This window comes from Arvicola amphibius, chromosome 18 (genome assembly GCF_903992535.2).
Source record: "Arvicola amphibius chromosome 18, mArvAmp1.2, whole genome shotgun sequence".
Classification (NCBI taxonomy): Eukaryota; Metazoa; Chordata; class Mammalia; order Rodentia; family Cricetidae; genus Arvicola; species Arvicola amphibius.
The window spans coordinates 23,638,020-23,782,198 of NC_052064.1; the positions used below are offsets into that span (position 1 = coordinate 23,638,020).

General features: G+C 42.5%; 1 protein-coding gene across 7 annotated transcripts; it reads left to right on the forward strand.

Moving 5' to 3' along the window:
• The first annotated feature begins 7,385 nt into the window (after nucleotides 1-7,385).
• Pms1 (PMS1 homolog 1, mismatch repair system component) lies at nucleotides 7,386-86,883 on the forward strand. Of its 7 annotated transcripts, none has more exons than XM_038315485.2 (13): nucleotides 7,386-7,519; nucleotides 15,417-15,568; nucleotides 20,599-20,781; nucleotides 28,876-28,978; nucleotides 38,107-38,270; nucleotides 59,330-59,446; nucleotides 69,246-69,368; nucleotides 70,201-70,344; nucleotides 70,520-71,391; nucleotides 78,647-79,132; nucleotides 80,597-80,727; nucleotides 83,612-83,772; nucleotides 86,548-86,883. In XM_038315485.2, exons 2-13 carry the CDS (start codon nucleotides 15,437-15,439, stop codon nucleotides 86,710-86,712), a joined length of 2,781 nt encoding a protein of 926 aa, XP_038171413.1. In that variant the 5' UTR covers nucleotides 7,386-7,519; nucleotides 15,417-15,436; the 3' UTR covers nucleotides 86,713-86,883. The 7 variants fall into 7 exon arrangements, 6 of the variants coding, with proteins under 6 accessions (XP_038171413.1, XP_041910218.1, XP_041910219.1 ...); XM_038315486.2 differs by lacking the exon at nucleotides 7,386-7,519 and adding an exon at nucleotides 12,989-13,072; XM_038315488.2 differs by lacking the exons at nucleotides 7,386-7,519; nucleotides 15,417-15,568; nucleotides 38,107-38,270 and having other exon boundaries at nucleotides 20,646-20,781.
• The last annotated feature ends 57,296 nt before the right edge of the window (nucleotides 86,884-144,179 follow it).

The following is a 144,179-nucleotide window of genomic DNA, read 5'->3' on the forward strand; positions in this document are numbered from 1 at the left end:
TAATTCTTGCATCTTATTTTGTTTTTGTTGGCTTGGCTTGCCAACTTAGTAAGTTTGAATGGATGTATCCCAAACTTCTCGCTATCTAAGCTTTAAAACTGTAGCAAGCAAAGGCTTTACAACGCAAGGCTGGGAAAAGGTGGCATACACGTCTTTGCCTTGCAGACTGTGAAGGTCTGAGTAGAAAGAAAAAGTTAGTAATTCTTATCACAAATCAACAGACTACAGTCTAGGACCAGGGCAACCTTGTCTCTGGAGCCTTTTACTTAAATGCCAAAATGGAAACTCATTTGTAACCTTCAGGTGAATGTAACAGACAGAATCTTACAACACTTAGTCCTTAGGTGTGCTCCACTGAGATGTGTGTGCATAGGATTTAGGTTCTTGCTGTGTTGTCCAAGCTGGCCCTTAGCTCCTGGACGTAAGCAGTTCTTTCTTCAACCTTCATTGCAGTTGAGACAACAAACACCCACCCCGACGACCTGCCTGGATTTCACTTGGTCACACACTCAGCAGAACTTCTCCTCTGTGAGAGGTGCTTGCTTAGTTGTGAGAGCTAAAGGCTTAAGATCCACCTTCTCAGAGTCTGTTAGCAGAAGACAGGTATGAGGCGACAGAAAGCCAAGGAAGTGGGAACACGCAGAGTGACTTGGACAAGGTTGTGATGGAGCCATACCTGGCGGGATCATGACAGAATTCCCTGGTTCCCACGTCCGATTCATTTACAAACCTTGACTCGGAAGTGACTGCACCCTGGGTTACTGAGTCCCACGTCACAAATCGCTAGAGCGCTACTGTTCAGAAGCCATTGGTACTAGTAATGTATTAACTTATGGAAAGTTTAACGATATGGAGCTGGGATAGTAGAGCCTGCTGGTCTCTCATCTTTGTGTGGAACAAGTCACAGTAAAGGTCAAATCCAGATTCTGTGCAGAGGATGAAAGCAGTAGACACAAGGAACGTGTTGCTTCCCACTTGCGTCATGAACCTGTCGTAAATTTGCCACGCCTTCGATGGCCTTTCTTCCTTCCAGTTCTCATTACTAAGAAGAACCATCTTTGACGTGAAGAGAAAATTCTTCTTCTTGAGGCAGAACTCTCAGTCTGGTCTCATTTTTTGGAAGATTTTTAAAAATATTTTGTTTGCTGTGACATGCTTATTTTACAACTTGTCTTTCAGGCTATCTTGTGGCAAAAAAAAATATAGCATACATAGCGTACCATTTTAACTGTCTTTAAATGAAGAGGTCCAAAGAACACTCACATTGTTCTATATTCACTACCACTGACCTCAAAATTTGTCTTTCCAATAAAAGTTTGTACCTATCAAACCCCAATACTTTAGACTTGGCAACAACTATTCTCTTTTGTGTCTGAGTGCAAGTGGAAATCGTAACCACATCTGCCATATTGCTACTACTATTTCATATTGTCCTTGAGGTTAATCTGTGCCTCCCTCTTAAAGGTAGACTCACGTTCCATTGTGTGCATGTACTGTTTTCTCCATGCATCTGTTGGCTGTTGTGAGGGAGGCCGCTGTGAACGTGACCATCCATGCATCTGCAACCCTCATCTGTGCTCCTGTTCTCATGTCTTCCAGATATACACTGTGCTAGTATATTCACACAGTCATTGTCACCAAGTCATTGTCACACTGCCGAAAAAGGTACCAAGCCACGCAGCCATCATAGACAAGAATTATGGGCTAATATAAGTTGTAAGAATTAATTAATAAGAAGAGCCTGAGATACTGGGCCAATCAGTTTATAATTGAGGTAGACCTCTGCATGATTCTTTGGGACTGAATGACTGCAGGACCCGGCAGGACAGACGCCTCAGACGACAATCATCTATCACAAACAAGCCTTTGGCACCGGCCACTGGAGGAGCCTCGTAGATTCATACCATTCCACTTAGCCTCTTAGATTCATACCAAATCTCACTTCGGAGGAAGCCCCACATGCTCTAAGTGTGTAGAGTCCCTGTGTGGTCGTAGCAGGGAGAGGGTGGGTCTCAGCCTTTCCTCTGTGCTGACAGAGCAACAAGAAAGCTGTCAAGCTGGGTAAGAGTTCGTGAGAGGAGCATTGCTTCCAAAGGATTGCCGTATTTTCTCAGGGAGCACCTAATGTTATCTGATGTGTGTTCACATATTAGAAAACTAGAAGAAGAAAAACAATATACATATTTATCCTGTTGATAATATATGACCAACCACAATAGAAAATACCTGAAAAATGTGTTCTGCAAAGTAAGATTGACAATAATCTATAGCTGCTTAACTGAAAAAAATTTTTATTTATTTTAGAATGTTAATTTATTTTCTAATTATTATATTATATATTACATATCTGATATTATTCTTATATTTGAGGTATTTAATAAATATATGCTTATGCAGAATGGGAAGGCAGACAATCTAGCTTAATGCTAAATTTAAAATTATAGAGAAACTTACCAGGCATAGTGGTACACACTTAGTGTCTGCATTCAGAGCTTGAGGCAGGGGAATCTACACTTCAGCACTAAATACATAGAGGCCTAAGTTAGGTTACAAAACGGGCCCCAAATCCAGAACCTTGGAATTACAGGTGAGCCACTGCATAACTGTTCATCAGGGGTTGGAAAAATAAGTCATAATATGGATCAAGCCACACACACAGCCCTCAAGCTTTCTTTACTTTGAAACAAGGCTATAATATACATGCCTGGATGGCCTCGAACTCCTCATGTGAACCATACTAGACGCAACCTTGTGTGCTTGCATCGTAGGCATGTAGTTACCACATCTGGCTCCCATTTATTTTTTCTGACAGAGCATGGCATGTGCTTTATATCCAACCTTACTACTGACAGAGTAAGGTTGGGCACTATTGAAAACAGAACACTCGCTCATGGTCAACATGATGAACGGGCAGCTCCTTGCTTGTTCATTATTTGAAACAAACCAAGAGAAGAGTCTACTGAGGACTCATTGAGCAGAGATCTGACCTGAACATTCCAAAGCATGAGGGACTTTCAGGATTCTCATCAGAATCTATACAGAAAGATGTTTCATTTCCTGATAGAAAATCAAACAGAGGAATGGAAGTACAGAAGAACATCCAGAGCGCATAGAATGATAATGTCACCTATGGCTTCAAGAAACCAATTCACACAGGCATTCTGTTTCAGGAACTCAGCAAAAACACTGCTGATTTAGCCAGTTCACATTCATCTTGGATTTCTGATGACTGAACCAATGATGTTCTCCTAAATAGTGGGACTTCAAGTGACCTGGCAGAAAGATCAGCTTCTGACCTGGCGGAATGTCCAGCTTCTGATCTGGCGGAAAGATCAGCTTCTGACCTGGTGGAAAGATCAGCTTCTGACCTGGCGGAATGTCCAGCTTCTGACCTGGCGGAAAGATCAGCTTCTGACCTGGCGGAAAGTCCAGCTTCTGAAGAAAGTGACAGTGAAGAATGTGTGTTTATAGGAAACAATTTTTACTTAATTCAGGGTTCACAAAAGTTTCTGTTTGAGGTACCCAAAGCAATTTCATTGGCGGATCTTCACAGGGTGGATGGAGCAACTCTTTTGAAATCAGTTTACCGTGACGATCCAAATGACCATCATACTAGAACCCACAGAAAACACACCTCCCCTGTGGCCCAACCTTGCCCTCAGTCTGGAAATCGTAGGAAACACAGGTTAAACTCCAAGATGCAGTCTCCTGACGGGCTGTGTCACAACCCATCCAATATTGTGAAAATAGAGTCAACGACATCTTCCATCACATTCAGCGAAGACAAGCACCAGACCAGGACCGCAGGGAGCAGAACAAGCTACTCTTTAGCCTCCTCAGCAACTGAGTCGACTACTAAATTGAATTGTGCAAAAAAATACGGCAAGTCTTATGTATACCCACAAGTCAAAGAAAGAAGGAAGGCTAACTCTGATTTGTGGAGAAAGTTCTTTCAGTGTTCAAATTATAGTCACTCACACAGTGGAGAGAAGCACGTAAGGAGGAAGACAGTATCATTATGAATCAGAAGAACCAAACCCACCAACCAATCAGATGCCAGAGCCAAGAGCTCATCAGGAGAACATCAAATTCTATCCAGAACAAAGAGAAAAACCAGCCCTTTTTTTATGCCTGTGTACCAGCAGATTCAGTGGATGTTATCCCCCAAACCATTCGCTGGCTTGTCCCCTCCAAAATCTTACAGAAAAGCAACTTCCATATTCTTCAAGTGGCAAGTATTTCAAAATCTTGGAATCTATGCAGTTCATCCAAAAAGCTGTTGGGATTGCTTGCAGGGGCCTTTAATATAGTCCGTCATGGTTGATAGCAATTGCACGTGGATTCTTCTGAATTAGAATTCTGTTTGCTACTGAGACATTCAATGAAAATAAAACAGTAGAATGTCATATTTCCTTGAAATGTGTTTACTCAACCTGTCGGCTTTATGTCTTGGTAGATTCATGCAGTTGTTCTTGGAGGCTGGGGAAGGGGCGTGGCTCTGTTCCATCCTACCGGGTAAGAACTCTCCCTTCTGTTGACAATGCTTTTTCACAGTCCTAATGGGAGAGTCCCAAGATCAGAAGCCTTTTTCCCACCCTACCCTTATGACTGAAGGGTGAGTGGTAGGAACATTTGATTGTGGGGAAGGTAGCTGAGCTGGAAAGGAGATAAAGAGGGCTCTTTGAGATAGCACTAAGAGGTCCACACTGTCAGACAGCACAAAACCCACAGCAAGGACAGAGTTCTGTCCAATGAGTTTGACAGCCAAACTGAATACCTTAATGCTTTTTATAATAGAGCACTCTGAACACTCAAGCACAAAGACCGGTGCCCATTAACCACATTCCAGACCAACAGCCTTTGGAAACTACTTTATCCATATCTCACCAATGCCTCCACCATTGAGATTTTGGAACAAATCCTGGATACATCATTTGGTTCATAAATATTTTTATTATGTATCTGCATAAGGGCTTTTAAGATGACCACAATGTCATTATCACATCTAAAAATAACAGAACCTGTTTCTTAAAATCCAACCAAATTACAGTAGTGACACACTTAAAATGTTTGCTTCAAAAGACTACCTGTCACTTTTGGTGACACAAATCAGAGCTGGAATCCTGGGTTTAATTTCTAGTCGTAAATGATAGGGGAGAAAGAACTGGGTGATTAGGTGCATTGTGACAGCTATTCTTGGCTGTCACCTTGACCACATTTGGAAATAACTAAAACCCAAGTGGTTGGGTACACCTGTGAGGCATTTTTTTTCTTAATGAAACCTTGAGAAACAGGAAGTCCCACTTTTAATCCGGATCTTCTGAGGTAGGAAGATACACCTTTAACCTGGGCCACACCTTCTCCTGGCGGCCTATATAAAGGGCATAGAAGAAGGAGGACTGCTCCTTGCCTGCTTGCTCTTACCTTGCTGTCCTTCACGGGCATTAGAACCTAACTTCTTCTAGATTGCAGTGTATACTGAAGATCAGCTGAGAAATCCAGTGTCAGGGACTGAGCATCTACTGGATTATTCTGTTGGTGGACAGCTAATGTTGGACTCGCTGGACCACAGCCTGTAAGCCATTTTAATAAATCCCATTTCCAGACAAAGATGATAGATAGATAGATAGATAGATAGATAGATAGATAGATAGATAGATAGATAGATAAACAGATAGATAGCCAGGCAGATAGATGATTTGTTTTATCCATTCTGTTCCTCTAGAGGACCCTTACTTCTACATACTTGTACATGCATGATGCAAAACTGCCATTAAAAGTGAGAGTTAAAAACATTCAAAAAAAATTAAAAGCAAAATTAGGCACAAAAGACTATATCTAGTCTGAGAAAAAAAATCACATTCCAATTTTTATAAAGATACTTGAAGTTCATAAGAATATCATCTTAATTACCTGCTTGATGTATTTTTTTTCCTATAGTTTCTGATGGTTAGTTTTAATTATTATCTTGACACAATCTGGAATCACCTGATGGGGCAAAATCTCAGTGAGAAATTTCCTAGATAAGGTTAGCTAACGGGATTGTCTTGATCACATTAGTCGGTATGGGAAAACCCAGCCCACTATGGGTGGCACCATTCCCTAGGGCTAGGCCCTGGACTGAATACAACGGGGAGACTGAGCTGACACTGGCAATCATGTGTGCACGTGTTCCTTGTTCTTAACTGTGGATGTGACGTGACCAGAGGCTTTAAATTTCTGCTGCCTTGTTTTCCTAACGGTTCTGGACTATTACCCGAAACTGTGAGACAACCTCTTCTTTCCCTAAATTGCTGTTGTCAGGATGTTTTATCACGGCAACAGCAAGGGAAACTGAGAGACATCTATGCCATTAGTTACAGTGAATACATATTCTTCTGAGTGCAGTCTTATGAGAAGACTATACCCATCTGTTTTTCTCAGCTTGCGGCTTACACAAAATTTGACGGATGGCAGCGTCTTCCACAGCCCACTTTCATGCTGCAGCTTTCTCCCGTGTTTCTTCTCCATCACTCAAGTTTCCCCAGTTCCATGCACCACAGGAGGCTTGCACATTGTGACACAGGTTCTGCCTATGTTGCTGGTGACACCACAGGGAGGTGTTCACAATGAGCAGATTGGATCTCTGGGAGCTATTTCTACACCAAGACAGCATAACTGTAGAGGAAGTGAATGCCAGCCACATAAATACATAGATAGCCCATTAATCCCAGAGAGAATGCCCTCTTCTGCCCTCCATGGACACTGTGACACAAGCGGAAAACAGACACACACACACGGGGGAGAGAGAATTTAATGGGTAACAGACAAAGGAGAAAAGTAATGAAAAAGATAATGAGATGACTCCTTACTGGAGTTCTGCACCTCAAGACAGCCAGCCTATGAAGGACCAGTACTTGGTTGGCCCTCCGCTGTAAATACCTCTTATTTCACATCACAGAAGCAGTGCGGCTCGCTAACTACGCCTCCCTTACTGGAAACACGGCAGCTCTACGAGTTTCCTTCAGTTGCAGCAACTTAAATTTCAACACTTAACTAATTCCAGAGATCCGAACACCATGCAGCTGGGGCGTTTGGGGATAAGTACACTCAGGAGAGAAGCTGTGTTTAGGATGAAGTGAGCTAGATCATACTTTGTATAGAAGCTTGCTGCGGGACCGCCCGACTTCCCGGAGCCATGTGGCTTACTTGCCGCCACCTCCCGGAGGGCCGCACAGCTCAGAAGCAGCCCGGCGACAGCGCCACTTACGTCCCCACGCCTGGGCGCCACCGGTGCGCCGCACCAGCCTGCCAAGCCGCGCCCACCCGCAGCCGATTGGCTGCCGGACGCGCCAATCCCCACGCCCCGCGGTGGGCGGGGCCGAGAGGCGCGTGAGCGCCCGTCCCGCCGAGCGCACGCACGCGCACGCGCGCTGCGGATGTTGGCGGGGACGTCTCGCAGAGTGAACTCTTCGGTTCGGTGTCTGCTGACCGCACGTCGCTGAGGGTGGTGAATGCCTCACCTCGCGCGAGCTAGAAGGTAGTGTCACGGCGGTCGGGCACGCACGGTGATGCTCGTGGGGGCTGGAGCCGCCTCCCGGGGCCAGGGGCGGACCAGGCGCGCGCATGTGTGTCAAGCCCTCGGGGCTGCAAGGCAGTTGTGGGAGCTCATTACTCAGACTCTTGGGTGCAAGACCAGAAAGTTGGTCTTGTTAGAGAGTGTAGCGGCTTGTAATGCTGGGTCTTGTCTCAAAGTCTATCGATTTGTGTTTATCCCTGATGAAAGTCACGTGTAGTGCCACCTGAAGAAATATGGATACCAGAAGTTCATCTCATTGAGGAAGGAGAGGAAAAGACTTGGTCAATTCAGTTTCGTTCCGAATCATCGTTGAAATGACATTTTCTTCGCCTTGATGATTTGTATTTATAAAAGTTTGTGATAATTTACTTCAGAAATAACCCTGGGAAACCTTTTAAAGTTGGCAGAAGGCTTTGCACGTATGTGTAGTGTCTAGTATTTGTTCGGGGTCTGTGGAACAGTTGGATTGTGTTTCAGATGTGTTGTTTTCTCCCGAAATTCTAAGTTCCCGAGTCTCTTTCTTTCTGTAGATGCATCATGATGTGGAGGCCAGGAGGTACACTGGGCTGGGGGATGGTGTGGGTACCAGGAGGTACACTGGGCTGGGGGATGGTGTGGGTACCAGGAGGTACACTGGGCTGGGGGATGGTGTGGGTACCAGGAGGTACACTGGGCTGGGGGATGGTGTGGGTACCAGGAGGTACACTGGGCTGGGGGAGGATGTAGGTACCAGGAGGTACACTGGGCTGGGGGATGATGTGGGTACCAGGAGGTACACTGGAGTGGGGATGGCATAAAGACCAGGAGGTACACTGGGCTGGGGGATGATATGGAGTCTAGGAGTGTAGTATTGAACATACAGTTGGAGGGAGTTGAGACTCTCAACTTGTTAGGAGGGCAGGCACTTAGTAGTAAAATTATTCTTAGCGTCTCTGCATTAATCATGGACTGGTTACCAGGCTTAAAGTACTGTAATTTCTCTCTCTTTTTTTTTCTTCCTTTTTTTTTTTTTTTTTTTTTTTTTTGCATTTGGAGATACATACTGTGTGATTCCTTACAGTCAAAACTACCTAATAGTTTAGGATAAGGTTTCGACAAGCGTCTTCTGCGTGATGCAAGTCGAGTGCTTAAAGAGTGTGGGAGAGATAGGGGTCATTCCAGTGGGTGATCAGAAAGGATTGCTGTGGCCGACATTGGAAGTGATTAAGAGGAAGTGGGGTACAGATAGATTCTGCTAACAAAGGAAAATGGAAGTTCCTGACCGACTGTGAGGACCACCAGTAGAGACCCCACAGCCAAGCTAAGCGGCAAGCCTGAGAGAGACACAGTGATAAATATGGTCTGTTTTACAGACTCTTACCTGAGGCAGCAGTGACGATTATTGTTAGAAAGGCCTTCTTGGGAAGAGCAAGGTCACGTGACCATACAGATTTAGGTTGGGGTGTTGAGTCATCTAAGAACAGGGGAGAAATGCTGGGGAATGCTCATATTCCTGGGAAGAAAGCCGGAATTATCAGAGACAGATAGATAGAAATATCTGTGGTCACTCACTGGGGATACAGCAATGGCGTCTCAGCGCTTGCCTGTCATACGAAAGACCCGAGTTTCACCCTAAATACCGACACAAAGGAAAAGCATAGGTCCCAAGGAAAGGATGTATTCCTTCAGAGATCCTTACTGAACAGAGGAGAGTTCTGCAAAGGTGGCTGTAGCTATATGCTGCTTGGCAACGGTTTAGAAATGATTTGGCGATAGGAGTTTGTAACAGTATAGCTATGGGACTTCCTCAAGCTTGGCCACACAGCAAAGGAGAGAATGGCTGCAGTGGAGGGCTAGGGGAAAGTACTTGGCTAGTGTTTGCTTTCCAGGCCAGTGGGCTTGTAGGGAGGCGGGACAAAGGGAGGCGAAAGGGTGTTGGTGGTGTCTGTCTCAGCTGTCGGGACACAGGACCGCACACCGGGAAGGGGCTCACCGCTCTGGAGGCAGGCAAGTCTGAGATCCAGGCAGATGCTGTAGCTGCTGAGGGACTGGCTTCTGAGAGTCACAGAGGGCATCTCCTTTCTTTGTCGCTGATTGCAGAGGAGCCAAGAAGCTTCCGGGGCTTCCTCAGTGAGCGCTCATGTTGCCGTCCTGAGGCCTTCATCCTCATGATCTAATGTATCCCAGAGGGTCCTACTTGTGTTACTCATTTCCAGAGAACAGAAGCATTCAGGACACAGGTGTGACCTGATACTGCAGAGCAGACAAGGCGGGAGAGAATTGCTTTATGGAACCGCTGAACACAATGGGATGGCGGCCAGATGCTGTGACTTGTCATGATCTCTGTAAACTTCTATTAGAATATCTGGGGTAAAATTAGGGATTTGGAAAAAAATCATTTTGAAACATTGTAGAGAATAAGAGAGATTCTGAACACTTGAAGGACAGTATTGTCTATTAGCCATTTCAAGTGCTCATAGCTCTCCATGGGGCTGTTGGCTGTCATACTGTCTAATGTGTGAGGCTGGAGACAGAAGACACTTTCCGTCTGTGATAGATAGCATTAATTTGTGCGAATGTTATGATAATAGAGGTTTAGTGTTCTCCCAAAGCGAGAAAGTTTGGAAGCCCTGGAGACTTCCAAACAATTGTTGAGAGATAGGTATAGGTACTTACTTCCCTTCAGACGGTTTACCCTGAAACTCAGTAAATTATTGTTAGTAATAGAAAAGAATTCCCACTCTGCTTCTACATTATGATCCCACACCGGAACATGGTACATTTTCAGTCTGTCCTGATGGCAAGGCTTAGGAGTCCCACCCCTTGGAAGGTGGGGATAGGAGAAAGGCAAATTCAGGTCTTGCCCGCACTAGAGTGAGTTCAAGACTAGCCTTGGCAACTTCGTGAGACCCTGTCTTAGAAAGAAAAAGGGCGTGTGTAAAGCCCTGGGTTCAGTCTCCTCAACCACAGAATAATAATTGCATTTTAGGCCTTTACCATTTATTTATATGACATTTGACTCCCTGCAATAGGATCTTGCTGTTAAGCCCAGATTTCATCTTCTCAGCCTTCCAAGTTTAGGATTGTAGATAGCTGTGTATGTCCTGCTACGCATACTACTTTTCATCTCTGCTAACACACAAAGTAATTGATTTCACTATGGCGCCCCCCATCCTCATCTGTCTTCTCTCATACCTCTCCCATGCCTGTTTTTATAGCTGCTTCATCAATTGATCCTTGCAGCAAACCACTGAGTCATTGTCTCCATTTTTATAGGTGAAAACTTTTTTTTGCAGAGGAATTTGAGTTTGCTTCAGTAGTAAAGATGCTAAGACCTGGGTTTTGGGTTTTGGTCTGTTTCTCTACTGTGCCGACCAGCTTTGCCTTCTTTACGTATAGCAAAAAATACTTGTGACTGGTAAGAACCTAGAAAGTTAGCCTCTTCCTAGATCACCGCTAAAACCCTTGTGTACTTGTTACCGTGCCTGCCCCTCCTGCTTGCTGCGCAGTTACTGTAGCTTTTTATATGACAGTTGGGTTTACACGGCCTGAGAAAGAACCCTTAGCTGACCTTTGGGTTTTGTGCTTTGTATTATCATTTTGTTTAAAATTAACTTCTATAGGTTCAGTTCAAATGAACATGTACTTAGTTGTGTGGAGTTACTTAGAGGTGTTTTTGTTTTTTTAAACAGTTCTCCCCCAACCCGCAGAAAAAACCAAAACTTTACTTTCTAGAGGAATTACATGTTGTCAAGGTAACCGTTATTGTCCCAAAATATTTTCTGAAGCTAGGCATAAATGAAGGCAGATATAAAGCTCCCTCTTTGTCGTACGTACGCTTGTAATTCTAACACTCAGAAGGTACAAATAAGAGAGTCTCTGCACATTAGAGGCTAGCCTGGTCTCCATGAATTCCAACCTGGCGGGGCTACATACCAGCAACAGCAGAAGCCTCCCAGTGTGTCTTTTAATTAATAGAATTTTCATTTTAAATTTTGGGATTTTTTTTTTGTTGTTGTTGTTGCTCTTGTTTCTGTTTTGTCTGCATGTTGGTTCATCGTATGCAGGACCTGTAGCCTGCGCAGAGATTCTTCACAACATGCTTAGAGACCTGTTTTAGACCTAGTAATGCAGAAGTAATTCGACATGTCTCGGGTCTGACTAATTTGTATTAAAAGCTGCTCGAGAGTCTTGACAGCCAATCCGAAAGAGCCCGGGGGTCTAGAAAGGCATTCTGGAGCGCCACAGCCTTTTCATGACTAAGGAGGCGCCAGGGAAGCTGTGAGATCCACACCCTAAGGTGCTGGCATCCTGCGGTCATGGCCAGCCAGCCATATATCATGCTGCATTTATTTTACCAGCTCTTAGCATTCTTCAACTATTGACAGCGAAGTGGTGATTTCTTTAAAGAGGTTTTTAAAATTCACCTGTCCCCATGGTTCCACTGCCCTGTGACTCAGTGATCCGATACCACGAGTTTGGACTAGGCTATTTAAGGAAATATATTTGAGGTAAAAATTTCTGCCCAACTTTTGGGACGTAATGCCCATTCACTCAGTTTTTATCCCTCATTACTACCTAAAAAAAAAACCCAAAAAAACAAAAAACATCTTCCAAGATCAATGGTCCGCATTCGCAGAGTTGAGGCCCTGGAAGCTGTAAAGACACAAAAGATAGCTGAATAAACAGAGTGCCTGACTGCTGCGGGAAGTGATCAGCCTGGGGGTGAGGGCTTGAAGGCCTCTGGGCAAGCGAGGCCCCCTAGTGACTCACTGTCAGAAAATCCTGTGCACCAACCTTCCTAGTTACTTCTGGCTTTCTGTCCTTTACCGTGGGGCAGATGAAGGGAAGGTCAGTAAGCAGCTCTGGACGTGAGAATGTTTACATTTATTTTACACATCTTAAATGATATTAAAATCATGAGTGTGTACACTGCCTCCTTTTCGCACTTAGAGGTCACAGGCAGTTCGCGTTGGAAGAGCTCAGAACAGGGTCTGGGTGCTGAGTTCGTGAGGGCGGGGCTGAGTGTGAGGACAGAGGAATGGGTGAGAAATGGAGCTCTCCCACGCGGGCTTGGAGCTGGTGACTCCTGCAGGTGGTTGGAATTCAGTAGGAAGGAAACCAGAATTGTCCATGTTGGTTATACTCAAACCCGTGGGCAGAGAAAAACAAAAACAGCATTTTCTCCCACTTGCACTATTTGTAGATTTTCTGTCTTGTTTATTTGTTAAGTTTGCCTGGAAGTAATGGATTTACTGTGTCATTGTCGCCAGACGTGTGCTACGTTGTTTGTTGTTTCAGTTCTTCCTCCTCGCTAGTCCCAGCTGCTGCTCATCTTCTGTTTCCCTTCCGCCCGCCCTCCATTAGCTGACACTCCCGCTCTCATGACGACAGTGTATTCACCTCTTCCCTGTCCCTTCTTTCCCTTCCCCAGGCTGGAGCTGCGGCTCAGAGGTTAACAGCAACTTGCTGCTCTTGCAGAGGATCCAGGTTCAGATTCCAGCACCCGTGTGGTGGTGAGACGACCCACGTGAGGTAGTTAGTCCTTTTAATTGATGACTCCTGCTATCAAGCGTGGGCTAGTGCCAGCCTCTTGGTGCCCGAACTCAGGGGTACAGCGCTTTAAAAGGCAATCACAAGGAGCATAATTTACATCAAAGTTAGAGGAGGCCAGAATGGCCTTGAAACCACCAGCTGGGGAACAAGTGTTCAAATGCTTGCGACTGTGGGGACATTCAATTTATTTTCTTTTTCGAGACGGGGTTTCTCTGTGTAACCCTAATTGTCCTGAAGCTCTCTCTGTAGACCAGGCTGGCCTCAAACTCAGAGATCCGCCTTCCTCTGCCTCCCGAGTACTGGGATTAAAGGTGTGCCCCAGCTCCCACCCGGTGGGGGACATTCCTATTCAAACCACCACAGTCAGTTTTCAGAGTCTACCCGACTGATCCTCTGGACTTCACTGGGCCTTTTCCTTTCTAACTTCATATATTAGAATCTTCTCTTTGTTTTAGTTTGGCTAGGGCTTTGTCAATCTTGTTTATTTTTTTAGATTAACAACTCTGACTTTGCACATTGACTTTTCCAGCCTTTTATTAGCTGCTGGCCTGGTCCTTATTTGCTCTCTAATTCCTTTGGGTTTGGTTTGTTTCTGTTTTTCTAAGACATCAAGGCGCATCCTTTGCTAGTTACTGAAGATCTCTCTCCTGTTTTCATGTAAGCTGTCAAAGCTCTAAACTTTCTTTTGAAAATTGTTTTATTTATTTATTTATTTATTTATTTAAACTGAGAAGCATTTTTAATTTATTATTTTTATTTTATGTGCATTCGCGTTAGTGTTTTGTCTGCACATATGTCTGTGTGAGGATATCACATCCCCTGGAACTGGACTTACAGACAGTTGTGAGCTGCCATGTGGGTGCTGGGAATTGAACCCAGGACTTTTGGAAGAGCAGCCAGTGCTCTAAGCACTAAGCCACCTCTCCAGTCCCCCAAAATTGTTCTGTGACTTGTTTCATTTGATTGTAGAAAATTAAAAAAAAAAAATTCCTCTCTGCTTTCTGGTCGTTCTAGAATGTGCCATTCAGTTTCCAAGTACTGTCCAACTTTTTTAGTTCTAGTTGCCGTTAATTTCTAGTTTTCTTCCATTGTTGTCTGATAAGACAGCAGATTATTTGGCTCTTTAAATCTCAGTTTGTGGCCGACAGTGTTGTCTGTTTTAGCAAAGGTTCCGCGGGCTGGTGAGAACGTGTTCTCTGTGTCTGTTGGACAGAATATTCGTGTACAGTGATGAACCATTAGATGTGTACTATAGTTTAACTCTCAAGTTTCCTCATTGAATTTTAAATTTCAATGACTTGTCTAAGCAGCGCTATAAAGAAAGGGCTCCGCATGCCTTGTGAGTCTGAACTCTCGTAGGCATGCCTGCCACGCTGTCTTTCCATGGTGTTAATTCTGTGAATAAATCTCTTGCTCAAAAGGACAGTCTGCCTCAGGGTCCCCTGTGAACCTCAAACCCCAGCGCTTTCAGTGTGGTCCTTTGGAGGAGTGCTGTTGCTCTTATTTCTAGTATGTTTCTGTGTTACGATTTGTGCATCCTTTGGTTTTGAATACCTTCGGGGTATCGGGGAGGGTCTTGGTGAGTAGCTGGGCTTGGGTGAGCCTGCTTCCTTCCGCTCCCCTGCTGTGGGCAGCCCTGTGTGACTACTGCCTCTTGGCTGGCATTACCTCTCAGCGGTGCCCATCTTCTCTGCCCTCGGGATGCTGCTCTGACATTAACTGTGAACTCCCAAAGCTTTTCTCTTTCTCTCTTTGCTGATAAAGTCTGTCTTGCCTTGATCACTTAAGTCTTTAATCACTTATATCTTTTTATCTTGATTGTTTTAGCACTTTGTTATCCTTTTCTCACCACTTCCTCCTTTTCCCTTTCTCTCTCCAACTCCTTCCACGTCTGCTCCCTTCTCTTCTTTCTCCTGTGCTTCTGCCTCACTGGCACGGAGGGAGCTTCCAGTCTGCCCTCTTACCTGAAAGTCTTCTGGGTATTTTTTATTTTTACAGCTGTTTGAGTTGTTGTGCAGCTGTGAGAGGAAACTAATTACATATGCTTTAGGACTTCTTGTACAAAGTCTTGGCCCTGTGTCTTGATAACTGAATGGACTTAGTTCCTCCTGCATACCTCAGTAATCTTATAAAATGGAGGTGGCAATGTTACCTGCTTCTAAGGATATTAGTAGGAAGTTCATTGTCTCACACTGTGTCAGCTTACGGTCAAACCTTGCATACATAATTCCTCAGCACAGCTCCTAATCGCCTGTTGTTATCATCTGGTCCGTACGTCAGAAACGTTAACAATTCCTCTTTACACCTTGTGATTCTGTTCCAGCTACTCTGCTGAGCGCGAGGATGAAGCAGTTGCCTGCGGCGACAGTTCGCCTCCTGTCCAGTTCCCAGATAATCACATCAGTGGTCAGTGTTGTGAAAGAACTCATCGAAAACTCCTTGGACGCTGGAGCCACCAGCATCGACGTGAAACTGGTGAGTGCCGCGCCTTTGCAGCTAAGGCCTGGGCAGCAAAATGGACCTGACAGGTTTTCCTGATAAATTGTTGCTGTACTTTCATGCCCAGGTGTTGGGCATTTGGAATACAGTTTAAAGAGTAGATTGTAATTTAAACCAAGATTATAGTAACACTAAAGGAAATCACAGAGAAAGCTTAAGCCAGATAAGGGTCGTTCACCCAAACACTCAGCCAAATGTCTGTTTTCTTGGTTATTTGTATGACTTAAAGCCCGCCTCTGAACACAGTACACACCTGCAGTGTGATGCGGCCGGACATGCCTATAACATCTCACCGTGAGTTCAGACTGTTGTATGTGGTGAATTATTCTTACTTTACATGCTAGGGTTCCTGTTCTTATAGACACATACACATTCAATTATGAAAGCAAAGACTAGATATTTTTCCTGCTCTCATTCCTCAGCATGCAAATTATTGTATTGTGTTAGGATGTTAGGTTTTTTAATTTTCTATATTAGTGAGCGAATTTTCATAAAACAATCAGTACTTGAACTTTGGGTTGGGATTAGCGTAGCCTGCCTCACAGTCTCTGCAGTAGCCTCTCTTAGACACCTTTCTGTGGCTGTGAAGTGACCACGTAAACAAGGGAGCTTAAAGGAGAAAGCATTGAGTGTGAGAGAGAGAAATCTGCCTCCTTAGAGAAATGGCAGAGAGAACAGGAATAGGCGTGGATTGTTTCTTAAAGGGACCCTTGCACCTGCGTACAGACTACCTAGTGACATAGCAGCTACCTGAGGTGTGCAGGACTTGCCACTCTGCCCCTGCCAGGTCCCCAAGGGAGAGGGCAGGTTTGCATTTGCCTGGATAATAGCACTACTATTCTCCTGAAACTTCTTGAGCTAGGCCTCTACAATCCAGATTGCTTTCAGCACCACTGTCTTCCAAGATTATACTGGGATGGCCCATTAATACTTTCATAATACATAATACTTTAAGCATTCAACAGCTTTCCTACCTGAGGTCTAAATATTTTCCATATTTCTCCAAGCAGCAGCATGGTCAGGTCTGTCATAGCAATACCCAGTCCCTGGCACCAACTTATGTCTTAGTTATTTTTCTATTGCTGTGAATATAAATGTGAAGCGACACCATGATGTAGCCAATTTAGAAAGCATTTAGTTCAGTTACGGTTTCAGAGGTGAGTCTGTTATTATCATGACAAGGCGCATGGTGGCGCGCAGGCAGGCACGGTGCTGGAGAAGTAGCTGAGAGCTACATTCTGATCCACAGCCAGAGGCAGGGGGAGAAACTGGGCCTGAAGCTTACCCCAAGAGATACAGCTCCTCCAACAAGGCCATACCTCCTGTTCCTCCCCAAAGTGAGTCTCTGTGGGCCATTCTAATTCAAATCACCATAGACCTTAAATGTATTTATGCAACATACATGTGCAAAATGTGTTATGAACATTGACTATTGTAGAATCAGCATTGAAGATGTTCTGTTCTAAAATAGCAAATGTTGCTCCATGATTTAATTATGTAAAAATAAACTAGCACCTCCACCTATCTTGTTAGTGTGCAAATATGTATCCATCTTTAATAAATGGTAAAATTATATGTATAACAGCATATTACTTCAATTATTAAATATTGGATTTGTATACCTATTTTACATATCTGTATACCACCGATTGTGCACAATTTTGGTGTGTGAAAAGAAATTATGAATGGAAGCTAGAGGGAGGTGGCTCATGCCTTTAGTCCCAGGACTTGAGAGGCAGAGGCAGGCAAATCTCTGTGAGTTCGAGGCCAGCCTGATCTACAGAGAGAGTTCCAGGACAGGCGCCAAAGCTGCAGAGAAACCCTGTAGATAGAAGTTTCTGTCCCGCCTGGTCCCACAGCCATTCAGTCCCAAAGAAACACACAGAGGCTTACATTATTTATAAGCTGTTTGGCCTTTTAGCTCAGGCTTATTATTAACTACTTCTTATAACTTAAACTAACCCGTAATTCTTGTCTATGTGTAGCCATGTGACTTGGTACCTTTTCTCAGTGCAGCATTCTCATTTTGCTTCCTCTGTACCTGGCTGGTGACTGCTCTCCCTGCCTTCCCTCTTCCCAGAATTCTCCTAGTCTGGTTGCCCTGCCTATAATTCCTGCCTTTCTACTGGCCAATCGGCATTTTATTAAACCAAATCTTAGAGTGTACAAAAGCATCATCCCACTGCAGTTCCCCTTTTTTTTTTCTTTTCAAAACAAGACCCTGAGTCTAATCTTTGTTTAGCTTTTTTTCTGACCATTGTCCATAACAACTTGTAACCAACACTCTAAACAACGACAGACGTCCATAATCCACAGCAAAGCCCTGTCTCTAAAAACCAGAAAATAGAGAAGAAAAGAGAAATTATGGATGGGAAAGGTTTAGGGAGAACTACCAGCGCTGGTGACACGCTGCAGTCAGTCTGGGTGCTTCCCCAGCGCTGGTGACACGCTGCAGTCAGTCTGGGTGCTTCCCCAGCGCTGGTGACACGCTGCAGTCAGTCTGGGTGCTTCCCCCGGTTTTGGTGACACGCTGCAGTCAGTCTGGGTGCTTCCTTCAGTGCTGGTGACACGCTGCAGTCAGTCTAGGTGCTTCCCCAGCGCTGGTGACACACTGCAGTCAGTCTGGGTGCTTCCCCAGCGCTGGTGACACGCTGCAGTCAGTCTGGATGCTTCCCCAGCGCTGGTGACACGCTGCAGTCAGTCTGGGTGCTTCCCCAGTGCTGGTGACACACTGCAGTCAATCTGGGTGCTTCCCCAGCGCTGGTGACACGCTGCAGTCAGTCTGGGTGCTTCCCCAGTGCTGGTGACACACTGCAGTCAATCTGGATGTTTCCTCCCTCTTTAAATGTCAAGCTCATAGAGTTAGACCCTATATTTTTGTGTCCATCCTACCTATTACCTACTAGGAGTTGAAGTCTGTATTACTGAAAGCAAGAATATGTTTTTTTAAATCTAATTTTCACATATTTGTGTTATTGCTAGTACTGTGACATCATAATTCTGATAGGGATACTTTGTAATGAGAGGATCTTGCTTTTGCTTATTAACAGATAAAATTCAGATGGGTATAATTCCCAAGTACATCTCATAAAAAATGTTAACAGTTTTACAAAGAATCAGTGTTCCCAAAACCTGCCTATGTCACTTCATTAGCTAGTAGTGAATCAAGTGTTCCCAACTTCAGGTTTCTCTTGGGGTGTTTGGGGTACATCAGGTTCAGTTGGGGGCTTTGTTAGGCAGCACTAAGCCTGACTCTTGCAGTTTGAGATTACCAGTGAGGCCGAAGAGTGTGCGTGCATACACTGCTGTCCATCCAGAGAGTCTGCAGTTGCTGCTGTACCAAGGAGCACAGTTGCAGAATGTCTGCCCAATTGTGCCTTTAAATCAGCCGTTCTCAACCTGTGGGTTGAGACCCCTTGGGGGTCGAACGACCCTTTCCCAGGGGTTGCATATCAGATAGCTTGTATATCAGGTATTTACGTCATGATTCATAACAATAGCAAAATTACAGTTACGAATTAGCACCGAAAGTAAGTGTATGGTTGGGGTCAGCACCACATGAGGAACTGTGCTAAAGAATCTCAGCATCAGGAAGGTTGGGAACCACTGCTTTGAATAATATTCCGTGTGCTTACGATGTGAAGAAGCAGCTTATTGAATTAAGGCCCAAGAGTGACTGTTTTTCTTAGGCATTCCGTATAATTGGTCTGATGGAGCGTAAGTGCCAACAGAGTACAAGTGACAATGTCTTTATACCCGACAGGTGCCGCTTAGGACTCGCGTCCCTGCTTCCTGTGGGTCTTCACCTGTTCCCCTTTTCAGGTGCCGCTTAGGACTCGCATCCCTGCTTCCTGTGGGTCTTCACCTGTTCCCCTTTTCTGTTTTGTTTATCTCTTGAAATGCGTATCCTGTTCCTAAGTGTCTCTCAAAGACAAAATGTTTTCTTAAAACAATGTTAACAAGCCAAGGGAAGCGTCCTTATGAAGTAAATTAGCACCGTCACCTAGCCGGAGATTTGCTCATCTGCTTCGCAGGATTTCTAAACGAACGGCTCAGCTGGGCCTGACACTGCACCCAGACCTGTTTTGTTCAGATTCCTGGAGGTATTCATGCTGCAAGATCGACATTTCTCTGGTGGATGTTTTGTCTGCTGTTTAATAAAAATGAAGCAGACATGCTGTTTCCAGGATGTCAGACAATTTTTGATTGACACCGAAATCTTAGGTATTACCTGATAATGCTTTGCATGCGTGGTACGTTTTTAACAGTACTGACAAGGTGATGTGTGAGCTTAGGGCACTGCAGTGTGATACCCCTGTATGATGTGGAGCCAGTAGAAATCCCAGAAGCTTTTCCCCCTGTAGTTGTCATCGGTGCTGATGTCTGCAGGGCTTTTCGGAGCGAGGCTGATAACAGTTGGTGACTGTATTCATGGGAAACAGGGTCATTATAGGAATTTGGTTTCTCTTGTGTGTGCCGAGCTCAGTTTCATAGGATTAAGCTGTGAATGGAGTTTACTTTCCTAATTTTCAAATTTAGAAGAGATTACCAAGTTAGATATATTTTCTCAACAATTTTCTGTTTGGTATTTATAATGGGAAATTTAGAAAATTATAAGCTACTAAATATTTAATTCTATTTGAAAACAATAAGGGAGAACTTATTGAAAATCAGACTAAATAAGAATGGTTGCTGGATTCTTGGTGAATTGAGCAGGTGGGTTTTTGCTGGTGATAGCGTTTTATTTCATTTGGGGGATGATAGATATAAAATCTATGGTGGACGTTTAAATATAAATTACCACAAATACCTATGCAAGTAAACAAGTTGATAGAACACTCAGATTAGTTTGACCTCCTTGTGTTATAGTTGAGTTGAGGTCCCTTGCTCAGTGTGGTGTTACCTCTCCCTTAAAGCTGTCAAGCAGCTGGACTGCTTAATCTGCACTTCTAAATGTGATACCCGTGTAAGTTTTATCAACTGAAAGTATCCCTCGCTTTGCCTAGGAGAACTACGGGTTTGACAAAATCGAGGTCCGGGACAATGGCGAGGGCATCAAGGCTGTGGACGTCCCTGTAATGGCCGTGAAGTACTACACCTCCAAGATAAACAGTCACGAAGACCTCGAGAGCCTGACAACCTACGGTTTCCGTGGTGAAGCCTTGGGGTCGATTTGTAGTGTTGCGGAGGTGAGGAAATTTATGTCAGCTACTTTATTCATTTCGTAGTGACCGAATATTAGAATTAAGAGAAAACCAATTTATTGTTAGAGTAGCTTTAATTTTTTCACTTAAGGTGAACTACACTTAATAGTAAATTTACCCTTTTTAATAACAATTCAGTGGTATTAGGTACATTCAATTATTGTACATTTATCAGCTATCCATTTCTAGGTCTTTTTCATCTTCCCAGGTTACAGCCCAGGACTCATTAAACAAAGCCCCCTTTCCTCCTCCCTCTCTTCTGTATGTGGCAGCTACCATTTTTCTTTGTGTCTCTATCATAAAAGTGGAAACGTTAGACGTTTTGTGTCTGGCTCACTGCACTTCATAACTTTCTTCAGGGATTGTGTCTGTTATGTTGTACCACGTAAAGGGTTTCCTAAGCCAGGTATGTTTACATCTGTAATTCTAGTGCCAGCCAGTCTAGCCTGGGCAGCGTAGTGAACTATATCAGTGTGTATACATTTTATTTATGCATTCATTTGGTATTGGGTTCTCGGCTGGAATGAACAGTGTTCTGGTCACAGGTGTTCAGAGATGTGTAGGTCCTTGCCATCACAGCTTTTGGTGAAGTAGTCTTGGTATGTCCTATGATAATTCCGTCTTTAGTATTCTGAGAAATAGTAACATGTGCTTTGTGATATTATTGTTCTTTAGAGGAGGTGTTTAGGCAACCCTTCACTAAAGGTTATATTTCAAAAGGCCCACATTTAACTTTTTAGAGCCTTTATCTACCCTAACCTAAGATTGCGAATCTAAAGGTAGTCTATAGTGTACATACTTCCCTGCACTTGCTTGATCAGGCATGCTCCTGACTTTGTTTTTAAGTCTGTGGGAAACACTGTGGATTTCCCACTTTGGTAAATATAGGCGATGAGATAGAGTTTGGCAGCTGCGAATTGACTTGTCCTACCTCATAGATACCAAGGGCCAGAGTGGACCCTGCCACTCTCGTCAGTGACTGCTGGGTAGGCTCCTGTGATTTCTTTAAACCCCATACTTCAGTGCTTGGTCCACACAGTTGTCTGCACTGCTGCTGCTCCAGATTTCCTGACTACCGTACCCTCAGTCCTCGTTCCTATGTCCCTCAGTTGTCTCTGATGGTAGGACTTGAGTGGCCTCCTTTATTAAATTGTTACTGTATGGAGGTGGGCCTGTTACTGTTGGAAGGTGTCTTGTGCTGGTAAGGGTGACAGTCACTGTGAGGCCATGGCCGTATCATCCTTGTGCTAAGGCCGGAAGGCCCTACTTAGGTCAGAACGGTCAAGTGCCAGAAAGTAATGAAGTAACGGCATCTAAGCTAGTGTTTAGGAAAAGTGGCGTGAGCGTGAGCTATTGCCACGCCCTCTCTGCCCATTGGATGTCTATGGAGCCTGGTGTTCTCCAGATTCACTGTAGTCTGTGTGTGAGAGCGTGCGTGTGTGCGTGTGTGCGTGTGTGTGTGTGTGTGCGTGTGTGTGCGCGCGCGCGCGCATGTGTGTGTGTGTGTGTGTGTGTGTGTGTGTGTGAGCGCACATGTGCGCAAGTGCCCGTGCTTAACCAAGGATTCCCTTACTTTTTAACTTTAGAGCTCTGTAAAGTGTTGCCCTTAGTAGGTTGGAGAAACGCTGCAGAGGTGATGAAACCTCAGTGGGAAACTCTGCTGTTAAAACAAAGAAGACCGGCCCCACTTCCTGCAGATGCTCAGAGCTCCCCTGAGGCGGAAACCTTAAGTGTGCTCCGCACCTCTCCCCAGCACCCAGCACACAGTGAGCTTCTTTCTTTCTGTTACCCGGCACCTGCTTTAATTAGAGTTCACTCGAGACTCCAGGTAGAGTTCGGAAAAGAGTAAATAGAGGGTACACCTGGGAATTGCCTGTCCTTCTGGAGACCACACGGCAACCCTCCACCTTGGAACTAGTACAGAGCGCACACTGTAAAGTGGAATAGGATTTGAGACCTCGGAGCTTCCCAGTACCTGCCCTGTGATTCGAGCTTTGATTGGCTACTTTAGAGCGTAAATATTTGGTCAGTTAGCTGCTGTCCAAACTAGCAGGTAGGATTTAAGCTCTACGTTTCGAGAGTATTGTCAGGAAATGTGTCTTGGTGTGTCTGTTTTCTGAAGCTATGCCCGGCCTTGCAGAGGTCACACCAACTTTGTCTGCTAGGTGGCAGTTGTGCACTTAGTCTGCAGCAGTGTGACTTCCCACTCTTACTGTGGCTCTGCTTTGCCTGGCAGTTCTGCTTGTCTGCTGCTTACTATCTTGCCTGCTTGTCTTAGATTAGTTAAGTTCACTCAACACCCACATTTATCACTTTGCCTTTTATGTTTCAGATATTCAAAAGGCCACAAGAACAAATAATTGAAATAATTTTACTCATCAAATTTATCAAAGAATTTTCAAAGTATTACAGTAATAGAGAAATTTAAATCTTTTGAACATTTACAGTTTACATGTTGCAATGCTGTGTAAATTTATCTTAAAAACATTGAGACTTTCCCTTTACAAATCTATTATAAACTCGCATACATATGTGTGTTTACATTTGTGTGTGTACAGACAACAGTTAAGTCTGATATATACTCTAGATCACAATAAAGGCATTTTCTATTGCTTCAGAAGGTTCTATATGTCCATCCTCATTAACAGTCCTCAAAGATTACCACTTTCTGACTAGTGTTGGCTCAGGCCAGTTCTGCCTGCCTTTAACTTGATACAGATCAAAGTTTTCAACATGCATTATTTGGTCGTGGAGTCTTTAGACATGTAATGATTAGGCTTGATTGTATGTTGTGCACCTCAGTCCCTGTGTTAGGATGCCTGCTGCCAAGCGTGTTGCTTACTAACGCGTCTCACATCTGGGTCTCCTTCACTTCATCAGAAGAGAGATGCATAGTACCCAGGTCATACAGAGGTGCTCACCCCGAAGACTTCCCAGTAAAGTCCTGGTCATTAACCTTTGTCTCAAAGTCTACTTCATGGCTAAGCTTCTGTGTAGGTCTTCCGTGGATCCATCTCTCCATATTACTGCTGAGGAAAATTCTTATAGAGTTAAATGCCAAGTTTTCTTACCCTAATTTCAAAGCAGTCTGTAACGATCCCTCATTGTAGTGGAGACGAAACCCTCTTGGGTCCTAGTGTTATCTTAGTTTGTCGCAATGCATGAATTACTCTGGGGTTGGTGGTACTGATGCAAGCAGGTCTTCACTTCTGGTTCTACAGAAGCATAGCACATTGAATTATGTAAGTCCTCAAGGCTTTTGAATGATGATAAATTACTGTTCCTGAATTTCTCATTGCCACTTTTCAGTGTGTTCATACGATTTACCAGAATCGGGCGTGTGCTGGAGCACAGCCTGTCTTGTTACGCTGACTCTGCGCCCCTCGTCTGTGCCTTGTCTCTCAGACACAGTGAGAGGACATATGGTGTGCAGCTACAGGCTTTTCTGCTCTGGATTCCAGTGTAGAAAACAGTATGCAGTTGTGCTTAAACCAGTTATCCCAGTCTGCAGGCTTTCAAGTATATTTATACTCCTCTTGTTGGGGAATCTTTTCTGAAACTTTGTAGCCATTCATAGGCAAATTCCTCCTAATTTCCACCAAAGGTCTTCATTCTGTGGACAAGTTCATTATTTTTTGTCTTGTCCTTTCAAGTTGCTAGTCATTGTCTCCTGGTAACATTCATATTTGTTGGTCATTTGTACAATATTGTTAGAGTGTTACAGCGCGCCTGGTATTACTCTGAGCAGGCCCGCTCATTAGATCCCATTCTGTAGAGAGATAGCACGGGATCTGTAGTGATTTTTGAGCCCTGTGCTTAGAGGGGTAGAGCCATAAAGCAGCAGGAAACTGCATCCGCCTTGAGACTGACGGCAAGTGAGTAAAACCTGTGTCCTTCAGTGCCAGCGCTTCTTGTGTTGGTCACAGCTGTGATGGTGGAACGTTAGTGGGAGAAAGGCTGGAGAGCGTTGAAACAGATGGAATGTCCTGCTTCCTATATGGAGCCTCGATACAGGCAATAGAACTGTTTTGAAAAGGGTACAGCCAGCTGTTCCTGTTGCTTGTCTCCCCACATGGAAGTTTCTGGAAACGTGGAAGTCAGAGGACATCCATTAGTGTATGTCTGTGCATAGCCAGGCAGGTAGACATCTCAGCCTCCAGGACGAGAAAGACATTTGGTCATTGAGGCAGCAGCGCATCCTTTCCCTCAGTCGTAAAGGCTTTATCTTAGTTGCTAGACTCACATTTCTGTGCTACAACATCGACTCATCCAAAAGTCAGGCTGCGGCTGCTGGTGTAGCTCTGGTAGAGCACCTGCCAAGCGTGTGCAGGACTCTGGATTCAAGTCTTTAAACCGAAAAACAACCCAAAAGCTAGCTCCACCTCAGTAAAAAAGAAAAAGAAAAAATCAGGCTTATCGCCATGGCCTTAAATGAATTGGTGAGGAAGGCTTTTATTTACACTGGCAGGATGTTTCCTTCGAAGCTTTGTTTCCATGTCATCCAAATCCTGGAGGAGACTGCTTACATGGGATTGAGATGCGTTTTTGTAATGTTAGTTTTATAATTGGGCCCACTTTTAATAATAGAGAGCACATATAATCCTGAAGGTTCTCTGAAGAATTCTTACAGGTGTCGTCTTAGATTCTTAATGTCACTGGGCTCACCCTCTTCCACAGTTGCTCAGTGTTTCTAGAAAGAATGCCCGTGGCTGTGTGTGATGTCAGAGGCCCTGATCGTAGTGCCGGGCACAGGCTTCTGCTGCACTGCTAACGTCCCTGTGACCCTGGCCCGTCCAACACGAGGTTTCCTGCCCGGGATAGGGACCACGTGATGAGATGAACCCTTGAAATATTATTCCTTCCTTTGAGGGAATTTATAAAACAGGGTTATGTGTGCTTTCTTCACTGTCTTACCATATATCACAAACCATCTTCCAGATGAATAAGCTCCCACAGTGCCCTGAAAACTGACATTTATGAAATTTTATTGTTGGAAACCATAGTACGCTTTTTTTAAAGTTTAACGTAAATGTTAATATTGTAGCACTGAAGTCCCGTTTCCTTTCTTTGAACTTCAGCTTCTTCATCTAGGTTGGTGTGGGTTTACTGTTCACTGATATGTTCAAAGCATGGACAAATTAGTGTCATAGCAGATGCGTGCAAGTGCTTAAACCAAGTCCATGTAACCTTACGAAGCCTTAGCTCTCAGTCTTCTCATCAGGACCTCCCTGGAGGTGAAGGGTAGTCCTTTTCTCATCGCCTCCCTGGAGGTGAAGGGTAGTCCTTTTCTCATCGCCTCCCTGGAGGTGAAGGGTAATCCTTTTCTCATCGCCTCCCTGGAGGTGAAGGGTAGTCCTTTTCTCATCGCCTCCCTGGAGGTGAAGGGTAGTCCTTTTCTCAGGACCTCCCTGGAGGTGAAGGGTAGTCCTTTTCTCAGGACCTCCCTGGAGGTGAAGGGTAGTCCTTTTCTCAGGACCTCCCTGGAGGTGAAGGGTAGTCCTTTTCTCAGGACCTCCCTGGAGGTGAAGGGTAGTCCTTTTCTCAGGACCTCCCTGGAGGTGAAGGGTAGTCCTTTTCTCAGGACCTCCCTGAAGGTGAAGGGTAGTCCTTTTCTCAGGACCTCCCTGGAGGTGAAGGGTAGTCCTTTTCTCAGGACCTCCCTGAAGCCACTAGAAGGGTTTGTGCTGGAACTCAGAGTCCAGAGCTGCCTTTGCTCCTTGACACCAGCATGACATCAGGTGACTAGTTCTTTGGAGAATAGAAATAGAATTCAATTTGACCTTGGCATTTTGGAGAAGCAGTTGTTTACACGGAGAATTATTTTTTAAAAGGGTAATTGTGGAATAATAAAACAGAGAAAAAATTCTACCACTTACTGTTCTCTTTGTTTTTGGTAAACAAAACCAATAATGCATTGGATAATTTAGACCAGGGGTTTGACAGGGAAGGTCAAGATTTAAGTTCTGCTTCATCAACCTATGGAATGGAAGTAGAACAGCTGGAATACACAGGCGCTGACATCTTTGTCTTAGGTAACATCCTTTGTTTCCATTCTCTTGAGTAATTGTCATGCAAATAGCAGCTTGAGCGAGCACCCCTAGTAAAAGGTGGATAGACATTTCAGAACTAATAGTCTCTGCTAGTTCTCCAGACTAACAAAGATCTTTATTTAATCTCTCTCTCATCTACTTATCAATCTAGCGTCTATCTATATAAACATATCTCTATATAGCTCACATAATATATATGTCTATACCCATATACCTACACACACACACACACACAGATGGAGGAGGGTCTGGTCAGGGAGGGTGATGGTGATGGCGGCGGCGGCGGCGATACACTGGTACCCACACATGCTGCCCGTGTGTTCCACAGAGCATATGGCACCGATAAATCTACTGAGGACAGATGGTAGAAACATCAAATACAGACTCTAACTGGATCCAGAGGAGCCCCAGCAGTGCAGCTGGATTTCTGTAGGTTCTACTGTGCCGAGTCAAGGAGAGCCAAGAGAGATGACTCCTAATTTTGGGTTACCACTGCGTATCACAGGGCTGCTCTCTCCTGGGCCGTCTCGCGTCCCCTGAGCGTGCGCATCCCCGCTCTTCATCATCGCTTTTTGTCTGTTCTTTTTATTTCCATCACGGCTGTGAGATAGGACGTGGGGTGCAGGTGCTTCCGAAAAGACAGGGTCCTTAAATTTCCGTTTTCACAGATGGCATCATAAGGAGGTATTTTCATGTTCTCCTATGCTCATATGCTTAATGCTGACTTTTAGTTAATGAAAAATTTACCCTTAAACATTGAATTTTTAACCTGAGTTTAAGGAAAATATCCTTAAATACATATATATATATATATATATATATATATATAGATATATATTGAATTTTAATATTTGAAACTATAAACTTGAAATTCAGAAATGTTTTGTATAAAATACATAAGGGAAGGAAATGATTACTAAACGATTGCTCATTTGTCCATAAATTTTATGGGAGTTATTAAAAAGCAGATGCCCTTGGTACAATTAAAGTGTTTTCTTTTACATTTGTGAATCATATAATACAAATGGCCATTTGTGGTATAGTGGTTTGTGTTTTAATTAAATGCTCAAATATTAGTTTAGTTGCAATGTAAAAGAAATCACATGCTGCCTTTGCTTGTGATGGTTCACGCATTTAATCCCAGCACTTGGGAGACAGAAGCCAGCTTGGTCTACAGAGCGAGTTCCAAGGGCAACTGGGCAACACAAAGAAACCCTGTCTTCAGAAAACAAACAGACAAACCCCAGCCTGTTGTGTGGTTTCAAAGTGTAACTCCAAAAGTTACTACCAGAGAAGTTTTCACGGTAATTTATTAAGCGAGGGATTGGAGCCCCATTTTAATATTTAAGATCATGTGCTGTTCTTCCAGAAACCCTGAGTTCAGTCCTAGCACCTTTCTGGAGGTTCACAGTCTCCTGTAGCTTCATCACCAAGAGACCTGAAGCCTCTGGCCTTGTAAGGAACGTACACACGTGTACATAATCACACACCTGCACACATGTACACAATCACAAATTGCACGTGCACACCTGCACACATATGTACGTACACACTTGCACACATGTGTGCACAATCACACTCGCACACACACTCACTTAATTAAAATAAAGTAAATCTTTGAAAAAGAATTACCAAGTAATATCTTCTTCAGTATTAATATGTGATAATATTTTTGTTCGTTTTCCTCATTTTTTCTGAGACAGGATCTCTCCTCTGTATCCCTCCCTAGTCTGGAACTCACAGCAATTCTCCTGCCTTAGACCCCGAGTGCTAGAGTTGTAGGCATTGCTTTCCTTGCCAGCTTTGTGACAGTTATCTTCGCTGCCACAGGTAAACGATCACTTCGGCGGGTTGCAGTGATAGATTCTTGTGATCCCAGGACTCAAAGGAGGCGCGAAAATCCTGAGTTTGAGACTAGTCTAAACTACATAGCAAGACTCCATATAAGGAAAAAAGATAAAGGTGGGAGAGAGTGGTCACTGTGTTAGTTTGAAATACAAGTCCTTTTGGTTTGGTTTCTTGTTTCCAGGTGGTAGTCACAACAAGGACAGCTGCTGATGACTTTAGCACCCAATATGTTCTAGATGGCAGTGGCCACATACTTTCTCAGAAGCCCTCACATCTTGGTCAAGGTAAGTGAGTGCTTTGGAGCATATTTTCCTGTTTTTATTATTATCATTATTATCATCATCATCATCATCATCATCATCATCATCATCATCATCATCATCATCATCATCCTTATTTAAAGAGTTTTGTCTTGAAGTTAAACAGTGTTTTGGGTTAGTCTTGATGAAATGTGGTCATCCTTCAAGAAAGCAGAGCCATCCTAAAGAGGAACGAGTTAAGGCTGGAGCCTGGGTTACTTGCTGTGACAGCAGCTGTTGTCCTGGTATTGGATCACCAGTGTCACCTCTGCAGGCGCAGGACAGGAGTCTGCTGAAGTACCTAAAGTGTCGTTGATTCGTGATGGACTGTAACCCCAAGGTACTATGATTGAATAAGTTGATAGTGTATGTATGAATGGAAAACTTCATACATAGGCCTGGGGTAGGTCAATTGTGTAATTGCTGTCAGCTCCCAGTTACCAACCTTCCAGCGCAGTCCTGCCTGACACCCATCCACTTCTTCACTCTGTATTATTCTGAGGTAAATAATTACCAGCCATTGTTCCTATTGTTTTGCATTGTTTTGTGCGCATGTGTATGTAATTTTACTTGTATATTTTTACGTTTTCTAAGAACTAATCCTAAGGTAGAAAATGGTCTCTTTAGTCTATGTTCACTAAAGCGCCTAAGCGTGTCCCAGCACGGATGGGTAGTGTGGAGACAGTGTCAAAGGTGACTCCCCTGGAGAGCTGAGGTCACAGAATCACTGGTCTGGGGAGGACTTGTGGGATAATTGCTGCTCTTCCCCTCCTCCCACCTAGGTTGTTGATTTTAACTTTATGGCTCCTTGTTTTAACTGATCAAAGTACTTCAATTTTTGTGGTTTTGTTTTAATGTTAAACCATTGTCTTTATTTTTAAAATAATGGCTTCAGTCTTAATAAAATTTATTTTTTTAAGTCTGGTAAGTCCACTCACTCTGCCTCTAATTTTGGAAATTGTCAGCATAGTTAGTGGTTACATTTGCTCATTAGAAATTTATATTTTTTTGTATCCACAGGGGAAGAAGAACTAATAGGAAATTCTAAGAAAACTCTCATTTACACCTCACTTGTTCATAGTCAGTAAAAATAAACTCATCTATAATTAGTTTGCTATATAATAAATACTATATATTTTAGCTAAATAATACATTATTATCTTTTCAATATGTGTTAAACGAAGATAAGTGTAACTTGATTTTACTTCTTAGATATCTTCCCTTTTTAGAAATCCTCTGAGCCTAGATCTTCAAAGTTCATGTTAGGAAAGCACTGGAAGGCGTCCGTCCTCCCAGGAGACTGCCGTGAAGTTAACCCCGTCGCCTTATAAAACTTAAAAGTATTTATTTTTATCTCAGCGGGTGCCGGTCTGTATCATCAAACTTCTCATGGTCTTCTGTGTCCGTCTCCATGGGAACGGTGAAATAACAATCCTTACGGAAGGGCTCCATCTGATCTCTACCCTTTCACCGCTTGGTTTTTCTTTTTCTACTGACGTCAGTCTTGCACCTTTAGTGAGTTAAATTAGGTATGCGTGTTGAGGAAGTTTTGTAGTCAGTAAATGCATCTTATTTTCATTAGCTTGTTTCATAACTCGGGAAACAACACACTTGAAAGGTCAGTAGTTACAAAATCAGTACGGCTTTTTAAACTCACTTTTTCCACCTAACTATACCCGATTGCTTAGGTAACAGCAACAACAACAACAAAAATCTAACATTCAGATTGCTCTAGATGGACAAATTATACAACTCTGTGCTGAATAAAAGTGCTCTTGCGGTAGCGTTGCTTCGTGTTGATGGTTTGTGAGCCACTGAATCGCAGACTCACATTTCACCAGCTGTCATTAGCTTCCATTTAAATATTTTCTATGTAAGATAAAACTGCAGTTCGGCCCTCCTAATTTATACCTGTGCATCTAAGGTTCTTGTAGACTAAAGGCCACTGTGATGCGAATGCCCTTAGAAGTCACTCCTCATGTCATCTGGTGAGATGGTACCTGCAGACGGTACACAGAGCTACAGGGGCAACCTCCAACAAAATCTGTTAGACACTGAAACGGTGTACATATTGAAATGTGGTTTACGGAAGATTTCTTTTTTGCTTTTTGGGTACAGATATTTATTTTATAGATTGTTTTAGCCATTGAAGGTGATTTTGGTTTCAATGCTTGTTATTTTAATCTTCTCATCTCTTTTTTTTAAATATACTTATTTTTTTATTATGTATACAATATTCTGTCCGTGTGTATGCCTGAAGGCCAGAAGAGGGCACCAGACCCCATTACAGATGGTTGTGAGCCAACATGTGATTGCTGGGAATTGAACTCAGGACCTTTGGAAGAGCAGGCAATGCTCTTAACCTCTGAGCCATCTCTCCAGCCCTTCTCATCTCTTCATTACACTTTTAAACATAACTGGTTTTCTTTTTTTCCTCTTAAAAATATTTATTTTTAATTGTACGCCAGTGTGTATCTGTGTCTGCGTGTCTGTGTGTATATGCCTCACACTTCTGTATTGGTTCCTGCAAGGACCAGGAGAGGCTGTCTGATTGACTGGGGCTGTAGTTAAGTTACAGGAGTTGGGAGTCACCTGATGTAGGTGCTGGCAACTGAACTCTGGTCCTCTTTTTTTTTTTTCTTTTTTTCTTTTTTTGGTTTTTCGAGACAGGGTTTCTCTGCAGCTTTTCTAGAGCCTGTCCTGGAACTAGCTCTTGTAGACCAGGCTGGCCTCGAACTCACAGAGACCCTCCTGCCTCTGCCTCCCGAGTGCTGGGATTAAAGGCGTGCGCCACCACCGCCCGGGCGAACTCTGGTCCTCTTCAAGACCAGCACAGTCTTTTCCACTCCCCCTCACCTTTGGAAGGTAAAACTGTTATTTTGATTAAGAGGGTACAGTACACACAGAAGTAGAGCAAGCGCACAGACAGGAAGTGCACTAGAGCAAGCACACTGACAGGAAGTACACTAGAGCAAGCGCACTGACAGGAAGTGCACTAGAGCAAGCGCACTGACAGGAAGTGCACTAGAGCAAGCGCACTGACAGGAAACAGTGTGGGAGGAAGTGAACTTGGTTTTTATTTTAAGGCAGGTGGTACTGCATCTTCTCTCCATTCACCAAGTCCACCCACAATCCTTAACAGTTGGCTAATTTTGAAAGGATGGGCTCAAAGGAGCTGAAGGAACGCAGGAAAAAGACACTTTTCAGTCTTAGCCCCATCTCTCCTGCCCTATTCCTGCTTTCCTTCACGGAAGCCGATTGGCTCTCAGCTCCCCAAGGCTTCTTCCCAGGGGTGACTGGTTATTTGTGGTAGTCACATCTCTCTGTGTCCATCGGTTGTATGTGTCTAGCTGACACTCCAGAGCAGATGCTTCGGAAGGAGTATTCCGCTCCGTGCCGTGAGAAACCCCTGCTGTAGATCGCAGCGCGGGGGACTGTGCGTGTGGAGTGTTTCTTAGCACAGCAGCTGAACCGTGTTCATTAGTTTAGAATCCTTTCTGACAGTTCAGAGCCCGCCTTTACATTAGAAGTGTAAATAGCTTCCGTCTTAAGTGGCATGACACATAGGGCCGTGTCAAAATATAATGGAGCAAACTGCGGAACTGCGATTTAATTCTGGTGTTTGAAGAATGTGCTAAAGTTAGAGAATTGAGTGGCTCCTTCTGTAAAATGCAATGATGCACCGGGCCTCCTCCCTGTTAGCTGGGGTTACTTGGTCCCTTTATTTTTAAGGACATTTCAGCATTCAGATTCAAACACTACTCGCTCTGTAGACCAGGCTGGCCCCAGACTCACAGAGCTCCATCTGCCTCTGTCTCCCAAGTGCTGGGATTAAAGGCGTGCGCCACCCACCACCCAGCAGTAAATTTTATTAAAACATTTAATTTTTATATTTCTTATGATTCTTAGTTTTCTTGGGCTCTTTTAAGGAGAAAAAGTAATTTATGAGTATGTGGGTTGGGTATAATGTGGTATTTAGAACATAAGATGTATATTAAAATTAGCTAATAACATTTTGTTTTCATAACCTTGTCCATGTGGGGCATTGATTTCTATCCACCTGCCTTGCTGCACCCTGGTCATATTATAGTCGTGACCTCCCACTGATATTTAGGAGTCAAGGATGGTGAGACACAGTTAAGGAAAGAAGTAACGAGACTGGAATAAAACCACTGAACATGTAGGGGACGACGGGAGATTCTCAGAGACCGTGACATTTGAGCGTGAAGCCGATGGGTGGGGTAAGAAGGCACAGCAGTGTGACCTTTCAGACGAGACTGATGTGTGGAGAATAGATCCTTTCTTGGTGGCCAGAAAGGGATGAATTTATTAAAGAATTGTGTCTTGGGGAAACTTAGAGAAAGATTCCCCTTCCTGGACAACAAGTAACCGATGATCCTTGCCCCGCTGCTGGCACGACTGGCTGAGACTAGATGCAGAGCAGCCTACAGTAATAGAATTCCATGTGGTTTTCCAAAGGTGGTTAGTGTTAGCTCTCCCTTCCCATACTCCGTCCTTTACCCTGCTCTCCCATCCTCTTGTCCATCTGATCCTCCTATTATAATTGCCCCTTGTTTCGTTAAAACACTATGTCCTTCCCTTCCTTGGCAGATCCGCTCCTCCCTTCCGGTTGCTGCGGCTGTTCTGATGGAAACACATAGAGAACATCCACATGTAATAGAAAACATGCAATACTTTTCTTTTGGGGTTCAGGTTGTATTGCTCAGATTGATTGCTCCTAGCTCCACCCTTTACCTGCTGAATAATTTGATAGTGCAAATACAGTCTAGTTCATTACCATTCATCAGTTAATGGACATGGAAGCTGTTTCCTATTCCTGGCCATTCGGAAGAGAGCGGCAGTGAACGTGGATGAGCCAGGTATTTTTATGGTAGGGTGTAGTCTTTGGGTATATGCCCAAAAGTGGGGTAGCTAAATTTTGAGGTAGGTCAGTTCCCAGCTTCCTGAGGAACCAACACACCGATTTCCATATTGGCTGTACAAGTTTGCACTCCCACCAGCAATGGAGGAGTGAGTGCTCCCTTTGCTCCACATCCTTGCCAGCATGAACTGTCATTTGTTTTATTGAACTTGACCATTCTGGGGTAAGATGAAATCTTAGACACTCTGAATTTGCATTTTCATGATGACCGAGGGTGAACATTCCTTGTTCCTCAGCCATTTCTGTTTGATATTTTGAGAACTTTCTGTTTAGTTCCGTGCCCCGATTTTAAGTTGGGTTGTTTTCTTAATGTTCGGGTTTTTTAGTTCTTTATATGTTTTAGATAATGACCATCCGCTGGATGTGAAACTGGCAAAGCTCTTTCCCCTTCTGTAGCCTGCCACTTGACTGCAAGTCTGCTGTCCTTTGTCATTTGGGGGCTTCTCAGTCTAGTGAAGTCTCGCTTGTTAGCTGTTGGTTATCGTGCCTGTTGTGTTGAGAAAGACTTTTCCTGTGGTCAGCAGTATGTTTTCAGAGTATCTGGTATGAGGTTCTTGATCGGGAGTTGAGTTTTGTGCAGGATGAAAAAGAGGGATCTTTTCGGATTCTTCTACATACAGCTACAGTTTGACTAGCACCATTTGTTGGTAAAGCTGGCTTTTCTCCATTGTGAATTTTTGGCTTCTTTGTCAAAAATCAGGTGCCTTTAGGTGTGTAGACTTATGTCTTGTTCTTCAGTCCAATTCTGTTAATCAATGTGTCTTTTTATGCCAGTACAGTGTTGTTTTTATTACTATTGTTGTAATTTATACAACTTGAAATCCAAGATGATAAGACCTCCCAAAGTTCTTTTGTTGTTCAGGATTGTTTTGGTTCTCTTGTTTTTTTGTTTTTTTTTTTAAATTTGTTTTGGGGTGTCTCTCTCTCTGTGTGTGTGTGTGTGTGTGTGTGTGTATAAAGGTTTTTTAAAAATATTTATTTATTATGTATACAATATTCTGTCCGTGTGTATGCCTGCAGGCCAGAAGAGGGCACCAGACCCCATTATAAATGGTTGTGAGCCACCATGTGGTTGCTGGGAATTGAACTCAGGACCTTTGAAAGAGCAGGCAACGCTCTTAACTTCTGAGCCAACTTTTATGAATCTTAACATAACTTGAGTTTGCTCTTTATTTACTTACGAATTTATTTCTGTTGGGATTGAACCCAGGGCTTCACACATATCAGGCGAAGTGCGCCGTCGCTGGACCGCACACAGGACACCAAGTGCTCTCTCGCTGGACTGTGTACCAGCCCCTCCTCACTTGTTTTTCTGAGACAAGGTCTCACTAAGTTGCCATTCAGGCCTTGATCTTGCCGTCCCGGCCTTCGAGTAGCTGAGATGTGGGCCTGTGTCACCAGGTGCGGCACGATTGCATTTCTCTTTTATGTATCGCAAATTCTAATTGGTCTAAATAATAAAAGCTCGGAGTGAGCTATCAGTGGAAGCTGAAGGGCCAGAGAAACAGAGCAGCCAGCCACTGGAGTTCTTCTACCAATGCTCAGACCACAAGGGTGACCCTGTCCCTACGAATCCTCAGCCGGCCCCGAGCTCCTGTCTCCACCTTCCTAATGCTGGGATTAAAGGCATGTGCTGTGTTCTGCTTTAATTGTTGCTGCCTTTCAAGCTACAGCTATCCTAGTCAGCAACCGCAGCTCCATCGCTACCAGCAGTCAAGGCCGCAAGAGCACAGATTCTTTCAAGCTACAAAGGGAACTTCTCTAACTCTGTCCCTCTAAAGAACTCAAGATTCAAAGGATGAAGTAGAGTCCCGAGAGAGGCTCAGTATCAAGCAGTTCCCCTCCCCTCCTCCAGCCTCCCAAGTGCTACTGCTGCTCCTCCTTGCCTCTCCTTACAAACCCTTCTCTACTGGCTCCTCCCTACAGCTTCCTGTCAGCTGGTTGCTAACTCAGTCTCCTGAACGCAGGTGAATTTTATTTCATCAAATACATCTTTGCATCATTAAACAAATGTTCCAGAACCGAAACAAAAGTAACACACCTTAAAATAATATTCTGCAGCAGGCATGTGGTCCCACGTGCCGCGATTAACTGTGTGTGCTAATTCTGCCTGGCCTCTGTGGCTAACTAGTGCCTAGCTCTGCACTCTGATCTTCAGGTTAGGTTTATTTGCTGCAGCATAAACAAAATATCATCATACTTTTAAGTGACTTTTGTCCTTTTTTATTCTGAGGCATAGTAAGAAAGACATCTTACATAACACCCCACGTCATACAAATGCAGTAAAAAATCAAGAATCCCATGGAATACTACGTGCCAGTATGTGCAATGTACTCCATTCTCTCGTTTAGCATTTCTCTTTGCTGTCTTATTTAAAATATACATGATAGTTATACATACTCCATCCATGCTTCTCAGCCATGGGCTGCTGTTTCCCCGCTCCTTCTCAGGAGACAGCAACATCTGGACGCATTTGGTAAGGGTGCTGGTGTTCATTAGTGAGAAAAAGAAGGTTGCTGAATGATGTTAAATGACTTATCATGATTGACTAATTCTACCTCGTACACACACATGCACACACACACACACACACACACACACACACACACACACACCCTGATCTTTGCCAAGACTGGAAGCCCTACACTGTATTATATTTATTTGTTTTAAGTTGTAAGGAAAGGAGATTTCTACAGCTCTGAGTTACGGGGATTCAAGAGCATGGTGTGGGACTTAGCTCACCTTTTTTTTTTTTTTTTTTTTTTTTTTTTAAACTTTTTCACTGGGAAAGACTGTTTCTCTGTCTTTCAGCATTTCTTGGTTGCCTTTAGTTCTTTGTGTAGGGTTGAAGACTCCTGGGCTCTTAACATATCTATTGTTGTCTTTGTTTCGGCAGTCCTGTTGGGGAGACACAGTCCTATAGCAAACTTCTGATCCTCTGGGTCTTAGAGCCTTTCTGACCTTCCTCTGTAGTGTCCCCGGAGTGAGCCTCAAGTATGGAATGTTTGTAGATGTAGCCACAGGGACTGAATCCCCAGCTCTTCGTTCTGACGGCTGTACTTGTCTGTAGTGGTCTTTTTCTGTTGCACAGTGGCGTTTCCTTGATAAGGGGTAAAGTCTACCCTTATCTCTAGGTATATAGGCAGGCATGTAGGATGTGTGCTTAGACCTCATGCTGGTTTAGTAAAGTGGCATTTGTAGATTCTCCTCCAAGATCCAGAACACCAAATAGATTGAACCAAAAAAGAAATTCCCCTTACCATTTAATAATTGATCATAAAACTAGAAAAAATTGCTGGGCGGTGGTGGCGCACGCCTTTAATCCCAGCACTCGGGAGGCAGAGGCAGACGGATCTCTGTGAGTTTGAGGCCTGCCTGGTCTACAGAGCTAGTTCCAGGACAGGCTCCAAAAGCCACAGAGAAACTCTGTCTCGAAAAACCAAAAAAAAAAAAAAAAAACAAAAAACAAAAACCTAGAAAAAATTCCTAAAGTTCATGTGAATGGACGCAAGACCCTAAACGACCAGGTCCATCTTGAGCCAAACAAGCCAGTCTCGGAGCTGTCACAACACCTGCCCTCACGTTATCCTCTAGAGCTTTAGGGACAGGAAACAGTGTAGTCCTAGCACCAAAGGTGATGGGGAACCCAGTGGTTTGGGGCTCTCAAGACCATCCCACTACGTAGTCTAGAAATTGCTGGAGTCCTCCAGCCCCGTTCAGCCTCCTTCTTGCTTGGATGGCAGGCATATCTCACCATGCCTGATTAATTTCTGTTCTCAGTGTTCGCCTTTGAAGGTGAGGTAAGTTAAACTAAATAATTGTATGGTGTTTTATGTAAATACTTTGGTGGCATGATGAAGGTCATTACACGTTCTGTATAGTCTTACGTCGTCTTTACATTGTACTTTAAAATGCAGGGTAACCAGCATCTCCAGATGGTTTGACTGTCAGCAGATTCTCAGATTGTATTCTAGTGGGGCTGTTTCTCTGCGGCAGGCAGTGGATCTGAGCAGGAAGAGTCTGTGCTAGTTCACAGACTAGCACATGTTTGGACCTCCATGCTTGGCGGAGGATTGGTCTTAATGTTAGAAGGGCTTGATGACTGACTGTGTGCTTTTAGAGATGGGCAGTCCTTCCGCATCTAAAGCGCTTGCTTCTTGTCTGCCGACAGGTACTACTGTAACTGCCCTGAAGTTGTTTAAGAATCTGCCTGTAAGGAAGCAGTTCTACTCAACTGCTAAAAAGTGTAAAGACGAACTCAAACATGTACAGGATCTCCTCATAAGCTATGCTGTCCTTATCCCTGACCTAAGGATTATTTTTATACACAATAAGGTGAGCACTATTATCTTGTGTAAGCCGTTTTTATAGCAATCTAATGAAGAGATGGTATATCCTGTATAAATCAGTTAGATGCATGCCGTGGAGTAGACATTCGCCGTATCCCACAATCCTACTTCGTTTGTGAAGAATCTAATCACCAGTGTGAAGACAGTGAAGGTGGTTCCGTCATATGGAAAAGCCGTCATAGCTTGACCTTTGCCAAGAAGCCGAGAGCCATTTCCATCTTCAATCACCCAAGGACTGGGAGAAGGAGCCGGGACTTGGCCCTCATTGGAAGCGGATCTCGGTTTTCCCAACTATCTTAGCTATGAGAGATAATTTTCTTTTATTTACTTGGGCAGCTTGTGTGTTTTTGTTTCTGTTTTCTAACCCTGTCCTGTCGGTTTTGTCTTTATTGTAAATGGAGCACTGAAGACCTATGGGAAGTCTGCTAGACCTCCAAACCGTACTCTTTACCGCTCTTGCCATCAGTGACCCAGGAGCAGCTCTGGGTGCTTCCCTTAGGCAGCTCTTCTTCCCCCTTTGACCCTCACTGTGCAGCAACGTCTCTCATCTTCCAGAGCTGCTGAAGCTTTGCTAAAGGCCACTCCAGCTCATTTCCTTCTGATTTTCAAAGCAAGGCTGATGAAGTAAAGGGATTTGTCTTGTGTGTCAAATCACGGAGAAAAGGTTTATATCCTTTTTGAACCTTCGTTTTCCCTGAATTCCACATAAGCACATTAAAGTAGTCAACCTTTCCCTGAATTCCACATAAGCACATTAAAGTAGTCAACCGAAGGACAGCAGCTCGCACAGCAGTAGATGGGGAGTAGGGACTTAGCATTGCCTGAGGATCTGTGTAGACCAGGTGCTTCAGGCTGTGCTGTCCTCCCTGTACCTGCAGGAGAATTGGCAGTGTACCGAGATGAGCTGCCTGGCAGCTGAACTCCGAGAACTCTAATGTGTTGCTGAGAGTTGCACAGCTGGAAAGGGTTGAGATGGGATTGGGAACTTGGCATAGCTTGGAGGACAGGTTCTTCACGCTTTCCTGTGTTTTCCAATTTTACATGTGTACAGTTCCTCTTCATGCTTTAGAACCCTTACAGAATCTGCAATAAGCAGTATTACCTGGATTTATATGAGAAACTTAGAGCTCAGAGTGATAAAGGAATTCTTTCTTGTATTTTAGTAATTGTGTTCAGCCACAACTTTTAAAATTATTTTTTATTATAAGTTTTTAATATTATAGTATAATTTTATTATCCCCCCTTCCCTTTCCTTTCTTCAAATCCTCCCTTGCACCTCTTCCTGGTGCATGGCCTCATTTTTAATGGTTATATACATATCTGTATATGCATATATATTCCTAAATACATTTGCTCCAGTCTTACCTCAGTTTTTACTAAGTGGTCAGAAGAATCTTTATCTTTATGCCATGTGAAATGTTTATGATCAAAACCTTTAGTCATCTTAAAAAAGAAAGAATTAAGGAGTCGGCCACCTGTTCCTGCTGGCAGGGCGCTCTACCAGATGATACCTTGAGACCCTTCCAGCACTGCCGTGCTGAGGCTGGACGGAGGCTCCTCTGCTAAAATAACCGTGCGACCTCTGATCCAGAGGACATTTAGTAATTAGAAGTTATGTGTCTCCAAGTTAAGAGAAGACCAAGGTCAAGAGAAACATAGTCTGGAAGGGAAGACTGATTAAAAAACCAAGATATGAAGAGAAAAAAGAATTACACATTCATAAAGAGTACAACTAAAGATCATAATTTAAAGAGAAAATAAGGAGTGATCAGAGCAGGTGGTGAAAGTGAGCAGACTGGAGAGTTTGACCAAACGAAGGGCTCTCACTCATTCGGGTTTGGGTATATGTGTTCTAAGTCTCCAGGTTTATGTGATGAACCAATGTTGAATTATCAGAGTAGGCATTTTCTTCTGAGAATGGAAAGCAATATTTTTATTATATGCTATATTTTCTTGTTGGAGGGGTCACAGAAATTACTTGAAGTAAATTCAAGTTCCTCTGTGGCCTTCAGTCATCTCGGGCCGTTCAGATGCTAGCAGGTGTGTTGAGAATGTTATTCATGCACACCGTAGGTGATTACTCAGGTCTACCAGTAACACTGCTGGCTGTGGTAACCGTGATCATCTACTGCGTGAGATGAGCTTTCTACCTCCAAACCTGTTTCCACCGGTGTACACAACTCTTCCCCTTTTTAAAAACAGCACTAGTATGCTTCAAATCAGGTTAAAATCCACGGTTAAGCCTTCCACATGGCATCCCCGTGTTACCCAGGTCTCCACACGGAGCCCGCTCTGCTCGCCGCTGCTCTCGTAAACACGCTGACTTCCATCACGGTTTCTGTGAGGAACTGTTGTCCTTGTCTAAAATTTAAACATAACGATGTTGTGTGTTTACTTTTTCTGCATTAGAAACACATAATATGAGAAGTACTCTGGCTATTTTGATGACTTGGATTAGCTGGTGTTCCTTCTTTTTATGAAGGTTTCACCTGCCAAGACATTCTCTGAATACTGATGATGTCGCTGCTCCTGCCAGTATGGTTATGTTAGAAAGAAGTATTTTTCTTCTCTCATCACCACGTTCCTTGAAAGCAAATTGAATAATGAGACAGCCAAAGTGGATTCAGCGAGTTTATTTAAAGTAGATATTATTTGGAGAATTGCTAGGGCCATTTCTCACATAAAGCACTGTAGTTTAAGGTTTAGTCAGGAGAACTAAATCCTTGTGAAGTCCTGCTCCATGTGTTTTTCCTTATAAGTAGTTGTTTCTCAGAACTAAAAGGGCGTTTTTAGTCTGATAGTACCGAAATCCCTGATTATTGCCTATGGATAAAAAGAACTGTGTAGATCACTATTTTAGAATATGTTGTAGTCGTGATTTCTAATGAGGGCTACTTCCACTTCATAATTGTTACTTTGTAAATGCTTTAGTTTTTCCCTGTCATTGCTGTTTATCTCACAACCACAGCCTGTTCTCCTCCTCCCTAAACCCTCTCACCTTCCCTCTCCCCCCCGATCTGTTTCCCTTCAGAAAAGAGCAGACCTCCTAGTGACATCAGTTATATGGTGAAGGAGCTTTCTTTTCTGGTCCAACCTGTGTGGTGGTCTGTAAGCTTCTTATATCTTTTATAGACGTCTCCTTCTTTACGTTAAGAAAATTTTTCTTCTGTGATTTTGTTTAAATTATTTTCCAAGCATTTGAGCTGAGATGCTTCTCTTTCTTCTATTCCTGTTATTCTTAGGTTTGGTTTTTGCATAGTGTCCCAGATTTCCTGGGTGTTTTGTGTCAGGAATTTTTTAGATTTAGCATTTTCTTTGGCTCATGTATCTATTGTTCTATCATTATCTTTAATGCCTGAGATTCTCTCTTCCATCTCTTGGTTGTTGGTGATGGTTGCATCTACAATTCCTGTTTGCTTGCCTGTATTTTCCATTTCCAGAATTGCCTCAGTTTGTGTTTTCTGTATTGCTTCTATTTCCATTTAAAGATCTTGAACAATTTTATTTGTTTCCTTCAACTGTTTCTTTGGGGTTTTGTGAGTAAACTGCAGTTTTGAGCAGGTCCCCACCATCTGTAGTAATGCCCACGCAGGCATCCTTCCCTTTTGTGCCTGTGTTCTCCCTGCTACTAGGAAAGGCCAAGATAGCTGTCTCTGTTGTGTTCAAATGCTCTCTTCCATGGACTTCTTCCTCTCCCTCCACCATGCCCTTCATTTCTGTAGTAAATCTCGTTGTCTCCTGAACTTACCCCAGCCAGGCTATCAATAACCTTTCATAAAAGTCACCATTGGCCTCCACATTGCTAAGTTGAGTGGTGCCTAGTCAGTCTTTCTTAGTATTTGACATGATTAATCTCCCCATTGTCACAATATATTTTTACAATATTTTAATTAATTTTTTTGAGAATTTCTTGCAGTGTGTTTTAAATCCATTGTCCCCAAAGCTCCTCTTACTTTATTCACCCTTTCATCCTTTCCTATCCAACTTAGAGATCTCTTTTTTTTCTATTTTCTTCATTCTCCATGGAGTCTAGTTTGTGATGCCCCATTAATCTTGGAGTGGGTTTACTCAGGTGAATGGTAAGCCCACCCAGGTGACATTGATAAAGAGTGCTGGTTTGTTTTTCTCCCTCAGCCATCAGGTGCTAATAGCTCTCTGTCTACATTCCCTGTCTCTACTGGGATTCTGTGTGGGTAGAGCTTGTTCCCCATCTCTACTGGGATTCTGTGTGGGTAGAGCTTGTTCTCCATCTCTACTGCGATTCCGTCTGGATAGAGCTTGTTCCCCCATGTCTGCTGCGATTCTGTGTGGGTAGAGCTTGCACCCCAATCTCTACTGGGATTCTGTGTGGGTAGAGCTTGCTCAGGTCTCACACCTTCTGTCATGATCACTATGAATCCATATGTACATCTACTCTGTTGTGTCTGGAAAATAGTCTGACAACATTGACCTCCTCTGGTTCTCAATCTTGCCATTGGTCCTTTCCTAATTGACTTCTAGGTCAGCCTCCCTTTGCCTATTCCTTGTCTTGCAGTTCTCTCCCTCCCCATCTTTTAAATACTTACAACCCTAGTACTTAGTACTTGAACTTGCTTTTCTACGCATACTCGTCGAAGTGATGAAGTGATTACTTATATTGTTCTATTATTTAAAATTCAGGAGTCAGATATTGGGGTAAAAACATGATTGATCAATGAATTGGAGGAGAAGTGACCAGTGACTTCTCTTTCCTTCCTTGATATATATATATATGTGTGTGTGTGTGTGTGTGTGTGTGTGTGTATTATATGTATATATATGTATATTTATTATATATACACACATATATATACATACATACATATATGCTGAAGAATCTTTCTAAGCCTCTCCCTACTACTTCCTGTCTATATATATTCTGGGGTCCTACACAACCTCTATGACTAATTCTGGTCAGCAAGTAGCTAGCTCTGCCCTCTGATTTAAGATAAACATTATTGGCCATCTCAGGAGTGTCAGAATATAATCAAAATATTCCACAGCATTTCCCCCTTTTGTCTAAATAAAAAGGGAAGATTTTAATTCTAACACAGTAAAACTATATATAGTAAAATAATTATTACATCCACAATGTCTAGTCTTTTATATTTGGCAAGTTCAGAGAAAATACTCCATTGTCTCTCCTATCTTGGTGAGTCCAAAGTTTTGTACCTAATCACTTTTTATCCTAACTCGTATTACCAAACCAAAACTGTCTTTTTAGACCTCAAAACATTTTTTAGATAAACAACTTAAGCTTTTATGTCTCTCAACCTTGTAAACTTTACATCTCTTATATAAGATTCTTTTTTGAATTTGGTAACAAGAAAAACTATAACTCTATCCAGTCTTCAACCCCATCAGAGACCCAAGGATATAATATTACTTGAGTAAACAGGAAGTATAGACCAAGCAGTTCCCAAAACTATAGAAATCCCAGAGACTTCTGACTGCCTTGACAGTCACCCAAGGTTCCTCTGCAATGTTAGTGCCTTCCATCTTCAGCCTACAGGCTTAGAATATTTAACATACTTTTCTGTGAAGCAGGAATTCTGAAGGAATGTCCTACCTTGTCTTGGCAAAGTTCAACAGTCACATTCTTTTGTGTCCTGCTTGTCCAGTTTGAACAGCACACTGTCAGCAGTCAAGACTAGGGCAGTTTCTTGCCCAGTAACTAACTTTACCACAATGAAAGATAAGTACATATAGAGGTTCTTCTTTGCCCATCATCCTTTTCTGAAATAAATTGGTGTTGCCAGGAGCAGATATGTCTCACTGTCACGAAAAGCCCTATATAATTAAAACATTTTAAATGCCATGGGTTTCAAATTTTTTGTTGGTTCTATTTCTGTTAATTGACAAAGTTTCAATTTTTCTTTCAGAATCAATGCAGAAACCTTTTCTACTTAGGTCTTTAATTTTTTAATTTATGTGATAAATATATCCATTCTAAGAATCTATCTTCTTTCTGCAAAGAATTCTTGTAGGAGTATGAGTAGAAGGTAAAATAACTAATATACAATCCAGCTCTGCATCCAGGCAATCCACAGTTGCATCCCGTAATTCCGTTTCTACCAAATCCAATTCTCTCTCAGCCTCAGCCAATAATTTTGTTAGACTGTTTAAGTCCTTACCACCTTGTAAGGTTTGAAATGAATTACTTAGTTTTTGAGTAGCTTATCCAGTTGTAGATCATAGCCTGTTAATATATCCCAGCAAGTTTTAAAACCATTAAGAGTTTAAAATTGCCCTCTCCTGATTTATACTTTCTGTGGTTGAATTTTCTGTAACTCTATCTTATATGCTAGGTAATTAATAGAATCTCCTGTTTGTATTTTTTTCCGGGAGCAATTTGCAGTCCCCAACAAGGCGAGCTGGTTTGGCTTTGTTTGTCCTCTTCAAACATTTCTTCTAAGATGTCTGTATTTGAATCAGCTAGTAAGATACCATCCACCAAGAGCTGTTGTACAAAATACTGACACAAAGTGGGGAATAATTTTCCCGATATCTGTTAACAGTGTGGGAATTATTAGTAGTAGGCACTGTGAAGGCACATTTTTCTCTATCCTGTTTTTGAAAAGATAGAGTTAAAAAACAGTCTTTTAAATCAATCACTGTAATAAATCATCCTTTAGGTAGTAGGGAAGGCAAGGGGATTCCAGGCTGTAAAGAGCACATTGGCTGAATCACCTTATTACTAGTTCTTAGATCTGTTACCATTCTCCATTTTCCAGATTTCTTTTAGTGGCAAATGTAGTCAAATTCAAGGAAACTAGTTAATTCTTCAACATGTTGAAACATTTAGCTGCTCCTGTACCAGCTGTTCTAATGTCTGCAAATTCTCTAATGTGAGAGGCGTTCGTTCTACTCAGACAGGTTTGTCAGCTAACTATTTTAAAGGTGGGGCTGTTGGTACCTTGAAAGATCAGCAGCAGTTGTGGCTTGTTTATGTACAGCCATATGTTCAGTGACTGTTTTTGATAATAATTTCTAATATTTCTCTTATTTTATGGTTTATTTCTGAGATTAGGAAAAATGTTATTCTGGGTTTTACATTGTTGTAACAGATCATGCCCCATAAATTTATTGCTATATTACTTAAATATGGTTTTAATTTCCCTACTTGTCCTTTTGGCCCTATACATTCAACCTACCTTGTACTTTGTTTTACCTGAAATAAAATAAAGTTCGAATCCCTAAGAGCTGAATATTTACCTTATGAAGAGGCCAATCTGGATGCCAAGATGTTGGTGAAATTATTGTTACACTTGTGCCCATGTCTAGTAAATCTTAGCTTTAGCCTTTCCTCATTTATACAAGTTTGCCAAAAATATGTGTTTTATGATTTCTCCTGAAAATTTTGTTTTATCCTAGTGAAGCTGTTCTGTCTTCCAGAGAAGCATGGGTTTTAACAACAGACATAAAATTTCTCAGTTATTCTGTGGATGAATTTCCCCAATGCTGACAGGGTGTGGTTGAATCAGATTTGATTTTGGAGCCTGGAGAGGCTCCCTGAGGCTTTCCTGGTGGAAAAGCGTCGCCTTTCCTCTCTCTTGTTGATCTGCATTCATTAGCTCAATGCCAGCCTTTGTTAGACACTGCATATTCCAGAAGGCTTGCGCTTTCTGTTTGGATCATCTCTAGAAAAAACATTGTTTCTAGGAATGCTCTGCCTGCAATACCTTTTCAGATGACCTTATTTACCACATTAAAACATCTGACCTTTTCATTTAAAAAAAAAGTTAGAAATCACTTCTCCTATCCAAGTTTCTTCATAAGTGTGAAATCCAGTATCAGCTATATTTTGAATCCATTCATCTATAGGTGCTGATCTTGCCTTTAGTGGCCTAATTGCCTTTTTGCATTCTGTAGCTTCTGGGTTTGGTATTTATTCTATTTACAGAATTATATTATGAAGTCAATATTTAAAAAAAAAAAAATCAGTGCAGGCTTCTTTGGGGCCTTCACTCAGTCCTCCTTCCTGATTCTTCAGTCCTGTCATTCAGCTAGGGTCATTCCAAAACTAGGGATACTTTTCTGAAGAAATTTCTTAATAACTGTTATGGAGAAGTCTCTGTTCAGGTGGGGGTGAGCCTTTACCCATCACAGGAAGGTATCTATAAACACTAGCAGATATTTATAGCCCCAAACAGTGCCCAGTGTTCCCCAGGCCCATTTACTTGAGCCCAAATCCCTTATGGGTGGTGGGGGTGGGTCGGGAGGTCTTCCTTCCCCATTTAGGGATTGTCTGAGCACAGGAGGCTCATCTAAAAGTGCTCCCTTTAATCAGGCTTTGCAAATATGAAACATAAATAGCTGGGTCTGAGAAGCTCGTCAGTCTCTGTGGTCTCTAGGAGTAGGGTTTGATGGAGATGTCTAACCAGTCGCCTTCCCAGACACACAACAGCATCCACCATCATTACCTATCCTGTGTGCCCAGTTCTTGTCCTCCCAGTCCATCTTGCCCACGGCGTGTTCCAGCCAGTCTGGTAAGCAGAGCTCTGTTAGAGCTACCAAGACTTGGCAAGGCCCCACTGGTTCTGGGTTCACTTTCTGTGTGGCCAAGGCAGCCATTCTGTTGCCTTTACCTTCTGGGGACTTCTGTTTTTGGTGTCCTCCACAGTGGACAACGGCTGCCCTCATGGGGAGACAGATAGTTTCTAATAGGGCTAAGATTTCTTTTCTTGGTAAAACAATCCTCTTTCCCTATATAGAGTCCCATGGACATGGGCCATGGTGAAAGCATATCAGTGTATAATATATGGTGATAACCTTGTCTCTCCCCCAGCCGAGTGCTTGATTCAAAGCTAAAAGCTCAGCTCGTTGAGCTGAGGTTTCCTGCACAGACAGCCTTATCTTGGATCCCCTTCTGGACAAAACTGCCTTCATCTGAACAGTACCTCATCTGCTGTTACCACAGAGACAGCAGTCAGAGCAGGCCTGCTAGACTGGGTCATCTCCAAGCAGTCCTGCAGGGGACCCATGCCATTGATGGCTGGCAGGAAACTGTCAAGGTTGATCATTGATGGCTTGTGGAAATAGATGCAGGGTTGACCCAGAAGCAGCTCTTGGTATTGGGTCTTCCAAGCGAGTGTGGGGCTGTCCTGAACAGTTTGTTCCCCAAAGTTTAATTTGTCAGCTTCTTTTACCAGCAGGGTGATGACAGTTATGGCCCTTACATTTGCCAGCCATTCAGCCATGACTGGGTCAAGTATCTTGTGACACTGGTGGCTCCCACCATCAGGAGGAACTGGCCACCGGCAGCACATGCAACAGGTCGGGGGAAGGAACCAAAGAGCGGAGAGCCTGCCAGAAATCATGGGTCTTATAGGGGGCAGTGATGGCCCCTTCCATATATGTCTATTTCTCTAGCTAAGAACTGACAGAAACAACGAGAGACACAACATATGTGGGGGGCATGGCCATAAGAGAGACATATAATAAAGGTTAAACACCTGAGCTGACTAGGGAAGACTAGTAACTTCTCACATGGATCCTGGACATGGAAGCTAAGGTCACACCCATCTTCCCTTCTTATGTCCTCCCCGGATGGTGCTTCCTAAAGACCAGATTTTCCTCCAAAGATGTTAAGATGATTTTAATTTGGGAAGTAGCAGTGTCAAGTGTCTCCTGAGTGCTCCGCAGTTGTCAGTCAAAGAAAAATTTCCCAGGACCTGAAATATCTCAGGGGTCATGTCGACTAGGAGTCTCTCAGCCAGTGTACTCTTCCCCAGTCCTGGGAGCCCCAAGTCCCCTAAGTGTCAGGGTCCAGTTTCTAGGGATTCCAAAGTGTTGTATGAAACCCACCAGAGATGGCCACTCAGACACAGTTCACAATTGAAAGTATTCCAGCTGTCTGGGACTACATGCAGGTTTTCAGAACCCAAATGTAGTACCGATTGTGGTAAGGGGGTTTTAAAGGCAAAATCACATCCTGCTATCTTCCCCAGTACTGACGTGGTAAGAGGAAATCTCAGTGTTGTTTGGATTTGCATCTCCATAGTTATTTGGGCCAGTGAACACTTTGGAGATACTTCTTAACCACTTCTATTCTTTTGAGAACACTGTTTAGATCCCACACCTATAATTTGAATGGGTGAGCGTCTGCTTGCTCTGACTGTATGTTTTTTTTTTTTTTTTTTAGTTCTTCATGGAGATTAATCCTCTGTACAACTGGCAAAGATATTCTCCCTTTCTGTGCACTCCCTCTTCACTGAATTGACTGTTGCACTAGCTGCAAAGAAGCATTTTAGTTTTCTGATGTCCTTCTCATCAGCTCTTGCCCTGGCTTCCTGGGTAAATGGTGCCATGGTCAGCTACTCCACCCCACACCTTTATCATGGAGAGTATTATAATGTAGCGTATTGCTTGTGTTTTCTTCCAGCAGATTCAGTGTTTCAGGTTTCTTGCTTATGTCTTTGATCCCTGTGGAGTTAGTTTTTGTAAAAAGCGATAGATACAGGTTTAATTTTATTCTCTAAGGAACTTTTTAATGTCAGGTTAATCCCAGAAATAGTACTTTTAAAGTCAAATTGTTACCACACCAATAGTAGGTTTTATTAACTAGGCAGACTGAAGAGAAAAACTAATAAAGCTATAGGCTGGCTGTATTTATTAATTTGCTTTATTAATTTGCCACTTGATGAGAAAACAAGCAAAATTAGTAGAGAACCACACTGCTGGGCCTTCACTCGCCCGCTTCATGTACAGGGAGACACGGTAAGAGGTAAGAAGGAAACTCCCAAGGTAATCAGATATGACCCTAACGCAATAGCAGCTTGATCTACAGTATCGCTTTATGTGGAACGAGAGACAGGAGTTAAGCTGCAGTTGCCTCGGGTTCTCAAGATTCAAGGACTAGTCAGGGAGGCTGGTCCGCAGGGGTTTCTATGAAAAGCACGGAGAAATGCAGATATCAAGAGAGCACGAAAGGACTTCTGGTTTGTCCTGCTCGGGAGTGGCAACATATGCTGACTGACTTCAGGGCTTCGCAGTCAGCTTCATGAGACCAGCTATTGAAACACTGGGATCTGGTGTTTGCATAGTCTCCTACCCTGGAGCATTGTGTGCCTCTTGGTGAGCTGCTATGGAGCGCCGTCACCACAGCACCAAGGCCAACTGCGTCTCTGCCTTCTTGGTCTTGGTAACAAAAATGGCCACAGATTTTAATGTGACACTTGTGTCCTGGTGTTGATTGTGTTTCTACTCCTTTAGGGTCCCACCATCCAGCTCACAGATAAATGCACACAGAGGCTTATGATTACGTATAAATGCCCGGCCTTAGCTTGTCTTGTTTCTCACCAGCTTTTCTTAAATTATCCCGACGACCTTTTGCCTCTCGGCTTTCACATTTCTCTGTTCGCGTCTACCTTTCTTTCCTTCTTACTCCGTGTTTGGCTGGGTGGCTGAGTGAGTGATCCTTCTTTTCTCATTCTTTCATCGTTTTCCTCCAGAATTCTCTTTCCTTTTATTCTCTCTGCCTACTACCCCGCCTGTCCTTTCTCCCGCCTTGCCCTTGGCCATTCACCTCTTTATTAGACCAGTCAGGTGTTTTAGATAGACAGAGTGATACAGCTTTGCAGAGTTAAGCAAATGAGCATGAAGGAATGTAACACGTCTTTGCATCATTAAACAAATGTTCCACAGCATACACAGATGCAACACATCTTAAAATAATACTCCACAGCAGTGCCGGAGACCTCTAGATTATAAAATCACCTCCAAAATCGTGAAACATAGCGGTTTCTTTTTTTTCACCTCTTTTGTGTATTTCAAGTTAGCAAGTTTTTCATCTGCTTCTTGTTGAATAGTTTAGCATTGACTTAAATTGGCGTGAAGCTTTGAGCTAGTAAATATAAAAAAATTCTTTATTCTTAATTCATTCAGTGAGTAAATATAAGAAACAAATTCATGGCCGAGGATGTCACTCAGGCCGTAGAGTGTGCTGGAAGTCTGTCTGAGCTCTGTGAGAACAGGAGAGAGACTTTAAACTGTGTGACGATCCCGTCTGTCTGTCTATGTGATTACATTAGTCTTTGTTTATAAATCCTGAGCAATTATATGAATTTTTAAAAGTCTGAATGTCCCTCCCCATTTTCTATGTAATGAGATGTCTTTGATACCTTGAGACAAATTTCTAGCTATTCTTTTTGTCTTTTGTCGTGTAGGAAAAAAAAAACCTCAAATATTTAGTAGTTTTAATATTAAGGACAGTAAATTATGTGAACTGCAGGCCTGTCAGAAACGTCCCACGTTTTCCTTGTCATCCTAGAAGAGACTTGCTATTGTCGCATTAGAGATGCCCACAGTTTGAAATTCTGAACATCTGTGTTTCTAGGGACTGAGAGAAATCTTGGTAGCCAGGAGCATTGGTTGCTCTTGGGGAGGAACTGGCTTCGGTTCCTAGCACCCACATTGGGCAGCTCACAAAAGCCTATCACTGTAGCTCCAGGGAATCAGTGCCTCTGCCCTCAGTGGGCACCTACAACACACACACACACACACACACACACACACACACACACACAGTGAAAATACAATAAAAACCGGTTCCTTAAACATAGCGATTTCATCTCATACAGCTGGCATCTACACTTTTTTTTCTGAAAAGAATGCCTGTGGTCAGGGGGTATTTGCATTAGCAGTGCCGTTTCTTAGTTAACTGTGCATTTTTCTCACACAGCCTGCCTTGACTATTGAAGCCCACTCCTTAAATGCTCTTGTAACCTCATTCTCCTCGAATCGTGGACGGCCGTGAAGTGGGATGGGGACAGCCATCTCTGCCTAACTGAAAGTCCTCAGACGGTGTGTGTGTAATAATATATTCTCGATGGGCGCTTCTGCACTGTCATCATGCTGGCCAGATCAGATCCTCACTTGGCACGCCCGATGCCCTGGCTTTGTGTGACCTAGATAGGAACATATGGAGCTGCCTGTGTATTTTTAGCATATGGTAAGCTTTCAGCCTAAGGGCAAGATATACAGATGACTCGAGGAAGTAAAAAGATTATTTTTGTGTGGGTGACCTAGAACTAGGGTTTTTTTTTTTTTAATATAGTAAATTTTCAGTTTCTTCTGGGTGCTCAGTTTTTATTGCAGTTGTTTGGTTAGCTCTTTAATAGTAGATTCTGTCTGGACACAAATATGGCCTAGGCAAGAGTGGGGGGTTTTGTCTGTCAGCAGATTTTTGCACTGTTCATTGCCAGGCCAAATGAGCCTGAGTTTGGGCAATGCCCCAAAACTGGCTCCCTGGATGGTACACCGCAGCCCACAAACATTGCCTGTGACTTGGTGTCCCCCGGTTCCCACAGCGTTCCCATCGTGATTAAGAAAAAAGAAAATCACATTTTTTTTGTTGTAGTGTTCCCCAGATTTTCTAGAGCCCACTTCCTAAAGTCATTTTATATACTGACCAGTACATCCAGCACTGGGGCGGGGACCTTGGCCTTCATCAGCTTCTAAGATTTCTACATGAGGCTGCTCTCTAATATAAGCCAAGTGTGGCGCTCACAAGCTTCATGGTTAGATTTCAAGTGCAGGTAACTGAAGTGTTTCCTTCCCAGTTTTAAATGTGTGTGACGCAAGGACGTAACTCAGCAGTGCCCTGGCATGCGTCCAGTCCCTTGGGTTTGATCTCAGCAGAAAGAAGCGGGGGGGGGGGGGGGGCGGGAGTATGGAGAGAGAGAGAGGAGACAGAAAGAAGTCAGTTCCCCTTTGCCAGGGCCGGAGAGGTGATGCGTTCCTGTGACTAAAGTTCACTGTGCGTCGATTCATGGTTATCAGGAACTTTTGGTGTTGGCATTTCAGTCCCACTCAGTTGCAGGTGGTCTACAATCTTGTACCTACTGTCTGTGATTTAGGATATTGTCCCTTAACTCACCACAGTGGCCATTATAAACCCAGTGCTCGTAACAGCAGCAGCCAGCATTTCTTTGTCTTCTTAGAGACTTAACGCACATGGAGGTTATATGCTAGTCAGCCGTGGGGGGTTAAATGAAAAGTGGCTTCCATAGGCTCCGGCAGTGGCACTGTTGGGAGATGTGACCTTGTTGTTACATTGTTGGAGGAAGTATGTCACTGGAGATGGGCTTTAGGGTTTCAGAAGCCCAAGCCAGGCCCAGTGTCTGTCTCTCTTCCTGCTGCCTGCTGGTGCACATGGAGAACACTTGGCTTCTTCCTCAGCACCATGTCTGCCTGTGTGCCACCGTGCTTCCTGCCATAAAGACAATGAACTGAACTTCTGAACCTGTAAGCCAGCTCCAATTACATGTATTCGTCTGAGCTGCTGTGGTCATGGTGTCTCTTCAGAGCAATAGAAACCCTAAGACGTCAGCCCTCAGAGCAAAGGAACCACATGACCCAGCACTTATGCCTTAGGTGCTAATCCAGGGTCAAAACATGTCCACATGAAAGCGTCAGTGTTTATAACAACGTCGCTCATGGTGGTCCAAAGTAGAACCAGCTCCCAGACACACAAATTTATGAAAGAATGCGTCAGACGCATGTCGTGAATATTTCTTCGCCACCGGGAAAGGGGATGGGGTTGTATACCATTCATGAAATGTCAGCATGTCGTGCTCGATCTTCATCAGAGATTACACACTGTGTGATCCCGTTTGTGTGACATTCAAGACAAGAGCAACTTTATTAAGAGAGTGGTGGTATAGAGAAATGAGCAGGAAGACACTGGCGCTGGCTATGACATTCCCGTTGGAGTGACACAATTTTCTAACATTGTGGCGCAAATGCGACAGGTCTGTAAGCACGCCCTGTAATAAATTATGTCGCAATGAAACTCTTCTATTTGAAGAAGGCAAAGAATACTGGAGATTTCCTCAAGTAGCAGAGAAAGTCTGTAATCAGCAGCAGGTGCTGATACCCAGCGAGAACAAAGCTAATGTAAGTCTATCAGGTTTCCCTAGAAAGCTTAAACAGATAATCCTTGATGCAGTGGTTCCCAGTCTTCCTCGCGCCGCGACCCTTTAGTACAGTTCCTCACGTGGTAGCCCCAAGCATAAAGGTGTTTTCGTTGCTACTTCATAGCTGTAATTTGCTACCCTAATGAATTATAAATATCTACGTTTTCCGGTGGTCTTTAGGCGACCCTTGTGAAAGGGTCTTTCAACCTGCAGAGGTGTCGTGACCGACAGGTTGAAATCGCTGCCTTAGCAGACCATATGTGGAATCCAGAGCCGCTCTCAGTATCAGGGACTCAATGCTGAACAAGCTGAGTGCATCTTTCCCTCCTGCCGACAAACCTGTTCTGATGGTGTGCTGTCTCGCTGAGTGGTGCCCCGACAGCTCAGCTTCCCCAACCAGAGGGGGGTGGGGGCCTCCACCGTCCTTGTCCCCAGCACTTAGAGTGTAGTCACATTAGTCACATGACATCTCCTCCACATCCTGTAGCTTGCCATGCTGTGGTCTCCTCCCCCTCTCACTGTGCTGGCTCTCTTCTCTCCCAGCGTTAACTCCATAGCTTACAGGGGAATTGCCTTTCAAATGAATACGTAATTGAATAAATGGGCAAACCAGAAGGCAACATTTGTAAATGTCATTTTCCTGGGCTTGTGTTCCACTGTATTTTCAAGAATGGAAAGCAACCACACCATAACTAGTACAGCAGAAACCGCAGTTCCCAGAGATTAAGGGAACATTTTGTGAATGAACTTTATTCCTTTCTCGTGTGCGCTGTCAAAGCTGGCAATCTCTGATAAATACTATAACAGTGCTTGGTTGCTTTTCCTTTAAGTCACTTTAATTCTAAGTTCAGCTCTCACTAAATAATTTTTGTAAAATGTCCCCATGCGGTCATGTTTTGTTCTTTTTTTAAGTTTTTTTTTTTTTTTTTTTTTTTTAAAAAAACTCTTTTCTCATTTTACATGCCAAATCTATTTCCCACTTTCTCCCCCCTTCCTGCTCTCTCCACCTTCCTCCCCTACCTCTCAACCCCCATCCACTCCTCAGAGAGGGTAAGGCTTAGTCTTAGGGGTAAGGCAGGATCAAGGCCTTCCCCCACTATAGGTTAATCAGGGTATCCCTCCAGAGAGAATGGGTTCTAAAAAGCTAGAGCAAGCATTTTAGGGATAAATCCTGGTCTCACTGTCAGTGACCCCACACAGTCTGCCCCATATTCAGAGGGTCTAGTTTGTTCCTATGCTGGTTTCCTTACTGTCAGGCCAGAGTTGGTGGGCTCCCATTAGCTCAGGTCAGCTGTTTCACTGGGTGTCCCCATCATGGTCTTGACCTTTCTGCTCGTATTCTCACTCCTCCTACTCTTCGACTGGACTCTGGGAGTTCTGCCAGTGCTCAGCCGTGCTTCTCTGCATCTGCTTCCATCAGTTGCTGGGTGAAGGTTCTATGGTGACATCTAAGATAGTCATCTGAATACAGGGCAAGACCAGTTCAGGCACCCTCTCCACTATTGCTTAGGGTCTTAGCTGGGGTCATCCTTGTGGATTCCTGGGAATTTCTTTAGTGCCAGGTTTCTTGCCCTCCCCTCCCCCCATAATAGCTCCCTCAATCAAGATAACTCTTTCCTTTTCTCTGTCTCTGTCCTTTCCCCATCTCAACCATCCGGTTCCCTCATGTTCTCCTCCTCCCTCCCATTTCCCCTCCTCCCTTTCCATCTTCCCTTCTCTGCCCCCCCCCCCAACACTTCCAATTTTCTCAGGAGATCTCGTCTACCTTCCCAAGGGGAACTGTGTGTGTTTCTCTTAGGGTTCTCCTTGTCTCTAAGCATCTCTTGGTTTGTGGACTATAGACTGCTTATAGGTGAACTAGGATTCACCTGTGAGTGGGTACATACCATGCTCATATTTCTGGGTCTGGGTTACCTCACTCAGGATGGTTTTTTCACTCAGGATGTTTTTTTTTTCTAGTTCCATCCATTGGCATGCAAATTTCAAGACGTCATTGTTTTTGTACTGCTGAGTAGTACTCCATTGTGTAGATGTACCACATTTTCTTTATCCATTCTAAAGTTGAGGGGCATCTAGGTTGTTTCCAGGTTCTGGTTATTACAAATAGTGTTGCCATGAGCTTAGTTGAACAAATGTCCTTATAGTATGATTGAGCATCCTTTGGGTATATGCTGAGTCCTGAGGTAGCTTGATTCCCAGTTTTCGAAGAAACCGCCATACTGATTTCCAGAGTGGCTGTACAAGTTTGCATTCCCACCAACAGTGGAGGAGTGTTCCCCTGCCTTCACATCCTCTACAACATAAACTATTATGGTGTTTTTGATCTTAGTTATTCTGACAGGTGTAAGATGGTATCTCAGAGTTGTTTTTATTTGCGTTTCCCTGATGTTAAACATTTCCTTAAGTGTCTTTCAGCCATTTGATATTCTTCTGTTGAGAATTCTCTGTTTAGATCTGTACTCCATTTTTTAATTGATTATTTTAAATTTTGTTGTCTCATTTCTTGAGTTCTTTATATATTCTGGAGATCAGTCCTCTGTCTGATGTGGGGTTGGTGAAGATCTTTTCCCATTCAGTAGGCTGCCTTTTTGCCTTATTGATCATATCCTTTGCTTTACAGAAGCTTGTCAGTTTAAGGGGGTCCCATTTATTTATTGTTGCTCTCAGTGTCAGTCCTACTGGTATTATATTTAGGAAATGGTCTCCTGTGCTCATGCATTGAAGGCTACTTCCCATTTCCTCTTCTGTCAAGTTCAGTGTGGTCAGATTTATGTTGAGGTCTTTGATCCATCTGGACTTGAGTTTTGTGCATGGAGATAGGTATGGATGTATTGCATTCTTCTACATGTTGATATCCAATTATGCCAGCACCATCTGTTGAAGATGCTTTCTTTTTCCCATTGTATAATTTTAGTGTTTTTGTCAAAAATCAGGTGTTCATAGGTGTGTGGATTAATATCTGGGTCTTTGATTTGATTCCATCAGTCAACCTGTCTGTTTCTGTGCCATTACCAAGGTATTTTCATTACTGAAGCTCTATAATAGAGCTTGATGTCAGGGATGATTTTTGCCTCCAGAAGCTTCTTATTATTGTTTAGACTACCCTGGGTTTTTTGTTTTTTCATATGAAGTTGAGTATTGTTCTTTCAAGGTCTGTGAAAATTGTGTTGGGATTTTGATGGTGATTACATTGATTCTATAGATTGCTTTTGGTAGGATTACTAATTTTATTATTGATCCTACCTATAAGAGCATGGGAGAACTTTCCATTTCCTGGTATCTTCTTCAGTTTCTTCAAAGACTTAAAGTTCTTTTTGAACAGGTATTTCACTTCTTTGGTTAGTATTACCCCAAGATATTTTATGTTATTTGTGGCTATTGTGAAAAGTGATGTTTTCTCTGATTTCTTTCTGAGATTCCAGTAGAGCCCATTCCATCCCTCCTGTCCTAACTGCACATGGTGCCAGGAGGACCTGCTCTTGACCGCACAGATCCCTGGCCATTGCTAAGGCCTCCTGACTGACCTGCTCTTGACCGCATAGGTCCTGGCCATTGCTAAGGCCTCCCGACTGACCTGCTCTTGACCGCACAGATCCCTGGCCATTGCTAAGGCCTCCTGACTGACCTGCTCTTGACCGCATAGGTCCTGGCCATTGCTAAGGCCTCCCGACATACCTGCTCTTGACCGCACAGATCCCTGGCCATTGCTAAGGCCTCCCGACTGACCTTCTCTTGACCACATAGGTCCTGGCCATTGCTAATGACTTCTGACTGATTTGCTTTAGTGCAAATTTTTGTTCTCTCTCCTCTTCTCTATTTCCCTTTCCCTTTCTCTTCCTCTCTTTGTCCTTATCCATGCCTCTCTTTTCCCCTGCCTTGTGCATAATAGACCCCCCCACCCAGTTTTTACAGTTTTCAAAAACAGCCATAGAGTTCCCAAAGAGTGTACAAGCCATTGAGTTGTCAAAGTTCTACATGGGGTTGAGAATCAAAATTTATTTATGTGGTTTAAGCAGACTGGTTTATTAAAAACTGTTTTTTTGGTACTGGTTCTACTTTTCTGAACAACATAGGCAATGAAAAGATGACCTCAGCTTGGCACCATGCAGCAATTCTGTCTTATGTATCTTTCAAAATTTATGTTAGACCTTTTCCACAATTCTTAAATATTTAATAACTATGTTTCTGCTTTTCAAGTAGAGATCAATATCATGTAAAATGTGCTCTGCGTGCACACACACACGTGCACGCGCGCGCGCGCGCGCACACACACACACACACACACACACACACACACACACACACACACAGTGAACTTACATACCTCAGGCCTCCACACCGACTTGCTGGTGTACACCATCAACCTCCTCCTGGACACGTATGTCCTCATTCTGCCTAGTGTTGCCTGTCTGTCGTCATCACAGTCAGAGTTCCTGGAGATGTCCGCCTCAGTATCTGACCACTAGGCGGATTGCTAGTTTGGCCTTGCTTACACTTCCGAACCATGACAACTCTCCAGATGGAATTCAGTGATCACATCTTTGTTGCCACAGAGACAGACTGCTTGCTTGGAAAGACTCTGCTGTGCATAATGCTCTTCTGCCGTCAGTTCTCACCCCTGTGCCCACCCCTGCTCCTCACACCCCTGCTCCTCACCCCTGTGCCCACCTCTGCTCCTCACCCCTGTGCCCACCTCTGCTCCTCACACCCCTGCTCCTCACCCCTGTGCCCACCCCTGCTCCTCACACCCCTGCTCCTCACCCCTGTGACCACCCCTGCTCCTCACCCCTGTGCCCACCCCTGCTCCTCACACCCCTGCTCCTCACACCCCTGCTCCTCACCCCTGTGACCACCCCTGCTCCTCACCCCTGTGCCCACCCCTGCTCCTCACACACCTGTGCACACCCCTGCTCCTCACACCTGTGCCCACCCCTGCTCCTCACACCTGTGACCACCCCTGCTTCTCACCCCTGTGCCCACCCCTGCTCCTCACACCTGTGCATACCCCTGCTCCTCACACACCTGTGCCCACCCCTGCTCCTCACACCTGTGCACACCCCTGCTCCTCACACACCTGTGCCCACCCCTGCTCCTCACACCTGTGCCCACCCCTGCTCCTCACACCTGTGCCCACCCCTGCTCCTCACACACCTGTGCCCACCCCTGCTCCTCACCCCTGTGACCACCCCTGCTCCTCACACCTGTGCCCACCCCTGCTCCTCACACACCTGTGCACACCCCTGCTCCTCACCCCTGTGCCCACCCTTTCTCCCTCTCCTTTCTTGCTCCTGGGTTGCTAATAATGATTGCCCTTAGATCCTTTGCATATTTCATCAGGACACAAAGGACCTGGTGAGTATTTGTTGGATGGCTGACTATTTTCTATATAGTTTCTCAAGGGTTTTCAACTGTAAGTGGGCACAGCCCCCTTTGTCAAGTCTCTTGACTGTCTCGTGATCTGCCTACAGTTACACTAGTAAAGTGGATCTTCTCACTTTATTTTTTTCACATGAGGTTCTGTTAATTGTAAGTTCTTTGTGTGCTAAATGTAGCTGCAGAAGCCATTTTAGAGTGCACGTTGCTCCTACAATTTGTCCAGCTGTTTGACTGTTTGCAGTAGTCCTGTAGCCTGGCCGTCAGTTCTTGGGGAAAGATCTTACTAAGGGCCATATTTTAATTGTAAATGTATTTTGAAGTATGTACTCTGAAGTTTAGAGAAAGAGTTAGCTTGTGAAATTGTAAGGACAGTCTGAAGGGTTGATCAGGTTGTGCATTTCTGCTCACACAGTCTGAAGGGTTGATCAGGTTGTGTATTTCTGCTCACACAGTCTGAAGGGCTGATCAGGTTGTGCATTTCTGCTCACACAGTCTGAAGGGCTGATCAGGTTGTGCATTTCTGCTCACACAGTCTGAGGGTTGATCAGGTTGTGCATTTCTGCTCACACAGGTTAAAGTGCAGAGCCAGGCTTTACACTTTCAGACCATAGCTCAGGAGTGTCTTCTGAATGGAAACCAGTGACGGTAAATGCTAACTCTGTAAACATTGTAAATGTTTAAGCTTAGTAAATCTTATTTATACCAAAACACACCTATGTTTTCTTGTCCCTAGGCAGTTATTTGGCATAAGAGTCGAGTACCGGATCACAGGACAGCTCTCATGTCGGTCCTGGGGACTGCTGCGATGGCCAACTTTGACGCTGTTCAGCACCACTGTGAAGAATCTCAGGTGTGCAACCTTCTGTAATTCTCACACCCAGTCAGGTCGTTGCGGTTTCCTTCTCGGATGCTTGTAAGACAAACAACAAAATGCGACGCCCACTTCCCAGCCCTGGTTTCCTTTTTATTTACAGTGTTTTTTTTGAAAATTTATTTTCGATGTAGAATCTTCTCTTTACAGTACAGTGCCTTCTCCTTTATTTCCTTCTTGTCCTGAATACACAGTCAGTGTGTCTTGTGTTGGTCTTCAGCTCTGCAGACTGCTGGATGATGCTCCATGTGTGTGCACGTGCAAATGTGTGTGTGTGTGTGTGTGTGTGTGTGTGAGAGAGAGAGAGAGAGAGAGAGAGAGAGAGAGAGAGAGAGAGAGAGAGAGGTTGTTCTGGGCATTGAACCTAGAGTCTGGTACGTGCGGTACAGTTACTATTATACTGAGCCTTACTCCAAGTCCTTTCCCCCCCATTTTTACTTTTCAGTCATGACTTGCTAAGTTGTCCAGGGTATGTTTGAACTCCGTAGCCCTGAACTTCCAGTCCTCCTGTTCCATCCTTTAGTAGCTGGGATTGCAGGCTTGGGCTGTCAGGCCTGGCTTTAACGTATTTCATAAGTAGTTTGGGTTTTTTGTTTGTTTTTTTTTTTCCCTCATCTTTAGGTCTAATCCAGGGCCTCGCCAGTATCAAGCCTTCTGCCACTGGACTCTGCTCCCAGGGCAGGGTTACTGTTCTCTCTCCCATCTCTTGTATTCCGTTGGGGATGTTTGTATCTGTAGTTCCTGTTCACTTACCTAGATTTTCCATTTCTGGAATTCCTCAGCGTGTGTTTCCATGTTTCTAAACTTTCCATTTTCAGATCTTGAGCAGTTTTATTTGCTTCTTGTGGACGAAGACTGCACTTTCATTTCCCAGCCTCCCAGACCCAAATAATCACACAGAGACTATATTAGTTATAATACTGTCTGGCGAATGGCTCAGGTGTGTTCCTAGCCAGCTCTTATATCTTAAATTAACCAATTTCTATTAATCTACATATCACCATGTGGCTGTGGCTTACTGGTAATGTTCTGGCATCTTTCTCCTCTGGCAGCTACATGGTGTCTCTTCAACTCTGCCTACTCTCTCTATGCATCTCTGTTTAGATTTCCCACCTGGCTTTACTCAGCTAAGCTATTGGCTAAAACAGTTTTATTCATCAGCCAATAAAAGCAACACATACAGAAGGACATCCCACATCATCTTTAAATAAACAGAGACTGTGCTTTCATTTCCTGGCCACTCAGACACAAATAATCACACAGAAACTCTATTAATTACAACACTGTTTGGCCAATGGCTCAGGTGTATTTCTAGCTAGCTCTTACATCTTAAATGAACTGATTTTTTAAAATATTTATTTATTTAGTATGCCTGCAGGCCAGAAGAGGGCACCAGACCCCATTACAGATGGCTGTGAGCCACCATGTGGTTGCTGGGAATTGAACTCAGGACCTTTGGAAGAGCAGGCAATGCTCTTAACCTCTGAGCCATCTCTCCAGCCCCAAATGAACTGATTTTTAATGGTCTATGTATTTCCACATGGCTGTGTCGTTACCTCATTTTCTATGTGTTCTGTTTCCTCAGCGACTGGCTGGCATCTGCTTGCCTCCGCCTACTCTCTCTATATGTCTCTATCGAATTTCCAACCTGGCTTTACTCTGCTAAGCCGTTGGCCAAAAGAGTTTATATGTATATAACACATATACAGAAGGACTTCCCACATCAGCTTCCTTCAACTGTTTTCTTTTTCTTGCCTTTCTTTGAGGCATTTATTCATTTCTCACAATTTTTTGTTTGTTTTCCTCAATTTCTTAAGGGATTTATTCAATTCTCTTTAAGGATCATATCATATAAGATGGTTTTATGGCCATGTTCTTGTGCTTCAGCTATATGGAGTATCCAGGGTTTGCTGTAATAGATGCCTGAGCCCTGCTTTATTGCCCTGACTGTTATTGTGTTCTTACACTGACATCTAGGCTTCTGGATTTGGGGTGATTATAGGTCTATAATTCTGATTTCTGAGTTTGTTTTTGTTAGGTTTCTGTTTTGTTCCTTGGTTTCCATTTCCTATTCTGGCCAGAGTGGGCTACGGTTAAATAGAGGTTCTCCACCAAAGTTGGGTGCTGGACTTCTGATGGCCAGGGTGGCCTCTGGTCTAGCCGGGGATCCTGGGGTTCTGGTGCCAGTGTGGCTTTGGGGACTTCAGCCATAGGTGTGGGCCAGGAGGTAGTGCTGGGGGTACTCTGGGCATGCTCTAGGGGAATGTTGGTGGGCCACAGGCATAGTGCTTACTGGGGGATCTCGATGCTGGCATGGGCTCTGATGGAGGAGGAGGGGCCTTTCATGGGATGTGTGGGCCAGGATATAGTGAAGATGAGAGGAGGGGCCATTAGGGCTAGACTGGTGGGCACTGGAAGAGTGTTGGTGCTCCATGGGTGGGGCTTACCTGGGATCTGGTGCCAGGGTAGTCTCTGGTGGAGGATGGTTGGTTGCCCCCTGTTACCATCTCTGTTCCCCTATCTTCCCTCTTCTTCCCCCATGTGTAAGTTTTATAAAGATCATTTATGTTTCGTTAGTGTGCCAAGGACTTATGTGGATGCTTTTCAATTTAAAGACACGTTTTTTTCTTAGCTATAGGGTTTATACTTCGACCATATCAGTTTCTTTCTGTGTCTTTGTCTTTCTGTCTCTTTCAGCTAATTATTTTTTAGGCCCTCCTCTCGGTGTTCCTCTCTTTCTGTGTGTTCTAGTAGACCCCACTGTATCTGTAAACTCTTCTGATTATTGTACTTAGAAAGATAAGTTCAGTTGCCAAGAGTATCATTTAAATGCTATTTTATACCTGCTTGGTTTTTGTGGATTTAAAAGCTTGAATTGTCCTAAAGATAAGTGTATTTGTTTGTTTTGTTTTGTTGTTGTTGTTTTTGGAGACAGGGTTTCTTTGTGTAGCTTTGGAGCCTGTCCTGGAATTTGCTCTGTAGACCAGGCTGGTCTTGAACTCACAGCCTGCTTCTGCCTCCCGAGTGCTAGGATTAATGGCGTGTCATACACCACCATTGCCCAGCTAAGTTTTTGTTTTTAACATACTGTGTCCTTAAATAATATATATTTCCTAGGAGATGAGTGTTATTTAATGTACTATGTCCTTGAACAATATGTATTTCCTAGGAGATGAGTGTTATTTAACATACTGTGTCCTTAAACAATATGTATTTCATAGGAGACAAGTGTTATTTTGCTTAGAATGTCTTGTTACTCCAAATCTCTGTTCTCTGTCCCTGTCTTCTTCTTTGTTCTGAACTTCTGATTCTCTTTGTCTTTTGGCTGTGTGAGAGAAATTCAACTGGGAATGTATGTGTGTTTATGGCTGCTGTTTATTGTCAGGTTCCATTTGGGTAATCCTTACATGTCTGTCTGTCTGTCTATCTGTCCGTCATCCATCCATCCATCCATCCACCCATCCATTCATGCATCCACCCATCTCCATCTGTTCCTCCTGTTACCTCCTTTTCTTTTTTTTTAAATTTCAAGCACAAAGTTAAATTAATTGTGATTGATTTTGATATATTGTTACTATTTAATTTCTTTAAACAAGGATGTCTCTAGTGTTATATTACTTATGGTGGCTGAGTTGGGACTCTGAGGGTGAATCTAAGTTGCCCTGGGTTCCCTTCTAGTTTTCTGGGACTTGGTTGTCTGTTGTATGTTCATGCTCTAGAGACGCCAGACATCTTGATATGATCTACATGCAGACTAATAGTGTTGGGATCACATGGGAGTTTGTTAGAAATGGGTGTCACACCAACCGAGGCAGATCTGTTTTTCCAGAGTCCTTGGGTGCCACAGTCAAATGTGGAAAGCAGTTACATAGGCCTGCATTAGCTGTGATTGGGTGTGTCACTGGGGGTTTACTCTGTTTTGAGACATTGCCATATCTGTGTTTACTATTTTTTGTTTTGAATTTTTTCATTTGGTTTTTAGTTTTAGTTTGTTTGTTTGTTTTGATGTTTTCATACAGAAAGATTCCTGGTAATTTTTCATAGATGACAGGAATTTTATCTTCACATGGTTATTTTTGCATAGAAGAATGTTTAATACATGTGTTTATAATGTTCTAATTCAAGTACTAGAGAATTGATGTGGGATTCCCCTCTGTATGCTGTGAATATGTTTTATTACCATTGATGAATGAAGAAGCTGCTTTGGCCTATGGCAGGCCAGAATATAGCTAGGTGGGGGAAACTCAACTGAATGCAGGGAGAAAGAAGGCAGAGTCAGGCAGATGCCAGGTAGCCACCCAAGAAGCAAAGGGTGAGGTAACAAACCATGAGCCCTGTGGTACAATTTAAAACCATAGAAACGGGTTAATTTAAGATGTAAGAGCTAGCTAGGAATATGCCTGAGCTGTTGACCAAACAGTGTCATAATTAATTATTGTTGTAAATAATATATCTTTTTTGTGGTTATTTGGGTCTGGGTGGCTAGGAAACAAAAGTGCAGTCTTCGTTTACAGAGCATGTCTGCTCGCTGTGGACTGTCTCTAAGTAACCCATAGTGAGATCGCTCTCCTGTGGCTGTCTGGTGTTGTGTCCTGTGTCTGTCCCAGCAGCCTCTGTCACCGCACCACACTCTGCCTTGTGTATTCCAAGACATGTTCAGTATCAGAATTTCCTTGAGTGTTTTCTCATCCTTGGTAAAAAAAAAAAAAAAAAAAAAAATCATAATTTTTGTTTCCCCACCTACTACCGACTATCATCTCTCCCTTGGTTCTACTCCCCATTACTTATCTTTGAGTGCAAAATTTGCCCCACCATGTTTCCCTTCATTAGACTGGATTGGCAGATGTGTTGGCATTGGGAACCTTCGACACAGGGTGTCTGTATATCTCTTCCTCTTATATCTCAAGGGTCTGTTTTTGTGTGTTTGGTCCTGGGAAGAATCTTCCTTATAGGTCAAGGTGCCACCTGAGCGCCTGCCTTCATAGCTTTTGTGAGATGCTTTCCGGTGTAAATCATTGGAGCTCCTTAGGTTGTCCTTCTTGACATCTGTCTTCTCTCTGATATTTTTAGCTCTGCTCCAAGCCAAGTGAATGTCTCACTACCACCGGATCTTTAGTCCTCAGACTATGTATTTTTTTCAGTACTTGGAATTTATCTTTGGTTTCTTCTAAACTTCATTGATAGCTATCTATGTTTGCTTACTTTCTGACTTAATTGATGCTAATTTTTTTTATTTAAATTCCATGTTATAATATGTAATTCTGGAGCCATTTCCACAGTGTTCTATCATTTCTATTTTTTCTGAGAAAAAAAAGGATTTTATTCTCTGCTATTTTATGACTTGAAACCTTAATTTGCAAGATCGTGGATGACAGTTTATTTCTGTTGTTACAGTTCCTTCCTGCAGCCCAACGCCCACCTCTTCCCCAGTCCCCTTTGAAGCCAGTGCTGCGTTAGTAGTTCAGGCCTGCAGACTCCAGCTGGGCCAAACCTTGTCCTGGTGTTAGTGTTGACTCTATTCTTCCCTGTGACCCTGGCAAGTGACTGCAGACAGTGGTCACAATGTGTAAGTCATTTTGTTTTCTTCCAGGGAGGTGTTATGTGAGCTTCCTGTTCCAAATGGAAATTCTGATTTCAGTCCTCTGCTAGATTTTAATTTCCAAATGAGGCATCCTATTTCTGATCCTAGCACACATAGGGCTTGTTCCTTCGCCCCCACATCCCATTATGTAGTCTGCACACAGAACTTGACCTTTGTCTGCCATTGATGATGTTAGTTCTTTTGAAATTACTTTAAACGTTGGTTTTTAATCACTCCTCTGTAGTTTGTACTAAGGAGAGGAAATTTCCACACGAACTTGTTGTGCTGCCTTGAACAGAGTGTTTCAGTGACCACATGAGAAATGTCTGTTATTTAGGTAGGTGTGATATGAAGCTCTACTGGAAAAAAGATGAGGGCTAGCAGATGAGTCAGGCTTACGTTATTATACTCAAGGTGAGGAACAGATCTGTCTGACATTCTGTGGACTCTCTAGTATGGTAAAGAATACAGAAGCTGCCGGTTGGACAGTAGAGCAAACGAGAGATGACATGCCTTACAACGTTTTAGCGTGGTGAATTCATTTTTGTGACAGCTGCTTGATGCAAGAAAGAACTGCAACATTGCTGTCTTTGTATCAGCAATGGGTGCTGCTCAAGCCAGAGATGAGAATGCAGTTACTCAGGGAAAGTAACTGGAGAGCAGAGGGGGTCTAAACGTGGAACTTAGGGGGACCAAAATCGCCCGTACCGCAGCAGACCAGACTAAGGGAAGTGTCCCAGAGGAGGCAGCTGGACGTCAGTTCATTGGGTAGATTCTTTTCTTTTTTTAAAAAATATTTATTTATTTATTTATTTATTTATTTATTCATTTATTTATTTATTATACAATATTCTGTCTGCGTGTATGCCTGAAGGCCAGAAGAGGGCGCCAGACCTCTTTACAGATGGTCGTGAGCCACCATGTGGTTGCTGGGAATTGAACTCAGGACCTCTGGAAGAGCAGGCAATGCTCTTAACCACTGAGCCATCTTTCCAGCCCCCTAGATTCTTTTCTTAAATTAGCAGTCATAGATATCAGGCCCGCAGAGTCAAAACCAAGCGTACAACAAGCTTGCATTAGTAATTGAGAGAAGCTGGTTTATTTGGGCGTTTGTTGTTATTTGAGGCAGGGTCTCACTACATAGCCCCATCTGGTCTGGAAATTATTACGTTGCTGTATAGATCAGGTGGACCTCAAAACTTTGTTTTCAGAGTGCTGGATTAAAGGTGCACCACACAGCGCCAGGCGGGAGACGGTAGTTTGTCCACGAGGCTGGAGGAGAGGGGAGAGGTCCACGTGAGGAGCAGCTGAGGGGTGGATTCCCGTTTTCCTTTATGGGTGGAGGTGCAGTCTCATACAGTCTGTCAGGCTCTGGCTTTTAGGGAACTGATCTGAGTTTTTTGTTCTTTTTTTAGGAACTGGTCTGTTGTTTAATCTGTATAGCGTTACACGCACCATGGCTACTTGACTCTCCATGTAACTTTAACATGCTTTGTTAGTTTTCCAGATTGTCTTCATTTTTAAAGCCCAGTGTCTAGCAGTGATAGCAGTTACACACTGGCAACCAGAGCAGCGAGGAAGGAAGCCACCAGCTTTGTATGACGTTTCGTTTTCTTGATTCTTTTCCTATTTAGGGCATGGGAGGGGGACCCTCTCCTCTCCTCTCCTCTCCTCATCCTTGTGTTGTCTTAATCCGCACACTCAGTAAGTCCTTCAGAGGCTAAGCAGACTCTCCTGGTGCCCAGCGAGAGCTTTAAGAAGAGGCTCGTGTTACCTGGTAAATTATACACCCATTTATAAATGCTGTGGAGTTTTACAGTTAATTAAGTGGTATCATCTTGTAGTGGATTATCCAGATTTATTAATTTATTTTTTCAAACTGGTCCACATTGGCCCTGTGACAGTGGTGCACTTAGTGTTCTAAAATTGGTACCGCATCTCCTTAAGCGCTTACTTGCAAGTGCAGGGGTAGCCATCGGCATAGGTGACAGCCTACAGGCTGTGTTGGTAAGGGGCGCCATGGTTACTGCTCGGCTATAAATAGCACCTTCCTCCCATGTTTGCTTTCCTTAACCTCAGCTGAATGTTTGCTATTAGAGTTGCTCATTGGGTTGGGTTTTTTCAGATAAGGTTACATGCCAGAATATACATATGTGTATACAAGTGTGTGCACATGTACACACATGTACACACCATGAATGTAAAGGGGAGGAAGGGGACAGTGAATGGAATCCTTAACAGTTTTCTGTGCCATGCTGATTATCTTAAGGCAGAAGCAGGGCCATTCTCTGCGTTCTGTTCCTTAAGTCACACTTTCTTTCTGGTCAGTTTTCCTGGTGCCCTTCAGTGTGGTTGAATTGTTTTTACTCTTTGGGAGTCCGCTGCGACCCAGCTCCCAAAGAAACACACAGAGACTTATTCTTGTTTATGAATGCCTGCCTTAGCTTGGATTCTTTCTAGCTAGCTTTTCTAACTTAAATTGTCCTGCTTCTCTTTAACTTCATTTGCTTCTGAACTTCTAGCTTTCTTTATTCTCTGTATCTTTCCTTTTTACTCCACGACTGGCTGTGTGGTGGGGTGACTGGCCCCTGGTGTCCTTTTCTTCTGCCCTTGAGCCTAGGTTTCTCCTCCCATTTACTTTCTCTGCCTGGCAGCCCCACCTATTTGTCTCTTCTGCCTAGCTATTGGCCGTTCAGCTCTTTATTATACCAATCGGGTGTCTTAGACAGGCACAGTAACACAGCTTCGCAGAGCTAAACAAATGCAGCATGAAAGAATGCAACACATCATTAAACAAATGTTCCACAGTAAAAAAGGAGTGTAACATATCTTAAACTAATATTCCACATCACTTCAGATTTTTCCTTCTCTTGATATATTTGTAGGCTAGATAAAGGTATAGTATATAAATCATCACAAAAGTTTTCATAGTGAAGTTCTGTAAGCAGTCATGAAGATGACATACAGTGCATAGCCAGTATTTAGCCCTAAAGGAATTAATTCAGTGTAAAAGGTTTTTCCCTTAAACACAGCAGTGAAAACCCAGTGCAGTTAGCTTTGTGTGTATTCAGAACAAACAGCTGCATTTTGTGGGAAATGATAGTTGAAGAGAAAAAGACAAACAGCCAGTAAGGGGGGGGGGTGTCACTGTATGAGGAAGGAAACTTTAAAGCAAGGTAAGGGTGTTCGTTCTGTGACAGTTAAAAATTTGAAACCAGGGCCATTCATAAAGTTCTTTTACAACTGAGTTACAAAGTGCGCTGATGGAGTGCTCCAGGGTTTACTCAGCACTGACTCTCGATTCGTGAGATGAAGGAGTTAGAGAAGGGAGTACTCACTGTGTAGTGCTCCAGGGTTTACTCAGCACTGACTCTGGAGTCGTGAGATGAAGGAGTTAGAGCAGGGAGCACTCACTGTGTAGTGCTCCATTGTTTACTCAGAGCTGACTCTTGAGTCATGAGATGAAGGAGTTAGAGCAGGGAGAACTCATTGTGTGGTGCTCCAGGGTTTACTCAGCACTGACTCTGGAGTCGTGAGATGAAGGAGTTAGAGCAGGGAGCACTCACTGTGTAGTGCTCCATTGTTTACTCAGAGCTGACTCTTGAGTCATGAGATGAAGGAGTTAGAGCAGGGAGAACTCATTGTGTGGTGCTCCAGGGTTTACTCAGCACTGACTCTGGAGTCGTGAGATGAAGGAGTTAAAGCAGGGAGCACTCAGTGTGTAGTGCTCCATTGTTTACTCAGCACTGACTCTGGAGTCATAAGATGAAGTTAGAGAAGGGAGCACTCACTGTATAGTGCTCCAGTGTTTACTCAGAGCTGACTCTGGAGTTGTGAGATGAAGGAGTTAAAGCAGGGAGCACTCACTGTGTAGTGCTCCAGTGTTTACTCAGCACTGACTCTGGAGTCATGAGATGAAGGAGTTAGAGCAGGGAGCTCTCACTGTAATGCTCCAGTGTTTACTCAGCGCTGACTCTGGAGTCATGAGATGAAGGAGTTAGAGCAGGGAGCACTCACTGTGTAGTGCTCCAGGGTTTACCTAGCACCGACTCTCAAGTTACGCCTATCAGCATGTGTGTGACCTGAAGTCACAAAGCTCACGTGTTATTCTGTATGCCTTCTCATGTTGTACGTGATCAGACCTCTGGAACATTGTTGCTGACAGTGCATCTTCTGGACTTGTGTGTCACATTGTAGATTTACCTAAGTGGATTCTTCCCAAAACTTGATGCAGACCACAATTCCACAAGTCTTTCAAGCCCGGAGAGAAGTTTTATCTTTATTAACAGTCGACCAGTACATCAGAAAGAGATACTGAAGGTAATCACTTCTAGAAAGAAAAATATTCCTTACATCAGGAACCTAATATCTTTTAATTAATTTTTTCCTTTTTCTAAATTTTATTTTTATGTGTATGTCCCTACCATGTGCCTGGTGCCTACGGAGGCCAGAAGAGGGCATCAGATCCCCTGGCACTGGAATTACAGTTGGTTCTGAGCAACCACGTGGTTGCTGAGATTGAACCTGGGTCCTCTGAAAGAGCAGCCAGTGCTCGTAACCACTGAACCATCTTTCTAGCCCCAGAAATTAAAAACCTTAACTGTCGTTTGTCAGATTGTTAAGAGACCACTTCTAAGAACCTGATTTAAATAAGGAAAAGAAAAACAAACAAAATCCCTTTCATGGAGCTGGTATTTTACTGAGGTTTCATTTACTTTCCACAAACTAACAACAATAATACATTATCACCCCCGTCCTGAGTGAGGAGCCGAGTGGTGGATGGTTTGGGAATTTCTCATGCACTTGAAACAGGATCTGGCCACTAGGCTCCCTTGGCTCTGAGTGCTGCATGGTAGATGCATCTCGACGCCTATTAAATGACATCCTGAAGGGAAGTAACCAGAAAGTAGCCGGGGTGGTTTGTACCAAGGCCTTCCCGTCTCCCTGGCACTGTGCTTGGTGAAGCCAGGTGCACAGAGCGTATACATTTTCCGGCAGCCTGTGCTCCGTGCAGGGCCGGGGCCTCATGGCATGGCTCTCCCAGGACAGCAGTCACAGCTGCTTGCTTTCGCAATGCAGTGTTTGCTTCAGGAGCATTTAAAGTTGGTGGTTGCATTTCTTCTTTTCTCTCATGCATCGCACATGTTTCTAGCTGATCCGGCGTTATTATAACCTGAGGTGCCTGAAGGAGTCTGCTCGGTCGTATCCCATTTTCTTTCTGAAAATTGACGTTCCTTCAGCTGAACTGGATGTAAATCTCACACCAGATAAAAGTCAAGTATTATTACAGAATAAGGTAACCTTTTTCAAATAAAGTTCTGTATGTATTTATGCCGTTTATAAACTTACGCAGTTGCAACTGCTCCCGTGTTAAAAAGACTTACTTTTTTTATGTCTTTGCTGTTATTTTGGATATTGTTCCTTTTTTACCCCAGTGTTGCCCCTAATATTTGTTCATTTGTATGTTGTAGGAAGCTGTTTTAAATGCTCTTGAAAATCTGATGGTAACCTGTTACGGACCGCTACCCAGTACAGAGTCTTGTGGAAATAACCACGTAGCTATTTCCGCAGCCAATATGGCTGCTCGTGAGACAGCAGAAACAGATGTGCCCGTGAATAAAATGGAGTCACCTGGAAATAATTACCCAAATGCTGACACTTCGGCTGTCCACTTCCAAAATGATGAATCTAGAAAAAACACTGCTAATTATTTAAATCAACAGATAAATGTAAACGAGCACTGTGATGGTCATTTTAGTAGTGAACATCTTCACATTAATAAGGACACTGGAAGTCCTTTTCAGAGTGTCTCCATGGATAGTTCCTCCTCAGAGGCTGTCCAGAGTAAATACAGCAAGACTGACTCTGCAGGTTCCGGTGAACATATCCAAGGAGAAGATGGCAGGAATGGGACAGAAGAATGTGGCGGAGGTGGGGGAGAAGCATTTCTCGAAAAATCTCTGGAAATCAGTGCCGATGACTGGAGCAAGGGAAATGTGTTGAATGCGATGGGAGAGAATATTGAACCTGTGAGAACTTTAGTGCCACAGAAAAGTCTAGCATGTAAAGTTAGCGATGATAGTTACTCAGCCCCTGAACCGAGGAATCTCAGTGATGGCCCTGGTAGCAAATCATCCAATGTAATAGATAACAAATCCGGACAGCTTACAGCCTATGACTTAATTAGCAACCGAGCAGTCAAGAAGCCCATGGCAGCGAGGGCCTTGTTTACTCAAGATCGTCGGGCTCAGTTCCTCGCAGAAAATCCCAAGACTTCTTTGGAGGATGCAGCGGCACAAATTGAAGCACTGTGGGAGACTCTGAGTGAAGAGGAGAAACTGAAGTAAGTTTCCAGAGCATCGTGTGTGCGCAACTGTTTCCATTCTGCACTTTACCTTTAGGAAAGAACAATGAAAACGCTTCTGGGCTTGACTGAGTATCTTTCTTGGTGTCATTTTTATTGTTATTTTAGAGAATAGGGCGTATTATTTGTAATTTTTTTTTTTCGAAAACATTTGTTGTGTCTACTTCTTCCCTGTTTACTGTGTGCTACAGCTTCTTCAGTTTCTGTTGGACTCTCTGCTTTCTTTATTTCCTTTTTTATTTCTGTTAAAGAACTCTGGAGTGGGTTTTATCTACACGTTTGCATTAGAATGGTTTATAAATACCTTGTCTGTTCCCTCCTTTTATATTGGCCTCCGAAATGAGACACAGTGCAGAAGGCTGTGCCGTTGGTGTAGAACGAGGTTAGTGCATCACTGCCTATATATTCAGTGTAACTTGTGGCATCGAAATCTTATCGATTGCCAAGTCATAAATTGTAGTGGGTGTTTTGGGGGGTGTAAATAAGTAATTTTGATCTGCTTAAAGTATTATTTGCACCCTCAGATGTAAGTATATGTCCCAAAACAATCTAATGGCTCACACTTGCGGGAACTGTTTTCCCTTGGGAGACGCAAACAAACATGTGTCCCCTTTCTTATAAGGCACCAAAGACAAACCAAAATACAGTTCCACCAAAATCTAGCTTGGGGAACCGGTAAGTTTATTGGACTTAATTACAGAGCATGGATGAGGGCTTACTTAGAGGAGGATCAGTGACCCCAATTAGCTGCACCACCAAGACATCTTAGGCCAGCATAGCTGTGTGGATGGAATGCCCCCCCAGTTAACCTTCCGCCCTCTGAATTCTTTAGCACCTCCTGAAGCAGTGACGCCATGTGCAGCTCAGTCAGAATTGCCCACAGCTGCTGGAGAGGTGAAGGAAGACGATCTGGAACCTCGGGGAGGGTCTGCTGCCCCCCCCCCCCCCAACTCCTTCCTCCCACAAGGGAATCTCGGCAGTCAGCAGGTTCAGTCCTTAGGCTCCCGTCCAGGCAGCCACAGCTGCTCTGGTAAAGATGACGGCTGTCACCCTGCATGGGTAGCACTCGATACACAATTGTATGGCAGTACAAAACGCTGCATTTTGAATTATCTGGCCCAGAAAATGAAGGATAAAATTAATCTTCTAATCACTTATTACTATCTGATTTTTTTCAAAACTCTGTCACATATCTAGAAAAATATTTAAATATAATCCATCATCTCTGGTTTCAAATCAATTCTAAATGTAGATTGGACATTTTCATATCTTCATTAGTGAATTCAGTCTCAGGAATAAACTCAGTTACAACTAATAGTGATGACGTTTAGGATATAAAATACTGAGCTGTATTAGAAAACTGTTACTAAAAACAGCAGAGATCAAACGTTTGCGCTCTTGCATATCACACACAAGACAGCTTGTTTAGGGGAGGGCGTGTTTGTGCTTTGTTCTTTTCCAAATATTTATCAGCGTGAGATGCAGTGAGCCTGTTAGCCCATTTCATCCCGTCACCCCATGCTCGGTTCTGCTTCATGAATAGCTCCCACATGACCCTCCTTCCTCACGGTGCTCAGGCCAGCCTGAGGGGGGGGCACGTCGACTTCATAAATATGCATGTTTGTATCCTTGAGAAATAAAGATACCAGCCCGCAGTAGTGGCGCACACCTTTAATCCCACTAATGGGGGACAGAGGCAGGCGGATCTCTTGAGTTCGAGGCCAGCCTGGTCTACAAGAACTAGTTCCAGGACAGACTCAAAAGCTACACAGAGAAACCCTGTCTCGAAAAACCAAAAAGGAAGGAAGGAAGGAAGGAAGGAAGGAAGGAAGGAAGGAAGGAAGGAAGGAAGGAAGGAGAAAGAAAACGATTTATATTTTAAGAATAACCATAATATAATCACTGTAACTTTGCCTGCATGTGTGTCTGCACCACATGCATACCTAGTGCCTGTGGAAGCCAGAAGAAGTATCAGGTCCTCTGGGGCTGGAGTTCCAGGTGGAGTTGGTAGTCTGTGTGTGGCTGCTAGGAATGGAGCCCAGGCCTCTAGAAGAGCAGCTGGTGCTCATAACCGTGGAGTCATCTCTTGAGCTCCTCATAACTTTTTAAGAACCTGATTTAGTACATGAAGTAGCCAGTGTTCAAATGCTAGCTACTTCACGAATGTCAGATTTTTAGAGCCTTATTTTGAGCTACAGTGCAAATAGACTCACAGTATCACAGTCGATTAAGTTTTATCTGAGTGATACGATTATATAGTTTAAACACGAGTGGAGTTTTTAAAACTTCATATGGTACCCAATAAATGTGTGTAGTTCTCGTGTGTCAAGTCTGTGAGTGTGTGGCAGTGCGAACTCAGGAGGGGGGCGTTTCCCTTAGCCTCGCAGCAACTTCGCTTTGCCTTGTGGAGAGGGGTAGTTAGCGTTATCTACCTAGGGAGTTCCAGACTGTCAGAATATTAGTGTTACGGTTGACATGCTTCATCTAAGGCTTTGTTAGTAATGTTACAGAATCCTGTTGAATCTGGAAGACACTTTTCCTGGAGTCCCCATCCTTCTGCCTCTGACAATCTTTGGAGCTCCTTGTCTGTTTGGAGGACTGAGTCCTCCAAAGTCTCGCTCTGAACACTGTCCAGTGTGGGTGTCCGTCTGGTGCCATGTGCAGTCTTCGTAGGCTTGATGAGTTTTAAGAGAAGGGAAGTATGGGCAGTTATGGAAAGACTCAGCAACTGTCTCATAAATGGTACAGAAATGGCTTCCCTGTGTAACGCTAACCAGAAAGCTTTCGGGAAGTTAGCCCACGAGGAGGAACACGGTGCGAGGAAGTAAGAAGACTCTGTGACATGGAGACAGAAAGTGAGAGTTTCCGCTGGGAAAGGAGGATGGACTCGGGGCAGGGAACACCTAGGTCTTTCCTCTTTTTTCCTTACCTCCCCTCTAGAGGGTTAGAATCCGGGTGTGAGCCGTGTACTTCCCCCCCAGCCACTCTGCAGAGAGGGCATCCTTCAGGCAGGTGGCGTTAATCTGAGCTTTCATTTGCTATTATATTAAGCTATTTCTACTTAAAACAACTAAGTGATGTTGCAATTTGGATGTTACTGGAAGTGATAAGTAAACTTTATAATTAAATGTAGCCTTTAGTTTCAGACACATCATTTGACCTGACTGGTCAGACAAATCAGTGCGGATTCTTCCCATTGAAGTTGCTAACGCCCTCAATGGCGTTACATACAGAGGTACCAGCTGTTCTCACTTAACATTTACCTCGTATTATTTTGGACATAACTTTTTATGTTTCCCAAGGAACTAAATTAAATTGACTTCTTGGATAAATCAAAAGATTAGTACCATATGCGAAAATTTGCACGTTATAATTAATTACAAATGGTGACCTTTAACTTGAACTCATTTTCCACCTCATAGGAAAAGTCTGGAGTTCTGATGTCTAATGCTAAAAATATACTTATTGCCAGTGCCTGCAAAAGTAAACTATTAAAGATCCTGTGTTTTGTTTAACTAACTCATATGTTGGTGTTCTGGGCACACTTCGCAGAAGATAACTTTGGAAGGTGTGAGAAAGGGAAGCAGTTGGTTCGCTGTTGATGTAGTTTCCAGTGGCGCAGCCTTTGTGCTGTCTCACCCAACCAAACGTAGCATTTCTTTCCAGAAACATGCCCTGACTGTAAAGCACACGCTGTTGCGGTCTCTTGTTTCCTAGACTCACTTTATAGCATACGTACAAGCAATGTTCCGTAAGTTCTAAGCCCGCTTCTTACAAGAAGAAATAATCTTCGTTCTCTAGTTCCAAATGCCAAACTTAATTTGAAAGATGCATCGGTGTTGCTGAATTACTAACTTTTAGTCAGATTTCCCATCCAAGCTGGAGGGACATCTTTTCGTGTTTGTCGTGTTGGGGATTGACCCCAGCCTAGTGTGTGCTACACATGTGCCCTGCCACTGAGTACAGCCCCAGCCCAGGACTGTGTTGTGTTGGGGATTGACTCCAGCCTAGTGTGTGCTACACATGTGCCCCGCCATTGAGTACAGCCCCAGCCCAGGACTGTGTTGTGTTGGGGATTGACCCCAGCCTAGCGTGTGCAAAACATGTGCCCCTGCCACTGAGTACAGCCCCAACCCAGGACTTGGATTCTTGGTAGAAACTTAGAGCGAGCATCACCTTTTCCAGTGGACCAGGCAGCTCCTCCTGATTCCAGAGCTGGGTACTGGCTGTAAACTGCTCATACAATACAAATAAGTACCTTGCGGGACAGAACAAAATACTTTGCATTAAGTTTACATGGTTTCTAAGCAGCAGAAATCCACCAAGCAGGCCACCAGGGTCTCTTTTCTCCGAGGTCCCTTGGGCACCGCTTCCTGAAATGAACAAGGCAGCAGCTAATTCTCATGCGACAGCATCGTTGTGTTTAAAAAGCAGAGCCATTAAGTGTCAGAGGGGCCTGAGCTTGGAAGCCAGGCATCTAAGTTTCTCACAATATGCTTGCTGATGCCACTGTAGTGGACTGCCTTTGGCTCCAGAACCTTCCTTTAACTCCTATAACTGAGAAAAGAAGAAAGCCTACGAACTTTTCACCTGCTAGAATTGAAATATTTTTTACCTACTAGAATTGAAATACCCATCACTTATACAGTTGCAGTTGAATTTCATAGGTTAGATCTGTTTGATTTATTGGAATTTGCATATCAACTGATCACGTTAAGTGAGGATTGAAAAATTACCATTAACTTTAGTGTGCTTTCTACTTCGTGTGCTATTTGAATGCCTTTATTGTGCAGTATTTTTGTTCTCCATTTGATTTTGAAATGCAGTTTGCTCTATAGAATAATTTGGCCTTGTAATTCTCCTTCCTACACCTTCCAAGTGCCGGCACTGTGGGCATATGTTGCACACTAAATCATTTTTTAAATTGGGTAGCATTTACCTACAGCAGTCATGTCTAGTTTTATAAGAATAATAAGGCTTGTTGATTCACCGTCTAATTGTTGGTCTAATTGTGAGTGTTGTTGTGTTGGTTGGTTTTCACATATTGGAGGCTTTTTAAAATAAACTTGGTTTCTGGTTTAGCGTGAACAGAAAATATCTGTTAGATTTCATTCACCTTTTGCTGTGTCTGGCTCATCTTATTTCCCGTCCCGGCAAATGATCCGGGTTAACATATAAAGAATCTGAATTTTTCCCAATCATTCAAGTTGAAGTGGTTGGCATTGTTACTGAGATCTGTCATTTTTCTGACATTTTGCAATCTGTGTGTGCCACTAATCAAGAGAAGGAAGGCACACACATTTGAGTGTTAAGCTCCCTAGTGACTCCTTCATCTCTGATAATTTGGCATTTTGATGTGCTTCATCTAATGTTGTCAGTGTCTCATTTTTTCTTTCTTTTTCTTCAGATTTTTTTTTCTTATCTTTTTTAACACAGGGTTTCTCTGTATAACAGTTCTAGCTGTCCTGGAATTTGCTCTGTAGGCCAGGCTAGCCTCGAACTCACAGAGATCCGCCTGCCTCTGCCTCCGAGTGCTGAGCACTGCCCGTCAGTCTCCATTTTCTTGCTCTGTTTGTATAGTATATACATCTTTTCATTTTGTGCTGTGTTATAAAAAAGTTGGGTATCCTGCCCCTCAGTTACATTTGGTCTATGAAATATTAAAATAATTGATACTGTTGGCATTCGACCTGCCCTGCCTCCTGTTGTCTGTCCCTGTCTTCCTTGGGACAGTTGCAGAGGTACTCAAAGTTTAAGTGAATTAATTTTAACATCTAATTTGCATTACCGTTTGCTTTGCTTAGTATGTTCATCATGTATCCTTTTAGCATGCTTCAGTTACTGTCAATACCACGCAGTCTCCCATCGAACCTAAAAGCCCACGGGTGCAATTGCTTTCATGTTCACGTTAATCTTTTAAGAGTGCAGTTATGTTAGCAGAAAACTTCTTTTATCTGAAGCTGTTTCATCTTCTCTTTGAAGGATATCTGTGGTTGGTAGATTTGAATCATGGGCTCTCTCGCCATCTAAATGATGGCACATTGAGCCAGCGTTGCTTGTCCTCTCGGTGTTCTCCTTACTGACTGGTGTGGGGATTTACCTTTGCTTTCCACCAGCTTGTTCTGGTGTATCTGGCACACTTGGTTTACATTTAACCTGCCTGGACTTGCATCTCATAGATCATTGCCTCCTCATCAAATGTAATTTCCTTTAAAAACTAAATGAGACTCGGCGTGTTGAGATGCTTGTGCACAAGCCCCTGGCTGCTTCCGCTGTCATGGGCCCTTTTCCTTTCTTCCTCACGGTGGTCATTTCTGTACTCTGCCTTCAGGTTCACTGGCCCTTGTGTTTCCATTCTGCTGTGTAGTTAAATCTGCGCAGTGGCTATTCCATCCTGTATACTGCTTTAGTTCTAGGCTGTCCACATCCTTCTTTGTACGCGTACAGATTCTGCTTTTCACCTGAGCTTCCCCTTCTGTCTCTCTCAGTCTCCCAAAGCATTTATACAAAAATTTTATTTATTATAAATCTGCGTCACTTTGAAGGTGGTTTTTCCTGACCTCTTTTCCTCTTGGCCATGACTCACATTTTTCTTTTTTTGTTTCTTGGATGGTGATTTTTAGTTGTGCAATGGCCATTGTGGGTGATGTCTGTTCACTCCTGAAGAGTGTTGATTTTATTTAAGGTGCCTTTGACCTTGTGGGGTTTTGTTTTGCATTGAGTGATGGTGAGATTTACTCAGTTCTAGGGTGTAGGATTTTTCCCTTTCAGTTTTAACTGAAAGCCCAACGTGTTTACCAAGCTCCGCATGTAACCCGGACACCAATCTCTGTTGCCCCTGTACTGCAGCAGCTGGAAACTCTGTTCAGCTCATTAGCCTCCTAATGTTTTCCTGAGGGCTCCCACACATGGGATTTTCTCTCCATTTCAAGTTGTTCTGGAAGCAGAGGTCTGGGTTCTGACGACACAGGGTAGTCAGTGCCATCTTCCAGCTAAGTTCCTGCCGCTCCTGTCCTCTATGCGAGTGCTTTCCCGTTTGCCTTTGACCACTTTTCGGGAGCCAATTTCTGTGCTCTGTTTGGAGTTTCTTGTAAGCACACACAGGAGGGTCGCTCTGATACACATTTTCTTGTCATTAGTGAATAACAGCTCGTTACTTTTAATACAATTTGCTTCCGATGATTATTATGTTTTTATTATGTGCTTATTCGTTCTGTCTCCTCTCTGCTCTTAGGTATGAAGAAAAGGCTAAAAAAGACTTGGAACGATACAATAACCAAATGCGGAGAGCTATTGAACAGGAGCCACAAGTATCCTTTAAAGATGGCAGGAAAAAGATAAGAGCCACCAGTGCATGGGGCTTGGCACAGAAGCAGAAGCTGAAAGCCTCGCTATCTAATCAGCCCAAACTCGATGAGCTCTTTCAGTCCCAGAAGGAGAAAAGGAGGAGTGAGAGCTTTAAAATAGTGGAGGTCCCCTTTTCTATGGAGAGCATAAAAGAGAACTTTAAGAAACAAAAGGAAGTTGACTTAGAAGAGAAGGATGAGATTTGCCTGATCCACAGTCTCAAGTTTCCTGATGCGTGGCTGGTCACGTCCCGAAGAGATGTCATGTTACTGAACCCATACAGAGTGGAGGAAGCCCTGCTGTTTAAAAGACTTCTTGAGAATCATAAACTCCCCGCAGAGCCACTGGAAAAGCCAATCATATTAACAGAGAGGTAGGGTGGAGTAAGAGGGTTTTTAACTATAATGTTTCATGTTAAAAGTTAAGGGGTCTTTTCTAGTAGGGATAAGGGGTGTTTACTTGAAGGCATATCTTGAGAAGGTTTTTCTAAATTCTAGTGGTGCCGCTAGTTGCTTAGAAATGATTTCGGAAGATCCTAAGGGCTCACATCTTGACTCAGTAAATCCCAAGTTCGCTTCTCCTGTACCTCGTGACGTCTCTAGGGGAATTGGAAGCTAGAGTTGGTTTTCTGTGCTGTTACCCTGCTCTGACACCTTCAGACACACACCCGAGTAGAATCACACAGTGAACGCCTTTAGCAGCCGTCACCAAGATGTTAGCCCTATTCTGTTTCTGCCCATATGTGTATAGAGACACGTTTCCTCTCATTAAGGCGTGTGAGACCAATTCCTACTTAGCCTTTTCATATACTCACAGGTGATCCGTTTCTAACCTAATCACAAGTGTCTTTTTCATACCTTACTCAATAATAATAGCTGAGAATTGTTCCTCGTTGTTTCGAAGGGTTTGTTTTTGTTTTATTTTTTAGTTTTACAATTTTGAATTTAATTCCTTTCCGTAAGTTTTATATATGGCATTTGGTTGTATTTATTTTTTATTGTCTGATTTACTGTGTAGCAGTCAGTGGAGTTTTTTCTTGTCTCCTTACATCCTGATTGGCAGCAAGGTTTTTGGTTTGGCTTTTCTCTTTAAGATCCATTTTATTTGCCTGCATGCGCATGTGCATAGTTTACATAGGATGGGTGCCTTCAGATGCCTGGAGAGGGCATCAGACCCCTGGAGCCTCAGTTCCAGACCATTGTGAGTAACCAGTCTTTTCCAGAAGGGCAGCCAGTGCTCTTCCCCATGGAACCGTCTCTCCGGCCCCGACATGGCGCTAACATGTTCCTCCTGTCTCTCGCTGAAAGTTAACCGCAGGAAGACACGAGATTTAGGTTCCTCTTTCCGGTAGGGCTTGTTCCCAGTTGGGTGCTCCGTGTGCTTCAACACAGTTCACGAGCTTTGGACAAAAGTGATCCTCCCTCTCAAAGCTCCCACTACCCCTCTATCTACTAGCTATCCAATAGCCAATAATCTGCTGATGATTGTTGCCTGAACTAATTATATTTTTCATTATAAATGGGGTGGGTTTTTTTATATCTTATATGAGTAACTTGATGTGTGTTATATTTAGAGAACTACTGTTTACATTTCTCTTTGAGTTTGTAATACTCCAGAAGAGACAAGCTGTCCTTTATGTCTGTCCTTCCCCCGGTCTGGGCACGCCCTCCAGCGGGCCTCTCACACGGTGTTAGCAGAGTGCAGACTGCTTTCTTACAGGGCTTGGCACTCGAGTAATGGGAACACTTTTCAAGTCCCCCTTGGACAAGCCTCCATAAATCCTCTTATTTCAATCTGAATATTTAACATAAAGAACCATAATTTCTTTCTTTTTCAGTCTTTTTAATGGGTCTCATTATTTAGAGGTTTTACATAAAATGTCGACAGTTGACCAGAGATGCGGCGGATCAACTTACCTGAGTGACCCTCGTCTGACAGCAAATGGCTTCAAGATCAGGCTGATACCAGGTACAATGCTGGGCTTACTTGGAAATACTGTCTCTGACTTGGAAAACCTTCTCCCAAGATCTGCACTTGGCTTGGTCCGGGTCATCGGGCGTGCGGGAGTGGACTTTCTTCAGAGGGCTGCTCGGGCCATCGCTGTGCGGCTTCCTCTTGTCTTCTGGCATGGCAGCCCAGCTGCCTTCCTTGTAACTCAGCAATCAGAACTCTGATGTCAGACAGACGTGTGGGACAGTGGGATGTCTAATGAGGTGGCACCTCTCTCGCTGTTTGAAGCTATTGACTTGTTTTGCCAAGTGACATGGCGCATCGGCTGTCCTCACGTGAATGTCAGGGCTCCATGGCTTTGTCAGATAGATCAGAAAGGATGTGTCTGCTTCGGGGAGTCCATTCTCTTGCCTAGCCTTCTGTCTTCTGGTTCCCGTGCTGCCCTAGCCCCTGGGTTAGCCTGTCCCTCGCTTCCCTTGTCCCTGTCCAGCGCCACAGTGTCCCAGCCAGGGCGTGTGTAGGGAAGGATTTTTAAAGAAATGCTTTCACAGAGGTGCGGACGACGTAAGTGGGGACTGGAGAGAGGGCTCAGTGGCTAAGAGCGCTGGCTTCCCTTCCAGAGGACCCACAGAGCAGCTCCTAACTATCTGTAACTCCAGTTCCAGGGGATCCCAGCCTGTTCTGTCCTCCTCATGCGAGGCTTCATATGGTGCACAGACATACATGCAGACAAAACATACACATAAAATAATAACAGTGTGGCTCAGAGGTTAAGAGCACTGACTGCTCTTCCAGAGGTCCTGAGTTCAATTCCCAGCAACCACATGGTGGCTCAAAACCATCTGTAATGAGATCTGATGCCCTCTTCTGGCATGCAATCATACAGGGAAGAAATGTCGTATACATAATAAATAAATAAATAAATAAATCTTTAAAAAATTAAAAAAATAATAATAACAGTGAATTTTAGAAAGAAAATAAGTAACAACAGTATGCAGAAGCCAGAGCTGGCTTTCTGCTTGGTTTTTCACAGCCCGACCAGGTAAAGATGCCTCCCAGCATGCCTCAGCTCCGTGGCCCCAGCTGCCCTGTGGGTTGGAGACAGCGTGTCCAGAGCACACCTCTCTCACTTTCTTCACCAGTAACAGCTGTAACATCCCAGTGGCCGTTACTTGCAGCGCGCCCTTCAAAGAATTAACGTATCAACCCGTTACTCTCCTAGCAGCCTCCAGGGGAACTTCTGTCAGTCCCCGGTTTGCTGATGAGAACAGCTGAAGCACGGAAAGTTGAGTTGGCTCTAGGGGATTGTCCATGTTAGAGGGAAACCCACACAGCCTGCCTCGAGAGTCTACCCCTTAAATATTTTTGCACAGCCCTTCATTAAAGTCGGTGACATGAATCGGTGCCGAGGCTGGGCATGATGACACGTGCCTGTTGTCATAGCTTGAGAGGCCGAGACAGGAAGGCTGCTTGCTGCACGTTTGGGGCTGGCCTGATATATATAGTGAGTTTAAAGCAGTCTTGGGCTACATAGGGAGACCTTTCCCCAAACACAAAGCAAACAAACGAAAAGGAAGCCTAGTACTCCACATAGCATGGCTCCGAGTTTAAATCCCCCTCCAGCCCCAGCCGCCCCCCCCAGACCTGACACCTCCCTTCTTCTAGTTCCCATAGAGAGCTTTTCCTGGAGTCCTGTGGCATCTTTCCATTGGAAAATTTGAAGTATGAAGTATGGGTGTGTGTGTGTGTGTGTGTGTGTGAGAGAGAGAGAGAGAGAGAGAGAGAGAGAGAGAGAGAGAGAGAGAGAGAGAGAGACTATTCTTAATCCATTTCTCTAGTTTGTTTTGCGGGAAGGTACCCTTTCTTCACATCTACATAGCATCTAAGAAGGATGGCCGAGCTGTTCCGTCCCCCTCATCTTCCCTGGTGATTTCGAGGTCCCTGTGTCCTCAGACACATTTTCTCTCCCTCTAGGGGACTCCGTTGCTCATCTTTTAGTGCCTGGTGACACATCAACTTCTCTTCCCTCAGTTATTTCGGGGGGGGGAGGAGGGGAGGAAACGGTTCGATCTGTGCTGTGACACCATTTGACAGATGACTGAGAGTAGATCGGTCAGGTTTCTAGAGCTGCAGCCTTTCAAGTTTACCCGATTCCTGTTGTTACTCGTTCAACAACCACCGATAATGCACAGTTCTAGGTAACACGCTATGGATCCCAGCATTAAAGCCGCTGTTGTTCAAATAGGATGAGTGACTTCTCTAGTGTCAAAGCTGATGCTTTGGAATATACAGTGTCATGGATGTTCTACCCAATTACACATCCAGTCATGTGGCCTTTAGTTTTAATGACTAAGTTACCTAAAATATCTTCATAAGTAACACCAATTTCTGGTGCTGCCTTAGTTGAATCCTTGAATAAACACTAGCATGTTTAGTTCCTGAAATCCTATAGTAACAAGATACAGTGTCTGTTTTTATTCTTGCTACGCTAAAATCATCGAGGGCTTTAAATTAGATATAAGGCTAATGGGCTAGAACTTGGAGTACAGCAGTTGACAAAACATTTAAACCATTTTGACTTCAATAAATATCATGGGACTTCATTCTCTCTCCAAAGTAAGCAATGTTCTAAGCAAATGCGAGGAACAGACCAGTGGGAACTGAGATTAAATTAAATTATATAAGGCACATGTGGGGTCGTTGAGCACCTATGACTTAATTGAAGGCTTCTGGGAAATCATTATTTGTTCTCCAGGAAGCAACACAACTTTGTCCTGTAATATTAGACCCAGGTCAAGGTTCACTAAATGTTCTAACAGTGATTTTTTGTTTCCAATGGATATGTTCTGGAATATAATTTTAACCAACTCAACTATGCCGCTGTGTTTTTGTATTTTCTCAGGAGTTTCCAGTACTGAAAACTACTTGGAAATAGAAGGCATGGCTAAGTGTCTCCCGTTCTACGGAGTAATGGATTTAAAGGAAATTCTTAATGCCATAATAGACAGGAATGCAAAGGAGCCTTCTGAGTGCAGACCCCGGAAGGTGACGAGCTATCTGGAGGTGCGTCTCGTGGTCACGTGCTCCTAACCAGGGGAAAGCTTTGTTGTTCTTTGTTTTGAGATAGGGTCCTACTCTGTGTCCCTGGCTGGCCTGGAAGTCACTCGGTGAACTGTCCTGGCCTTGAATTCTCAGAGATCCACTGCCTCTGCCTCCTTCCTAACCCTTGGCTAGATTAAAGGGCTGGATCACCCACTTAGCCCAGTAGTAAGTGATTAAAAGAGCAGATTCTAAAATGTTTATTTTCACAAAGAAATTGCTACTTTAAGAAACTCAATAAAAATATTTCACCGCATAGGCTGTGATAAATGCTATGAGAGATCCTTGTAATACAGTTTTATTCATGAAACATCTGTAGAGCTGTTTTCTCTCAATCTCAGAATGGTTTGCAAATTGTTCAAATTTTATGCTGTATTATTTATCAAAAACACTGTATTATGATTCTAAACCCTGAGCTCTTCAAAAGGAAGCAAAATATCTAAATTATTGAATAAATGAGGCTAAATTGTTGAATAAATGGAAGCTTTACTTTGCTAACACTTCACATAGCAGCTACCAAAATGAGAATTGCAAAATTAGGTTGGAAAAGCGCGTTCAGGGCAGCTGGGTCTGATGGCGCCTGCCTCCCAGCACTGATGGCGCCTGCCTCCCAGCACTGATGGCGCCTGCCTCCCAGCACTGATGGCGCCTGCCCTCCCAGCACTCAGAAGACTGAACAGGAAGTCTCAGAAATCATACGTAAGAGGAGAGGACTAAGCCTATCCAAGTACAGACTAAGGGCTGTGGCTGCGTCACCACGTTCTAGGTGTCTCTCCTTATGTCCCAAACCAACCTGGACTTGGTTTTCACCCTCTCTCTTGTCTGTGGTGTTCAGACACAGGCCTTGCTCGTCCCCGGGACTGGAGAGGTTCGCTCAGACCAGCTCTGTTGACCCCTTGGGAACTTGTGGAAATTCCCAGCCAGTTGCCAGGGCAATTCAGCACTGATTGTTTTAGGGAACTCCAAAGAAGTCTTTTTCTTAAGAGAGAAAAGGAAAATAAAAAACATGGATAAGAAATAAGGTTTCAGAAATAATGAGAAAGTAGCAGTTGAGACTTGAATAGTTTTGCATTGGAGAAACTAAGTATGGTTGTTATGGGGAATGGTCTTTTAAAAAAAAAGTTGACCAGGCACACACCTTTAATGCCAGAACTTTTGAGAGAGACAAAGGCAGGGCGATCTCTGAGTAAGAAGGAAGCCTGGGGCACAGACTACATTCTGTGATAGCCAGCATGACACAGAGAAGCCCTGTTTGGAAAACCAAATATTTCAGTGTGGCAGAGAAGTGTTAGAAAGGACATGCATCATGGTCTCTGAATCAAGAGCCAAAAGAGTGAAAAATAGTTTTCCCTTTGTGTGTGTGTGCGGAGGGTCTTGTGTTGCTTGTTCTGAAACCTCACCATGTAGCCCAGACTGCTCTCAAACTCCTCCCAGTCTTCCTGGCTCCCTCTCCCAAGTACTTGGGGTCACAAGTGTCCACTACCAAGGCCAGCTGAAAGGAAACCTTTCGAGGCGAATGAGAGGTAAAAGAAGACACAACTTTGGCTGTGAGCGGAGGGGTAGAGAGACTGGGCATCTGGGATCTGAAACCAAGAAAACGGGTACAATCAAAGAAAGGACAGTCCCGTGAGGAGCAGCAATGTCCAGGTGTCATGGGAGCTGTTAGGACCTGACCTCGGTTCTGTGTCCGACCACAGCAGTTGCTTGACTCCAGGGGTGTCCGGGAGAATTTACCCTCCCCTAAGGATTAACAACTTGGATATGGAGAGGGACTAAGGAGCAGAGAGAGAAACCTGAACACACTGTATTCCAGGAATTCGCTAAGTCAGCCGTAGTACTGGATGCTGAATTCACTACTCAACCTCGGGAGGGAGGGAGGTTGGGAACGAAGTTCCAGGGAGGCCTGTGAGTCTGAGAGTAAGGAGGGGTTAAAGGTCAAAGGGAAGGAAAGACAGATTCTGTTGGAATACGGGGTGGAATGGTTGGAAGGGTGAGGGGCCTGTGGCTAAGAGAATGATGTTAAAATGTAACAACTCTGGGGCACGATTTCTTTTTTAATACTAAAAGAAGCTAGTCTTGCTTATGATGCTGTTTCCCTAGACCTTTCTCCTTCATGTCAGAAAACAGCATTTCTGCACCAAACCTGAGGACATTCATTCCCTTTGGTTCTGCAGGCCTCCTAGCCACACCACCTGAGGCAGATGGCCACAGCAGCTCTTGTTACTAGCCCCACAGTGGCTGTCGGCCTCAAACCCCGTTTCCCTCTGCAGCCAGAACGTTCCATGATATGGGAAATTACTTGGCAGGCTCTATTTCATCTCTAGTTCCTGTCCTGGAGGGTGACCCGGTGCCTGCTTAACTTCTGTGTTGTCCCCTCTCTGGGCCACACCCACACAGAACGTTTCCTTCTCTGAAATGCTTTACTTTGCTCATGACCTTGGCATGTTAACTGAAAACCCTAAATGTCATCGTCTGAGCTAGCTTCCCATTTGCGCCATCACTGCCCTTGCCCAGTTAACTGTGTGCACGTAATTTACTCACAAGTCTTTTGTTTCTCTGCAGTGAGATGTAAACTTCACGAGGTCTGGTATTCAGTCTCCAGAGTCTGCAGCATCATTAACTGTTATTAATTAAATAAACATTTTTCAGTGAGTGAAAATCAGTTTTTATCTGCCAGAATAATGTGTTTTTTTTCTTCAGGGTCGACCATAATGAAGTGTGTTTCTTTTCTTTTCACAGGGGGAAGCAGTCCGTCTCTCAAGACAGCTACCCATGTACTTACCAAGAGAAGACATCCAAGAGCTTATCTACAGGATGAAGCAGCAGTTTGGAAATGAAACTAAAGAGTGTGTTCATGGCCGCCCATTTTTTCATCATTTAACCCATCTTCCAGAAAGTTCATGATTAAGCTTCTGACAGTTATTAACTGTTGACGTTGATGTGGTTTTCAACCGTTTTTGCATTATCGTGTATCAAAATGATATATTTTATAAATGAGGATTTACTACCCTATTTGTATACTGGAAAACTGTTTTGAAGTTGTAAAATATATAAATAAATAATATGCAGTATTGATTTTGTTCTCATACCTAGCCTTCAAACTGGGTGTACATTGTAGGATCCACAGGAGAGGACGGGTGTTCTCTTGGGCGCCTGATTTATGAGGTTAACTGTTAGAATTTACCCACACAGCTCAGCTGGCACATCACAAAAGAGTTGAAACTTCAGTGGAAGTTTCAAGTCAGGTGGAGAGGTAGAGAATGAAAACATGACCAAATAAGGTATCGCTGCCTCTCCAATATGATAATATTTTAGCTCTAGGGTCAGATTTTGTCAGAAAGTATATGTGGGAAGATCAACATTTTTAACAGAAAAATTAGGTTACCATCGGTTTTTCTCTCGCATATATTCCTTCACAAACGAGGACAATGTTTCAGTACTTTACAAAAAGAAAAAAAAGGAATGCGATTTGTTTAATGAGTGCCTTTTGATGTGTAAAGTAAGATACATTGTAGTGGGCATGGTGTCTCCACACACCATCTACAGTTCTCATGAGTCATCTATAAATTCTTAATCTTTGTGTTACATATAAATTATAATGCCTGGAGTTATTCCTGTTGCTACTGCTCATTCCCACACCTCTCTACTCACCTTGTGATGGGGCTTCCTGCTGACGTGTGTGTGTGTGTGTGTGTGTGGTGTGTGTGTCAGTGCTCATTGGTATGGGTTTGCCTCCATGCAGAGGAGGGTGGAGGAGGGCAGTATTTTTACAGTATTGTCCTCTGCATTGGCCTCTCCCAACAAGATCTTTTGTTGAACGTGGAGCTCACTGATTTTCCTGCCTGGCTGTCTGGCCATTGCTGGGTTTGTAGGCTCAGGTGTTGCTAGCACAGCTTGGAGTCCTTGTCCAAGCCAAGTTAATCCTCTTTCTTTGGACAAACTGAGAAGTAACAGCTCACCAAGAAACAGAAACAGGAAGAAATTGTATCATATGTGCACACCAGCCCTAAACAAACAAAAAAACAGATTCATTTTCTCAGTAAGTCAGATTGGTCTGACCACACATAGAGAAACCCATTTTTGTATTAGCTCGTTTGAGCTTCAGTTTAGGATTGCAGACACTCTCAACACCAACTCCGAGGCTGAGTATCCTTAACAGATGACTTACCATGAAGAATGGGTCTAAGGGGGAGGGGGCCTTAGGGTCCACAAAATACAAGTATTTTGTCGCAGGCGACTCTACTCTGAGAAATGCTTCTTGGAGCAAATGAACTCGGGCTCGCGACATCTTTCCGAAGGCTTTGGAGCATCAAGGTGGCTGAGCTGCCTGCTTCTTTCATGGGAGTGGGTTAATGTTGAGATCATCCAAGTTTTGTGGCTCTGGGCTCTTGGCCTTGTGGGCTGCAGCCTAGCTTTCCAAGAGCTCCCCATCCCCCCAGGATCTCTGCTTCAGTCCCAGCAGCACCCGCGAGCCCTGGACACCATGGCTGGAGCAGGCAGCAACGGAGAGGCCCTGGCTTCCCGTATGGAGGTAACTAACGGCTGCGGCCTGGGAGACCGGGAGCAGAGGGGTTAACGACAGGGTGGAAAGATCCAGGGAGAAAGGTCCTAAATTACTCATTCCTCCCTCTAGTCTTCCGTGTCCTCGGCTAGAGAAAGGGAAAACTTTAAATGTCATTCTCTCAGAGCACCGTTGGTACCCAAATGTGTTGAGCAAGGCCGGTTCCGCCCCGGTGCTGACACCCACGTGGAGGAGGCCAGTGGAGGTGAATCCTGTGGGTCCCTTTGGTACAAATACTTTGCCAGAGCAGAAGCCAGGGGTCGCATAGGCACCCCTGAGGCACTTTCGGTTATTTATGTAGTGAAAGTGTTGGAGCCCCATTCAGATGAAGAGATCAATGCTTTCCTTGATTATTTAACTGTGGTTTAGACAAATTTAGTGGCTTAGGTTGCAGTCCCTGGAAACCGTACCTCTGCCGTCGACGTTTCTTAACTAAAAGCATAAATAAGATTGTTTTCCCCTCTTTGATTTTCATCATATTTTTGCAAGATCCCTCCAGGCTCTTGAAGGTGGAAACGGAGTGAGAGCCTTTAATTAAATTCAGGTTAGGGTTTACGCGTACAAAATAGGTTAACGCTTGACAGTTCTGACTCCCGAGACAGGAGCACTGCCCGCTAGCTTACCCAGACAGGTAAGAATGGAGCGCAGAGCAGAGCGTTTGCCGAGCATGCGCAAATGATCAAGTGTCTGGCGTTGATCCCAAACATGCCGCCCACCCCCTGCCCCCAAAGAGGAATTCGATACCCAAGGAAGAGGGTCCATGGAGGATCTGTGAAGCTATCCATCAGTCCGCACGAGAAAATGGGGGTGCAGAGGATTAAAAGACAGTGCACGCTCCCATTTCTCCTGTTGAGGTCGTAATTAGTGACTCAAAGAAAGGTATTAACAGAAAATAGTCAATTTGACTGCAGAGTCAAATGAAAATACTCGAAGTAGAAACAACGTCCTATATTCAAGAGCATGAATAATCAAACGGTAGCTTTAGGCTGGGCCTCGGTTACCAAGCGGTGACCCAGAAGGAGGAGGCAAGAAGATGGAAAACCCAAGGCCTGGCTGAGTTCAAAGCAAATTCAAGGCCAGTCTGGGCAAGCTAGCAAGACTCTTGTCTTCAAAAGGTTTGAAACAAAGAGGGATTGGGCTATGAATACAGCCCCGCCAGAATCCCGGGGTTTGGTGCTCCCAGGGAAATGCGTACAGAGAGTGCTGCCCTATTCTCTAGACCCAGAGTCCATTTTTCTTTTTGATACACTCCATTTCTTTAAACCTGTATTTTTTTTTTCTTGCTGAACCATTGAGTTCTACTGTCTAGACTAAAAATCAGAGTAGGAATTAACACCTGCTGAGTTCTGAAGTCCAGACGTGAACCTGATCGCCAAAGCCAGGGTCCCTTCTAACAGTCTTTAAGGCAATTCTCTACTTATCTTAAAAACACTTGTCGGGATCTGGAATCGTCTTTCTCTTTTTCCTGCAAAATCTAACTTTTTTTATTTTTTTTTTGTTTTTCGAGACAGGGTTTCTCTGTAGCTTTGGAGCCTGTCCTGGAACTAGCTCTTGTAGACCAGGCTGGCCTCGAACTCACAGAGATCCTTCTGCCTCTGCCTCCCGAGTGCTGGGATTAAAGGCGTGCGTCACCATCGCCTGGCTAACTCTATTCTTAGTCGTACGTAAATCTCTCTGAATTAGGTCACCTTTCTCCCACACTAGATGTCCAGTGTCCTCAGGTATGACACAAAGTTGTAGCAGATTCTCCGCCTTTAGTTGGCTATCCATCTGTTCATTGAATGGCACCAGACCAGTGCCACACTCGGTGTGCAAGGAGGAGGCACGCCTTACCTCTTGAGAGGCTGAACAGTGGGTGCCAGCGTGAGGCTACAGAGAGTGTGCTGTGCATGCACAGAGGGTGTGTACCGCCTCCACAGAGAGACCTATTGCAGAAATCATTGAACCAACTCTTTTATTAAATTTTCATTTAGTTTACATACCAACCACAGTTTTCCCTCCCTCCTCCTCTCCCATCCCCTCCCCCCTTCACCTCCCATCTACCTACCTTCCCCATCCATTCAGAAAGGGGCAGGCCTCCCATGGGCACGGCACATAATAAATAACAATAATAATAAATAAAGCATGACACCTCAAGTTGATGCAGGACCAAGCTCCCCTTGTATCAAGGCTGGGCAAAATAATCCAACATGGGGAACACGGTTTCCGAAAGCCAGCTAAGCAAGCCAGAGACAGATCACAATCTCGCTGCTAGGAGCCTCAGACCAAGCTACAGAACTGTCACACACATGCAGAGGGCCTAGGTTGCTCCCTAAGTCCAGAATCCTTGAGCTCCCACGAGCTCAGGTCAGCTGACTCTGCGCTTGAACCAACTCTTAAGGTTGCCAGGAATCACCCCGAAGAAGAAACGGGTTTGGGGTATAGGGACAAGAGCATGTGCCAGCGTGTGGTGAGTGCCGGGAACGGTACAGACCGAGACTGGCTTATCACCATCAACACTGGCTCAATCTGAAAACGCCTCAGGCCTGGCAGGACTGGGAAATGTTTGTTTTCTACGGACTGCTAGACGCTAATAAAAATTTTGAATATGAAACACTACAGTGCAAAATAAAGATTGAGGACACTTTACCCAAATTGTTAGGGAAGTTACGTTTGAAAATTTAGAGTTTGAGGGAACTGAACAAAAAGGGTTAAAGCCCTATGGAATCAAAATTCATATGAGAATTCATGAGGGATTCACCACCCTGCAGGTTCCATCTAGGTTCTGCAGGTACGGATGCAAGGCAAGTGGAGAAGAGGCCTCGCCTCCACTCCCGCTCCTTGATGGTCCCTAGGGCTGCTAACCATCCTAAGGGCCACACAGCCTAGGAGACCCATGCCGTCCAGCACATCTTAAAACGTGTGCAATTTGAAGCTGAGTTTGCACTGGAAGCCAACCTAAACTTTGCAGCTGTTCCTCAAATGCAATAGCTCTCTGATAATAAGAGACTTAAGTATTCAAATACAATTTTGTGGGTAGCATTTACACAGAGAGGCTTAATACATAGTAACCGGCAATCCGATTGATCATGAAAGCTAGGCTTACTTGATTTTTAAGAACCTTCTCTTCCGTATTTTGATTGTGCTTTCTAATTTAGATCATAGAGATGAATGGCAAGTTGAGAAGCAGGCAAGAAATTGTGAATAGACTGAGCATATTTTTGGAAGAAAATGGTATGTCTTTAAAATTTTAAGAACCTGTTATTTCTTCCTCTTTTTTTCATCTTTTCTTTTTGGTTTTTTGAGATAAGGTTTCCCTGTGGTATCTCTGACTGTCCTGGAACTCACTCTGTAGACCAGGCTGGCCTCGAACTTGCAGAGATCCACCTGCCTCTGCCTCCCTGAGTGCTGGGATTAAAGGCGTGCATCACTACCTCCGGGCTGTTTTTCTCCTTAGTCTGTGTCTTCTGGTGGAAGTTTATAACAAGGTATTTTTCTACATTCTCAAAGTCTTGGCACGCACTAAACTCATTGAGTAGGTGCTGGAAACTTGGTCACCTCTGGATTTGTTTCCTCTCAGGTTCTATTCTCCGGTCTTCCTCTCGCCTTGTCCATGTCTGGCAGTTACTGTCTATGTGTGTGGTCCTGCCTCTACCGTTATGATATGTCATGCTATGATCTATCGGTATCATTTTCACAGTTTCAGAATAACATTGTTAATTTGCACAATATATTATTATGACCATACCTTGGAGGCAGTATTATAAAAACATGTCCATATAACATCATAAAACATATATTACACAATATATTGTAATGTGTTAATAGTTTATGCTTAAAATCACCTTCAATGGGAGGTTTTTCCATCTCTAAAATTACATCTCATACTTTATTCCAGATGTAATTAAGGGTGTGGCCCAGAGGTAGAGTGTAACAAGTCTTTCTCTTGTCCTGCCAACCAGCTCCCAAATAATGACATGGGACTTCTCAATAACCATGAAAGCTCGGCCTTAGCTTAGGCTTGTTTCTAACTAGCTCCTATAACTTAAATTAACAATTTCTATTCATGTGCATGTTGCCATGTGGCTCATGGCTTCTACCTCTCCCCTGGCATGTCCTGCTTCCTCTGTGTCAGGCTGGAGACTACCACCCTTTTTCTTCCCCCAGCTCTCTCTGTCTAGAAGTCCCGCCTACCCCTCCTGCCTAGCTGCTGGCCATTTAGCTTTTTATTAAACCAGTCACAGTGACACGTCTTTACAGAGTGCAATCAAATGTCCTGCAACAGTAGAGTGCTTACCTCGCATATGCTGGGCTCTGGTTTGGATTGATCCTCAGCAGTCAGCAGTGATGTTGATGGCTTCAAAAGTCAACAAAGGTTTATACGTTTCCTCTAATCATCATTCATATTTTAAGAATTTAAAGACCGTATTTAGTCATCCTCCCGACCAAGAAGTGCCAATTGAAATTTAGGGAATTTAGAATAAAATATAAAATATTATTAGGTTAGTACTCGTTCAGTTAACATTAAGATATTTGAGTACTGAGTTCTGGTCAATTGAACGAGGAAAATGAATGAAAGAGAAACTTGGAAAGAAAAGGTAGCTTGGATACTGTTTTGTTAAAAACAATACGCAATGGGATGCAATTAGTGGACAAATAAAATGATGTCTAAACTGGTACCATAGCCATGGATGGTGTCACACATCCTTCATCTTAGCACTTAGAGAGACAGAGGCAGGCAGGGATCTGTGAGTTTGAGGTTAGCCTAGTCTACATAGTAGGTTCCAGGACAGCCTTGGCTGCTTAGAGAGACTTTTTCTCAAAAAGTAAATGAACAAAACAAAACAATAATGTAGTTGGAAATACTTGGGTTCAATAGCAAAGGAAAGAGAAGATAACAAAATACAGAAAACTGAAAAGTAAACATCTGGGTGGGGGATATGAGCTCTAGAAAAGTCGAGAGCGGAGGGACCACTTAGGGTCAGATTGCCAAGATGCATTTCAAACTCGGTACTGGTTCACAGTCCTGATGTCGGATCCTCCCTACTCGATGAAGATCTCCTGGTTCCTTTTTTTGCTCTCTAGCATTTCCGTAACGCTTGTGTGTACCCACAAGCGCTTCTCATTCACTGAGTGTTTGCGTTCCAAGCCACTAAGTTTGCCACTTACCATCTCCGGGTGGCTTTATTTCTGCCTCTTGCTTGGCAGAGACCCAGGCGGAAGGCAGTCTGCAGATGTGCCTATGTTTGTGTGAGCCTCTGCTCCCTCTCTTCTTCAGTGCGTCTCTAGACCCTCCTGCCCTGTGGGGCAACAGTCACGGGAAATAAGATTCAAGGTTCATTTGGAATCAAATATGAGCAGATTCGGAGGCCAAGCCAAGGCTTCCCACTTCCTGAGCAGGGAGGTGACAGGGTTGGAAGTGTGAATGAATTAGGCTAGGATGGGGGGTCTGCTAAAGCTCCATTTGTGTGCTTTCCGGTCACCTAATGCTCTTCTATTCTCTCAATATAGAAGAAGAAACCTCTTTAGAAGAACTGGAAGAAGAGTCTGACGTTTTTGAGGTGTGAACACATTTCTAAACTGAAATTCTATTAAATATTTGAAAGACCTAAAGCACCTATCCTTTTGCTCATCTGACACTGGCTAGGAGCACATGCTGACTTTAGTGGGGGACATTGGCTCCATCCCTGCCAGTACCACATGCTGACTTTAGGGATGACATGGGCTCCATTTAACAAGAATGTAAAGATTCTGTCATACCTGGCTAAAAAGATGCATGGAGTTTATCTCAGTTTATCTTGATTCTGATATTTGTCTGAAACGTAACATGTCTATGTTTTGTTATCCTTTTCTGTGCCTTTGCTTATGCATTCTGTTTTTATTTATACTTTCTCCTGCATTCCAGACAGTTCTAGATATTTCCAGATCCTGTTTGTTTTCTTCTGACTTACAGCTGTACTTCACTTTCCCTTCCTTTGGCTGACTAAGGTTAAGGGTTAAAGTAGAACATATCAGACAGTTGTGATCTCTGTTGATATAAATATTACTAAGATGCCTTTTGTCATAAGGAGAAATCCAAGTGAGTGTGTAGGACATTTGAAATTTTTAAGGAATTGGATTACCAGCTCACCGTCTAATGGCCAAGATTTAGACAAGTTGCAGTGGGCTATTGCTTCTTACAGGAATCTTTACAGAATGCTCTTTGCATCCTGCCATGTGCCTCTGACTGACCCTCACATTGTGTGTCTCTCTTCTCTGAAGGAAGAAGAAACAGAAGGTCTGAGTGAAGATGGTCCCAAAGAAGCACACGAAAAGTCAGTGAAATGCGTACCATTCTGCCAAATTTATAGCTTTCATCAAATAGACAGCTAACCCCGTAGGTCCTGGCATTCCGGAGTCAGGAATCGCCTGGTGCAAGGCTGTGGGTCTCAGAGGTGAACAGCTTTGGGGTTCACGGCCCAGCGTTATTCAACTAGCTGTGCTAGAAATAATATTCCCTTCACAGTGTGTAAAGACCACGTGAGACGGAACGCAGAGACTGGAGGAGCGCGCAGGAAATGCGCGGTGGCTGTGAGTTCCCAGCTTGCTCTTCTGGGCTCTCTTTTCCAAGGGAAATTGCATTGAGAAAGCAAAGCATTCATTTTCAGATGCAGAATTTGTCATTGTGCACCTAAGCATAATATAAACCTAGTTTTGGGGAAATCACTCGTGTAGTGTTTCAGAATCATATTTCAGCTTCATAGTTAGATACAAGACCATGCATGATGCATTACTATTGACTTTAAGTCAGTGGGAGAGACCCATATGTGGCGAAACGTGTATATATATTCTGTGAAATGGGATCTACAATAGGATATTTCAGTGTGGTTATAATCGTCAAGTAAAATAGAAGACCATTTTAAAGGTTTATGTCACGCAATTTCTAACATTTGATTGATGTCTCTACCTCTTTCTTCTCCAATTCTTGTCATGTAAGTCCACTTTTGAAACACGGTCCCTCAGCTCTCTGTGACATACATTATTTTCCTAAAACAGAGCTGAAGACGGTCACTGTAACATTGACATGGATGGGTAATTTTTCTTCATTTCATTTCCTCGGGCAAATAAATGCTTATTTAAAACTCAGAAATAAATGAAAATACAAAAGGGAGAAGGGATTGATCCTCTTGGATGTCAGGGTAACGTGACAGCTAACGATTCAGGAGATAATTGGACATTCAGCTGAGAACTGAAAACTGAGACATCCCACAGATACTTCTCCAACTCCCCTCCCCCCCAATCTGGTCTAAAACACACTTTCTCTACGTTTAATTTTGTATGTTGCTCACATTTTTCCACTGGTGCCTTTATTCAATGTAGGTATGTACACTTTTAGCTCCGATGCATCTGTGAACATACAATTGCCATTGTATGATCCTCTCACCTTCTCCAGCGAGGAAGGGGGGTCATCTTAACATCTCCCTGCCAACATTCTGAGTTCTTCATTTAAAAGCGCCTTGCCACTTCCCCATCGAAATTCTAGTTTCTTCTATTCTCAACCCATGGACGACTTCCCTAACATAACATTTCTTTTCTTCTAATCTGGCCGACTTCTTGACCATATCGCCCACATTGCTAGCGAGGAGTCTTTATCAGAGGCAAATCTAATGTAATTGCTCTCACTGATAGCCCTTAAATATAACGGTGGATTTTCTTTACTGTCTAAACCTGGCTCCTGTGTGCATTTTCAACCTCAATTCCAACATGCTTTTCCTCGAACCTTGGCATGCTACTTGCTCTCAGTTTTCTAGCATAAACCTTTTTCTTATGTCTCTCCGTCAAATATGTTGTAGCTCGATGGGAGCGGATAGTCTGGGGGCTGTTGAGTATGGATCCAGGCCTCCGGATTAGCTTTGGCCCCCGCCTCCCATTTCAGTCTGAGACTAGTAAGGGAAGCCTCAGCTTTGTCCTTCCTTCGGATTTAAAATACCATCTGGGGCAGGGTGGTGGGGGTGGGGATAGCCTTCCAGGCCCCTCAAGGGAGAACTCCTGCTTCCTGATCAGAGGAATCAGATGTGAGGTCTCCCTTTGGTCCCAGGTGGAGGCATGAGGCGCTGGTCAGCTCCAAAAATTAATCCCTCTACACATACGTAGACAGACAACACTAATTGAACTGTGGATTATAAAAAAAGAAAGGAGAGCCGGGCGGTGATGGCGCACACTTTTAATCTCAGCACTCGGGAGGCAGAGGCAGGCGAATCTCTGTGAGTTCGAGGCCAGCCTGGTCTACAAGAGCTAGTTCCAGGTAGTTCCAGGACAGGCTCCAAAGCCACAGAGAAACCTTGTCTCAAAAAAAAAAAAAAAAAAAAAAAAAAAAAAAAAAAAAGGAGTTGGAGGGGCGGGGATACTGGGGGAATTGTAGGAGGGAAGTGGGGGTGGATATAATCATATTTCATTGTATACATGTATGAAATCTTCAAGAATAAAGAAAAAATAATAATAAAGACTAGAACGTTACATATTATTGGCTCATTCCTTAAGAGTAATCCAGCTGGGCCTGTCAAGCACCTGTCCAGAAGACCGCCCCTTAGGGAAGCGGATTCACCTGAAAACACTCTGAAGGGAAGAAATAGCCATCCTGGTAATGAGAGTTACCCTTGCCCAAAGCCGCTGGGCCATGCCGCTGCTGGGAGTGTGTCTGCCCCGTTCCCCGCCGAGCCTGCCTGTTTCCTAGGGTCTTTTCCTTACGGATACCGGTAAAAAAAAAAAAAAAAAAAAATCTATGCCGCCTTTCCCTGGCTCCCTGGGCTTCCTCACTACATTTCTGAAGCTCTCTACCCTCTGTCCAGCTCTTGCCGACTTCAACCCTACAAAGTGCAGCTCTCTTGAACCCAAACTCAAAACGCCCTGGTCTCCCTTTCTCTTTTCTGTCTCCCTTCTGATGGCCGCCAAGATGTACAGCGTACAAGCCTTGTTTTTATCTCAGATTTTAATGAAAATGTCGCTGTGCTCCCTAGTCTGTTTCTCCTTTATTTTAATAATTAGAATAAGACCCTGGCAGGGAACCCGAGTTTCCCTGGCAACGTACTGTCCCGGATTTTCCCCTACCCGGTTTTGCTTGCCCAAAACCAACCAGCAGATTTTCACTCCTCTACGCTCAGAAGTATTCTTAATTCTTGGAAATTCCGAAGGCCCTTCTGGACAAACTGTACACCTTCTTAGTATTTTATCATCTGCGTTGCCTAATTTAACTTTGCATTTCATTACATATTACATATTGTTTCTCTAAACATATTTATTACCCTGTCACTTGTTTCTACTGTAAAATATATAGATGTGAAGTTATAGTAATATTTATTTAATGTAATGCAATATGTACAAATTACTTTTGTGTGTCTTTCTTGCTCTCCGAGTGTTGATGCCCTGAAGGGAAATAATAATTTTGGGTTTTTTTCTTTTTCTTTTTTTTAATCTTTATTTATTATGTATACAATATTCTGTCTGTGCGTGTGCCTGCAGCCCAGAAGAGGGCACCAGACCTCATTACAGATGGTTGTGAGCCACCATGTGGTTGCTGGGAATTGAACTCAGGACCTTTGGAAGAACAGACAGTGCTCTTAACCGCTGAGCCATCTCTCCAGCCCTTGGGGTTTTTCCTTATACCCCATACAACACCTTGGCATATTCAAGTGGCTAAATCATATTTTGCTTATTTGTTTATTTGCCTCACAAATATTTACTGGGCCTTGCCATTGTGTTCCAGGAGCCATTATATATTTTGGCAAATGTACCTCAAAGCCCACCACAAGGTCCTGACCTTCATAGATCTTATTCGTTTTTGAATGGATATATGAATTAGCTAACTAGTACAAATTGCCTAAAGCCTCAGGTGTATGCATTTACAAAGCAATTTGTTCTCTTTTTATGATATCATTGGCTTAAAATACTTAAAATAGTAATCTGAATTACGACTATTCTAAATGTCAGCTGAACTAATGCTACTTTCCATTTTTTTCTAGTGTCAGAACGTCTCATAAAGTGTCCCTCAGGAGTGTCACATCGATGACAGATGAAGAGGTCAGCATTAATTTAACTAAGTAATGTAATGTGTCAAACTTCAGGAAGTTGGTAACAGAAAGCATAAAAAGTTATTCATTATTATTTTAAAGTTCTATAAGTTTTAGCTACTGATGTGAGCTCTTTCATGGTTTCCTCACCTTCATGTGTGCAGCGATATTTCTAGATATTATTTTATGTGTCACGATGAGAACAGCCTCTCCCGCATCTCTCCATCGCTCTTTGTGTGCATATTTATATACGTATACAGACAGACTGAATGCTGGGAGAAAGAAGGGCAGGGTCAGAGCGAAGTCATGGAGCCGCCAGCCGAGACAGACGTGCTGAAACTTTGCTGGTCAGCCACGACCTCGTGGTGATGCACAGATTAATAGATATGGGTTAAATTAAGATGTAAGAGTTAGCCAATAAGAAGGTAGAGCTAATGGGCCAAGCAGTGGTTTAAATAATGCAGTTTCTGTGTGGTTATTTCAGGGCTAAGCAGCCAGGACAAACAAGCCTCCCCCTCCTTGCAACAATCCTAGAGCTGATTTATGTCCTCCCTGCCTAGATTTTTACTACTGTTTGATTAACTCAAAGCAGTCACTACTCACAGATCTTAATATATTTATTTACAGTTCTAGTGATTGACTTGAGGCCTTGTGCATGCTGGGGAAGCATTCTGTCACCAAACAATACCTCCACCCCTTATCTATAGGGTATAATTACACACAGACACACACACACACACACACACACACACACACACACACTGTATCTGTGTCTGTGTGTATATGCTTCACACTTCTGTATTGGTTCCTGCAAGGACCAGGAGAGGCTGTCTGATTGACTGGGGCTGTAGTTAAGTTACAGGAGTTGGGAGTCACCTGATGTAGGTGCTGGCAACTGAACTCTGGTCCTCTTTTTTTTTTCTTTTTTTCTTTTTTTGGTTTTTCGAGACAGGGTTTCTCTGCAGCTTTTTTAGAGCCTGTCCTGGAACTAGCTCTTGTAGACCAGGCTGGCCTCGAACTCACAGAGATCCGCCTGCCTCTGCCTCCCAAGTGCTGGGATTAAAGGCGTGCGCCACCACCGCCCGGCTTACTTGTTATCTTCTTTTCATGTCCTACTGACTTTTAAATTTGTTAGAGAACCTAGAGAGTGGAGGTGACCGCGTTCAGGCAACCACAGTAGAGCGGGTGTCATTAGTGGAAAACGGCACAAAGACCAGTGCTTCTATAAAGGCAGGGAGTCAGCGGTGGCCACTAGGAAGGATCAGTGCGGCCCTGTGTAGTCGGCTCCAGAGGTCTGCAAAGGGTAAAGAGGTTCTTGACCTTCACTGTGTTCGGGGAGCTGCGCCGTAGGCTCCAACATTATCACTTTCAGGAAGCGAATTAGTGGGGAATTTCTTTGCGTATGCTCTATAACCACACATGTCTCCTTTTCTCCTGTATACAGCTAGTTGTCGCTGTCCTCATCACGCCTTCCCTGAGCTTCCACATCGCCCAGCCTCTTCCACCATGCTATGTGTCAATCCCACGGATGCGATGTTTTCAGTAGTCATGGTCTTTAGTTTTCAATACGTGTTTTAGTTGTGCTTGATAAGGGTATCTGAGATACGCTGAGTGCTGAGTGCGAGTCCTCCCTGCTTACGTTACACTTTCTAGCTGTGCATGAGCACAGGCATGTCCTAGTCTTTTAGTTTCTTTCGTCTGGCACTAAAGTAGGTGGCACTTAGGGTTGTCACCTCTGTTTGTGTGGTATTGTGAAAATGCTGGGTGTGTTTTGATGCTGTCGTTAGATGCCTATAAGTTTAGAACTGTATCTTGTAAATGTAAATGTCTTATGCAATAATATCCCTTAGTAATAATAGCAATAATATTACTAGAAGCAAGATTTGTCTCTAAATGAACCTACTTAATTTGATATTAACGTTAGAGGAGGCCGCTTGTTTGTTTCCTGGTTGCCTAGAAACTGAACTAATCACACAGAAACTGTAATTAAATCAATGCTTGGCCCATTTGCTCTAGCTTCTTGTTGGCTAACTCTTACATCTTAATTTAACCCATTTCTATTCATCTCTGTATCACCACGAGGTTGTGGCCTACTAGCAAAGCTTCAGCACATCTCTCCGCCCTGGCTCCGTGGCTTCTCTCTGGCTCCGCCTCCTTTCTCCCAGCATTCCATTTAGTTCCCTCCCCTCCCTGCCTAGCTCTGTTCCCCGACAGCTCTGTTACAGGCCCAAAGCAGTTCCTTTATTAACCATACATGGCAATCACAGCATACAGAGGGAAATCCCACATCATATTAATATACCTATACAAAATTTGTGTTTTATTATATTTGGGGGTATTTCATTTAGCCCTTAATCTATCCTCATGTTTATTTATACAAATGGATTTTTACTCTTATTGTTAAGTCTCACAATCTTTTAATTAGAAAATGTAGTTATATCTGATTTGGTTTTGTCCATGGCATTATATTCATGCTTCCCCTTTCTTTTGCTTTCTGTTTCCTGGGTCTTTCTGTGTGTGTGTCTGTCCGTTTTCTTCTCTAATGTGATTGGTGTACACATGTCTGTGTGTGTGCGTGTGTGTGTGTATGTGTGTGTGTTTCTCTTGTGCTGGTGGAGGATGGTTTTTATTTGGTCCTTGAGTTTGAAAGTTATACTCAAATTTTATTTTGAGCTTTTTCTCACCTATAAAGCCTAGTGTCCATGCATATTTAGATACCTACTAGGGTATAGACATTTTGATATCACAGAGTATAGAACTGAAAATGCATATTGAGGAAATACATAAATTAAGCCTTGAATTTCAGTAAGTTATTTACAGAGCAGGTTTTAAAAAATGCATGTGGGACGTATTAGGAACGAGGCCCAGAGAAAGGCGGGAAATTTTGGAAGAGAAGGAGACTTTAATGCGACAAGACAGAAATGGGATCCAGGAAGTTAGGGGCCGATCCAGGATGATAGAGTCTGGCATCACTTTCTCTCCGGGACCAGCTTCCTGCCAGCCTTAGCATTTTGTAACTGCAGAAGCATGGAAGCCCTGCTGCGCACGTACTCTGGGGAACGGACACTGGTGTAGAAAGCCAGGCTGGAGCTCATTTCCCCCATTTTCCCCACAGCGGCCCAGCTCCTTTAGTGCGCAGGCAGCCGTGGTTTGCTGCACCTTCCTTTATTGCTTCGCAAACAGCACCCGTTCCACAAATTGAGCTGATGCAGCAACCTCGCATTGGTCAAAGTCGCCTTTTTCTAACCGCTTATTGGCTTTTTTAACTCCAAGGTGGTCAAATTCGCCATCACATTATTCTAAATAGATTACGATATACTGCAAATGATACATGGTACTGAAAGTCTAGAATGTTCTTGAAACTGTATTTAGTGTGCTATTTGTGTTACTGGGGAAGTGTGGAGCCAAATCCACAAATCTTTGAGCTATGCTTATTTTTTTTAACTACCCCCAGCTATAACTATGGGTATTCCTGTCAACCAGGCCCTGATTTAGTGGCAGTGGTGCCCAGGTACAAGAAAAGAAGCCACAGTGACCGAATACAATACCGTGGTTTGTCCTTTAGAAGGAAATGGGGACACGTGTGAACTTCTGATTCCAGGTGTTTAAGAACAGGACAGGTTCTTCCTGTCCTGGAAGTAGCTCTTGTAGACCAGGCTGGCCTCTAACTCACAGGTTGAAAACCGCCGTGCTAGGGCAAGGTTGCATTTTCTGTTTCTGTAAGGTCCATGTGTCTGTCTTTATGTTTAAAACTCTCACATGTCTTCACTTGGTGTTCTGGTCAAGATATGGAACTATGTGAAGCCAGGCATTATTCTTGATTATACCGTCTATTATTTTCCCCTAAGAGTTATTATTAGACAGAGTTTTTAGTTTGTTTTCTTTGGGTTTTGTTTTTACTTCATCGTTTTTTGCTTCTCCTGGCACAGTTTCTTAAACTTACGTGACATTTTATTTATATATTTTCAGAGATTTAATATGAGAATTAAGAAGTTTGGTATGAATACAAGTAAAGAGTTCAGAAAATCACCAGGGGCTTCTTGGTAATGCCTGCTTTTTGGAACTAAAAGGCCTTTGAATTTTTCTTTTTAAAAAATGCACAATTTGAAATACTTGTTATTTGTTGCACAATTAGAAATTTCTCACACCACTTTTTTTCTCATTTTTCCCTGAAGCTTTGGACTACCTCTATCCACTGGTACGTACGGCCTCCGTTTCCGGTTCTGCATGAGTGCTGGTGAGCATGCGTGAAGCCGCAGGCAGGCGTCAGCGTAAAGCTGGCCTCTCTTTTATTATTGAACCTTTTGTTTTAATTGAGCCATCAGGGAATTAAAAGGGTGTTTATTTTATTGCACATTTTGGCACGTGTGTTTGTCTATCATTTCATTATCAAAGTGCAGTCACTAAAAATAAACCTTTATTAATAATTTCTTAAGGAGATGGTGAGCAAGCTAAGGAGGAAATTTTTGATTAGTAATTATTAAGTGAGCAAGAAGGGAATTGGTGTAAGTTAATAGGGTAGACATTAGAGAACCTTTTAAGGTATGTTTTCTGAGTGTTTTCAGTATAGGGAGAAGCTCAGAGTGGCAAACCAGAGAGCAATTGAGAAAGAACAGCACAGAGTTTGGGCCAGATGGCTACATTCCTAGCTGTCCATTCCCGAATCGTTTAAAAGATATAGAGGTTGTAAGAGCTGTAGGTTATTAGGTTTAAGTTTTGTAATTATAGACTAATTAAAGCAATCCATAGTAAAATACACATGAAAATAATATATTTAATATTATTGTTTTGTATTATACATTTTTTGCCTTTACAAATACCTTTATTATGAGTTAGCAAGAAGATCTTTGTATTTATTTTTTGAAATTATCATTGCAACATTTCTCCCTTCACACTTTCCTACATGAATGCCCTTCCTCTCTTTCTAATCCATGGTCTCTGTTTTTTGTTGTTATTATATATATATGTGTGTATGCATATATACATACATATATATATATATATATATATATATTCCTATATACAACCTGCTAAGTCTGTGTGCTACTTGTATGTATGTATGTCTGTCTTCAGGGCTGACCTTTTGGTATTGGATAGCCCCAGTGTGTGTACTCTTCCCTGAGTAAGCCTATTTCTCCCACCCTTGGAACTCCTTAGTTGCCTGTAGCTCTCTCAGATATTGGGTGGTTACTCCCACAAGTTTGTGCCACTATTATACTAGCATATCTCGCATGCAGGTTGCTGTTATAGACCGAAGAGTTTGTAGCTAGCTGATTTGGTATTTACCTTTCTCCTTTGGTATCATGCCCAGTACCTCCTAGGACTCTGAACACCAGACACTAGGGTGTAGAAGGAGCTGCGGGCAAGCCTGCTTTTCATCCTGCCTGGCTCCGCATGGTTAGCTTAGCCCCAGAATAATTACACGGAAACTGTATTTTGCTTGGCCCATTAGCTCTAGCCTCTTAATGGCTAATTCTCATATCATGATTAACCCATTTCTATTAATGTATGTAGCACCACGAGGTGGTGGCTTACCGGGAAAGATTCTAGCCTACATCCGTCTTGGGTCGGAGAAGCATGGCGACTGCCTCATTGCCTTCTTCCCAGCATTCTGTTCTGTCTACTCCGCCTACCTAATTTTCTGTCCTATCAAAGGGCCAAGGCAGTATCTTTATTAACCAATGAAAGTAACACATAGACAGATGACCCTCCTCCATCTCTAGGGATGAAGGCTCTGTGTAGGCACCAGCTTAACTTCTCCATGCTCAATGAGTTATGGTAGGTGTTGCTTTCAGAAATATGGCCTTACCATCAGTTTCTGGACATCAGCCAATAGTCATGGCAATAGCCTGGGTTTTATGAAGATTCCAATGGGGGCTCTTTAGCCAAAAATTAATTAGATGTAACCCATTCCAGAAACTAGAATTTTACTTTGATGACAAGAGGTGTCTAGCTGGGGCTCTGTCACTCCATCATTTGACAATTCCATGAATATCACATTCATATGTGAATATATTTTAGGGCGCTTTTACTGGATTAGGTATTTTACTGTATCTAACCCCTCAAATGATGTTTAGTTTTGGTTATTCTTTCCATATTTCCTCCCCCAACCTTCTCTTTTCATCCCCTCCCTGCTTGTGTCTCCTGTTCTAGTCCTGCCCCCATACATTCCAATCTATTCTGTTTCTCCTTCCTAGGGCAATCCTGTCCTCCCTTTAGTCTCTTACTCTCTATCCCTAGCCACATTGGTCATAAGCATTGTAGCCTGCTTATTGACAATTTAACCGCTAGCATCCAAATATAAGTGAATACATACCATTTTTGTCTTTTGGGGTCTGTATTACCTCACTCAGAGTGATTTTTTTCCCAGTTCCATCTATTTACATGTGATTTTCAAGATTTCATTTTTTAAGAGTTGAGTCATATTCCACTGTGGAGATGTGCCACATACTCTTTATTCATTCATCTGTTGATGGACATCTATTCTGTTTCCTATTTGTGGCTATTATGAATAATAAATGAACATGATTGAGCACATATCACCATAACAGGATGTAGAGTCCTTTGGGTTTATGCCTAAGAGTGGTAGAGCTGGATCTTCAGATAGATGTATTCCCGATTTCCTGCAGGACCACCACACTGATTTCCAATGTGATTGAATAAGCTTGAACTCCCACCAGCAATGGATGAGTGCTCCCTGTCCCCCGCATCCTCACCATCTTGTACTGACATTTTTTTTGTTTTGTTTTTTGGTTTTTTATTTTTAATTTTTTTTTTTTTTTTTTTTTTTTTTTTTTTTTTTTTTTTTTTTTTTTTGGTTTTTCGAGACAGGGTTTCCCTGTAGTTTCTAGAGCCTGTCCTGGATCTAGCTCTTGTAGACCAGGCTGGCCTCGAACTCAGAGATCCACCTGCCTCTGCCTCCCGAGTGCTGGGATTAAAGGCGTGCGCCACCACCGCCCGGCTTTTTTTTTTTTTTAAATTTTTTTTAATGATTTATTTAACTTTATGTTCATTGGTGTGAAGGTGTCAGATCTCGTGGAACTGCATTTTCAGACAATTGTGAGCTGCCATGTGGGTGCTGGGAATTGAACCCGGGTCCTCTGGAAGAGCAGTCAGTGCTCTTAACCGCTGAGCCATCTCTCCAGCCCTTGTACTGACATTTTTAAGTTGATCTTGGTCATTCTGACTGGGATGAGATGAAAACTCAAAGCAGTTTTAATTTGCATTTTCCTGATGCTGGCTTTAAGTTCCTCTCAGCCATTTGTGTTTTCTCTTTTGGGAATTCTCTGGTTAGATCTGCACCCCATTTTTAATTGAGTTATTTGTTTTCCTGATGCCCAGTACTTTGTGTTCTTTCTATAGTTTAGATATTAGTCCTGTCAGATGTGGAGTTGGTAAAGGTATTTTCCCATTCTGTAGGCTGTCACTCTGTCCAAATGGCGGTGACATTTGTCATACAGAAGCTTTTCAGTTTCCCGAGGTCCCACTTATTAATTGTTGTTCTTTTTTTTTTTTTTTTTTTTTTTTTTTTTTTTTTTTTTTTTTTTTTTTTTTTTTTTTTTTTTTTTGGTTTTTTGAGACAGGGTTTCTCTGTAGCTTTGGAGCCTGTCCTGGAACTAGCTCTGTAGATCAGGCTGGCCTCGAACTCACAGAGATCCGCCTGCCTCTGCCTCCCGAGTGCTGGGATTAAAGGCGTGCACCACCATCGCCCGGCTTTAATTGTCGTTCTTAATGCCTGTGCTATCGGTGTTTTGTTCAGAAAATCTTTTCCCATGCCAAGGAGTTCGATTATTCCCCGCGTTTTCTTCTGTCAGATTCAGTGTATCTGTCCTTGATCCATCTGGAGTTGAGTTTCATGCAGAGTGATAAGTGCAGATCTATTTGCCTCCTTCCATATGCAGCCATCAGGTTGACCAGCACCATTTGTGTATTTCTGGTTTCTTTGCAAAAAATTCAATGTGCATAGGTGTGTGGACTCATAGCTGGTTCTTCAGTTTGATTCCATTGATCAATGTGTCTGTTTTTATTTAATACCATTCTGTTTTCATTACTATAGCTCTGTAGTATAATTGGAGGGTGAGGATGGTGATACTGCTAGCAGTTTTTTTATTATTCAGAGTTGTTTTAGCTATCCGGTTCTTCTGTTTTCCCATATGAAGCAGAGATTTGTCCTTCCAGGGTCTGTGAAGAATTTGTTGGAATTCTGATGGGAATTGCATTGACTCTGTAGATTGCCTTTGGTAGGGTGGCCATGTTGCTGTATTAATTCTATTCATTAATGAGCATGGGAGAGATTCCCATCTTCTCACCTCTTCTTCAATTTCCTTTTTTTTTAGTGTTTTAAGTTTTTTCCCATATAAGTCTTTTACCTCCTTGGCCAGAGTTAACCCAATATATTTGATGTTATTTGAGGTTTGAGGAATTGTAAAAGGTGTTTCCCTGATTTCTTTTGCAGAGTGCTAGTCTTTTGCATATAGCAGGGCTACTAATTTTTATGTGTTAATTTTGTGTTCTGCTTCTTTGATTAAAGTATAAATCAGCTGTAGAAGTCTCCTCATGTCGTTCTTTGGGTCTTTTATATATAAAGCCATGTCATCTACAAATAAAGATACTTTTACATTTCCATCTCCAATTTACATTCTCTTGGTTTCCTATGGTTGTCTTATTGCTCTAGCTAAGACTTCAAGTACTATATATAATTAAGTACTATATAAATAAATACAGTGAATATTCTATATGAATAAATAAGGAAAGAGTGGACAGCCTGGTCTTATTCCTCACTTTAGTGGAAATGCTTTGAGTTCCTCTCCACTTAAGTTGATATTGGATGTGGACTTGCTGTAATTCACCCTTATTGTGTTGAAGTGTGTCCCTGTATTCCTATTCTCTCCAAGACTTTTATTATGAAGGAGCATTTGATTTTTATCTAAGGGCTTTTATACATGATCATGTGGGTTTTGTCTTTCGGTTTGTTTATTTGTTGAATTATGCTTATCAGTTTAGGTATATTGACCCATCCCTGCATCTCTGTGAGGAAGCCCACTTGTCTATGATAGATGATCTTTTTGATGTGTCCCTGGATTTAGTTTGCAAGTATTTTATTGGTAATTTTTGCATTGATATTAATATAGGAAACTGGTTTGTAATCCTCTTTTTGTTTTTTTGTGATTTAGGTATCAGGGTGAGTATAGTTTCATAAAAAGAATCAAGCAACATTCTTTCTGTTTCTATTTTGTGGAATAATGTGTGAGTATTGGCATTAATTGTTCTTTGGCAGTCTGGTGGGATTTTATGCTGAAACCAACTGACCCTGATCAGTTTTGTTTAGGAGACTTTTAATTACTGCTTCATTCCACTGGGGGTCATAGATCTGTTTATTTTGTTTATCTGGATTTAGCTTTGGTCAATGGCATCTATCAGGAAAAGTACCCATTTCAGTTAGATTTTCCAATTTGGCGGACTACAGGTTTCTAAAGTATGTCCTCATGATTCTCTGGATTTCCTCAGTGTCTGTTGTTCTGAGCCCTGGATCTCCTCCTTACACCATAGGTTAGTTTGGCTCAGGGTTTGTCGGTCTTACTGATTTTCTCAAAGAATCAGCTCTTCCTTTCACTGATTCTTTGTATATTTGTTTGCTGTTTCTATGTTTTATTTCAACCCCGAGTTTGATTATTTCTTGCCATCTACTCATTTCGGGCATTATTTCTTTTTGTTCTAGACCTTTTATGTGTGCCATTGAGTTACAAATACAAGATCTCTCCATTTTGTAGGTGGGAATTTAGTGCTATGAAGTTGCCTCTTAGAACCTGCTTCATTGTGTCTCATAAATTTGGGTAGGCCCCAAACTCTGCAGCGTCCCATTGCCCCTGGTCGTCCACTGTAACAGTCTTTTTTAAGGTACCCCAAACTGAACTATATTTCCATAACTAACTACACTTTTACTTCCTTCCAAGTTTTATGTTTTCGATAACTAGTTTATATCATTTTATGTTGTACGTACATTTAAAAAATTATTGTAGCTATAGCTTTTGATGTTTTTGTTTTAAGATTTGTGAATTTTTGTCTTTTAGGCAAAGAAAATGCCGATATGGTAAGCTATAAAATTTAATGTACAAAAAAAAAGAATTGATATTTTTTAATGGGTATTGATATATATTTTCTATTACTATACTTATTTGATAAATAGCTATTGATTTAATAATAGTAAGTTTACATTTATTTATATTAGACAAATCTAGACTGTTTTAAGTTATAAAATTGATCTGTGTAGGGAAGGTTAAATATAATGAAATATATATATGGTTGGTTTATGACTAGATTAGCTTTCTGTCTTTAAAATATTCTATATTCTTACATATTTTGAATAGAACTTTATAATAAAAATTTTGTAAATTCAGTAATTTATCATTTGAAAATGAGGAGTCAAAAATTTTACCTTTGTAATTATAAAAATTGGCAACTAAATTAAATTAAATTATCAAATAGGTAATTTGTATAATGAATTGGCTAAATTTAAACACACATAAAAGTGAAAGAGCATATTGTAAGTTACCTTAGAACAAAATTAAGAACAAAAGTTGCACAAAATCATTATGGTTTGAGCATCCTCTTTCCTACAGGATGCCTTTGGGGCAGGAAGTGTGGTTATGGTTTGAGCATCCTCTTTCCTACAGGATGCCTTTGGGGCAGGAAGTGTGGTTATGGTTTGAGCATCCTCTTTCCTACAGGATGCCTTTGGGGCAGGAAGTGTGGTTATGGTTTGAGCATCCTCTTTCCTACAGGATGCCTTTGGGGCAGGAAGTGTGGTTATGGTTTGAGCATCCTCTTTCCTACAGGATGCCTTTGGGGCAGGAAGTGTGGTTATGGTTTGAGCATCCTCTTTCCTACAGGATGCCTTTGGGGCAGGAAGTGTGGTTATGGTTTGAGCATCCTCTTTCCTACAGGATGCCTTTGGGGCAGGAAGTGTGGTTATGGTTTGAGCATCCTCTTTCCTACAGGATGCCTTTGGGGCAGGAAGTGTGGTTATGGTTTGAGCATCCTCTTTCCTACAGGATGCCTTTGGGGCAGGAAGTGTGGTTATGGTTTGAGCATCCTCTTTCCTACAGGATGCCTTTGGGGCAGGAAGTGTGGTTATGGTTTGAGCATCCTCTTTCCTACAGGATGCCTTTGGGGCAGGAAGTGTGGTTATGGTTTGAGCATCCTCTTTCCTACAGGATGCCTTTGGGGCAGGAAGTGTGGTTATGGTTTGAGCATCCTCTTTCCTACAGGATGCCTTTGGGGCAGGAAGTGTGGTTATGGTTTGAGCATCCTCTTTCCTAAAGGATGCCTTTGGGGCAGGAAGTGTGGTTATGGTTTGAGCATCCTCTTTCCTAAAGGATGCCTTTGGGGCAGGAAGTGTGGCTCTGAAAGCCTTATAATGGCTGCAGCCTCGTATCACAATTAAATATTGTCATTTCTTGTGGGTTTTTGTATAGGGTTCAGAATATCGCAAAATTTTTTGTTCCTTTATTGTGTGCATGTGTTTACATGTATATATGTTCGTGTATGTTTTCATGTGTTCATGTGTATGATGTACATTCATGTTTGTGGCTTGCATGTGGAGGCCAGAGGTCAACTTCAAATTTTTCTTAATTGCTCTCCACATTAGTGGGGTTTTCTCTAATTATTGGCCACTGCTCTTGAAATATTGACTATTTCACCTTTGACGGAGGAAATTAACCCTTCATCGTCCTCTACACAAACCAGCAGGGAATTTCTCTGAAGGAAATGTCAGGCAAAACAGTACTGACATCTCTCAGGATCCACCAGTTAGCTGTAAGCAGACTTAAGGCTAAGCAGGTTCCTAGTGGGGAGGTAGAAAGTGGAGCCTATGAGGAGGTGCAGCGCTACACTGCGGAGAATTTAAATGAGTTTGCTCACTCATTTAAGCAAGAGTCTGGGGAAAATGTGTGGGTGGGGCATGTGGGATAATGGTGGGAGGAACATAAAACTGGATCAGGCTGAGTTTATTGATATGGGTGATTGATTTATTGAGTGGAGAGTCTAGGTTTAATATGAAATATCGCACAGTTAAAAATGTGTCAAAAGTTTAGGTGAATAGTTGGCTGAAACATTTGTCAAAAGATGGCCTACTAAAAAGGCATTGGAGAGGCCTGAAAGCCCTTGCTATCATATAGTACTGATGAAGATTATTTTTTAAGGTTCAGGGAAATCACAATGCTAGAGTGCGTATGCTGTGTAAAACCCAATCCCCTACAATGGGGAGCCGAGAAGACGTGCCCTTCACTAATCCTATAAGATGCAAAATGCTGGGGGGGGGGGACCCCAGCACACTTGAAGGGCTTTGTTGTCACCTTTTCCTTGTGCCAGACCTCGGGGTTGGAGATGCTGATGCAATTGAGATTGATGAATTGGATGCGATGGGTTAAATTGGGTCCTGAGGTAGCAGGGGCCAGGTGGCAGCGGTGAATCACCAAAGACAAGGTGGTCATGGTTATCGTGATGGTCGGCATAGGTAAAGCAGTGTTCATAATGGCCTGACCCATAATGGTCAGCACAGGCAAAGTGAATTTTATAGTGGCAAGGCTCCTATGGACCTTCGGTATTGGCAAATCAAGCATGATGTTTCCAGGCATGAAAGTGATGGAGGCCTACTGAATTTTTGGTTGATCTGTGTAAGCAGAAACATTCTCAAACAAATAAAAGAAAGGCTGCACTGTGTAGTGGCAAACGGCAATCTCAGCCAGTGAGTCAGTTTCAGACTTGAGCCAGTATGAAGGCCTAGAACCCCTTGAATGCAGGGGTGGCCAGGTTCCTCTGAGGAAGGACTGTGATAAAGTCCCTGAGTTTTACTTTCTCCAGTTCTTCCCTAGACACTGCTAACATTACAATGCATGCCTCATAGAAATATTTTGGAAACATGTCTTACTTTACTCTTCTTTATGGAATATTTTGAGAAGCATTGGTTTTTAATTCTTCTTCAAAGACCTTGTAGCATTCTGTAGTGAATCTGACCTATGTGACAAACTTTTAAATTACTGATTCTGTCTTGTTGCACATTTTAGGTTTGTTTACATTAATTATTTCATCTCAGTTTAACTTTGGTCAGTCATATACATCAGTATATTCATCTTTTTTTTTTTAGATTTTCAAATTTGGCAAACTCTGTAGGCTTTAAAGGTGTCTGTTGTAATGGTTCCATTTCAAATCTAGTCTTATTTGGCCTTTCTCTCATTTATTTTGTTTAATTTGGCTAATGGTTTGTCAGTTTTGTATTTTCAAAAAACCAATGCATTATTTCATTGATTCTTTTTATAGTTTAAAAATTGTTTTGTTAATTTCTTCCCTAATTTTAGTTATTTCTTCTATCTGGTAACTTTGGATTTGCTTTGGATTTTTTGGATAAAGTTGGATTTTTCCAGTGTCTTGAGGTTCATCCTTAAGTTATTGATTTGATAGCTGTGATTTTTGTAGTGTAGGCAATTGCACATATAAACTTTCTTCTTGGCACTGCACTCACTATGTCCCTTAGATTTTGATTTGTTTGTTTTTATTTTTATTTAATTCTAGGAATATTTACTTCTTGAGCCTTTCATCCCTCAGTAGTGCAAGTGTGTTAAATCTCTTGAGTTTGTATTTCCTGGTTTTCTCTTAGAATACGGGAAGATTTTTATGTTTTCTGTACTCACAGAGGCTTTATTTATTTCCTACTTTGTGTTCCATTTTCAAGTAAATTTGTGTACTGCTGAGGGGAATTGTGTCCTGTAGCACTTGGTGGAATGTTCTAGCGATGTCCATTGGGTCCAGTCGCTCTCTGGTGTCATTCACCTCCAGCGTCTCTGTTTTATCTGGATGGCCTCTGCCTTGGTATAAGTAGGGCATTGAAGTCATCTACTATAATCACGTTGGGGCAATTGACTTAATTCTGGTATTAGCTATTGTATGAAACTGAGCGTGCCCAAGTTTAGAGGCTTTAAAATTAAGATATCTACTCAATGGATCAGAATGAAGCAATTATCTTTATCCCTTCGGATTAGTTTGGCTTGAATTCTGATTTGTCAGATCTTAAGGTAGTGACACCTTCTTATGTCCTCATCCTATCTTCTCACAATACTTCTTTTCCTTTCTGTTATTCGAAGGTAGCATCTGTCCTTGGAAGTAAAGTGTGTCTTTGTAAGCAGCAAATAGATGGATCCTGTTTTCTAATCAAATTAACCTTTGTTTTTTGATTGGACAGTTGATGCCAGTGAAATTCAGAAATCTTATTGAAGTATGTGTATTGCTCATTTGTTTATTTCTGTTGCTTTTTTTTCTTTGTCTTACTTTGCAAAAACACGTATCCTAGCATTATATATTTTTCCCCGTGACATCTTGGACACAGTCATCCTTCAGGTCAAAGAGTCCTTCCTGAATTTTCTGTAAGACTGGCGTGGTTGGGCTTATATTTTTTAGTGCATTGCAATTGTAGGAGGGTTTTCTTTCTCACTCAGTTATCTTTTTTTTAGGTATTTTTTTTTAGGTAAAGTAATCTAGGTCAGAACCCTCTCTTCTTTTACCCTGCATGCTATGTGTTCTAGCTGTGGTATGGTGCATTATTTTGTTTGGTGTTCTTTGTACTTTTTATATAAATGAGCATATCTTTTCATAGATTTGGGAAACTTTCTTTTATGATTTTTATTGAAAATACTCTATATGACTTTTCCTGGAATTCCTCTATGCCCACAGTTTGCAGATTTAGATTCTTTCTGATGTCCCAAACATCCTTAATACTCCACTCATATATTTTTATTAGCATTTTCTTTGATTGATTAAATTCCTCTATCTTGTTGTCAAGCCCTATTACTCTATTTCTGTATAATTCTTCTACTTTGTGAACTTTATCACTGAGCTATTTCTTAGGCTTACTGGATTCCTCTCCTTCATCTTCATTTTAATTTTCTTCAGTATTTCTATCCCTTTATTGATTTTTTTAAAAATATTGTCTTAGTTAAGGTTTCTGTTGCTGCGATGCAACACCATGACCAAAACAACCTGGGGAGGAAAGGGCTCATTTCACTCTCACAGCTCCATGTCAAAGCAGTGGGGAGGGGGGGCAGGAGCCTGGAGGCAGGCGCTGATGCAGAGGTCAAGGAAGGATGCTGCTCGCTGGCTTGCTCAGCCTGCTTTCTCATAGAATCCAGAATCACCAGCCCAGGGATGACACCGCCCAAAATGAACTCTCCCCAAAATCACTAATTAAGAAAATGCCTTACAGCTGAATCTTATGGGGGCATTTTCTTTATGGGGGTTTCCTGCTCTCTAACGGCTCTAGTTTGTGTCGAGCTGACATAAAACGAGCGAGTGCCCATTTCATGGCTTATCCTCATTTCACGCAGGTTTTTGTTTGTGTTCTCTTGGGCTTCAGTCAGGAGTTTATGCCTCTCTCCTGTAAGCTTGCTGCTCTTTCAACTAGTTTATAATTGTTCTTTTGAGTTCTTTATCTTGTTCTCATAGAGACAATTACTGTGGAATTGATAATTTGAGGAAACAACATCCTGCCTTAGTTGGTTTTAGTCTTTCTTTTGTATTATGTGTTTCTATTATGAGACCGGGGCTTCTGGAGTTAGACTGTAGCTTGTGGCTTTTGATATGAGTTTTTGGCTCAGAGGGACAGATGGTGTTTAGATGAGTCCTAGGACCATCCAGTCAGTCCTTCTGCTAGATGAAAATCCTAATGGAAGGGCAGAGAGGGGTGGAGCGAGGGCTTCTAGCCAGCTGCGTGGGACCTCTGCAAAGTCTGAAAATGGCAGCAGGTGGCAGGCAGAGAGTGGGGTGAGAGTCTGGGGATGTGAGCTGAGAGGAGCAGGGAGGGGCAGAGGGCAGAGGGCAGAGGTCGTATTGTACCCTGTAGGCGTGTGGCTCAAGGATCTCTGGGAAACAGTGGGCAGCAGCCAGGACTGATGGAAGTCCCAAGAGGTGAACATAAACATTTTTATTGATAAACATTCTAATATATGGTAGTGAAAAATTATAAAATTAAGGTATTTTGGATAAATGTAACCTAAAGTATTTGAATTTTTTCAAGGGGTTTCTGAAGTATGTATAATTCCTGAATTTTGTATCACAGGATTTTGTGTTGCTATGTAATATTAGTTGAATTTATTCATCAGAAAATGCCCATCATCTATGGTATATTTCTAAGGTCACACGCTAATGTTAAGCATCGTTATCAACAGCATTTGAGACAGGTGATCATCTTCAGAGGCCATGTAGCATGGTACACTGCTGTAATCTCCGTGCTCAGAAGGCTAAGGCAGGTGGAATATTAAGGCGCGCTGCATAGTGAGTTCTAGACTATCTCAAAACAAACCGTCAATACTACTGTTCTTGATTTTTCCATGTTTAAAGCTTTTCAAAACTTAAGCATTAGGGGCTAAGGGCAACAGTGGTGGAGTGTGCGTACCTGCTATACACTAGGCCCTGTGTTCAATCTCCAGGACCCCCTCTCCCTTCCGAACAGACCAGGTATTTGTTTATACCTTAAAGAACAAAGTAAGAGTTTGCATGGATGGTAACTGACTTCCAGAAGACCCTGAACAGCGGCAGCATACGACATTTTATCTGAACTTAGGACGGGATGAGGCTGAGGGCAAACTGTTTTCTATAGCAGTTATGAACCTAGGCTCAGTCCTCAGCACCCCATCAGCCTAGTGTGTTTCCAGAACTGGGGAGGATCAGAAGTTCAAGGTCACTCTAGGCTAAATAGTGAGTTCAAGGCCAGCCTAGGCAACCTGAAGCGCTGACTTTAACGATATCATTTGTACATCAGCTGCTGTTGGAATCAGAATGCTTTGTGCAATTTAGTCTAAGTGAAACTTGTGAAAAGGTTGCATATTTTGCCCATGTATGTAGTCAACATGGACATAATTTACACGAACCCTGTGAATGTCCATGCCATACTCTTTTCTATAACTAACTTGACGAATGTCCTAACTGTAGGAAAAGAAGAGAAGACGCCTGGAGCGCTTCCGGCTCCTGTGACTCAGTCCTGCATCTTCTCTCCAATAGAAGACCCAACCTAAATAGTTCAGCTTCTGTTTATCATCCGTTCTTTAATCTTTTCATTGATGTTGGTTTGTACATAATGCCACTGCTATAATTTATAAATAAAAATAGCAATCCATATTTACTATATACTAGAACAGAATGGAGTTGCTTTTTGGCTGAGAACATTTTAACAAGATTTTAATATAGTATTGTAGCAGTGTTTTTAAAACATTTGTAAAAGTTAAATGTATGATATTCACAATATGTGGTTATTTTTATGCATAAGGTGAGTGATTGTTGATAACTTATTATTAAGTATTGAATTTCCTCGTGTTACCCTTGATTTAAATATGTATGGCTGGAAATTAACTGAAGTACTATGTTAAAATAAATTACAAGCTCAAACTTTACTCATATTTTTTAAGTGTAGTGAATTTGATACACTTCTTCCTTCATAATTTTGATACTCTTTGCAGTGAATTTGATATATAACATTTGCTAAAGATACCATTTTTTATGGAAAACATCTGGGGTAACTATAATTAGTTCAGGATCTCTAGTGTTGGTTTCAAAAGTTGTTGGGTTCACAGAGAAAGAAGCTTCTCTTACTTAATGACGAGAATCATCAAAATTAAGATGGAAACCCTTTATGGTATCGGTCCTGTGGCTGACAGGATAATTTTAGCGTATTCCTAAAGGAAATGAGGGGTAACTTGTACGTAAAGTGCCAGACCGGCACGTTACACCTGTTAGCGGGCATCGTTTGGAACAGCTGTGTCTTTTATTGTCAGTAAACAGATGCAGAACACACTGGAATGTTTAAAGCAATATGTTAATCCTGCCTTCCCCTACTGACCGCCTCACAGTATTAGTGATTAAGTATTGGCTGTGCAGCTGTTGCTACAAGTATAGCATTGCTTAATTTCTTCTTCCCAGGCCCGAGTCTTGTAAAATTTTAGGAAATCATATTGAATCTTGAAGCGGTTTATGCCGTAGTTTATTTATACAAATTCATTTCTAAGGATAAGTTACGTGAACATTGTGAAGAATTCCTGCACGCGAGATTCTTAAAAATGTCTTTGTAGACTAATGTTCTTTGACAAATAATTTTTAATGTGCTTTTAAATTGTTATTAATTTGTTCATGAATATAAAGTAAGTTTTACTATAGTAACTTAAATTTTATTGTTGAAAATGTCAGTCAAGGAGTTGAATAGGAAGTGAGTCTCATTGTGTATTTTTGAACCAACATGTATAGCATTTCTTAGAACAGTGACTTTACTCAGGCAGTACACCATGCAACTTTTTGATTTATAGTATAAATTTATAATATAAGTATAATTTATAATAACCTTCTTGTGGTTCAATTATGCTTTAATTCTTATCATTTCACTTTGTCAGAGAATCTATTTAAAATATTATGTAATTATCCAGTTTATATAAAATTTTAAAGAACATTTGTATTAGCTGAAATTAATACTTAAATTTGTTTTTAATATGAGAGATTTAGTTTATAAAACATGTTAATTGCATTATAATACCCTTGGCCTCATGTTTAGCTGAGGAATTTCAAGCCAGGAGGCATGAAGCAAGTTGGTCAATGCCTTAACTCTAGGAGGTAGTGATGCTTGGTTCTGACCAAGGCATTTGAAACTTAGAATTCTTTTTCTTAGCAACTGTGTGTTTTGTCTGCCGTTCCATTTAGCATGAGCATGCTGTAGAATGGGCAGTGTCCTGCTAGCCACTCTGTGCATCCCCGCATGGTTAGTACACCATTTAGACAGAATTGTGTAAAAGTAAAGTACAGGGAACAGTAAGACCTCAGTCCCTCATCACACAGCTGCAGCCCCCCAGGAGTGCCCACCACACATGGGCGGGCACAGGGACCCTTAGAGCAAACACCTGGAACACCCTGCTGGGACTGTTTCCTTTCCTCTGATGGCACTTTGTGGGGGTGACCCCACGATCCTGCTATCCTTCGGCCTCAAAACAAACGCTCTTTGCTTCAAGAGATCTTGAAGAGTAACATCATGTTCCTTTTACCTAGTCCCTGCTGTTTACTTATGCCTTCACTTAGAAATATTAATTGTTATTGAAATTTGTTCTTCAAATGATTGTCTTCCATCGGGTATTAGTGCTAACTGCACCTATATTCCTTTTCTCGTGTGTGAAATAGAAAAAGAATGGAGACTTGGATATACTAAGCTAATTAAACTGCTGTATAAAGTTCATGTGTGCTCAATTTTTTTTTCTTGAGAAAGCAAAACCAAACAAACAAAAGCCCAAACTAAAAATCTAAAACGGTCTAGCTAGTCATTTTTGTGGAGGGCTCAAGATGCCCCATCTCCAGCATCTGCTTCCTGCCATGGAGTTTCCCTGACACTGACGAGATGCTTTTAGGATTAACTGGGATCAACAATGTCATGAAGTACTGCTGGAGGAAATTTAATACAAGTCCATTATGAGATACGCCTCTGGAGGTAAAATGTTCTTACATGCAAACTCTATGAAATAGCATATGGATAGAAAACATTTTATTTTCCGGAAATACTGTGAAAGTTTTAAAGTATTATTTAGTTTTAAAATGAAAACAGTTCCATAATATTTTTTTTGCTGAAGTTAATCGGCAATTAATAGTTTTTTTTCAGCATTACTATTTTTTAAATTGTGTTATATGTGTGCATATTTGTGTGCATGTGCTTGTGTGTGTTTTGCAGGGGTGTGCACCTGTGTGCACATGTCTCTGGAAGCCAGAAATCAGCACTTGGTGTCTTCTGTCACCCTGCACTTACAAAAGGATGGACTATAGTGATATTTTATTTGTGTTTTAATAAATGAAGCTTGCCTGAAGATCAGAGTGCAAAGCTAGCCACATTAGTCAGTTATACAGGCCAGGCAGTGGTGGCACACACCTTTAATCCCAGTAGCTAGACATAGAGACCAGGCGGTGGTGGTGCACACCTTTAATCCCAGCACTAGAGAGGAATATAAGACAGGAGGAGACAGGAACTCAGGGTCTCAGGTACAGCTTGAGGTTTTGGTGGAGATCATTGCAGTCTGCAGTCACTCTGAGGATAGGATCGCCCCTTAGTTTGTTTGAGCCTTGGTAGAAGTAAGAACTCCCTAGTGGCTTGGCTGCTGTGATTTTCTGGTCTTCAGCTTGAACCCCAATATCTGTCTCTGGGTTTTATTATTCATGCTACATGGGACTTAAAATTCAGACATACATTTAATGGTTTTTGATCAAATGCATCCCATTCCTCCCCTTCCAATTTTACCCTGCCCCCTTACTTTCCCATCTCAACCATGTCTGTGTGCTCCATGTGTCTCTGTCTCTAAACCTGCTGAATTCATTTAGTGCTGCCGGGATGCACATGCACTGGAGCAAGGTAAGTCTCGCAGGGTCTGCATCCCAGAATAAAACAACTGTCCCTCACTAGCAGCCAAAAGGTCCTTAAAGACGGGTGCTGCATGAACCCCTTCCCAGCCCCTCCTAGGATTTTGGCTGGCCTGATCTGGTGCAAGTCCATCTTACTTTGGAGAGAGGGTTTTTCACTGAACCTAGAGCTCCCCACTTTGGCCCAGCTCCCAGGGCCCCTCCTGTGTCAGCCTCCCCAGGTCTGAGATGACGAACACGCTCACTGCTCCTGGCTCTTGCTTAGATGCTGGAAGTTCCACGCAGGCACTTGTGTTCCTGTGCCAGGCATTTTGCCCACCCAGTCATCTTGAAGCTCCTAAAATTACTGTTTTATTCATGTATTGTCTCTAATTGGTAATTGTAGACTTTTGGTTTGTCTTTCATTCTGACTTTGAGACAGAGTCTTGAATTTGCTAACCTAGAATTTTCAGTTCTCCTGCCTCAGATGGGTACTGGATTATAGATATGTCACATTACAGCCTCAGATTATTATTATTAATGTCTACATCTGAACACACAGAATATAAACCAAACAATAAAATGCCTATTTTGTATTACATACTAATGGAGGAGGGTCATCTGTCTATGTGTTACTTTCATTGGTTAATAAAGAAACTGCCTTGGCCCTTTAATAGGACAGAAAATTAGGTAGGTGGAGAAGACAGAACAGAATTGTGGGAGAAAGAAAGCAGAGCCAGGCAGATGCCTCAGACAGACGCCATGCCTCTCCTCTCCGAGACAGATGCAGGTTAAGATCTCTCCTGGTAAGCTACCACCTCGTGGTGCAACACACATAAATAGAAATGGGTTAAGCAAGATGGGAGAATTAGCCAATAAGAGGCTGAAACTAATGGGCCAGGCAGTGTTTAAATGAATACAATTTGTGTGTTGTTATTTCAGGTGTAAAGCTAGCCATGCGGGAGCTGGGCAGGAACACAGCCCGCTGCTCCCTTCACTACAACATACTACAAAATTTTCAGGAAAAATAATTTTGCTTTAGTTTTATACTTTTGAAGACTTTGGAAAGTGGAACTTTTGTTGTTATTGTTGTTGTTGTTGTTGTTGTTTGAGACAGGAATTCTCTGTGTAGTCCTGGCTGTCCTGAAACTCACTCTGTAGACCAGGCTGGCCTTCAACTCATTAAAGAGCCCCCTGCCTCTGGCTCCCTAGTGCTGGGATTAAAGGTGTGTGCTATCACCGCTCGACTGAAAAGTGAAACTTTTTATGTTGCAACAATTTAGATGCACATCCACTCGCCTGCAGAGAAATCCCTTGTGCCCCTTGCCCAGCCCCTCCCCCCAGGGGTGCAGATGCAGACACATCACACATCTTGGCAGTACTGTATCAGAGCCGGGTTCCACTGATGCAGAGGGCATTGGCCTGAGCTTGGCTTCTTCCTCCCGTTCTTTTTCCGATTTTTGTTTGTTTGACTTCTGTTTTTTCTAGTTGTCGTCTGTCTTTATTTTGTACTGTCTTTGTCTCAGTCCTGTCCTCTCCTTTTCTGGGGAATAGTGTGTAGAATTCCTGTTAACCTTCCTTAGTTCTTTGGTAGAAGTCCACAAAGCTATATTATGTAAGCTATCTATATTTTGTTTGGGATGATTTGGTTTTTTTATTACAGGACTGTTCGAATCACGCATCTTCCACAGACTGAGCAATAATTTGGGGTCACATCAGGATGCAGACACACTTGGTGTTTGGCCTGTATTCCACTCATGGGGTTGGAGACTGAGTTTCTTTCCTTATCGGTTCTCCTTATCAATTTTGCTCTAGATTTGTTGATTTTATTGACCTTTTGAAACAATCGACTCTTACTTTTTCATTATTCTATGTAATTTTTTTTTCAATTTAATTTCTACTTTTGTCTTTGATATATATTCTTGTTTGGGGCCTTTAAAAACATCTCGGCTTTTCAGAGGGGAGCAAAGATGTTAGCATGAGACCCCTACTGGACTTCTCCAGGGTGTGTTTCCCTCTTCTCAAGTGGGCACATTTAACTGTAGGGGTTACTGGGTCAGCACTGGCCTAGCAATGTCTACCTATTTTGATACATTATTTTCCTATTTGGTTTAATGCAGTTAAATGATTTATTCTTTGTTTGAGACTTTTCTTGTTGTTTTTCTGTTTCCTAGTTTGGTTGTACTATATTTGAAGAAAACACAGTATATCAATTTAATTCTTTGAACTGTTGGGGAATTTTTACAGCCCATTGATAGAATCTCTCTTGATAAACATTCCATGACCGCATGGATAGAGTATATATATGTACAGGAAAGAATATGCCCAAAAGAGTCTTCTTGGTTAATGACAAACACACACTCAATGCTGGTTCCCACAAGACTGCATCATCTCGTGACATTGTAGGTACCTTAATCTGTGATGTTTGTTAAGCCACAAAACTGCAGAGCAAGCGTTTTTCAGAACAAAACCCCATCATTGGCCTGACTGTGTAGATTCTGTTCATTCATTGTGTCCTTCAAACACTGCATAACTGTAGGCATTTTTGTCTAGTTTTTTCAATGGTTGAGAGGTTTGAAGTCTTTGATTATAATTGTGATTTGTCTTTCTCTTTCAGCTATGAAGGTTTTTTTTTCCCCCTTAAGTATATTGAAGTCCTATTGCTACACGAGCCTTTCATGTTGTTGTGTGATCTTTGTGGCTGACTTTTTCAATCATAATGTAATGTCTTAGTTAGGGTTTCTATTTCTGTGAAGAGACACCATGAGCATGAAGCTGTTATAAAGGAAAGCATTTCATTGAGGTGGTGGCTTACCATTTGAGAGGTTTAGTCCATTGTCATTTTGGTGGGGAACATGGCAGCTGGGAGTTTGATGGAGTGCCGGCAGACACAGTGCTGTAGAATTCTACATCTTGATACAAAGGCAACAGGAAGTGAACTGTCTCACTGGGCATGGCTTGAGCATAGATGAGTCCTCAAAGCCCCCCTCCACAGTGACACTTCCTCCAAAAAGGACACATCTTTTCCAACAAGGATATACTTCCTAAGAGGGCCACTCCCTTTAGGGGCCATTTTCTTTTGAACCACCACACGGGGATGTAGATTTTCTTTGCTCTGAAGTTGTCATCCTTATGTAACTAGACTGCTGTCTTCTAACTGTGTCGACATAATGCCTTTTATATCCTTTCCACAGGCCTATCTCATTTATATTTTAGCTTTGTTGCAATTAGACAGCAAACAGTTGAATAATGGTTTTGTTTCACTAATTCTTTGGGATGTGATATCTCGATGCTGCCTATGTTGGTGTCTAACTCATGAGACTGAGTGATCCTTCTGCCTCTGTTGCTGGAGTGCCCGAACTGCAGGCATGTGCCATTCCACCTTGCTTTTATTTTTCTAAGTACTATATAATTATATGTATTTGTGAGATAACAACAATTTGTTGTTTTCATATAAATATGTACGTGTAATGGCTGAATCAATGTAATGAATATCCCCATCTCTCCAAACACAGCTCCTTGTACTGGAACATTCAAAGCTAATTCTTCTATCTATTTGTTATATAGCATGTTTTATTGTTAATTGTAGCAATTATGTGCAGCCCAATGCCAAAACTTATCCTTTCTTGTTATTTGTAATTTTGTGCTTTTTATCTTCCTCATCCATTTCTCCTGCGTAGCCTCATGTTCTCTGGTAACCTCTGCTATTTTGACTTACACGAGACTGCTGGTTTTAGATATTTGAGTATGGTGTTTGTCTCTGCATGCCCACTTATTTCACTTAACGTAGTGACTTTTAAGTTTATGCATACTATTGCAAATTGTGGGTTCTATTTTTCACAGCTGAATGATAATCATATTGTATATGCACACTTCATTTTATTTATTCATTCATCTCGTGATGGACACTAAATTTGATTTGAATTTTAGTTGTTTGTAATAGTAAACAATACAATGGAGATATAGTGGTGAATTGATAGATCACACCATAGTTACATTTTTTTAATTTCTTGAGAATTTTTCATGCAATTTTACCATATGGATATCCTAATTTGCATTCCTACCAACAACTTGTAAGGTTTCCCTTTATCTACAACCTTGCCAGTGATTGTTACCTCTGTCTTTTGATACTGGGCATTTTAGCTAGAATAAGGCAGTCATTTCACTGTGGTTTTGATTTGCATTCCCTGATTAGGGGTGTTGAAGATTTTTATACACTGAAGGATGTTCTTATGCTCTTTCCTCTATTCAATTTTTCTGCTTATATTTAAGTCATGTTATTTGGGGTTTTGCTTTTGAGCTGTTTGACTTTTTTTTTTTACTATATATCCTTTATATATCCCATTGTCAAACATATAAGGAGAAAATATAGATAGCATGCAGGAAGTAGACAAATTCATAGAAACCTATGCAATCAAAGTTATGAAGAAATGCAAATCTGGAAACATCTATAATGAGCAAAGATATTTAATTGACAAGCTAAATCTTGTTCTAAAGAAAACACAGTTGCAGTAGATATGATGTTGAATGGCCCCCATCAAAGTTTCAGGTTTTAGAGGTTTGACACCCAGAGAGACACTATTAGGAGCAGGTAAAGTGTCTTTGGGGAATCGAGATCATCAGGAAGATGGGGGGAGGGAGGCTGACTTTTCCTCTTTGCTTCTGGACTTGCCCTTACCAATATTCCCTCCCGTTTCCACTCAGCTCCTCACTTGAGGCTCAATGTGTCTGCTCAACCTTTCGCTCAAACCTCAACACTGAGTCGGTTTCTTTCCATAAGACGACTGTTCCAGGTAGTCCGTCATCATGTCAGAAGGCTAATTCACAGAACAATGGCTTTGCCGATAAATTGTACTGCGATATATAAAGAATTCCCTTTGGCCCTCCAATGTAAAACAAAAAAGAAAGAAATGCTTCTTCACAATCTTTTGTGTCCATCTTTGCACGGTTCCACTTTTAGCGTATGTGCTGCCAAGGTGAACACAAGACAGAAACGCTTCCCACTAAATGGGGCCATCATTACCTTGATACCAAGGGCATCCAAAGATGCTTGCAACACACTACAGGCAGTTTGAATATATGCAAAAATGCTCATTAACATATACTAGAAAACCAGATGTAGCAGTTTGTTGGGAGGACTTAAGACCTGGGAATGTAGACCTGGGAATGTAGCTTGTTTAGTAAAGTGAGCGCTTGCCTAGAAAGCACAAAGCTCTGGGTTCCATCCTCAACTCTGCATCCATCTGACAGGGCGCTACAAACCTATATTCTCAGAACTTGAGAAGTGGAGGCCAGAAGATCGTAAGTTCAATCTCATCTTCAAAAACATAACCAGTTCTAAAGTGTTCTGGATCTTGTCTCCAGGGAAGATCTTGAGAGCTTGTCTCAGGAAGAAAAATACAAGACCAATAGCTACATGTTATTGGCAGGTGGAACTGATCACAACAACGCAGCGATTGAACAGAGAACACGATTGGGGCAAGGGAGACAGGAGACAGGGCAGTGGGTGAAGTATGCGTTCTACAGGTGTGACAACCCGAGTCTGGATCCTCAAGGTCCACATAAAACTACACGTGACAGCGTACATTTGTCGCAGGCTATCTGATCACATTGGGACCCCTGAGACTGTGCTGTTTACTGGAAAAACCTGTTTCTTGTTGTGGTGTAATTGGGCCCTAGCACACACCTTTCATCCAAGAGCCTTCTGCTTGAATATTGAAAGCAGAAGTCAGCCATAGGTCAAAAGCAAGGAAACTTGTTGACAGGAAGAAAAGATAGTAAGAGGGAGTCAGGGGGACGGATAGAGAGATGCACAGGAAGTAGAGGGGAGGGACATTGAACTTGAGTTTAATTTGAGATGGGTAGGAGAAAGGTCTTGTTTCTTGGATATCAGTGGAGGAGGAAGGTCAGCCAGGTGCTGTCTCTACCTCTCTGGGCTAGCAGGTTTTCGCTCCAGTATCCGGCTCCTGAATCTTTATTGGTAAAATCAAACAAAATCGAGATTTAGTTAAAACTAACATACATTCCGTACTCCCAGCGCTCCGATGTCAATAAGTACAATAATAAATGGTGTCCTTGTGCCTGTGGGTTGTTTCAGTAGAGGCAATCCCTTGGTAAAGCACAGCAGAGAACAGAGAGATCCTAGAACTGGATTGAGGGAGGAGACCAAGTCTGTTGCAGTTAGAGCAGGTCTCATGGATCAGCTGCAGCGGTCGTGTGCAGATACAACATACACTCACTCACTAGCAGATACAAAAGACAGGTTGGAGAGGCAAACGCAGGTTATACCATGTTCAGACACTTTCTGCTTTATTGCCTTTTCATTTAGAAAAAAGTTTTCATATAATATATTTTGATTATACGTTCCTCACCCCAACTCCTCCTAGATCCCCTCTACCTCTCTGCCCTGTTCTTTTCTAAAAATAAAAATAAAATAAATTTTAAGTAAATAAAAGTCAAATAAACAAAAAACTAAAAAGACAAAACCTACCAAAATAAAGGAAAAAGCACACACAAGACCATAGAGGTTGTTTTGTGTTGGTCTGCTGCTTCTGTGCGTGGGACACGCCCAAGAGTGTGGTTGATATACTAGTGTGACTTCATTGGAGAAAAATGACTGTCCCTTTCCCGGGAGGTACCAGGCATAGGGGTGGGGGTTTTGTGCCCACTTCCCTTTTCCATGCTGGGATTTTGTCTGGCTTGAGTAGGTCTCATGCGTGCTGCCACAGTCTCTGTGAGGTCACATGGGTGTCAGTCCTGTTGTGTGGGAAAGCTGCTCTTTCCTTGGTGCCCTCTCTGGATCACTCAACCTTCCTTCCACATCTTTCATGTGGGTCTGTGACCTTTGGGGAAGGAGTTTGATAAAGACACCACATTCAGGTCTGAATACTGCAAAGTCGCTTACTCTCTGCATACTGTGAGTCTCTCTGTGTTAATTACCATCTACTTCAAGAAGAAGCTTCTCTGATGCTGGCTGAGCAACTTATGTATCTATGGGCTTGTGTCACTAAGAGATATTTTGTTGCTAAGTTCATTTAGTACAATAGTAGTACTAGGTTTTTCCCTAGGGCCCATGGCCTATCTAGTCTCAGGTACTCGGATACTTCAGCCGTGTCAGGTATGGATTCCGTCTCCTGACAGACCTTAAATCCAAATCTTAAGAGTGATTGGTTACTCTCGTAATGTCTGTGCCACTATTGCACACGTGTATCTTGCAGGCCAGTCACTGTTGTAGGTTGCAGGGTTTATAGCTGACTGAGTTGATTCTGATCACTATTGGTCTTTCAAATTTTTCCTAATCACTAATATTTCTTTATAACATACAAGTCAATACTTAAATGTTCTTCTAAATTGCTCTTTCAATTTGTGTTTACGCACAGAGCAGCCAAAACTGATTTGCCCATGCTCCTCAGTGGAGATCAAGTAAAGCCACACCCTTCTTCTTGGTACAGATTTTATATATATATAACACACACACACACACACACACACTACTTTTTGGCTTTTAAGTGACATGCGTTTTATTTCCTTTGCTTTACTTTTTTAGTGGTCTTGCTCTTTTAAATAGCCCCAGTGCATATTATATAATTTTTCCCACATGTTCATAAGCGCAAATAGACTATGATGCATTTTATGGAGCAAACAGATGCTCTTAATGGTGAATTGAATGCTGGCAAATAAAAAAACTGTCTTAAGTAAAGTCTGTTAAAACAAGTGCTTTTTTTCTATTGGTGGGATTGGGATCTGAACTTACAGACTTACATATGGTAGGCAGGTGCTGTACCACTGAGTTAAGCATCCAGCAGAAACATCCACTTTAAACAATGTGTATGGGGAGCTCTAAAGATGGGTTTGCAGGGAAGAGTGCTTGTTGCTCTTCCAGAGGACTGGAGTTGGATTCCCAGCATCCCAGCTCCAAGGGATCCACCATATCTTGCCTGCAAGTTCATCAGCACACACAGCATACACACAGACACATACATGGCATAAATTAAAAATAAAATATATGTGTCGATGACAGGGTGCTAACCCTGTATGTCCTCTCAGGAATATAGCCAGGAAGACTGTGCCCTAATTCCACATCCGTGTGTCTTACAGAACATAACTATTTCCAGTAACAAGAGACTTGAAAATAAATGTTAAAAGTTAAGCAGTGAGTGATGAAATGAATTCCAGAGATTTTGTAAACAGGATTTAGACTGGAAAGCCAGGAAAATGTGCATCGTTAAAGCCTTTATTTCAAGAAGAAAGGCATTGTCTCTGTTTTCAAACATTCTTAAGAGATGAAGATGAGAAAAGTTTATTGGATTTGATGGAAACCACATTTTTTTCTTCATTCTGGGCATAGTTTTAAGAAATTATGGTGGAAACTTGACTTAAGTAGTTTTTAACTAAGAAAAATCTGATTTGAAATAGATTTTAAGAATATTAAACGATAAATTTCATTAAAGAATAAATTGATTATTCTTTCCCAAATTGTGTAGGAAAATTTTGGTGGTGGGGTTATTCTTTAGGCAGAGCCTCACGATGTAGTTCAGGTTGTCCTCATATTCCAAATTCTCCCACCTTAACATGTGCTATCCAGAAAAGTTAAACATCTTCATTTATTGTTGACACTTAGTTGATCATATAAATGCAAAATGTTTGGTACGTTTTTCTTGGTTATTTTTCTAAGGATGAGCCCACTAAAGCCCATTCTCCATAGGGCTTTTCATTCACTCTAATGATGATGATAACTTCTTCACTCCTTAGGGGAAAAGAGAGAAAGCATCTGTTTCTAATGCTTATCTCAGCTTTCTAAAAAGCTTGCTTGCTTTTATTTGGTACTTTTTGCACTCTTTTTCTTTGCTGATAACTGTGAAATCTTTGGGAGTCTTTACTGTATCCCACACTTTGGATCACATAGTGATCATTTCGTTTATAGACTGACAGACTTTTCCTTATGCAAATAAAATTCAGGGCTGGGGCTATGGCTCAGGAGTTAAACAATGCTGTTCCAGAGGATCTGGGTTGGATTCCCAGCACACATGGTGACTCACAACTGTCTGTAACTCCAGCTCCCGGGAACTCAGCACCCTCTTCTGGCCTCCATGGGCACCAACAAAACAAATAGCTCACAGATAAACACGAAGGCTAAACAATCATACACACAATTTTTTAGAACGAGATTCGTAGTTAGCCATTCACATTGTGATAGTAAGGTGAATAATGGATATATACTTTGCTAGTACCTTTACATTTATAAAGATATTTTTGGTGAGATTAGCATTATGCGCTGGTGTCTTTCTTTTGCGGCTTCAATATGAGATAACAGACTTCAGGGAAAAAGTCACAAAAACAATGCATAAAAGCTTGTATACACGTCAATCACGTTCTTTAAAAGCACCACGTGTGCATTGTTGCTGACTTTAAGTGGTTCGCTTGAAGTGTTTACATACAAGATGCCCTTTAGTCTCTAAAACAGTCAGTGTGCATTTCTTGAAGAACAGACTTCGATGCTGTCTAGGGCAGCCATCGGGGTTCAACATTCACAGAGCACTTTTGCCCAGTCGGTAAGCCTGTGTCACGCATCACAGTGGCAGTGGCTACATGCGCTATTTAAACTAATACAATTAAATAGAGACTCAGCCCCCCCCCCACAATAGCTATGCACCAAGCACCGCATAGTCCAGTGGCTCTTTTATTCTAGAACACAAACAAACAGAATGTGTCCATCACTAAAGACACCATCTAGATGGTCAAATTGTACCAGTCCCCAACAAACATCCTTTATATCAAGAAAAAAAAATCTATCAAATGATCACATCACAGTTAGTTATGCTGTCCCTTGAGTATACTTCAACACAACTGCTTTTCAAAATTAAGATGTCTCTTTTAGGACATTGCTGTCTTTAGAGTCCCAGGCTACTTAGTTCACGGAATGCCCCTCTTCTGCAGTTTTGTCTTGGAATACGTCAAGACTGCTTAGTTTCTAGGCAATCATTGCTTCATCTGCTGCTGAGCACTACATGTGTGAAGGTCTGTGAAATGGGTTTCCTAATTACTCTTCCTGTCTGCTTTCTCGAGAGGGAGTTATGGAAACTATTTTCCTCCTCTAAAGTCAGTATCTTTGGAGGAGCTTTGCTCTGTGAACATGGTCTCTGAGACGTTCATCAGTGGGGTTCAGTATCTACTGATAATCCTACCTGAAATAATTATATGGATTTGTGAAATAGTATTTTTCCTTTTCTTTTTTGATTCTTTTAAAAAGTAATTTAGATTTATAAAACATTTTAAAGAGTTGCATATCCTTCAACCAAATTTTTATTTGTTCTTTTTGATACACACATACACACACACACACACACACATATATATGTGTATATATGTGTGTGTGTGTATATATAGTTTACACCACTTTCTAGTTCCCTCTTTTCCCTTCCACTTCTCAAGTTCATGGTTATAAACACAATCTTTTTTTTTTTTTTTGCTTTTTCGAGACAGGGTTTTCTGGAGCCTGTCTTGGAACTAGCTCTTGTAGACCAGGCTGGCCTTGAACTCAGAGATCCGCCTGCCTCTGCCTCCCGAGTGCTGGGATTAAAGGCAGGCACCACCACCGCCCGGCTAAACACAATCTTTTAAGTCCAATAGAGTTACTCATATGTGTTTAGGACTGACCTCTTGGGATTGGCTCACACATGAGGCTCTTCCCAGGAGATTACTGATTCTCCTTCCTGCAGAAACCATCAGTTGCCTGCAGTTCTTGCAGGGGTGAAGATTCATGAATATTCCCCCCTATGGGCGTTGGTATGTTAGTTGGTGGTGTCAATTTTTAGGTCTTGTTTAGGCAACCATATGGCTGAGATTTCTTAGATACAGATTCCCTGTCATATACCAAAGACACCATATTGCACCAAATGTCTCACCCTGATCCTTCAGCTTCTACACTCTTTCTGCCCACTCTTCTGCGATGTTCCCTGAGCCTTAGATGTAGAGTTTGCGTGGTAGATAAACCAACTCAGGTTGGATATTCCATGGCCAGTTGTTCTCCGAATTTGGCCTGTTGTAGTTTTAATCGTACTGTTTAAAAAAATAGAAGCTTGATATGGATATAATATTGTTGACTAATTTACATACATTCTTTATATTTTAAACTACTATCTGTCATAGTAAAAGAAAAAATGTTCAGAGCATTGCTGTATGTCCACCTGGTCCCATTTTAGTGAGAATTACTTAGTGGTTGTGCTTTTTTTAGTCCCCTTTAAATTGGGATAATTCTTCAGTCTTTGTGCTTGTTTGGTTGGTTGGGTGGTTGGTTGGTTTCTCGAGACAGGGTTTCTGGAACTCACTTTGTAGACCAGACTGGCCTCGAAATCACCGAATAACAAATGTTCACTTCCCACCTCCCTAATCCTAACATTTTATTGAAATCCTAGTCCCTTCTCTTGTGTTTACCCCCATTGGTAGACATTCCTGGATTCTTCCATTCTGTGGTCAAATTCCATTACTATCATGAGTTCATTGGATGCTATATTGTCTCAGATTTGACCAATGAGAACCTACTGATTTTGTGGTTCTGGCTGTGAACATGGTGTTTGATACAATGTAACAGTGTTGCTTTCCATTTGTTACAGCACTTAAAGATGGGTGTAGTAGAAATACATTCGGTCCTATAATTCCAGCACAGGGAAGGGTTAGGTATTGCACAGCTACATAGAGAGTTCAAGGCCAATCCTGGCTATGGGAGACTCTGTTTGAAATTAAAAATCACATGAATCATTCTTTGTCATTCCTTTAAGCTATCTTAAAGGTATTTAAGATATTTGAATAGCTATTTCTACTTCAAAAAGCAAAAATAATTTGCCATATCATTATACACACACACACACACACACACACACACACACTGATAATATCTAGAGATTATTTTATATCTCATGCCCAATTACTGAGAATACGATCTCCTCTTAGATACTGGGAATCCAGCTTCAGAGCCTTGTGCAGGCCAGGTAAGGGTTTCCCATTGAGTTCTGTTTCTAGCTCCCAGGATGCTTTCACTGGCTCCGTATGCTACTGCTTGTTGTGGAGGAAGTTCACTGGTTTTCAATTTCGAAATGATCAGAGCCTCTAACCACTGTTTGCGCTTTTAGTGTCGTTACTGACGAGAGCCTCCACTAATGTCAGTGCAGAGATGGGACATGGGCAACATCTGTAAAGGCAAGTTGTGTGCCACCTGCCTGCCATCGCATCTGGCATGATAAGTCTGTGCCACCTGCCTGCCATCACATCTGGCATGATAAGTCTGTGCCACATGACTGCCATCACATCTGGCATGATAAGTATGTGCACATGCCTGCCATCACATCTGGCATGATAAGTCTGTGCACATGCCTGCCATCACATCTGGCATAATAAGTCCATGCACAAGCCTGCCATCGCATCTGGCATGATAAGTCTGTGCCACATGCCTGCCATCACATCTGGCATGATAAGTCTGTGCACATGCCTGCCATCACATCTGGCATGATAAGTCCATGCACATGCCTGCCATCACACCTGGAATGATAAGTCTGTGCACATGCCTGCCGTCATATCTGGCATGATAAGTCTGTGCACTTGCCTGCCATCACATCTGGCATGATAAGTCTGTGCACATGCCTGCCATCACATCTGGCATAAGTGCTCAGTAGGTATTTTTTTAATGAAGGATGATCAGGGCAGAGCTCACCTCTCTATTTCTGCTATTTCCTAATAATCCTTTTAGCTTATTGTTCACTTACTCATTTTTCACATGTGGTCTCCGTTGACGTCTGACAGCAATGTCTGAATAGTTATAGTTATCGAAACATTTCCAAGTTGTCTTCTGTGGGAAAATATGTGGGTTGAACTTTTCAAAATGAAAAGGGAATTTCATGTATGAAGATCAAGTTGGATTCTTTCTTGTGCTTTGATTATAGCATGTTCGACATCTCGTGTGTGTACTGTGAACCTTTTGGAGAAGGGAGAACACCCAGCATTTGAAACTTTCTCAATGATAACCCCCTTTCCTCAGGCCCAAGGGGCCACAGAACACACTAGGGTACACGTTATCCTTACCTCACCCCCTTTCCTCAGGCTCAAGGAGTCATGGAACATACTAGGGTAAATGCATTTCTGATCACTGGAAGTTGCTGGTTTCCTTTAGTCTGAGTCCTGTAGTTATTAGATTTTAGTCTTTTAATATATTTCAGTTTGATTTTAATATTCAGTCTTTCCAACACTCACATGACTTTCCTTTTTCCCGAAGACAGTTTCCCACCCAGCTCAAACTTACTACTTCAGGATGTTCATTAATTTCTCGAAAAGCTGAGCTTATGAATTAGAAATGACCCCAAGAAGATTACTCATTGAAACATTTGTCACGCGCTCATCAAGGGTGTTTAATACAGTTTCTCTAAAATTTCTGAATTCTTGGAGATACGCTCTGCATCCTGGTAGATGTTTCAAAATCTCCTAGAGAAAAGTAGCTGAAATTTCAAACATTCGGAGAATGTTGAGTCAGTCACTTAATGACAAAGCTACACAGAGTCAGAAAAATGTCCTTAGAAATAGAAGCAGGAAGGATCTATATAAATAGCAGCGGGAGAGAAGGGAATTCCTCCTGAGCTGGAACATCGCATTTTCTGCGTGTTGCACATATTGCTAAGCCGTCGCTAAACACATTTCCATTTACGTCATTTGCAAAAAACTTCCTAGGCTCACATTCTGGAAAACTGACAGAGTTGTAACGAACAGATGCAGATTCCATGATTGTAATTGGCTTTTCCTCTCATTTTCTGGCTCATGCATCATTAATAATTGTTTTTCTCCACTTTTGCCTTACACATCTGAAAAGCTTTCTTTCATAGAGCGCTCTGCTGATTGACTTGTATGGAGCCACTGCATCATGAGATGCAGGTTTATCAGCACTTTTATTTGGGCCTAGAAATTTAAGCATCTTTTTCACATTTCTGTTGATTTTAACATTTTTTTTTTAAAATTAAGCTTTCTAAGTTTCCCTGTGTATTTTCAGAAAAGGACATTGATTTTAAAAATCATTCCTTTCCCTTGTTTTATTTTTCCTATCATCAATAATTTCTTGTTTGAAAAATAGGTCTTGTGGGATATAATGTCACAACTCAAGCCTTTCTTAAAAGTGATGAATAAGTCTTAGTAAGACCTCAAAGACTAACAAAAATAAATCTTCTCATTACTTATTTCTGTCTGGTAAGGTTTTGTAGACAGACATTCTACCACTGAGCTCTATCCCAAGCCTGACTGATAAAATTTCCCAACAAAATCATTCAAATAACTATCAGATTCCATAGCAGGACAAATATAGGTGAATCTCTAATGGGCTTAAAGGGCCAAAGACTTTAACTCCATGCATATTGCATGTTCATTTTCAGCTAGCATGAACTAGACCTGAAAAATCCTAATCTGTGAACAACCGCAATGATAATAGTTGTGAATATTCTTAAGTTTTATATAAATGGATACTACAGTACCTACTAACGAAGGAATGATTTTTAATTGTTTTCTTGAATTAGGTCTTTTCATTAAAGGACTGACGTACAGAGCAGGGACCTTCATTGCATTGTTTGTTGAGAGGAAACTGAATGAGCTGTGAGGGAGTGCTTGAGATGTCACTCGGCGTGCAGAGAGATATTTAGGACCAGCCTGTGTGACCAAAAGGACACAAAGTGAATGAAAAATTCTAGGGAAAGGTTATTCAAAATGAGACAGACCCATTTTTAAGCTAGGGACGAGAGATTTAAATATCCTTTTTAAGATCATTTTAACTGAACCTTAAATAGGAACTTATTGACAATATTAAATTGGTAAAATTAAAAGAACTTAGAGTAAGAAGTACATAGTAAGTCTGTGTCTTGTAACCATGAGATAACCGCAAACCGTACTGGCAAGTTTAGCGGTGAAACGCTATCGGGGCTGCTTATAGTAAAGGTTCGAAATCTGTAACCAATTTATAGCAAAGATCGTGAAACATCTTAAGATTTCTTTGCTCAAAGAAAAGAAAAATCTTCATTTTCGCGTTCTCTATATAATAAGTTCCAGGACTGTGACTGAGTTGTTAGTGGTGTGTCTGCCTCGAAAGCCCTAGGTAAGCAGCCTGCTGCATGGGTTTTGCAGCACGCAGTGCCTGGCCCTCACCCCCGGTGACCTTTGGTCTTTCTGATGACATGCACAAAGACAACCATCTGCTAACCTCGAGTCACCGCTGGCCCGCCCCCACGACATGGCAGAACAATTATTTGATCTTTGGATCATTTCTTTTGAACATTTGCTCTTCTGGAAAATGCTGGAACTCTTAAAAATCATTTTATATTCCAATGTTTTAAAATAACAATTTTATAGTAAAAATATTTTTGAAATAAAATTAAAAATTTTAAAATACGTTGCCACGTTTTCATGCTGCTTTTAGATGCTGATAATAATTTTCGGAAAGTCATAAATTTATATGAGTGTGTCAGGCTTGTGACTATACACAGACACAATGTTTTAAATATAAATGTATTGGATTCCTGTTAATCATGTGAGCCAATGTTTGCTTTTCATAATTTGACCTGATACAATTTAGCTATAACTTTATTCATATCTTGGTTCTGAGTCAGGAACTGTAAGGTAGACTTTGAGAATGTCCAAGGTCATGAATATTCTGCTACTCAAGTATTATTAAACATTTTCTGTTAAGGATTAGATAATAATATTTTTGGCTTTTGGGGCCAGAAAACAAAATTCAGAATATTATATAGGCATTCAGATAACAAAAAAATAAAAACAATGTTCACCAATGCTTTACTGATAGAATTCAGTTAATAAACGTACATACAAGTAATGTTGTAAAGACCGAGCAGACTGTGTTTATGTATTTAGGAATATATATATATATATGCATGCAATATTAAGCTTTCCAAGTTTCCCTGTGTATTTTCAGAGAAGGACATTGATTTTAAAAGGACACGAATTTGAAAAAGAGGAAGTACACGGGAGGGCTTGGAGGGAGAAAAGGGAAACAGGAGACGATGTAATTATAATTGCAAAAAATAAATAATTTAAAAGTCATTTTTGTGACTTAGCGATACAGTGGGAAGTACTACCAATCAAGAAAAAGAAATCATTGACCACAACAGAGAGCGGCAACACATGCTACAACATACAACACGTAACTACAACATACAACAGGCGACATGCAACCTTTCATGAACATCATGTGAGTGAAGGAAACCTCCACAAATCTACATATTACTTCCCTCCAGGGACAAATTCTGGAAATACAAGGTGGGTAGCAGTCACAGAAGACTTTCTGGTTGCCAGGTACTAGGAGTGGAAGGTTGCAGATGGCAAAGATATCCAAGGGACCTGCTCGCTGTTAGAAATAACCTGTATGTGGTTGTAATAGTGATTGCACACAGGCTTAATGGACTCGTTTTGTTTGCTGTTTCTGTTCACTTGCCTTTTGTCTTTTAGTTTACTGAATTTTAGAAATCCAGCTGGCAGGACTCAGGGAGCTTTCTGGGAAGATCTGTCTGGTCAGGAAGTAAAGGAGTCAGGACAGAGCCTGTGTCTTCTGCTAAGAACCAAGAGAGCGAGCTGTCTCCACAGCAAATCCTCAGGCCCAGGAAGCCTCCACATGGTTCGGCCTTGGCTGAGATTCTTGCAACTTCTTAGGACACCTGCGCTCAGGGTCACCCAGATAAGCTGTCTCTGTGTTCCTGCCCGTAGAAGCCAACTGCAATCACACCTCTTGCCCTCGATATAATGTTTTATAGTCATTGATAACCCTCTTAATCCGTACGTACATGGATGTGTGTACAGATTATAACATTAGGGACTAAGTCTGCATTACCAGCATGCACCAGTGTCCCATTAAGGGAAGAAATGAAAGTTTCCCCCTCAGAGTCATTTAGCTGAGCGTGAGTCTGGATTTTAATTCTCTATTCTATGCTCCCTATGCTGTCTGTCCTTTATCTGTTGTCTGAGTCTGCATCTGTGCCTCCCGGAAAGCCGTCTTGTGAGTCTGCTAGTCCCGTATCTGGATGTCTGTGCCTACTTGTTTCTGTCTGTTGTATGCGCTGTATATGTGAGTGGTGTCTATCTGTGAGCAGTGTGACTGTCCCTAACAAAGGCATCGTGTGTGCCACCACACCTGGAAGCATCATAAGTGTGTGCCTCCACATCTGGAAGCATTGGAAGTGTGTGCTACCACCCCTGGAAGCCTCTGGATTTTTTTTTTTTTAAACCTCTGGAGGGTTTTGATTTAGCATGCTGGAATGTGGGAAGGCTGGCAGAAGCGCTGTCTTTCTGTATCTGACAGAAGGCAGGCGCTCTGTCTGGCTTGGTATGTGCCTGTTTTCTGAATATTTTTGTGTGCTATTGACTTGTAATCGTCAAACGCGGTTTATTAGATAGCGCAACATCATCTTAAGAACACAACCTTGAGTCGTTTTACTAGTTCTTGAAGTATGTGTTGTTTGTGGCTAAATTTGAAGAAAAAAAATCATGTGGCAGAAGCATTGCACCCAGCCTGCAGTTAGATGCAGGTCTAGACACTGAGAGGCAAATGGCCCTAGGCTAGCTGCAGGCTCTCAGCGCCCACAGCTCCTCTGCCACTTAGAAGGGGAGGAACCCAGTACTTACAACGAGAGCCGGTGCATAGTGAGCATCAAAGGGTGTCGCCAGTCACCACGCCACCATGAAATGACTGCTAGTGCTTGAATCCCACGCAAACAAGCTTGGCTGATTAAAGAAATAAATTTTCAAATTTCTTGAAATTTTTTTCTTTACCTATTTCCATCATTCAAAAGTACATACTTGGTTGACGGTGGACCAATAGTCTCAATTTTATTAAAAGCGTGGGCTCCGAAGCAGTAAATTTAAATACTGAGAATTTTGCCTGGTTCTGGACAGAAGTCACTTCGCTGAGTTATGTCAGCTTGGATTATGAAACATTTATTGTAAAATAAGCATTTTTGTTTATCACGGTAAAGAACAGATGTTAGGCAGCATGTAAAAGGTACTCTATTAAAACTGACTTGATGGTCATAAGCCGGGAGAATTAAGACAGGTAAGCAGTTAGGGTAGGAACAGCTCTGCTGTGTTCTGTATAACGGTATACTGGCAGTTAATGGGGGAACCCGCTAGGCCGCAGTTACTGTCGGTGCTGGCTAAATCTTGTCACAGGTTCTGAAATGACAGGCTTTGATTTCGCCATAGGTAAGGGGCATGGGCTCTATAAAAAAAAAAAATCTCATTTTCTTTCGCACGAAATGTTTTAGGACGGACATCTGCGACAGATTGTCATTATTTCCCGCTGGCTGGCCTGCTACTGGCTTTCCAGAGATTCCCCTGCCTCTGCCTCCCACGTGCTGAAACCCAAGATGTGCGCCCCCATGCCAAGCACACTGAAGCTTTAACTCCAAACCTAAACAAAAATTTACCACTTCAGAGCTGTGTAGTGGTTTTTCTGCTTAAAATAAAACAATATCAGCAACTCGCTTGGAGATTTGTGAGTACTAAATGAGCTAATTAATGGAAACCACCTAAAGAGCACCTAGGACATAACAAATGCTTGATTCTGATTAGCGTAACCACAGTGAGAGATCACAATGTCTCCTCCTCCTCATAGTGAAGCCTCTGCTGATTGGCTGGCTGGTCTCACTGTCTCCTCCTCCTCCTCCTCCGCCGCCTCCTCCTCCTCCTCCTCCTCCTCCTCCTCCTCCTCCTCCTCACAGTGAAGCCTCTGCTGATTGGCTGGCTGATCTCTCCCTCACAGTGAAGCCCCTGCTGATTGGCTGGCTGTCCCTGTACCATACTAAACTCTGTCAGCCCTGCTCACCTAGGTTCCTACAGTCTCTCCTCTTCAAGGGGTGAACGTGTGGGGTCACTGAGGAACTTCGCTGGGTCTTTCTGCAGTTTCTTGTAAAATATCGAAGCTGAAGGGAAAGGGGCGTCTGCAGTCACTTCTGTCATCTTTTACTTGGTCAGTCTTCGGTTGCTCTCTTGACTTCAGTACAGAACACCTGAGTTTCATCGTCCGACTGTCGTTTTTCGGTATCTCCATGGCGCCATCGTCCCCTCTTCATTTTTTTTTTTTGTAAATAAATTCTTTAAGTATTTTGAAAGCAAATCTAAGGGGGAAATGGATATATCGTCAACCCAATACCTGTAACCTAAAACCTTTATTTCACTTTCCCCAAACTAGTCCCTAAATACTCCTAAAAAGAATAAAAGTCTAAAGACCTTCATTCTTCCTATTTTAGTCTTGGATCTATAAAAACAAACAAAATAAACTTTATCTTCGATTCTAACTCCCCATGTATTTCCTAACGTTATTTCATAACTTACTGTCTCTGGTCTAAGTCCTTTCTCTTGTCACATTTCCCCAAAGGATCGTTCTTTGTTTCAAAATACAAACTATTTAAAGACACACAAGTCTTTTAAGATGTAATTGTTATTCACGTATGGGATACTGTTACTCTTTGGCAAAATAAATTAAAAACCCACCAAACCAAAAAAAAAATCAATAAGTTTGTTCATTCTTGTGTAGAAGTGGTCTTGCAGACATCTCCTACATTTAATCTGTGAGTTTGTATTCTTGTACATCATCCATGGAGTTTGAAAGCCATATGCTTAATTTCCCCCATTAAACATGAAGTCTCTGATAAAAATAAAAACCAATAAAAACCAATCAAAACACAGAGAAGTCTAAACAGTTTGTTGAAGTTTTCCTTTTTTCTTATAAGGTCCCCTTATAATATGAAAATATTAAATAAAACCTGTGTGTTTCTCTACTGTACTTATATTTACTTTCTGACTTAGCCACAAAATCCAATAGAGTAAAAGAAAGGTCTTCCAACTTGCCCAAGGAAAGGGGTTTAAAGGGGTTCATTTCTTCCCTCACTGGAAGATACTCAGTGGGATCTTGGGGAGCTGGGGCTTCACATCCTTGAAAGGAGACCCTTTCAGAATTTAAAAACATCATTATTGTTGTTCCCTTAAGTGAGTGCCTAGAATCTAGGGATCAATGCCATTTTGTGAAATCTCATTCTTTATTCTAGGCCCCTCCCACCTGAGATAAACCATAAATAGAGAAGACTCATCCAAAGAACATTAATAATGAGGCGTAAGAAAGATCAGCCTTCCGTGTCTACAGATGTCCTCTTACAGTTTGGTGTCTTTCTGAAGAGGGTACACCGCTGACTCAGGGGGTTGGGCCTTAAGCTAACCACACCTAAACTTACTTCAAAGAGCTCTCTCTCCTTTCTTTGAGACATACTCTTTGTAATTTGCACGTCTCCTCTGGTAAAGGAAAAGCACCGAATCTGCTGTCAATTGCTGACTCAAATGTAACACAACTCTCTTTCACAAGCGTCTCCTCTAGTGTTTTACAACAGCTAGGTGAGCAATATAGAGAAGCTTTTAGACAGATGTGCCTCTGTGGCTCCCGATTGGTCGTCCACCAAGTTATCAGCTACCATGGAAACCATCATTAAGTAGCTGTTCGCCTCAGTCATAATTTCTTCAGACGTCATTAAGTAAAAAGACGTGCTGTTCTGATCTATGGTAGAACCACATTCCCCCACTCTATAAAGGAGAAGATTTTAGTCCTTATAGCAAGACTTATATTTGATGTTAACAGCTATGAAAAATAGATTTTGAATAAGAAAAAAGTTAACTAGGGTACATTGAGGCTAATGGCATTTATCTATCCAAAGACATAAAAAAAAAAAGATTAAAAGACAAGTCATTGTGAAGAGATACTTTTAATATATCACAAGCAAAAGATTAGTGTCCCCAATGTCTAAAGAGTGTTTACTGGTGAAGAAGAAGACAACACAGGAAAACTTAAACAATCCACTAGTACTAGAGGTACTAGCAAAAACTGGAAGTACACTAAATACTCACCAACAGAATGGATGAATACACTCTAATGTTTTTCCATGATAGAAAGTTATGTATCACAATTAAAACCCACAAATTAGAGCTGCACATAAGAACTTGAGGTGTCTTAGCACATCGCCATATTGGAGAAAGTAAGAGCGAGAGAAAACCTATAGTATTCTTGTCTCAATAGCAACTGCAAAATACTCAGAAGTGGCAACAAGCTGATGACGGGCATGATTTTCTATGGTATGAATGCAACGGAAAATCAAGAAAACAAAATTTTAAAAAAAATTGAGAAAAGGAAAAGGGGTAAGGAAGTATTTAGGCTCCCACAATCAAGTTATTTTTTTTCCCTTAAATGGAGTGGCATTGTATGAATGTCCCCGTCATTATACTTCACATGATATAGAAACATAATTTCAAACATAATTATAGAAAAGAAAATTTGACATCACAATTTAACTTATATAATCTTAAGACCTAAAATGAGCTTATAAATTATGGGGTTTTTCCTCTGAAGTGCTATTTTCTTTCCCTCTAGATCATAGAGAACAAGCCGGATAGGCAACCCTCGTTACATAAGCACATGGTTGCTTCCAGAATTAAAAAGAAAAACCAAAAACTAGACATTTATTTAACAGATCGATTTTTCTTTCACAGAATTCTTTAATGTACTTTGACTAACTGATATCTTTGAAAACATATCAGCATTTATAATACATTTTTGTATTAGAAATCATTAGTGTGCTTTACATGACTTTTAAGAGGATATTTGGAAACTGCTTTTACTGAATGCTGGTTTTTGAGAAAGAGTGCTGTTATCGACGCAATCTTAGACCTGCTGGGTAAAGCTGCCCTGCTCCTGAGCGTCTTGGCCACCTGCAGCTGTTTGTCATTTGCTTGGTTTGGGAACACCAGTAGTAATTGTAAACTTCGGAATGTGTGACAAGCTCACAGCCAGCTGTGTGCAGCGTGACTCTCTCCAGGTGTTAAAATAAATAGGACCATTTGGGTTCCTTCCAACTCCACAAAGTGTTTCAGGATTCATTAGCTTAAAACCCATTTATGTTTTTGGATCAGATAAGGTTACATCCAGTAAAAATGAAAAACTATATACCCAGAAATACATATGTTATTGTTACTTGACATATTAAACAGTCTTTTCATAAAACACAAAGAATTGTATAAACACTGTAGATTTTTTAACAATCTTTTTTTTTTGTAGAAAAATACGTTTCCCTTTTCTGCTTACACACCAAAGGGTTGGTTTTTTTTTTAAAATAATGACTGAAAATACTTTTTATTCAGAGTTAAACTTGCCTAAGGAGAACTGAGTTCCAAACTAATTTTACATTCTCTTGGTACTGTCTTTGAATCATGTCATATGTTGATATACTGTGCTAGTAATACGTTTTGCTGAATTCCTGTTGTTAAATGTTAGCACAGATAACTAAATCTTGCCTTGAACAAACTACCAATTCTTTTAATGTTCCTTGGGTAGAGGAAGTATGTGTTCCATAACTCTAAGTGTAAAGTCAAAATCTATTATGTTACGTTGTTACTGAATCTCTAAATACAGAGAAACACAATGGAATAAGCATCATAAACAGCCTTTTCTTCCCCAAATTAAGTCATTTCAGAAGAGTGGGTCTGGGAGAGGGAGCTGGCAGAAAATGCTAGTAGGTCCCCTTGCCCCATCCTACAAATCCGAGTCAGAAACCCACAGTGCATAGGATTCAGTGGTAAAATAAAGCAGCAGAATGAAATAGAAGACAGACTCACTCCTGCTTTTCCCAGTAAAGAGGGCGAAATATCAGAAAGGAGCAGACTCCCGACATCAGCTGAACCACGTTAACCTGAGCTGTTTTTTTGAAAAAAGGCACTGATGTGTCCGGCGCTCTTCTTGCAGAAGGCGTGTCCTACGGGAAGCCAGAGGGTTGAGAGTCAGTGATCACGCTTGTTCCTTATTGTATATGACTGCCATTTATGCTGCAATACCAGGCAGGACTACACTACCTTTCTGAAGTCAAATTTAAGGGTCTATTGGTTAATATCCAACTCCAGACTGGATAAGACAGTTCTCAGCCATTTTCCCCTCGAGCTCAAATTTTCCACTTGAAATAAAGAGCAGCTTCTGCTCCAGACTGCAGAAAGTTGATGCTACTAGGGATTGTACTCTTCAACTAATATTCAGAAACGCTCAGATGCTGCCTTCGGAGGGCCATTTAGCATGTAAAATATACGGGCTATGCAGAGTACATTCTTCCTGCTCCTTCCTACCCACACGTCCTCCCAAATTCCAGCTTGATAGCATGGAGGTCGTAGTCTCTACTCAGCGCATAACAGCATACAGGTATACCTACCATACGGAATCAGGTTAACAGCAGCCTTCATGACCGCGGAAAGCACAAGCGCCTCTTTTTGGTGGTTCAGCGAGTCCAGTTTGGAGTAGTCGAAGGGCTGAGGTTGATTCATGGAAGGTATCGGCCAGCTAAGCGGAAATCGACCTAGATAGATACAGCTCGGGGACCAAAGGTAAAGTTAAGGGGCTAAGGAGGATCTTTATCTTGAAGTTTCGCGGCTTGTCGCTGGGGGCGGGCATGAGGACAAAGAGAGCTTCCCCCAATAATCACTAATTAAGAAAATGCCCTCTGGCCCAATCTTTTTCTTTATTGAGTTTCCTCCTCTCTTGTGACTTTAGCTTGTTTTAAGTTGACACGTAGCTACCCAGCACATCCGGGCATCATAAGCTCCATTTTTCACATACTCACCCCTCAGCCCCTCACAGCCGGCTGAAACAGTTCTCCTTTCCTTTCTAGAAACTCCCAGTCATCTTAATCTTAAACGTTACCTTGCCTTTCCATTTGTAAGCATCCAATCATTTTAATCTTTATTACAACTTTCTCACTGAGCGTTGTCTCTGAGAAACCAAGTCCGCTTAAATCAGCATTGGAGCGTAAAGGAATAGCCAAAGGCAATTTCTACGTCAGTTTGTTGTTTGTTTGTTTAGTTATTTATTGTAGTTTTGAGTTTGCTTTCTTACTAAATCCTGTTTGTGAGTTTACCTGTCACTGACAGAAGCCTATGAGCCCTGGGAGGAAGCAAGACCCGACTTTTATGCTTGGAACCAACTTAGCTGTCAGGTAACCGACTCACAGTTTTGAAGCTCTTTTTATTTAAGAGGCTCGGGTAATTGAAGCTTTTTTAAAAAATGCTCTCTAACTTGTATCACCAGAAAGCAGCATATCCATCTCTTGCACCCACCGTTGTTGTGAAGTCAGGATCTTTTTAATGGGAAAACAGACTTTCTAGCTGTTTGGCCAGGCGGTTGTAGCCTATGAGGAAGATTTGAGTGATGTTGTTGCCCTAGCAACAGGAAGCATGGCTCCTAAATTGTCCTTGATGCTAGGGCCTCAGAATAGGTAGAAGTTAGGCTTGGAGAAGCCAAGAGAAGAGCAGAGGAAGGAGGGTGAGTTTGCTAGCTGGCCTCTTTGGCAGTCCTGTGGTCACAAGCATTTCCCAAAGCTATTAGGACCTGTTGGTTATGAGGCAGACTCTGTAACTGGGTCAGAGGAAACTATGGAAGATCCTGCTTGCCGGGCACGGGTGAAGCTGAGAGAAGGGTTTCCATCTCTGAACCAAGTATAGGCAGGGCATGGCAGAGGGAACGTAGAAAGTTGTGGATTCTTGTAAGTAAGGGTTTTAAGTGATCGTAGGCAGGAATGGATGTGGGTAGGGTAATGGCCTTGGGAAGGAGTAAAGCAGGGTGAAGGGGGGGTAGGAAACAAATGAGATACTGGAAGTTTCTAGGAAGGTGACGTGAAAAAGTTGAAGCTCAGAGGGGACACAGGAGAGAGGCTCTTGTGTGCTAGGTGCAGTCGTTTGAATACGAATGGGCTCAGTGGGCTCATGTATTTGAATGCCTAGTCACCAGGGAATGGAGCCAGTTGAAAGGATTAGAAGGATTAGGAAGTGTAGCCTTGTTGGAGTAGGTGTGGCCTTGGAAGAAGTGTGTCACTGGGGGTGGGCTTTGAGGTTTCAAAAGGCCACACCAGCTCCACCTCTCTCTCTCTCTCTCTCTCTCTCTCTCTCTCTCTCTCTCTCCAGATCAGGATGTAGCCCCCCATCTACTGTTCCAGCACCCACACACATGCCACCTTGCTCCCTACCATGATGATAATTGACTAAATCACTGAAACGATAAACAAGTCTCCGGTTAAATGTTTTCTTTTATCAGAGTTGCTTGGGTCATGGTGTCTTGTCTCAGCAAAAGAACATTGAGTAAGACAGACGGTCCTTGAGCTTTTGTGGAGAGACAACAGAGAGAGGGTGACCAAAGGTGTGCTTAGAAGCCCCCCCCTGCCAAAAGAGAGATTAATGTTAGCATCCATATGCAACATCAAAATCTTACATCTAGCATTTGAATAGACAGGCAACAGGGGCAAAGGCAAAGCAGGCAGGGCCAAGCCCTCCTCAAGCCCTCA

Bases quoted from the DNA above. Each gene is read 5' to 3' on its own strand.
- Pms1 (XM_038315485.2), top strand. From the start codon at position 15,437: ATGAAGCAGTTGCCTGCGGCGACAGTTCGCCTCCTGTCCAGTTCCCAG. The intron at 15,569-20,598 runs GTGAGTGCCGCG...CGCTTTGCCTAG, and splicing joins CCAGCATCGACGTGAAACTG to GAGAACTACGGGTTTGACAA. The intron at 83,773-86,547 runs GTGCGTCTCGTG...TTCTTTTCACAG, and splicing joins AGGTGACGAGCTATCTGGAG to GGGGAAGCAGTCCGTCTCTC.